General features: G+C 52.0%; 38 protein-coding genes and 1 non-coding gene across 39 annotated transcripts; 21 read left to right on the top strand and 18 right to left on the bottom strand.

The window, feature by feature from the left end:
- Positions 1-3: 3 nt before the first annotated feature.
- On the top strand, positions 4-2805 carry BP01DRAFT_416740 (F-box/WD repeat-containing protein). The gene is made up of 4 exons (XM_025579215.1): positions 4-660; positions 733-1376; positions 1446-2157; positions 2212-2805. The coding sequence occupies exons 1-4, from the start codon at positions 205-207 to the stop codon at positions 2398-2400; spliced, it is 2001 nt and encodes a 666-aa protein (XP_025430228.1). The 5' UTR covers positions 4-204; the 3' UTR covers positions 2401-2805.
- A 381-nt stretch (positions 2806-3186) lies between these two features.
- On the top strand, positions 3187-4909 carry BP01DRAFT_366681 (putative C6 transcription factor; the record flags this gene model as incomplete). Its single annotated transcript, XM_025576419.1, has 3 exons — positions 3187-3246; positions 3343-4014; positions 4100-4909. The coding sequence occupies 3 exons, from the start codon at positions 3187-3189 to the stop codon at positions 4907-4909; spliced, it is 1542 nt and encodes a 513-aa protein (XP_025430227.1).
- Positions 4910-5624: 715 nt separating this feature from the next.
- Positions 5625-6896, top strand: BP01DRAFT_366680 (putative mitochondrial phosphate transporter Pic2; the record flags this gene model as incomplete). The annotated part of the gene is made up of 5 exons (XM_025576418.1): positions 5625-5715; positions 5787-5792; positions 5905-6555; positions 6635-6758; positions 6845-6896. 5 exons carry the CDS (start codon positions 5625-5627, stop codon positions 6894-6896), a joined length of 924 nt encoding a protein of 307 aa, XP_025430226.1.
- A 559-nt stretch (positions 6897-7455) lies between these two features.
- On the top strand, positions 7456-8768 carry BP01DRAFT_85507 (uncharacterized protein). The gene is made up of 2 exons (XM_025580176.1): positions 7456-8009; positions 8158-8768. The coding sequence occupies exons 1-2, from the start codon at positions 7602-7604 to the stop codon at positions 8581-8583; spliced, it is 834 nt and encodes a 277-aa protein (XP_025430225.1). The 5' UTR covers positions 7456-7601; the 3' UTR covers positions 8584-8768.
- Positions 8769-9688: 920 nt separating this feature from the next.
- On the bottom strand, positions 9689-11747 carry BP01DRAFT_357860 (YagE family protein). Its single transcript, XM_025575294.1, has 2 exons — positions 10108-11747; positions 9689-10046 (listed from the first exon to the last, which is right to left on the bottom strand). Exons 1-2 carry the CDS (start codon positions 11633-11635, stop codon positions 9970-9972), a joined length of 1605 nt encoding a protein of 534 aa, XP_025430224.1. The 5' UTR covers positions 11636-11747; the 3' UTR covers positions 9689-9969.
- A 382-nt stretch (positions 11748-12129) lies between these two features.
- Positions 12130-13725, bottom strand: BP01DRAFT_321624 (uncharacterized protein). The gene is made up of 2 exons (XM_025572738.1): positions 12904-13725; positions 12130-12848 (listed from the first exon to the last, which is right to left on the bottom strand). Exons 1-2 carry the CDS (start codon positions 13593-13595, stop codon positions 12347-12349), a joined length of 1194 nt encoding a protein of 397 aa, XP_025430223.1. The 5' UTR covers positions 13596-13725; the 3' UTR covers positions 12130-12346.
- Positions 13726-13982: 257 nt separating this feature from the next.
- BP01DRAFT_321621 (CTD kinase subunit gamma) lies at positions 13983-15271 on the bottom strand. The gene is made up of 2 exons (XM_025572737.1): positions 14941-15271; positions 13983-14794 (listed from the first exon to the last, which is right to left on the bottom strand). Exons 1-2 carry the CDS (start codon positions 15097-15099, stop codon positions 14189-14191), a joined length of 765 nt encoding a protein of 254 aa, XP_025430222.1. The 5' UTR covers positions 15100-15271; the 3' UTR covers positions 13983-14188.
- Positions 15272-15575: 304 nt separating this feature from the next.
- BP01DRAFT_424295 (chloride channel protein) lies at positions 15576-18867 on the bottom strand. Its single transcript, XM_025579689.1, has 7 exons — positions 18615-18867; positions 18037-18557; positions 17873-17976; positions 17667-17819; positions 17500-17614; positions 17362-17453; positions 15576-17310 (listed from the first exon to the last, which is right to left on the bottom strand). The coding sequence occupies exons 1-7, from the start codon at positions 18764-18766 to the stop codon at positions 15838-15840; spliced, it is 2610 nt and encodes an 869-aa protein (XP_025430221.1). The 5' UTR covers positions 18767-18867; the 3' UTR covers positions 15576-15837.
- A 183-nt stretch (positions 18868-19050) lies between these two features.
- On the top strand, positions 19051-21519 carry BP01DRAFT_85456 (AAA family ATPase midasin). Its single transcript, XM_025580175.1, has 2 exons — positions 19051-21160; positions 21309-21519. The coding sequence occupies exons 1-2, from the start codon at positions 19086-19088 to the stop codon at positions 21361-21363; spliced, it is 2130 nt and encodes a 709-aa protein (XP_025430220.1). The 5' UTR covers positions 19051-19085; the 3' UTR covers positions 21364-21519.
- Positions 21520-33952: 12433 nt separating this feature from the next.
- On the bottom strand, positions 33953-35696 carry BP01DRAFT_424293 (PRCC domain-containing protein; the record flags this gene model as incomplete). The annotated part of the gene is made up of 3 exons (XM_025579688.1): positions 34267-35696; positions 34115-34206; positions 33953-33957 (listed from the first exon to the last, which is right to left on the bottom strand). Exons 1-3 carry the CDS (start codon positions 35619-35621, stop codon positions 33953-33955), a joined length of 1452 nt encoding a protein of 483 aa, XP_025430219.1. The 5' UTR covers positions 35622-35696.
- Positions 35697-36691: 995 nt separating this feature from the next.
- On the bottom strand, positions 36692-37146 carry BP01DRAFT_343035 (uncharacterized protein; the record flags this gene model as incomplete). The annotated part of the gene is given in 2 exon segments (XM_025573502.1): positions 36692-36903; positions 36915-37146. The coding sequence occupies 2 exon segments, from the start codon at positions 37144-37146 to the stop codon at positions 36692-36694; spliced, it is 444 nt and encodes a 147-aa protein (XP_025430218.1).
- A 1940-nt stretch (positions 37147-39086) lies between these two features.
- BP01DRAFT_t198 lies at positions 39087-39157 on the top strand. The gene has a single exon. It is a non-coding gene; the product is annotated as a tRNA-Gly (tRNA).
- A 972-nt stretch (positions 39158-40129) lies between these two features.
- Positions 40130-41491, top strand: BP01DRAFT_343032 (uncharacterized protein; the record flags this gene model as incomplete). The annotated part of the gene is made up of 2 exons (XM_025573501.1): positions 40130-41095; positions 41141-41491. Exons 1-2 carry the CDS (start codon positions 40358-40360, stop codon positions 41489-41491), a joined length of 1089 nt encoding a protein of 362 aa, XP_025430217.1. The 5' UTR covers positions 40130-40357.
- Positions 41492-41626: 135 nt separating this feature from the next.
- BP01DRAFT_357855 (legume-like lectin family protein) lies at positions 41627-43497 on the bottom strand. Its single transcript, XM_025575293.1, has 7 exons — positions 43359-43497; positions 43027-43281; positions 42911-42934; positions 42759-42829; positions 42600-42681; positions 42246-42506; positions 41627-42189 (listed from the first exon to the last, which is right to left on the bottom strand). The coding sequence occupies exons 2-7, from the start codon at positions 43123-43125 to the stop codon at positions 41749-41751; spliced, it is 978 nt and encodes a 325-aa protein (XP_025430216.1). The 5' UTR covers positions 43126-43281; positions 43359-43497; the 3' UTR covers positions 41627-41748.
- A 200-nt stretch (positions 43498-43697) lies between these two features.
- tim13 (protein translocase subunit TIM13) lies at positions 43698-44634 on the top strand. The gene is made up of 2 exons (XM_025572735.1): positions 43698-43939; positions 44088-44634. Exons 1-2 carry the CDS (start codon positions 43814-43816, stop codon positions 44283-44285), a joined length of 324 nt encoding a protein of 107 aa, XP_025430215.1. The 5' UTR covers positions 43698-43813; the 3' UTR covers positions 44286-44634.
- A 654-nt stretch (positions 44635-45288) lies between these two features.
- On the bottom strand, positions 45289-46950 carry pkaC (cAMP-dependent protein kinase catalytic subunit pkaC; the record flags this gene model as incomplete). Its single annotated transcript, XM_025576417.1, has 4 exons — positions 45289-45316; positions 45372-45746; positions 45799-46052; positions 46120-46950. The coding sequence occupies 4 exons, from the start codon at positions 46948-46950 to the stop codon at positions 45289-45291; spliced, it is 1488 nt and encodes a 495-aa protein (XP_025430214.1).
- Positions 46951-48727: 1777 nt separating this feature from the next.
- Positions 48728-51906, bottom strand: BP01DRAFT_357852 (Sin1 family protein). Its single transcript, XM_025575292.1, has 3 exons — positions 51586-51906; positions 51019-51495; positions 48728-50935 (listed from the first exon to the last, which is right to left on the bottom strand). The coding sequence occupies exons 1-3, from the start codon at positions 51606-51608 to the stop codon at positions 48913-48915; spliced, it is 2523 nt and encodes an 840-aa protein (XP_025430213.1). The 5' UTR covers positions 51609-51906; the 3' UTR covers positions 48728-48912.
- Positions 51907-52483: 577 nt separating this feature from the next.
- BP01DRAFT_424287 (replication factor C subunit 1) lies at positions 52484-56114 on the bottom strand. The gene is made up of 5 exons (XM_025579687.1): positions 55896-56114; positions 55788-55809; positions 55653-55737; positions 53211-55597; positions 52484-53157 (listed from the first exon to the last, which is right to left on the bottom strand). Exons 1-5 carry the CDS (start codon positions 55980-55982, stop codon positions 52550-52552), a joined length of 3189 nt encoding a protein of 1062 aa, XP_025430212.1. The 5' UTR covers positions 55983-56114; the 3' UTR covers positions 52484-52549.
- Positions 56115-56272: 158 nt separating this feature from the next.
- Positions 56273-57513, top strand: BP01DRAFT_85341 (mitochondrial 54S ribosomal protein uL16m). Its single transcript, XM_025580173.1, has 3 exons — positions 56273-56469; positions 56535-56999; positions 57072-57513. Exons 1-3 carry the CDS (start codon positions 56367-56369, stop codon positions 57242-57244), a joined length of 741 nt encoding a protein of 246 aa, XP_025430211.1. The 5' UTR covers positions 56273-56366; the 3' UTR covers positions 57245-57513.
- BP01DRAFT_357849 (uncharacterized protein) lies at positions 57071-57975 on the bottom strand. The gene is made up of 4 exons (XM_025575291.1): positions 57897-57975; positions 57779-57837; positions 57573-57716; positions 57071-57421 (listed from the first exon to the last, which is right to left on the bottom strand). The coding sequence occupies exons 1-4, from the start codon at positions 57944-57946 to the stop codon at positions 57327-57329; spliced, it is 348 nt and encodes a 115-aa protein (XP_025430210.1). The 5' UTR covers positions 57947-57975; the 3' UTR covers positions 57071-57326.
- Positions 57976-58343: 368 nt separating this feature from the next.
- On the bottom strand, positions 58344-61433 carry BP01DRAFT_416723 (uncharacterized protein). The gene is made up of 11 exons (XM_025579214.1): positions 61214-61433; positions 61092-61161; positions 60582-61023; positions 60335-60380; positions 60222-60254; positions 59716-59803; positions 59028-59650; positions 58774-58942; positions 58603-58701; positions 58486-58541; positions 58344-58423 (listed from the first exon to the last, which is right to left on the bottom strand). The coding sequence occupies exons 1-11, from the start codon at positions 61402-61404 to the stop codon at positions 58399-58401; spliced, it is 1842 nt and encodes a 613-aa protein (XP_025430209.1). The 5' UTR covers positions 61405-61433; the 3' UTR covers positions 58344-58398.
- An 820-nt stretch (positions 61434-62253) lies between these two features.
- BP01DRAFT_374810 (uncharacterized protein) lies at positions 62254-64074 on the bottom strand (the record flags this gene model as incomplete). Its single annotated transcript, XM_025576855.1, has 4 exons — positions 62254-62376; positions 62519-63700; positions 63837-63948; positions 64022-64074. The coding sequence occupies 4 exons, from the start codon at positions 64072-64074 to the stop codon at positions 62254-62256; spliced, it is 1470 nt and encodes a 489-aa protein (XP_025430208.1).
- Positions 64075-64959: 885 nt separating this feature from the next.
- On the top strand, positions 64960-67159 carry BP01DRAFT_357845 (basic helix-loop-helix domain-containing protein). Its single transcript, XM_025575290.1, has 2 exons — positions 64960-65454; positions 65515-67159. The coding sequence occupies exons 1-2, from the start codon at positions 65391-65393 to the stop codon at positions 66777-66779; spliced, it is 1329 nt and encodes a 442-aa protein (XP_025430207.1). The 5' UTR covers positions 64960-65390; the 3' UTR covers positions 66780-67159.
- A 441-nt stretch (positions 67160-67600) lies between these two features.
- On the top strand, positions 67601-68874 carry BP01DRAFT_85207 (uncharacterized protein). The gene is made up of 5 exons (XM_025580172.1): positions 67601-67972; positions 68041-68125; positions 68184-68348; positions 68406-68513; positions 68569-68874. The coding sequence occupies exons 1-5, from the start codon at positions 67710-67712 to the stop codon at positions 68719-68721; spliced, it is 774 nt and encodes a 257-aa protein (XP_025430206.1). The 5' UTR covers positions 67601-67709; the 3' UTR covers positions 68722-68874.
- Positions 68875-69523: 649 nt separating this feature from the next.
- acuM (gluconeogenesis transcription factor RDS2) lies at positions 69524-72033 on the top strand. The gene is made up of 7 exons (XM_025579686.1): positions 69524-69992; positions 70097-70119; positions 70255-70272; positions 70376-70649; positions 70715-71478; positions 71533-71729; positions 71789-72033. Exons 1-7 carry the CDS (start codon positions 69770-69772, stop codon positions 71838-71840), a joined length of 1551 nt encoding a protein of 516 aa, XP_025430205.1. The 5' UTR covers positions 69524-69769; the 3' UTR covers positions 71841-72033.
- Positions 72034-72184: 151 nt separating this feature from the next.
- Positions 72185-73615, top strand: BP01DRAFT_85104 (uncharacterized protein). The gene is made up of 8 exons (XM_025580170.1): positions 72185-72273; positions 72330-72572; positions 72624-72677; positions 72733-72783; positions 72840-72982; positions 73044-73293; positions 73341-73547; positions 73594-73615. Exons 1-7 carry the CDS (start codon positions 72234-72236, stop codon positions 73433-73435), a joined length of 876 nt encoding a protein of 291 aa, XP_025430204.1. The 5' UTR covers positions 72185-72233; the 3' UTR covers positions 73436-73547; positions 73594-73615.
- Positions 73616-74668: 1053 nt separating this feature from the next.
- BP01DRAFT_85144 (uncharacterized protein) lies at positions 74669-76303 on the top strand. The gene is made up of 5 exons (XM_025580171.1): positions 74669-74760; positions 74815-74963; positions 75015-75146; positions 75225-75623; positions 75822-76303. The coding sequence occupies exons 1-5, from the start codon at positions 74742-74744 to the stop codon at positions 76239-76241; spliced, it is 1119 nt and encodes a 372-aa protein (XP_025430203.1). The 5' UTR covers positions 74669-74741; the 3' UTR covers positions 76242-76303.
- Positions 76304-76763: 460 nt separating this feature from the next.
- BP01DRAFT_85098 (WD40 repeat domain-containing protein) lies at positions 76764-80427 on the bottom strand. Its single transcript, XM_025580169.1, has 4 exons — positions 79763-80427; positions 79439-79710; positions 78551-79384; positions 76764-78492 (listed from the first exon to the last, which is right to left on the bottom strand). The coding sequence occupies exons 1-4, from the start codon at positions 80303-80305 to the stop codon at positions 76959-76961; spliced, it is 3183 nt and encodes a 1060-aa protein (XP_025430202.1). The 5' UTR covers positions 80306-80427; the 3' UTR covers positions 76764-76958.
- Positions 80428-81913: 1486 nt separating this feature from the next.
- rrg9 (mitochondrial ribosome assembly protein RRG9) lies at positions 81914-83010 on the top strand. The gene has a single exon (XM_025579685.1). It carries the CDS (start codon positions 81995-81997, stop codon positions 82913-82915), a length of 921 nt encoding a protein of 306 aa, XP_025430201.1. The 5' UTR covers positions 81914-81994; the 3' UTR covers positions 82916-83010.
- Positions 83011-83348: 338 nt separating this feature from the next.
- BP01DRAFT_392748 (putative intracellular protein transport protein (Sat1)) lies at positions 83349-86397 on the top strand. The gene is made up of 3 exons (XM_025578170.1): positions 83349-84142; positions 84192-85268; positions 85322-86397. Exons 1-3 carry the CDS (start codon positions 83614-83616, stop codon positions 86197-86199), a joined length of 2484 nt encoding a protein of 827 aa, XP_025430200.1. The 5' UTR covers positions 83349-83613; the 3' UTR covers positions 86200-86397.
- A 252-nt stretch (positions 86398-86649) lies between these two features.
- On the top strand, positions 86650-88425 carry BP01DRAFT_321567 (Mob1/phocein family protein). The gene is made up of 6 exons (XM_025572734.1): positions 86650-86866; positions 86927-87095; positions 87315-87478; positions 87569-87662; positions 87724-87857; positions 87964-88425. The coding sequence occupies exons 2-6, from the start codon at positions 87073-87075 to the stop codon at positions 88203-88205; spliced, it is 657 nt and encodes a 218-aa protein (XP_025430199.1). The 5' UTR covers positions 86650-86866; positions 86927-87072; the 3' UTR covers positions 88206-88425.
- A 198-nt stretch (positions 88426-88623) lies between these two features.
- BP01DRAFT_357836 (F1F0 ATP synthase subunit 5) lies at positions 88624-90117 on the top strand. The gene is made up of 4 exons (XM_025575289.1): positions 88624-88873; positions 89257-89574; positions 89650-89739; positions 89792-90117. The coding sequence occupies exons 1-4, from the start codon at positions 88706-88708 to the stop codon at positions 89903-89905; spliced, it is 690 nt and encodes a 229-aa protein (XP_025430198.1). The 5' UTR covers positions 88624-88705; the 3' UTR covers positions 89906-90117.
- A 1032-nt stretch (positions 90118-91149) lies between these two features.
- Positions 91150-95154, bottom strand: BP01DRAFT_357835 (uncharacterized protein). Its single transcript, XM_025575288.1, has 9 exons — positions 94742-95154; positions 94645-94660; positions 94556-94578; positions 94376-94493; positions 94222-94321; positions 92716-94159; positions 92564-92660; positions 91728-92513; positions 91150-91668 (listed from the first exon to the last, which is right to left on the bottom strand). Exons 1-9 carry the CDS (start codon positions 94863-94865, stop codon positions 91305-91307), a joined length of 3072 nt encoding a protein of 1023 aa, XP_025430197.1. The 5' UTR covers positions 94866-95154; the 3' UTR covers positions 91150-91304.
- Positions 95155-96513: 1359 nt separating this feature from the next.
- BP01DRAFT_357832 (uncharacterized protein) lies at positions 96514-97554 on the bottom strand. The gene is made up of 4 exons (XM_025575287.1): positions 97257-97554; positions 97103-97192; positions 96835-96986; positions 96514-96767 (listed from the first exon to the last, which is right to left on the bottom strand). The coding sequence occupies exons 1-4, from the start codon at positions 97304-97306 to the stop codon at positions 96676-96678; spliced, it is 384 nt and encodes a 127-aa protein (XP_025430196.1). The 5' UTR covers positions 97307-97554; the 3' UTR covers positions 96514-96675.
- A 2784-nt stretch (positions 97555-100338) lies between these two features.
- On the top strand, positions 100339-103421 carry BP01DRAFT_84830 (uncharacterized protein). Its single transcript, XM_025580168.1, has one exon. The coding sequence runs from the start codon at positions 100499-100501 to the stop codon at positions 103226-103228; it is 2730 nt and encodes a 909-aa protein (XP_025430195.1). The 5' UTR covers positions 100339-100498; the 3' UTR covers positions 103229-103421.
- dph1 (2-(3-amino-3-carboxypropyl)histidine synthase) lies at positions 103308-104966 on the bottom strand. Its single transcript, XM_025573500.1, has 2 exons — positions 104729-104966; positions 103308-104664 (listed from the first exon to the last, which is right to left on the bottom strand). The coding sequence occupies exons 1-2, from the start codon at positions 104877-104879 to the stop codon at positions 103502-103504; spliced, it is 1314 nt and encodes a 437-aa protein (XP_025430194.1). The 5' UTR covers positions 104880-104966; the 3' UTR covers positions 103308-103501.
- A 230-nt stretch (positions 104967-105196) lies between these two features.
- Positions 105197-112534, top strand: BP01DRAFT_374796 (CLN3-domain-containing protein; the record flags this gene model as incomplete). Its single annotated transcript, XM_025576854.1, has 8 exons — positions 105197-105439; positions 105617-106406; positions 107911-108036; positions 108106-108814; positions 108885-109335; positions 110088-110179; positions 110233-111969; positions 112006-112534. The coding sequence occupies 8 exons, from the start codon at positions 105197-105199 to the stop codon at positions 112532-112534; spliced, it is 4677 nt and encodes a 1558-aa protein (XP_025430193.1).
- A 202-nt stretch (positions 112535-112736) lies between these two features.
- On the bottom strand, positions 112737-114548 carry cpdS (putative serine carboxypeptidase (CpdS); the record flags this gene model as incomplete). The annotated part of the gene is made up of 5 exons (XM_025571932.1): positions 112737-112834; positions 112926-113651; positions 113705-114125; positions 114179-114324; positions 114374-114548. The coding sequence occupies 5 exons, from the start codon at positions 114546-114548 to the stop codon at positions 112737-112739; spliced, it is 1566 nt and encodes a 521-aa protein (XP_025430192.1).
- A 2469-nt stretch (positions 114549-117017) lies between these two features.
- Positions 117018-118304, top strand: BP01DRAFT_299214 (uncharacterized protein; the record flags this gene model as incomplete). The annotated part of the gene is made up of 2 exons (XM_025571947.1): positions 117018-117241; positions 117296-118304. 2 exons carry the CDS (start codon positions 117018-117020, stop codon positions 118302-118304), a joined length of 1233 nt encoding a protein of 410 aa, XP_025430191.1.
- Positions 118305-119200: the final 896 nt, after the last annotated feature.

The raw sequence follows: 119200 nt of genomic DNA, 5'->3' as shown, positions 1-119200 counted from the left end.
CCCCTTCACCCTTTCTTGAATAGTCAACATCATCTCTCGTTTCCTTTATTGCTTTCTTTCATAATACCCCACGCTATCTATTGCGAATGCGTTGAGTTCTCGGGAGGTCTGTTTAGGCTTGCTCTTAAGGGCGTGCGACAATCAAGCTCAGTGGTTCATGCAAACCCTTCTGAGGCTATAACCTGATTTACAGCGCGGCGAACCATGAGCACTCACAATACAGCAGATGGCGCGATTGATGATTCGCAAAGTGCTTCTGGCGAACTGGCAACCGCGCATGACCGGTCTTGTATAGCCAAGAGTGCAGTTCCTTCGATCTCCAGCACGCATTCGAGGTCGCTTTCCTCGACTAAGGTTGTCTCCTCGGTTCCAACAAATCTCCTGCCTTCAGCGCCTGAATCACCCCCTACTCCAGCTCCGAGTCCGACCCCTCATCAAAGATCTCCGACTTGGCGGGCAGCCGTAGAGGAAGAGGAAGAGGACGTATTGCTGAACACTCAGGTGTACTTTAACTCTTTGAACAACGCCAAAAAGCAAAAATTTCTCGAAGGACTCCTGGATCTATGTGATCCTCAACAGCTCAGCTTCGTTTGGAGCTTTGTTGTTCCTCGTTTAAGGAAAGACCCATTCCAGGTCTTTCCGAATGAGCTATGTTTAAGGGTATTTCTACCATCTTTCTAAGCTCCCGACCTAGCTGCTGAAGCCTTGCTGACCCGTATGCTTCTCACTTAGGTTCTTTCGTTTATTGATGACCCGAAGACTTTAGCGAGAGCATCACAAGTTTCGAAGCGATGGCGCGAACTCTTGAACGATGACATCACCTGGATGAATTTGTGTGAGAAGCATTCCTATGCCTACCAGCGGCCTTCGGATGACGATCGAGATCTTTTGGGCCATTTGGATAGCCAGCCTCTGCATGCTGCATCCGACACTCAATCTTTTGGCGGATTCCGAAGCAGGTCTACGGTGTCCAGCCTTCAATCTCGGGACGGTTTTCCGGGACTTCCGCGATCTCTATCCGGGGACTGGCTCTCCTCATCGAGCTGCTCTTCACGGAAACGGCGAGTCAGGCCTGTGTCATACAGGTCGCATTTCAAGCAGAGATACATGGTTGAATCGGCGTGGAATAAAGGTGGACGCTGCACACAAAGGCATATGAGTCCTGACCAGGGAGTTGTCACAAGCCTCCATCTGACTTCGAAATACATCGTGGTTGCGCTCGACAACGCCAAGATTCATGTGTATGATACCAACGGAGACAATCAGAAGACCCTCCAAGGCCATGTTATGGGCGTTTGGGCTATGGTCCCATGGGATGATATTCTTGTGAGCGGTGGCTGCGATCGAGAAGTCCGAGTATGGAACATGGCCACAGGGTAAGCTGTTCCGAGCAAGTTTATGCAGCGTATATTTCTTATTTGGTACTGACAGCTGGTTCACCTTAGGGCGGCAATATACCTTCTCCGTGGTCACACGTCTACCGTGCGCTGCTTGAAGATGTCGGACAAAAACACGGCTATCTCCGGCTCACGAGATACGACACTACGAATCTGGGATCTCTCTACAGGTACTTGCAAGAATGTCTTGGTTGGACATCAAGCAAGTGTTCGTTGTCTGGCCATACATGGTGATCTGGTCGTTTCCGGCAGCTACGACACCACGGCGCGCATCTGGAGCATATCTGAAGGCCGCTGTCTGCGAACTCTATCAGGTCATTTTAGCCAGATCTATGCGGTTGCATTTGATGGTAAGCGTATCGCAACAGGCAGCTTGGATACCACTGTGCGAATGTGGGATCCTGAAACCGGACAATGCAATGGCATCCTGCAGGGTCATACATCCTTGGTAGGACAGTTACAGATGCGTGGTGATACGTTGGTCACTGGAGGTTCCGATGGCGCAATACGGATATGGTCGCTGATCACGAATACGCCTATCCATCGACTGGCAGCGCATGATAACAGTGTGACAAGCTTGCAATTTGATAGCTCGCGTATTGTTAGCGGTGGCAGTGATGGTCGTGTCAAGATCTGGAGTTTGGCGACTGGTCAGCTATTAAGAGAACTGTCTACTCCCGCTGAGGCTGTCTGGAGAGTCGCATTTGAGGCAGAAAAGGCCGTTATAATGGCAAATAGGTCAGGTCGAACAGTCATGGAGGTGAGCACTTAGTCATTTTGCACTGACAGAAATAAGTTCTAATTGCATTAATAGGTCTGGAATTTCTCGGCACCGTCCGAGGACAGCGGGGACGAAGCCGCGATTGAAAGTACTGCTAGCACGCCGGGTCCTTACTCAAGTCCAGTTGAGAGTCGGCACCGAGAGCGCTTCTCCGATCCGCCTCCCACGCTGTCGACAAGTAATGATAACGATCATTCAATGGTGGATGCCCCGTTGTCTTGATGACGATGTGACTGGCCTGATGATATCATGAGCACGCTTAGCCCCTACGTCTCACATCATCTCAAGCGCCTTCAAGTGTATCATTTGATGTTGGCGCCTGATACATACATTTCGACTCGTGGGTATAGGTAGCGCAACTAAAATCGACACAAGGCCAATTGCGGCCAGGTATCCTTCTATATATGCATTCTGGGTGTTGGGTAGGACATATTGCTTGGATCATGGTTTTTTTTTTTCTTTCGAGCCCGCTGGAAACGTGGTGTGGAGTTTTACATGTGGCAGTTGGGGTTCTTCTTGTGCTGCTGGAGTCTCAGAGAGGAATAGCCCCAGCGATGTTCCATGCTTTTTATGTTTGTCTTGTGTTTCAGTTTCTAAACGAGGGTTAGACGATACCTGTCTTGGGACGATTTATCCAAATCTACAGAAGATTTTGTGCTAAGCGCTGGGTGTCTCGGATCGACCCCCAAAATTAGGCCTGATTGTATTAAGGAGCCCATCCAAAGGTTGATGTGGTCACCTGACTTACTCCTCTAGAGGCAGGGATCAAATCCTCCCATTGAGAGGATGCCTGTACTTCCACTAGCAGCGTTCTCCGCATCATCGCAGGCGCTAATGGCACTCTTCGACCTGCGCAGCACAGATAGGCTATGAACCTAGCGAGAGTTCAAGGCTGCGTGGCCGGAATCATCATCACTCATTGATTTTACAGGCACACCTCTATACATGAAGACTTCTGGCTGTACCCTGCGATTCACATGGGCAGTACCCCTCCAAAAGTAGCCGACTATGGTATACGGGGGCAAGCCTAGTACAGGCTGCTACCTGTGTCGCAACCGGAAGATTAAGGTAGGACAACAAACTCACATTGGTGGTATAAGCTATTTAGTGGCTTATTCATGTTTACTGTCCGGTTGGTCGCATTTCAAGCTAAGCAGCTCCTAGTGTGACGAAGCCCATCCTGGATGCCGCAACTGCGCTGTCTACGGACGACCGTGTCCCGGTTACAGGCCAGACACGATCTTCAGAATTGAGACGGGTAAAGCAAAAGGGTCTCGGAAAGGCAGCAAGCCTCCCTCCGCTCGCAGTATCCGTGAGATAAATCTAGGCGACCAACAACGCACGTCATCTGTGTCCGTCTATCGATTGTCCGATTCTCCTTGGAAGGAACGGGCAGTGTGCTATTTCTTCGACCAGTACACGTCCTGTGACAAGCCCGATGGTGGTAGCCATTTGGGATTTATCCCGACCTTGTATGCGGGCTGTGGTCAAGACGCCACACAACCAGCTGCATGTCTGCGTTTCGCGGTTGATGCTGCAGCCTTGCTCACTCTGGGTAATCAGGTCAAGGCGTCATCGCTGGTCACGCAAGCGAGGCAAAGGGTTGCCCTGTCGGTGCAAAGATTGCGCCAGGCATTGGACTCGCCCGTCGAACGGGTGACAGACAATACCTTTGCAGCCATGGTTATTCTTGCTCTCTTCGAGGATATTTCAGGAGAACGGAATGGGCTTGCTAGCTCCCATACTGTGGGCTTTGAGGCCCTCATGAAGCTGAGAGGCGAGAGTTTACTCAATGAGCAGGGGCTGGATTTGTTCAAATTTGCCTATGTTCATACGGTAAGTTTACTACTAATCCTGCCGTGACACTTTTGCGCACTGGTTCCGAATCGCGGCGATATGTTGACCACGATACGACTTGCAGCGCATCGAGGCTCTGCTTCTACGGCAGAAACCACGGTTCAATACGCAAGACCTCATCATGCGACTCAATCCTACTGACCCCTTGCAACGCCTGATGATGATCGTGAACCAGCTTGATCCAGTGTCCCTCGAAATTCCCTTCACAGCAGACGCCATCGATCCTGCTATCATTACTACTCTTGCCTCGAGGATTGAGTTTTGTAGGACTTTGGATTCGGAATTGGCTGCTTGGAGCCAGAGCCTGCCGACAAGTTGGCTTCCTCACGCTTGCCATTCACATAGCGGCGAGGATGTCCTGACGTACCAAGGGAAATTCTTAGCGTCGACGTGGTCCCACTACCATGCTGTTCGCATATTGCTGCAACTGACATTACTTGATCTACTCCAAAATCTTGCCTCCATCGTGTCATCGAACGGGATTCAGCGAGAGGCAATCCGACAAGAAGCGGAGGGATCACGGTTGATCCAGAGCTTCATCAGCGATACGTGCCGCGCGCTTTCATTCTCCTTCGGGGAGATCGATCAGCTAGGCAACCCGTTAATATCGCAGGGGGCATCTCAGATCCGAGCGTTTAATGTCTACCATATGATTTGGCCTCTGTGGTACATCTTGACGTGCGGTCATGCGACTCCTCCCCAGGCCCAGAAAATCCGGCGGGCGCTCGCAGAAAAGGGTTCCGAGGCCGGGATCAAGTTGGCAGTTGTGCTTGCTGGCGTAGGGAGTTGGGAGACGGTGCCTTCTATGCTAGGATCTATTTCGCCGAGTGGTGAGGGGCACACTGTACTGACTGACGCGGGTGTACAGGATTGATGGTTGCTTCATCGATAAACCCTTCCAGCTGAACTCAGTTCAAGTATGAGAATGTGTGTCTCGTAAGGGTAATGGAGTGAGCTCAGCTGGGACGCAGGTATAGCTCAATTTGTGTATATGATTCTTGCATAGTCAACTAAGTATAAGTGCATCCGCAATGGACTCGATATAAGGCGGAAGTTCCCGTTCCGGTAAGCCACGGATGTCCTGACGTCATGGTCAGTGATCTCGAACAAACGGAGACAAGCAGCAAAGATACATACACAAAAGAAAGAGCAAATCAATTCGACACAAAGCCTAGATCTACCAGTGCAGGAGGCCGCTCGGCTGCTCGGATGGGTTCCAGCATGCAGGATGGATATGCCGTCGCCCATGCCGGTTTAGCCGATCTGGTTGCAGTACGGAGTAGTTACGGAGTAGTGCCTGATTCCACTGACTTCATGGCTTGCTGCTGCTGCTGCTGGCGCTGACGACATGTTACCCTCCAGGGTTCTATTTAGGGGCCGGCTTCTAGCCCACATGAGCTTGTTATAAGTTTACATCTACTCTTTTCGCTCTCGTTATAGAAATTGTTGACTTGATTGATACCCTTCTTGGTTCTCCCTCCCCTCTCTGGGCTTGATTTTGGTGCTTCTATAGATAGATACAACCGTTACAACACACTCTTCCCCATTCACTTTCCCTGCTCCCAACACACAATTCACAATCCACAGCAATGGCTATGCAAGAACGCAAGCTTCCCTTTGGGAAGATTGAGCCCAACTCGGCTAAGTATTTCGCCAGCTGCACGCTCGGAGGCATCGTCGGTACGTTCAATTCTGCTATCTCCAATTGATCCTCGCACTTGACCTGAAACTAACTTGGACTTCTTCTGCAGCCTGTGGTGAGTGACATTTCTCCCAACTCCATTCCGACCATATCCGAATCGCCTCTCTACAGGAAATTTGCAGGAACTTTTAGACGAGAATGACAATTTACTAACATAACAACTACAGGACCTACGCACACCGCAGTGACACCGCTTGACCTGGTCAAATGCCGCCGGCAAGTCGATCCCAAAATCTACACCTCCAACCTGTCGGCCTGGCGCTCGATCATGGCCAAGGAAGGCGTGCGCGGGGTCTTCTTCGGCTGGACGCCGACCTTCCTCGGCTACTCGCTGCAGGGCGCCGGCAAGTACGGCTTCTACGAGTACTTCAAGTACCTGTACGGCGACCAGCTCTTCCCCAACTCCAACCGCACCGTAGTCTACCTGGGCGCCAGCGCCTCGGCCGAGTTCTTCGCGGACATGATGCTGTGTCCGATGGAGGCGATCAAGGTGCGTATGCAGACCACTCTCCCGCCGTACGCGCACAGCCTGCGCGAGGGCTGGGGCAAGATCACGGCCAAGGAGGGCATGGCGGGCCTGTACAAGGGCCTGTACCCGCTGTGGGCGCGGCAGATCCCCTACACGATGACCAAGTTCGCGACCTTCGAGGAGACCGTCAGGATGATCTACAAGACGATTGGGAAGCCCAAGGAGCAGTGCTCGGGCGTGCAGCAGACCGGGGTCAGCTTCCTGGGCGGCTACATTGCCGGCATCTTCTGTGCGATTGTCAGTCATCCGGCCGATGTGATGGTCAGTAAGCTGAATGCGGATCGCAAAGGTGAGTTCGTCGTGTGATTCCACCCGCTTTTGTTGTTGTGGTGATGTTTGGAGACTGATTGTTCCTGGTAAATGTATAGCTGGCGAGGGCGCGATGACGGCGGTGTCGCGGATTTACGGCAACATTGGATTCTCGGGCTTGTGGAATGGCTTGCCGGTTAGAATTGTCATGCTTGGCACCTTGACTGGGTTCCAGTGGTTGATGTGAGTATCCAAGAATCTCTCTTCCTCCTTCCTCTTTTCGGCGCATTTTGTGTCAAGGTGAGCTGGAATGGCTGACGCTGGTTTAGCTATGATTCGTTCAAGGTGTTCCTTGGTTTGCCGACTACTGGTGGACATTAGTAGACTGGGATGTAATGAGTTCTTATGACTAGCGTTGATTTCTTTGTAATTCCGCGGCGTTATAGTCAGGAGTTTGAGAAGTATGTGATAACAATGCTGTTAATTAGACGAGATGATTGCTTTTGGGATAAGAATGAGTTGTAGGAACGAAAGTAGGCATAGCCAGCGCTGACCGCTCTGTATAGTCGGTCGGCAGAAACACCGCTGCGATCCTGACTTCGTCTTCTCGGTGCTTCGCCTTCGGCTCTTAATCTCTCCTTCTTTTCAGCTTGACATCGTCTCTCTTACCGTGATTGCTCTGCTCAGACCGGCTTCGTGCGGTGCTGGATTTTCATTCTCTGTCATATCATCGCCCCATCGTCGACAGCATCACTCATTGACTGTTTTATGCCGTTCAGGGCAGAAAGATTAAGGCCTCTCTAGATTCGCATTGCCGGGCTCACATACAGCGGCTTCCGGTGCCCCTTGACCGGAACTTTCCAATTTTGCTGACGACTACCTCCGCTTAAGGCGATAACTTCTCCTCAACTGATTAACTCAATCGACGATCTCCATCGAATCTCTTTCGATTCAATTTCCGCCTTCCTACCTTCCTCATTCAGCCTACAAACCCACCTCCACCCACATCAATCACCCGCAATCAGTGTCTCCTCATCCCCATCGCTCAGACCTTTCCCCAGCCTCCACCCCACAAAACGATTCACAATGGAAGACACCACAGCCCGCCCTTCAGCTGCCACCACCAACCCACCCAGCGTGGAAAACGCCTACAAGCGCAAATGCCTCGCTCTCAAGAAGCGCCTCAACGAGATCGAGGACGAGAATGAGCTGATGCGCGTCCGCAACCGTCGCGGCTGGCAGTATATCCAAAAGATGCGCCTGGAATCATGTATCTTGCTCGAGCGCCTGGCCAAGGTCACCGGCATGACCGAGGAGGCGTCCTCGCAGGCCGGGGCCGCCGCCAACCCAGAACTCCGGGCGCGCGCCGCCGCGCTGATGAGCAACACCTCGGCCCTGAATGGGCTGACGGCTTCGTTGGAGGGCAAGAACGGCGCTGGTGGAACATATCTGGATGACGAGACGGAGGGGAGCTCGGATGAGCAGCCTCCCACTGTGAGTTGATCCTTTTCCTTGTGTCTATCTGTGGTATGTGGGTGTGCTTTGTGGGGAGAAAAGCCTGAACACATAGTTGTTCCGGTGTCCGCTTCGGATTTGACTGCAATTGACTAACTCGTGATGAATCGATTGTTCAATTTTTCAGCCCCAAGAACGACCTCTGCGCGTGAAACGATCCCGGAAATCCAATCTCCCCGACGGCGCCGGCGGCGACGATGAGAACAGCACCGCCGCCGCCGGTGGTAGCAATCCCACCGACAACAATACCGACAACGGCGCCCTGCCGCGACTAGCTCCCGCCCCTTCTCAGGACGACCTGACCTCCTCCTTCCGTCTCCATGCCGAGAGCAACGGCCAGCACCCAGAGTCCGCTGAGCGCGGGACAAGTCAGAACCCGGAATCCGACTCGAGGAAACGTCGAGCCTCGAACGCCGCTGCCCCAGCTGCAGCTGCCGATAATGACGCCGCGGCCGAGGGAGACGAGAATGAGAACGAGGGCGGTGATGCATCAGTAGAACCTTCGTCTACGCCAATGGATCTGGACGCCAAGGAACCTAAGGATGAGAGTTAGGGCTCATTCGATTCTACTGCTTTTTTCTCTCTCTACATTCCACCCTCTCAGTCCTGAGTTTGGATCAATCTGCCCCTTCTCCCCCTCCTTTTTCCCTGTGGTGTATAGATAAGGATGTTGGGGGGAACATAGGTCCCGACCAACCCTGAAAGGAATCCAAACAAAAAGTTTCCAGAGACCATTCCCCGTGGCTATTATATTCTCTTTTCTACTGGAGCCTTTCTGCTTTCCTTTCTTCTTCTGTTGTCAATTGTGGGTGTTGCATGCGGTGAAACGTTGATTCTGGATTCGGAAACCTGGAGCTTGTTATTTCTTATTTTTATTCTTCTTCATCGTGCTGGGACAGTCTTTCTCCCTACTGACTTGCTCAATGACCTATTTATCTACTCACATACCTCCCTCCCTCCGCTACCCAGCGAAAACCTCTTCTTATCTGAATTTCCTCTCCCTTTCAATGAAATCCTCCTGGTTCGTTTTCTCGGCCAAAAAAAAACGGATCAGAGTACGTACCTACCTAGCCAGGTCTTCTCTCGTATATGCGTGTGCAAACATTTCCTCCCTGAGGGTAAGAGTTGGGTCGGGCAACCTTTTCCCCGTATCTGCGGAGAGGAAGTACTTATGATGGGGGATCATCACACTCTGGTACAAGTCGCAGGGGACTCCGGCGTCGGGTTCATTACAGTAGTTTTCTGGTGCGATTGTCAGGGACAAAAACGAAACGAACATCACTAATATAGGTATTGAGTTCTTCAAAAGAGAGATTTTTGGTCAGCGCCTATCATACTAAATTTTTCGTTCAGATATATTATAGATGATCATGCCGTAGGAAAATTGTCTATACCTATTGTAAGACAGGTGAAGGGGTGTAGAGGAAACATGCTACTACCTCATCATAATACCCAGGGAAGGGGGGATAGATGACACCATCACCACCACTAACAACACAACTACCACACATCCTCATAGTCGTCACAAAGCACGATCGAACCGAAAAGGTCATTTCATTTTCAGATGAATAAGAACAGAACCAGATGGAACGCTGATAAGGCTAGGGCTATGCATAAACCATATTCCGATATGATGCAAGATGGACAGACTCCCCCCCCCCGCTTCTCCTAACTAGAAAAAAGACAAAATGATTACAGCATTTATACCCGTTCCCCGATCTCATTCAACACCTCCTAAGCGCCTCGGAAAGCACAAAGAGCTAGAAGCAAGAAGCAAAGAACAGAAACTCCATCTGGTACGGACAAATGCAGATCATGAATTCCTGTGGGAACTCAATGAGTCGAGCAAAACTGTCTTAATTATGGAAGAAAGACAAGGCAGAAGACTCCCAGGAAAAATGAATGTGTTCCATGCACCGCGAGCAAAAGTAACACACGCTTATTCCACGCCGGCGTAGAGGTCGACCAGAATATTAATAGCCGCGACAAGAATTTCAGCGGCAATCAACACGATAACTATAACAAAAATAGGTGGGTTAGAAAGGTTAAATGCGAGGGGGAAACCGAAAACACATACCGATCCACTCAAGATACTCACCATGACGGTGAGTTAATTGATCCTTCAACACGGCAAGCAGATCCGCGATGACGTCTAATCGCTCCGTTAAAAGACCAACTCGCTGGTCCATCTCAAGATAACTCCGCACGGCCTGGTAAACAGGCTCCAGTTGGGGCTCTGCCCACATCAGTTCCGGACTGTCAAGGACGGAGCCTTGAAGATGAATGTTGATTCGCAGAATGAACAGTTCTCCGACCTGCATGTTGATCTGGCGACGTGTAAGATTAACGCTGCCTGTCTGAGCAATCTGAGCCGGAAGCGGTGCGGTGTTTGAGATTGTCTCGGAGACGAGGTCTTCAAAGAGGGACGTCTTAACGGACTGGGCGAGGGCGTGGGAAATGGCGAGCTTGATCATGTAGTTTCGTGGGTCACGGAGGGAGATAAAATCGTTGTATATGCGGGCTTGATATTCGCGAGCATAATAGAAATTGAAGTTCTCAACTTGCGTGTCTTCGGGGCTGAGGATGGAGGTCGCAAATTTGGAGATATCAGACAAGAATCGTGATTCGTGCGCGGGGGACATGCCCCATATGACGACTGTGCCGTAGTCGAAGAGGAACACCTCCGGGGTGTGGATATTGGTGTCAAAGTCAGGAGCAACTTCTGTCGGGGGTGCGGATGTGGTGGATTCAACCACAGCGCTTTCGTGGTCATTCTGTTGGTGGTGAGATTCCGAGTCTCTCAAATCAATGAGGTCTTCACGTCGAGTGTTTGTGTTGTCTTGTACTTCGACAACACTGTCAGAGAACCGGCGTTCTGCAGAAGGACGTATCGGCGGTTGTGGTTGCGTTGAATGCACGCCATTGTTCAGTGGGTTCCACGTGCCTCGTTGCTTTGCTTCATAGTCGTAATCATATGAAGAGTAGACGCACTCATCGTAGAGCTTCGGATTGGCTCCGCGGGTCTTTGCGCGAGACTTGAGAAACCGAACCACGCCTTCCAGACGATACGAATTGGCAGTACAATAGGCTGTGACGCGGGGCAATCGCTCTCGATCCGCCTTTCCTAGACTTGCAGCATGACTGCGGGCGGTCGGTTCCTTGATGCGGGCGATCTGCGAGTAGACGTCGGAGGGAAAGTCGCCGTCGCCCAGCTCTTCTTCAGTGACCGGATCAGGCAAGAGTTTCAACTTCTGCGCGTTTTTTGTCGTTCTCTGTGGTCCGACCTTGGAGGCTGTAGCAAATGGGGCACCGGCGGTGCTGAAGGGTGCTCCATGGCTGTTGCGGCGGCGGAGCTTGCTGTTTAGAGCCGACAAGCCAGTCGATCGGGGCTGGCCAGCGGTTTGGGAGTTGGGAGCAGGATAAGAACCAGAATGCAGCGGTCTGAAGGTCGGATCTGTGGCGGTCGTATCGTGATATGTGCTGACAGTGGTCAATGGATTGAATGTCACCGTCCTGGAGGCTCGGTTTCCTCGCGGTGACGTATTGGTGGAGGAAGGCGGTTGATGTTGGGGAAGGAGGGGTGAAGATTCTGTGACGGAAACCATGGTGGGTATTGAAAAGGATAGAGAAAACTGCGCAGAGCAGATCCTGTTGGATTGGGCTTGTATAGGGAGGAAGGCACGTCACCGAAAATGGTGGGGAGGCCGTTGGTGAAAGGGAAGAAGTTTAGGAGTAAAGAGAAAATGAAGTCTGGCGGACGGGATCCCCGAGAGCTCCAAGCTTTCCTTCCCTTCCTTTCCACGTGCGCCCGTCCGACGCTGCCATTTTCTGCCCATCAACAACATGACTTTTCACCAACAGGAGTGGGAAATCGGGTGTGAAAGGATGTTGTAATTCTCGGCAGCGGGGCTCGCGCATAATGTCTAGCAGAAGCAATTACAGGTCGGACGGATTGAGTCCAAAAAGAAAGCATACAGGTGCCAGGTGGGGTTCGCGCATCTTCAAGCTTGATACCTGCAGATTGGCCCGGCGCAATTTCTCGAAGATCGGATATCTCTCCTGTGGCATATAATTTCAATTCGGATGGTCGATTTACATAGCTAGGGAAAAAAATCCGTAGTCTCTGTCTTGCATGGATAATCCAGATCTTTGACCCAATATGGACGATACTGAAAGATATAAGGTGCCCCGGACTCATCGCCGAACTAAGAGCAGAAACCAAGCCAAAATATAGACAGGAAACAGAACTTAGGATGTGCTTTTGATATCATTAAAAATGCTTACTACGAGACGGAGTTAAGTGCGCCCAAGACCTGCTATTTGCGCACAAACCCCGAGGGAGCGCCGGCCGCTCTTCTCATCCCGTTCACCTTGCCCGTGCTGCGACCTGCACTCAGCCAGACTTGTCTCGCGTTCTGACTGCTCTTCGTCGCCTTGGGGGGAAGCGTGGTCTTCGACTTCTTGTTCCGGGATACATCTCCATCCAGCACCCGAATTGTGACATCGCCCATCTGCAGGTCCTTCGGGGCCTTTTCCTTCTTGTCCAGGAATCGCAGCTTCGTGGGCTTGGGTCGCACAATCCTCATTTCTTCTGCGGGAGGGGTCGGTGGCCGGACATCGGGGGCGGCGTTCAGGATATCATCCGGGAGAAGAGCGGGGAGAGCAGACCTCCGGGCACTTTCTGTCGTGGTACCCTGAAGGGTTTCGGTGCTTTCTGATAGCTGATCCTCAGCCTCTCGCTTCTTGCTGGTCGACTTGGCTTGAAGCTTGCGCAGGTCGTCCAGCTGTTTCCTCTTGTCGCGCTTCAACTGCTCTTCTCTGTACCATAGTTAGAACTGAACCGAAGTGATAGATTTCATACGGGAACACGAACATTTGCTTGGCCCTTTCCTGTCTCTTCGCCTCCATCCGAATCTTCGACAATTGCGCGGAATTATCAACAGCCTCAGGAGCCTCATCGTCGCTGCTATCCTCCTCCTCCTCTAAACTCTGTGGCGTCTCCGCAACCTCCGCCATCGCAGGCACTTCCGGCTCCTCGCTATCGAATCGGAAATGCTTCTTTTTGATCTGCTGGGGGGCAGCGACCGGTGTCTCCTCCTGCTCATCCTCCTGCCCTTCAGTATCGTTAGTACCCTTCACCGTCTTCGACTTCTTATTACTAGGACTCGTAGCCATTTCGTCCTCGGATTCCAGCACAGCCGCTAAGCTGCTCCGCTTCCTGCGTTTCGTGTTGCTCTGCGTCTTGCGTGCGTTGTTGTTCTCCGCATCGGTGGAAGGCTCGGACGTGCGCTTGCCGTTGCCGTTGATCTTCGCTTCGTTGACCGAGCCAATACCATTGGCTTCAGGCTCCGCAGACGACTCGGCGGTAAATCTCCGCTGTCTAGTGGCTGTAACCATCTTGGGCGTCGTCGTCGTAGTAGTAGGAGTAGTGACTTGCTGAATACTAGCAATGGCGCTAGCGCTCTTGTCCGCTGCGAGTCTGGGTTCGAGAAATGTAGGTTGCGGGTTTTTATTATCGGATCGAGTGAAAAGCCCCTTCGCCGCCGTTACAAACTGCGACAACATAAGGTAGTAGAAAAAGCTTCGATAGAGGGGGCGGGCGCGCAATGGGAAAAAAATCTCCCCGGATCTCCAGGCCCGTTTGCAGTGGAGAAATGTTATTGCGTTCGCGCTGTACGGACTTTTTTCTTTTTTCTTTTTTTTCTTTTCTTTTTGGTACTAATTTTTCGGACTAATTTTGGAATCCTGCAAATTGTATCGGTGGGGTTGTTTATCCGAGGCGGTGGGGGTTCGAGGTCGGAAGCAAATGTGGGTCCCTTGTATACCAGTGTGTAGTAGTGGGTTAATGCTCTGCAATACTATCCTTCTTGACTTTAATAATAAATTGCAAATCGAATGGAAATATTCTTCTCCCAAGGGGTTTCGTGGAATAGTATATATCTGAGATCATATACAAGAACCAGTAAGAACATCTCCACAGGTTAGTAAAGTGATAACGCCAAACCATGCAGTGAGTATCACCGTAAACATGCACCAGAAACCATAAAACTCCCATCAACCATATCCCCCCCAAAAAAACACCAAGTACAAAGACCCTGAAACAAATGAAGAGACACACTCGCAAACCATCACCACCACCATCACCAATAAGACAGACATCACCTCGCCTGCACCATCTGATTCCGCTCCATCAGCTCCTCCTGCGCAGCCAAAAAGTCATCCTCTCCAATCTCACTCGCCTCATCCCAGAACTTCCCATGCTCGTCACCATCATCCCCACTGACCGTCCACATACTCTCACGGAGTCGCTTGTTGCGCTCTCGGTCCTCCTCAATCCGCTGCTCGATCTGTCGCTTATCGACCCGGCCACGCGCACCACGCGGCGTCGCACCCTTAGCCCTCGCATCGCCGCCGCCCCCGCCGCCCGCCCCCGTCGCTCCGACCCCTCCGCCCTCGCCACCACCGCCTTCTTCCTCCCCTTCGAGATCCAGATGCGCTGTGTGCGTCTCCCGCTCCTTCAGCCCCGCATCGATCTCCGCCACCGTCGCGGCCGACAGAATCTCCTTTGATTGCAGCCCGTTCAGCACCCGCCGCACATGCTTGACATTAGCCGCGCCGGAGCCGTCCGGGGGCGCCACCGCGTCGACAATGCGGATGATGTCGCGCTGGATCATGCGGACGTAGGGCGCGTGGTCTTCCTTTGTGGCCATCTCGCAGAATTGCTCGACGAAGTACATGATATTCGCGCGGTTGTTCATATTGTTCTGGTTTGTCAGGCAGGGGTTAGAAGATGAGAGCATGCGAGGTTGTGGGATCATGGAGAGGGAGGGTACTGGGGTGTAGCACGCAGCAGCACAGGGCGGGGCGCAGCAAAGAAGATGCCCATTATGGGAACATAGTGTAGACGTACTCGCTCTAATTGTTCAAGGATGCACGAGTGGAGGTCCTCGTCCATGTCGCGGTATTTCAACGCATAGTGCGCAGCCTTCTGAGATGAGGTGATGGAGGCGTTGAGGTGTTGCAGCTGCGCCGTAAAGCGCATCCGCACCTCGAACGGATCGACCATCATGGTGTCGGGTGGGTGGGAGGCCGAGATCCCTCAGCGGGCGAGTTTGGTGATCTGGGAGTGTGGACTCAGGGATTGGTGCTGAGCTGTTAGTCGGGCCGGCTCTTGTACGGCGCTGCACATACACAGTAAGTATATTCGAACTCGGCCGTTCGTCAAATTAGATGGAAGTCACTCCGCGCGCGGTGAGCGGAGCGGAAGTGCGGAACTACGGTAAGTAGTATATGCCGTGCTCTGCGTCTGCCGCTGGTCACCGCTTTGCAGGCGGTCTGCTGCCTAGAGCTGGAATCGCTCTTGACCCAACTTAGACTCAGGTCATAGATCTAACTATAAGAATTGATGCTATTCCTGTCTGGACGTCGTCAGTGATGATGCATTTTGCCTCCGACTTTCATGCAGGCATCGAAGTCTCCTACAACATTGAAGGAGGATGGAAAAATCAATACAGTATGATGACCAATGACCCTAAAAAGAATTATCGATTTCAATTCTGCTATGGCAGAGCATTTGGGTATATATCACAGAGACTCTTCAATGAAGCATAGACAATTAAATCAGCCAACGCCACCAGCCACAGCCGAGCCAACCAGACCAAGCGCAGCATCGAATAGTACATAATTAGAGCAAAATGTGGAGTGAATTATCAGAAGGTAGAATAGATGGAGCTCGTCCCCATCATTAAGCAAAACATGCCACATATCATAGTATGTCAATTTTTAAAAGATGACTTCTTGCGTCTCTCTAAAGAGATTGTCGCCGCTCGATGGAGTCGGCAAGGCTGGTTCCGTCGTCGCCATCAAGCAAGCCAACTTGCTCCGCTGTACTGGGCTGAGTGAATGTGCGCTCAAGTATGGTTTCGTCCTTGGAGTGTCCTGGCCCGCTGACTATCGACCAAACATCCTTCTTGGTAAGGAGGCCCTGGAGAACACCTTTGTTGGCGAACAGAACGTACCGCAGACCGAGTCTCTGGAACATCCGTAGGACGATGAGAAAGGTGGTGTTACTGTTAAGCGTGATTGGTGTTTGATCCATCCAAGGCCGGAGGTCAAGGGTCTCGCCTGGGTCTGCGAATGGTTGGTGGGTGAAGAATACCTGCGCTGTGCCCGTCAGATCATTATCTGACGGTGACGCAGCGTATTTCAGTGCGTAGGATAGCTCGTTGCGTGAGATATAGCCCAACAAGACAGGGGTTGACATGTCTGTAACAACCGGATATCCACGGTAGGACGTGGTCGCGAGAAGATTGCGGAGGCTGTCAATCGTATGCCCGACAGCAGTAATGACGGTAAGGTCATCAATGGCAGTCATTACCTTCTGAGCAGAAACATCGGGTGGAGCCGAATCGTCGCGATGATCGAGGAACGGGTATTCCTTCAACTGAATCCATGATTCGTATATGCCACGCTTCCCAAAGATGTCGCCACACCATTTAGACAGCATAACTGCTATCATGATGGGGATGACGTAGGTTAGAGCTCCAGTGAGCTCAAACATAATAACCACAATCGACACGGTCATCCTGGTAGCTCCGCCAAGGGCTGAAGCTGCTCCAATGATCGCGTATATCCCTGGGGTCACGCATTGTATGTCCGGCTCACAACTGCCAAAGAGGAAGAACTTTGGAAAAGCTTGTTGCCACATCCGGAAAACTATCCCAAGCGCTCGTCCATAGAGAGCACCAATGGCAATCGAGGGGAGAATTATACCAGCAGGAATATCTAAGCCAAAAGTTATTGATGCGAGGAAGAATCCAAGGAGAGCAGCGGACAGCAGAAGAGCAACTGTACTCGCTGACACAGCGCCGACCTTACAAAAGCCGAACGGGTCATCGGTGCCTGTGCTACATTCTGCAAATAGAGAATGCACGAGTTCTGAGTTCTGGGCTTTCATGAAGAGGTTTGGAAAGTTGATTAGTGAGCTCAGAAGAGCCACGGCCGACACCTCCAAGAGCGGTCTGGGGATCCTCTGTGATCGTCGCCATTCAGCGACTCTCATGTTCAATCGGATGAAAAAGGCCCCGTAAAGCCCGCCAACAATCCCGAGTATGATAAATGGTATTATCTCGAAGCGATGCCACCCCCGTGTGTACTTGACTTGGTAGAGAACAATGTTACCCGTGCGAAACGGGTCGAGCGCATGTAATGTCACGGAGGCTACCATAGCGCATACGAAGCTCTGCCACATAGTTTTATCGGGGAAATAGTAGCTCAGTTGCTGTTTGATCGTCAGATCGGCCCGGCTCTTGTTGAAGACCTACGAACTTACCTCCAAGCTGAACAAAACACCTCCAATGGGCGCCCCGAAGGCCACGGAGATACCGGCCGCGGCGGCAGCAGAGAGAACCTCTCGTTTCCTCGCTGCATAATTAGCATAAGTGAGACGATTCTCAATGAGGCGAATTACCTTCGTTGTGGTTAAGACTATGAAAAGGCTTCATGATCAAACTTGCGCAGCAACATGCGACGTGGACAAGAGGTCCCTCTTTACCGAGCCACATGCCAGATGCTACAGACAAGCACTGCCCAAAATCAGGAATTATTCTAGTTTTTGCAGTTTTTGTATATACGTACCAAGCCCAAAGATTTGATAGCGAGGGTCCAAGGCCCCATGAAATGTCTAATGACGAAACCGCCAAGGACGGTTTTAATCTCAGGAATTCCACTATGCTTCGCATAGATGGCGTATGTCCTGACCAGAGCACATGCGCATACGGCGAAGAACACCTGCGTCTTGAGTTAGCCTCTAACCACAAAGTCAACGACAAGGTGCTCCGTACAGAGTACAGAACATAGAAGACGTATTCGACTGTGTAGCCTCCACCACGTGAAGTAACCCCAAGGGCTTTCCTCCACGGCGTCCAATCCAAGCAATTATTGATATCTAACCAGCATGTCAGATTAGAATCAGTGGTTCCCCATCCATCGGCTAAGGTTGACTCACCGTCATGCCCCCAACAGCAGAAGCTGCGATTCAGGTAGAACCTGCCCCCTCCTGCCCCATTCTTGCAGTATCCAGTTTTAAGGTCCGCTAACCAGTCACTTGTGACATCGATGCAGGCAGCAATGATCCCAACCAGGATCCCTGTAGCGATCAACACGATCCAAACATTGCTTGCATCGAGGATCTTGCGCGCATACCCAACAACTCCCTGCCTGTTGGCGTAAAGCAGACGTTTTCTCTGACGTTCCTTTGTGTATTCGAAAATCCAGTCGATCGCCGTGAGGTCATCGTATCCTACTCGCCTTCCCGGCCCCTCCACATACCAGTCCAGAAAGCCCGCATCCTTATGATTCAAATTGCCGTTGCTGCTTGAAAAGTCGCGCGACGAGCGCGACTGGCCGTTCGCGGGGTGCCTGCTGTGATTCGAAGAACTGAAGTTGGTGTCTCGGGTTGATTCACCAGGAAATAGGCGCGAGAGGCTGAACCTGGAAGGTTGTTTTTGCTTGCGTTTGAATGTTATTCTACGAGCCCAAGAGATTAGCTTACATGACCGGAAGCATGATACTATCGAAACTTACGGTTCGCGTAATCCTTCGCTCAGAGAAGCACGAGAGCTCTCTGGAAGAGTGTTGTTAGATGGCGGTTCATTCCGCGAGCTGGGATCGTCGCTGTATGACTGAGAGGGAGAGGCTTGAGTCTGTACACCTGGCTGCAGGTGCGGCAAAGACATCGCGGATCAAAGTGTATTAAACGTATTTTGCGATATCAGTTCGCATCGCTACGAGCCATGACGTTGGCGCTTTTCCCCTGCGATAATATCCGTGCTTTCGATTAGATCCCGATAAGTGCTTATTGTCGGACTTCGATTCTCACCTCCGTGGCTGGGGCGAGGGCGGTGAACCCCTCCCCGTGTGGGGCCAAGGCGGAAGTCCGCCGGCAGAAAACGATCGCAAAGAAAAAAAAAAGTGCTGCAATGAGACGGAAGTTTGTATCCTTCACTTCTCCATTTAAATTCCATAACCAGAGTTCCTTTGGCGGTAGGGCTCAGCATGGACGCTAGACCTGCCTACGAGGGGACTCTTGATGAGTCCCGTTTATTTGCGAAGCTTCCGAATGAGATTGCGGAACTCATTCACACAGCGTCTGGGACACAATATCTGAATGCGCTTGCGGTTGGCGCATTGAGGTCCGGATGCACAGAAGGCTTCTTTTGCCTATATGAACCGATCTTTGTGGATTTGGCAGCACGATGGCTCTTCTCTGATTCTCAACTGGATCAAGTCGACATCCTTTCCGCATTCTCTCGAGTTTTACCGTTTGCGCCAAATCTCCGACCATTTGCAAGCCAATATGCCATTGCTCGGGCTGGACCTCTATCGGCTTTGGCTGCGTGTGATGAGCTGACCCTTTCACAAATCAATGATGCCACTATTCGAAGCCTTTTGTTAGCGATCTTCAGGCTTCTTTCCTATGACGCGGAAGTCTTCTCACAAGCCGTATCACCGTCCCAGCTACAATCGTTATTTCAACACCGCGATCGATCTGTCAGATACCTTTCCATACGATGCTTTTCCCTATACATGCGTGCAGCGGATGCTGCCTTGGAGGAACTGATCAAACGCCATTTTGCGGATGACATCATTGAGGGTGAATGGGAGGGTACCACGATCGACTACCGTTGTCTTGGTTTGTGGGAAGAACGTCGGTGGAACATCCTGAACAAGCAGGTCCAGCTCGCCAGGTCCAACAGGTCTACTGCCGATACCTTCTCTCAGATTGAAAAGCTCCGAGAATATTTCAGCCCCCGAACCGCCGAAATCTGCGGGGTATTGATCCCACGACAGAATGATACCTCTGCGCAACCATCCTCGATCGTGAAAACGCCTACCGCTGTCGGGAACCTGCGGAAAATCGCAACGGCGCTGACCTCTACTAGTCCTATGCTGCTGGTTGGTTTACCAAACTCGGGAAAAACGACACTGATCAACGATGTCGCCAGAACCATGGGTCAGGCGGAAACAATGGTGACGCTACATCTGAACGAGCAGACAGACGCAAAGAGTCTCTTGGGAATGTATTCGACCTCACCAGCTACTGGCTCTTTCGCTTGGCAACCCGGTGTCCTAACTAAGGCGGCGAGGGAGGGCCGTTGGATATTGATTGAAGATCTTGACCGCGCGCCTTCCGAAGTCATTGGTCTTATTCTTCCTATCATTGAGCGGGGAGAGCTGACCATAGCTAGTAGGAAGGAGAAGATAAAATGTGCAGAAGGCTTCAAGATTATTGCCACCATGAAGTCTTCATATAACATTGCAGGTGATGAGGTCGCCCCAAGCACCAATATTCTTGGGAGCAGGTTATGGCAACGTGTACAGATTGACTCCTTCACGATCGACGAAGTTCGAGAGCTTATCACGCAAAAATACCCCCTCTTGGAATCCCGGGTCGCCACTATCATGGATGTCTACCAGAGGTTATGCGCCTCCTTCCATGGAAGTCTGGCTATTAAGAGTTCTCAGGGACGCACTCCCGGTCTTCGTGATTTGATCAAGCTCTGTAGTCGAATGCATAGGCGACTTGAGCGCCTGGGGGCGAAAACCGGCTACGAAGCGACACCAGAGGGTGCCGAGGATGAAATATTCCTTGACGTCGTGGATGTATTCCTGAAATACATTCCCGACAAGTCACTCGCGGACTCCCTCGCCTTGGTTGTAGCTGAAGCTCTTCAGATTTCGCCGCAGCGAGCACGCTTCTGCATTCACGAGAGGACGCCTACCTATTCAGACCAAGGCAACAATCTCATTCTGGGGAGAGAGACCTGCCGCAAGATCAAGGTCCCGGCTGGGTCCCTTACGAAGGCTGCTGCCTCCTCGTCTCGCTTTGCTTCGACGCGGGCTGCTTTGGGGCTGATGGAGCAAGTTGCTGCTGCTGTACAGATGGCCGAGCCTGTTCTTCTTGTCGGCGAAACGGGTATTGGTAAAACCACTGTCATTCAACAGCTTGCTACATTGATGCGACAAAAGCTTACGGTGGTCAACTTGTCTCAGCAGAGTGAAAGCACTGATTTGCTTGGAGGTTTCAAGCCAGTCAATATTCGCACGATGGCCGTGCCCATGCATGATGAGTTCGTCTCTCTCTTTGAGTTGACATTCTCGGCAAAGAAGAATCAAAAATTCCTTCATTCAGTTGCCAAGAGTGTTACTGCAGGGAACTGGGCTCGCCTAGTACACCTTTGGCACGAAGCAGTTCGTTTGGCTGATGGAGTTTTCAAGTCAGGCCAGGGCTCTCAGGGCGCTGAAGAACAGCCAGCCAAGAAGAGGAAGTTAGATTCCCCCAAATATCAGCTTTTAAGACAAAGGTGGGACAGATTCGCATCACAGCTCAACGATTTTGAGTCGCAGGTATCACAAGGAGATGCAAAATTTGCCTTCGCCTTTGTTCAAGGAAAAATCGTGCGGGCACTGCGTAATGGCGAGTGGGTTCTCCTTGACGAGGTCAATCTGGCTTCGCCAGATACTCTTGAGAATATTGCCAGTCTTTTGCACCATGGTAGCGAAGGTTCACCGTCTGTCTTGCTTTCCGAAGCGGGCGATGTGGAGCGAGTTTTTGGGCATCCTGATTTCCGTATCTTTGGCGCAATGAATCCAGCGACCGATGCAGGCAAGAAGGATTTACCTCCTGGTTTGCGATCCAGGTTCACGGAGTACTATGTGCAATCACCAGACAGTGACCTGGACGACCTGCTCTCTCTGATTCAGAAGTATCTCGGCGATCTGGCATTGACCGATGCCAGGGCGGTCCCCGATCTCGGTCAGCTTTACATGGAAGCTAAAAAGCTCTGTAATGAGAACAAACTCACAGATGGTGCTGGGCAGCGTCCCCATTTCAGCATCAGAACCCTCGTCAGAGCGCTCGTTTACGTCGTCGATCACGCACATATCTACGGCTTACGCCGAGCAATTTACGAGGGTTTCTCTATGAGTTTCCTAACCGTTCTCAGTCAAGACTCGGAGAGACTGTTAGCGCCTTTGCTTGAGAAGCACATCTTTAGTAATGTCAAGAATTCTAGAGCACTGCTGGGGCAGACTCCTAAACCACCCAACGACGGAAACGACTACGTGCAGTTCAAGCATTACTGGATGCGTCGGGGTCACTTAACACCCGAAGAACAACCTCACTACATCATCACACCATTTATCGAGAAGAACCTTAAGAATCTTGTTAGAGCAAGCTCTACGCGCCGTTTCCCAGTTTTGCTACAGGGCCCGACCTCTGCTGGTAAGACTAGCATGATTGAATTCCTCGCCAAGGTATCCGGAAATCATTTCGTGCGTATCAACAATCATGAGCATACCGACCTCCAAGAGTACCTGGGAACTTACGTTTCCAGCGATGATGGCACGCTTCGCTACCAGGAAGGTGTCTTGGTAGAGGCTCTCAGAAACGGTTACTGGATTGTTCTCGATGAGTTGAATTTGGCACCATCTGACGTCCTGGAAGCACTGAACCGGCTGTTGGATGATAACCGTGAGCTCTTTATTCCAGAGACCCAAGAAGTAGTACGCCCACATCCCAATTTCATGTTGTTCGCCACACAAAACCCTGCTGGTCTTTACGGTGGTCGAAAGGTATTGTCTCGAGCCTTCCGCAATCGCTTCTTGGAGCTCCACTTCGATGACATTCCCGAAAGTGAATTGGAATACATTTTGAAGGAGCGCTCTCAGATTGCTCCCTCATTTTGTACGCGTATAGTGTCTGTGTACCGCAAACTCTCTTTACTACGCCAGGCCAATCGGCTCTTTGAACAAAAAAACAGTTTTGCCACTTTGCGTGACCTTTTTCGATGGGCGCTTCGTCGTGCTGATGATCGCGAGCAGTTGGCGATCAACGGGTTCATGTTGCTGGCCGAGCGTGTGCGCAACCCCCAGGAAAGGGCCGCAGTGAAGAGCGTGATCGAGGAGGTCATGAAAGTCCGCATTGATGAAGACGTCATTTATAGCGCCTCGGCAATGGACAAACGCGCCCCCAATCTTGCTCAGCTTGCTCCAGGGATCGTTTGGACTAAGGCGATGCGAAGACTTTTCGTTCTTGTTTCAACTGCCCTGGAAAACAATGAACCTGTTCTGCTTGTGGGTGAGACTGGGTGTGGTAAGACTCAACTATGCCAGGCAGTCGCGGAAATTTGCAAGAAGCAGCTGTACATCATCAACGCTCACGTGAATTTGGAGACGGGAGATCTCATTGGTGCCCAGAGGCCAGTCCGAAACAGGGCTTCGATAGAAAGTCAGCTACATAGTGACCTACACTCTTTGCTTGCCCAGGGTGAGCAAACAGCGTCGATCGATGATCTGAAACTGGCTTTCGGAGCTCTCAGCGCAGATCAATTGCAATTACTGGATCCTGAGCTGAGATTGCGGATTGAGAAGAATCTTGCTCGGTTGAACGCGCTGTTCGAATGGTCTGATGGAAGTTTGATTACGGCTATGAAGACGGGCCAGTTCTTCCTTCTTGATGAAATCTCACTCGCAGACGATTCTGTCTTGGAGAGGCTCAACAGTGTTTTGGAGCCTCATCGCTCCATTCTTCTTGCAGAAAAGGGTCCAATTGACTCCATGGTAGTTGCCCATGAAGGCTTCCAATTCCTGTCTACCATGAACCCTGGAGGTGATTACGGAAAGCGTGAGCTTTCTGCCGCTCTGCGCAACCGCATGACAGAAATATGGGCTCCTCAGCTATCTGAAGACGAAGATATCCTGCCGATTCTTCGGATGAAGCTCAAGTTAGAATCGGAACAGGTGCCTAAAGCAATGCTGCAATTTGCTAAGTGGTTCAAAACAACATTTCAAAACTCCACGACTTCCTCACTCTCAATCCGTGACCTTCTTGGCTGGGTCGAATTCGTCAACAGGTGCCAGGGCTCAGACCCCATGTTCGCGGTGGTGCAGGGTGCCGCAATGGTGTTCATTGATACTTTGGGCGCTAACCCGGCAGCGATTCTTGCGACAGCCTTGAATGACCTCGAAGGCAATCGCCAGTTGTGTCTAGACAAGCTAAAAGAGCTCTTTGACGTCAATGCCTCCAGCATCTACTTGCAAAAGTCAACCATTGACACCGATGGGTCTTCTCTTCGTGTTGGACCTTTCCGTCTCCCCATGAACGACAACGGTAGACCTGACCCTGAATTTATCATGGATGCACCTACAACCATCGGCAACTCAGTCAGAATCGCTCGAGGATTACAACTCGCGAAACCCATCCTTATGGAGGGAAGCCCGGGTGTCGGAAAGACTACGCTAGTTACTGCGCTTGCTAAGGCTCTTGGAAAGCCGCTCACTCGGATCAATCTCTCCGAGCAAACAGATTTGACGGATCTTTTCGGTTCTGATGTTCCGGTAGAAGGAGGGGACGTTGGCCAGTTTGCTTGGCGCGACGCACCATTCCTGCAAGCGATGCAGCGCGGTGATTGGGTTCTTCTTGATGAGATGAACTTGGCCTCGCAATCCGTTCTCGAGGGTTTGAACGCTTGCTTGGATCATCGTCAGATGGTATATGTTGCTGAACTGGATCAAACTTTCAAGAGGCACCCCGATTTCGTTCTCTTTGCTGCCCAGAACCCGCATCATCAGGGTGGTGGTCGGAAGGGTCTTCCTGCGTCCTTTGTCAACAGATTTACTGTCGTATATGCTGATAGCTTCACCGATACTGACTTGAGACAAATTTGTGCCAAGCTCTTCTCTGGCAGCCCTGCTCTCCAGACTGATCGGCTCGTTGAGTTTGTCTCTCTACTAAACAAAGCTATTCAAGAGCGGAGACTAGGCGCTCTGGGTGGCCCTTGGGAGGTTAACTTGCGAGACATCCAGAGGTGGCTTCAGTTGGCTGATCGAGGAGATCTTCAAGTGCCCGCCGTTCATTTCCTAGACGTCATTATTTCGCAGCGATTCAGAAGCGAGGAAGACCGTAATGTGGTGTCTCAGGTGTTCAAGCAGGTGTTCCGCGAGCCTTTGACGGCCGCGAAGAGCTATTACCATAATCTGACACCAGGCTATATGCAGGTTGGACTGGGTTTCATGCGGCGAGACTCGCTTCTACAACAAACTTCGGATCCACAAATGCAAATCTTCCCCAGTGACTTGCCGATCCTGGAATCGCTCATGCTATGTGTTGAACAATCCTGGCCCAGTATCTTGGTGGGTTCATCTGGTTGTGGCAAGACAACTCTTATCAGGAAACTCGCAGCGCTCAACGGAGCTAGCTTAGTTGAACTAGCATTAAGCGCCGATACAGATACCATGGACCTTGTTGGCGGATTCGAACAGATTGACTACAAGAGAGAAGTCTCATCCTTTTTGCTCGAGATCTTGCAATATCTCCAACGCCAAATCATCTCTACTTATGCCTCAAACGACACTGCCAACATATCGCCCCTCCCCCTTCAACTCTATGAAAGCCTACGAAACCCGGATGTTTCGCTGAGTGCTGTGGTCGCCTCACTAACACAGCTGTATGAGAATTTCCCTCAAGCAGCTCTTGAAGAATATGTCAATCGAGCTCAGCGTCTGTTAGCTATTTCTGAGAAGGTGGACAAGATGAAAGTCGGTTTCGAATGGACGGAGGGTGTTTTGACACAAGCGGTTCAGAACGGACAATGGGTTGTTCTTGACAACGCCAATCTTTGCAATCCATCAGTGCTTGACAGATTGAACTCGTTGACGGAGCCGAACGGAACCCTCATCCTAAATGAACAACGTACAGAGGATGGGAACGCCCGCGTTATAAGGCCGCACCCTAATTTCAGGCTCTTTTTGACTATGGATCCTCGCCATGGGGAACTCTCTAGGGCGATGCGGAACCGTTGTGTCGAAATCTCGTTCTTACCCCAGGAAAACCCAACATTCACTACCTCATCTATGCCAGCTTTCACTTGCCAGTCCTCACTGTACCGTCTTCGGTCTCTGTGGAATATTGACTCGGCCACAGCTCCTGAGGACGATAACGCTGTTTCTCTGCTTCATGAAGCATGTCTTGACCATCTTTCAATTGCAGATCTTTCATATCTTCAGCGCGTACAGGGTCTTCTTCCAATTTACTCCTCGTCTAATGCGGACGATCCCCTTCTAGCAGCTCTGCAGCGATACCTCTCCGTTATCCATGACAATCCGTCATGCAAGCCTTTCGACTGCATCAAAGCAGAATTCACCATTGGCTTTGCCTCAGTTGCTACGCAGGGCTTCTATCAACCCCTTCATCCTTTAGTGAACGAACCTCTCGCATCAATAATGCATCAAAATGCCCCTCTTGGTTGGCTTGTGGTCCTGGCACATCTCCAGGAGTCTAAACTCAGCTTGCAGGGTCTCAAGCAAGGCTTACTGCGGGCCAATGAGTCAGGAAAGCATCTCAAAGCGAGCCAAATGACTCCCTTGGAACGCTCTCTCGCCTCCGGACGCATCCCTTCTCTGATGAAAGATGCAACTCAGCCAGTGGGATCCTTCTTGTCTGACTGCGGCCAAGCGGTCTATGATTTTATTCAATGTCTGGATCAGGATGTTTTCCAGGCGTCCGATGTGATTCCTGCACTCCGAGCCATTATTGAATTCTGCTCTGACATCTACAAATTGACTACAACGACCGAGGTAGATCAGGGTGAGTTTCAAATTTACCTCCAGCTGGGAAGAGAGTTGTCTGCCTCGCTGCTTGATGCGTGGGCACCATTGAGACCACTTGCACTGGCGTTCTCTCAGGCTCTTGACCGATTCCGTGAGAACTGGGCCTTGACCACGGGTCTAAGCATGCAGAGACTCTGGGAGTCTTGGAGGCCAGCTACATCTGCTACCCAGGATCAATTAAAAGCTCTCCTGGAGCTTGAGGCCGTGGCGTTTGACTTTACAGAAGTTGCTACAAAGACACACCTTGACTTGTCTCAGTTGAGCCAAGTCCGCAATTCTCTAATTGCCGGTCAGGAAGCCATTCTCTCGAGCGGACACGAGGGATTCCCAATTCAAGTAGGCACTCCGCTTGTGTTATATTGCCGGCTTGCTAACATGCCATAGGATCTGCGACAAACCGTCATTGACCTCAAAGCTTGCGTACCAGATGCCGATGCATTGCAAAAGCCCTACTTCTCTAATGAGTTCGAGGTGCTATGTCAATACCACGATCTTTCTTCACTACGTGATGGCAAAGCCATTGAAGACCAAGTCATGCAATCGATCCTGCCTTTACTTGCCGGACGTCCTGCGAGACCCCTTGACACTTCGAGCTTGAAGACTCAAATCCCTGTTATCCTGAACAAACTCTCTTTGTTCTCGGGTAGTGAACCTTCGTCAGCTTTTGGCGCAGCTGTAAGTGGAACTCTATCTCTATCGCTGCTGGAGAGATTGGCCTTCATTGGCACCACAAGCCTCGGTCACATGAATGCGCTGGAGATGGAGAAGAAAACACTCTCCAAGGCTTTGACCCTCACGAGTGGCGAGCTTGCCATAGATCAGGTTCTGTTCCTTCGACAGGCAATGGCGAGATTGACTACCGAGCTTGTCGTGCTTCACAAAGACCTGTTCGAGCCGCAATCTCTAGAGCAGATTGTATCAATCCTCCATGGAATCGAGACAGAAGGATCACACAAGAGCTTTTCGCTGCCGAATATCAGCCTATCCTCGACCTTACCAGACAACCACTACTTCAAGAGCTTCGCTCAAAGTCAGCTTCCACGCCTACTCTCGTCTTTGATGACTGAGCAGCTTGACGGCACAGGCGCGGGACTGGTTCAGTTGGCTGTCATCTTCCTGCGGCTCTTCGTTCCAGACAAGCCATTCGATCCCTCGCTGGGCCTGGTCGTCCGAAGAAAAAGGCACGCCCAGCGCTCAATGGAGCTTACGGTAAGAGCTAAGGCTATCTCATCGTTTGAAATCGGATTTTCAGGACAATCGTCGAATTTGCGACACGAGATCATTCAGGAAGAGCTACGCAATTTGGGCTCCGCACCGCCGCCTTCTTCCGTCACCAGGCCGCAGAGATCTGAGCTTGATATCCTTCAAGGGGAGTTCTCTAGTCTCGTGAGATCAGTCCTTGAGCGACACCCGGAAAACATCGAGTTCGCCGGAGATGCAAGTGAGACCGAGTCACAGCGGATGGTTGATCTTCTTCGTGAGAATATTCGCCAGCTCAGTAGACGTCTCACTACGAATTATCGTTCCTACGATGATATTACAACCCTGGTCGTTCGCTTCTTGCAACTTCTGGACTTGGGTCTGTTCCTTTCTTCGAGCAAATCCCGTCAGTCCAGTGATGTGCAAATCATCAAAGCCATCAGGGAAACCACCCCATTCCTCGGCGGTCTTGTTCACCCAATTTCTGGAAGTGGCCACCAGAGTTCTCACCTTGAATCTAGTCTGAATACTGATCTGTGGTTCCATGAGCTATCGGCACTTCAGGTGGGGGAGAACGCGGATAAGGGACTGATTTCTACCTTTAAGGGACGTAACACCCTCCGTCGTCTACTCGAACAATTCCACGCTCTCTGGAAAGTCAAACTGCGAGAGGACCAAGAGGAAGAAGCCCGTAAGAACGAACTGTATCATTACAAGGGGTCTTGGGAGGACGCGGAAGAAGTGGACGAGAACGAGTTGCGCCAGCTTTTCCCAACTTACGATGAAAATGCGGAAGAGGAGGGCAAGGTCTCCAGCCGTGTCGATCCCAAAGCAATCTCTGTTCGACTTGCCGCTTTGCATGCGAAGCTCTTCACCTCCTCGAACCAAGCGGATGTGTTATCGGCCTATGTCAAGCAATCATCCCTATTACTGGGCTCTTTGCGGTCGGAGAACAGCTCGGGCACCTTTGATGGTCAACCGAAGGAGCAGCTTTCCGGTATCCTTCTGCTGCTCGAAGATGCTCTGAAATCAGGCGAAGCCGCTTCAGGGAAGAATTACAATTTCTACGTGGACCCGAACATGACCGAAGCTAAGAAGCTTGTTGACCTGACCCTGTCGACTAAGGCTCGGTTTGCTCAAATTCAGAAGGCCTGGCCAGACCATGCAGTGCTCGCAGACGTGATCCAGTGCTGCCGGGAGATCCTTCAATTCAAGCACACTGAACCTGTCGCGAAATTCCTTACCAAGGTTGAAAAGCTTCACAGCCTTGTGTACGAGTGGCAGCTGGTTGCAAGCAAAGAATACTCCGCAGCTTCCCTGTATGACCAGATCACCAGCACTATCATTGGCTGGCGGCGACTTGAATTGACTACCTGGGCGAAGCTCCTGGATCTGGAGAACGACAAATGTACCCAAGATGTCAGCTCATGGTGGTTCATCACATACGAGGCCTTGATCCGCGCGCCTATCCAGATCGCTGAATCTGGTGAAATGGAACTGAAGGATCATATCCAAGAGGTTACTGCGACCCTGGAACAATTCTTCCGGTCCACCACTGTCGGACAGTACAGCGAACGTCTCCGACTCATCAAGAACTTCCAGTCCCTGCTGCTGCTCTACGTGGAAGACCTTCCGTCATTGAGTCAACTCACCTCTGCTCTCGAAAACTTCCTGCAGCGCTATAAACAGTTTGAACCTCCCGTGCTTAAATTGCTGGCAGAAAAGAGGCAAGCTCTGGAGAAGAATATCAAGGAGCAAATCCAGCTGGCCAGCTGGAAGGATACCAACATTGTCGCCCTCCGAGAAAGTGCTAAACGGTCACACGTCAAATTGTTCAAGCTGGTTCGCAAGTATAGGGAGGTCTTGGCCCAGCCGGCCCAACCGATCCTGGAACAAGACATGCCAGAGGACAACGAGGATACGACTGCTCCTCAAAAGGGCCTTGTTCTTCCCTCTTTTGTTTTCCCTGAAGCCTTGGCAATGTGCCAGACCGAGGAGAAGGCTTGGATCGACAGACCGCCTCGGTTCAAGAATCCCGATAACACAGCTAGCAGCATGGTGCAGGTGTATAGTTCCATTTCGAAGGAATTCGATGTGGCTGAGGACCTTGATAGCTTTGTCAAGTATGTCGTTGACAGCATTAAGGAGTTCAAGTCGCAGACTCCAAAGACCCTGACGGAAGAGAACAAGGATGACGTCCAGCATCTGAAGGTCCAGAAGCGTCGTTTCTATGCAGACACGTTGCATCGAATCTACGAAATGGGCGTCAAGCGTAACGTCAATACCAGTCTGCTAGAAGCACAGGCATCAGTCCCACAAGTCCTGGCCACGATTCCTGCGTTCGAAGCTGGCATCGCCGACGCTCAGTTGCTCAAGAAGGCAGACTCGTATTTCCACAGATTGCTGGATCTGCTTCCTCGTGTCCGCCTAGCGGCCCGCGACTACTCTGAAGATCTGAGCAATGTCGAGATTTCCAGAAGTTCGGGTTCTATCGAACACCTCCTGCACCTCGTTCGGAAGCAGAGAACCTCGATTTCTCCCGCACTCTCCAACCTGAAGTCGCTTGATTCAATGCTTTCCAAGGTTGCCAACCTCTGGACCGCTGATCCCTTGTCTATTTTCAAAGCCCACCCTGAGTTCTCGAATGGAAAAGATGACATCACAAGGGCTGTTGCATGGCTTGCTCCTATTATCGGCTTAGCTATCACTGTCGTGGGTCTTCACGCCAAATTCTCGGGCGTCAACTCTGCAAGCGTGATTGAGGGCCTGCAAGCTTGGAAGGACACGTTCGAACGCTTGAAGAACACATTGAGCCACCTTCCCGAACTGCCCGCCGGAGTGTCTTCTCGTGTACACAAGACCACCGTGGAAGAAGCTTGCACCGCCTTCACAAGGCTGAACTTTGACCTTGCGACGTGGACCAAAGAGCGCCCTGACCTGTCCTTCGTTCTGGGCCAGATCATCCCCTGGTCGAAGGTCAATGCTATCACCTACGTGTCCGATAACCATGATCTTACCTTCTCCATCGAGGAGTACGATGCAAGCCTCGTCGCCGCCGCCGATAAGATTCTCGTCAGCATCCAGAAATTGAATGAAATCCCGTCGCAAATCACCGCCCCTGGTGCGTTGTCCCGGAGCGATGACTTCTTCGTTCGAGCCCTCAGGGTCCTTCGTATTGCCGACATCTCGACCTCCTTTGAATCTGTCCTGGACAAGCTGCAGCACCTCCAAAGTCGCTCACCTTCTAGCCTCCCATTCGCTATCGCCTTGACGGCGACGCTGTTGCCGATCATGAACAAGTTCGCGCACATCTGCAGAGACGTGGTCGACCGTTACCTGACAGTGCATCAGGAGACATGTAAGATGTCCTACATTCTCGCCAAGTCGTTCACGCAGATCGCATCAGAGGGTTTCTGTAGCCCGTCCGAGCCGTCTACCGAGGAGAGCAAGTCTGGCCAGCTCGAGAGTGGCACTGGCCTCGGAGAGGGCGAGGGAGCCGAGGACATTAGCAAGGATGTAGGCGATGATGAAGATCTGACAGAACTCGCTCAGGAGGACAAGCAGAAGACCGATGAGGACATCGAGAACTCCGAAGATGCAGTCAACATGGATCAGGAAGAGATGCAAGGCGAAGAGGGCGAGCGAAAGGAAGGAGACGAGGAGGACGACAATGAAAGCGGGTCCGATGAAGAGGATGATATTGACGAAGAGGTTGGCGATGTTGATGATCTCGATGCATCGGCTGTCGACGAGAAGATGTGGGACGGCGAGCACGACGATCAACAGAAGGAGACTGAGACGCAGGAGGGCAAGGGAGCCGCCGAAAATGACGAGCAGACGGCCGCGCCTGATCAGCAACCCGGCCAGGAAGCCGAGAAGGGCGAGAGCAAAGAGGATGATGAGGAAGAGGAAGAGGAAGATGAGGAGGAGGGCGAAGAGGTCCCTGACGATGAAGGAGAAGCTGTTGGACGAGAGGACATGGATGTCACCGATCCGCATGCAAAGGAAGAAGAGGCGCTCGACCTTCCAGAGGAGATGCAGCTAGATGGAGAAGAGAAGGGCGATGACGAGCCGGAGGAAGATGACGGCCTTGATGATGATCTGATGGATAATGACCTCCCTCCTGCGGAGGAGGAGCAGCAAATGGAAGGTGATGGTGGTGTCGAAGACGAAACCATGGAACAAGATGGTGAGGAGCAGGAGATTGATCAGACCGAGGAGGCTGGTCCAGACGACGAGTTGGGCGATGCGGACGAAGCTGAGGGCAACGAGGAGGCGAACGAAGCCGGTGAGGAGGCGGAGGAAGAAGACAAGCAGGAAGATGATTTCCTCGCTCAACGCGATGAAAACGAGGCGGCCGGCGAGGAAGTCGCTCCTAGCGAAGCTGTCAATGGTGGACTGGGGTCCGAGCAAGATCAGAATCAGGAGAAAGGCTCGTCCGGTAACGCGCAACAGGAGAGTGGCTCGACCGATCCCTCTGACGAGAAGGAGCAGAAGACCGGCGCTGCGCAGGAAGGAGATGAGAATCAAAGGCACAAGGACGAAGGCGGCGCAAACGATAGCAATCCCGAGGATCCTCAGCTCCAAGCATTCAAGAAACTGGGCGATGTCCTCGAGCAGTGGCATCGCCGACAAAAAGAGATCCTGGATGCTTCTAAACAGGAAGAGGATGAGGCCGAGACTCGACTACCCGAGGACACTGATATGGCGGATGCCGACTTCGAGCATCTTGCCGATCAGGACGATGTGGCCGACACTCAGGCCCTTGGTCAAGCCAATGAAGAACAAGCCAAGGCCCTTGACCAGAACAAGGGTGTCGAGTCCGACGTTAAGCCCGATGAGAACAACGAACTCCTGCCAGATATCACCGACGATAACATCCAGGATCTCCCCGATAACCGACTAGAAGATGAGATGCAACTGGACCAGGGAGGCGTTCCCACCGAGTCACAGACAGCCGGTGCCTTCATCCCTGGGAACCTCCAGAACCAGGAGCGAGCCGATGGCCCCGCCGGCCAGGAGGCTGCCGACGAAGAACTGGATGAGGTTGACGCACACCTGGCTGCCATTCACCTATCCTCGACCCTTCCCCCGCTCACGCCACGGGACGAAGCCCAACGCCTCTGGTCGTACTACGAGTCGGCGACCACCGATCTCTCCCTGTCGCTTACGGAGCAGCTCCGTCTCATCCTTGCCCCGACGCTTGCCACCAAACTGCGCGGCGACTTCCGCACCGGCAAGCGCCTCAATATCAAGCGGATCATCCCGTACATCGCGTCGCAGTACAAGCGGGACAAGATCTGGATGCGGCGGTCGATCCCATCGAAGCGCAACTACCAGATCATGCTGGCGGTGGACGACAGCAAGTCCATGCTGGAGGGCGGCAGCGGGCAGCTGGCATTCGAGACGCTGGCGCTCGTGGCCAAGAGTCTCAGCATGCTCGAGGCGGGCGACCTGTGCGTCCTCGGCTTCGGCAGCGAGGATCACGTGCGGGTGGCGCACGAGTTCGGCAAGCCATTCTCGTCCGAGGCCGGCACCCAGGTCTTCCAGCACTTCAGCTACCAGCAGACGGGCACCAACGTGCGCAAGTTGATCGCCGACTCGATCGCCCTGTTCCGCGAGGCGCGCTGGAAGCAGTCCCCCGGCGGCGGCGGCGCCGACCTCTGGCAGCTCGAGCTGATCATCTCCGACGGCATCTGCGAGGACCACGACACCATTCGTCGCCTGGTGCGCCAGGCGCAGGAGGAGCGCATCATGATTGTCTTTATCATTGTCGACGCGGTCAAGGGCAGCTCCATCCTCGACCTCAGCCAGGCCAGCTTCGAGCCGGACCTGGAGAGCGGCTCCGGGGAGATGAAGCTGAAGATGAAGCGCTACCTCGAAGGATTTCCGTTCCCGTACTATTTGGTTGTGCGCGATGTGCGGGAGCTGCCCGCGGTCCTGGCGACGGCGTTGAAGCAGTGGTTCGCCGAGGTGGTGGATGTTTCTTCTTAGGGGTTGCTTGCATTTGAAAAAAGTTTGGAATTAGCATTTTGTTTTGTATATATTTGCTTCTAGTCTAAGAATAGATTTTCATACATCAAATAGTTCTGTCTATCTTACTTATAGAGACCTCTACATTCAGTCAAGATACAGCTTCCTGGCCTCCACTCACGAGCACGCAGGCTGTTGCAAAAGGGAGCGCACATCGTCGCCACCTTCACTACTAGACTTACAAGGGCTGACACGAAGATTCCGGGATCTGGGACGAAAACTCATATATCGAGAGTCAATCCACCTCCCATCAGTACGGCCGAAGGGAGTCCAACTACCACACAAAGAGGTATCTATCCACAGAAGAATCACCCAAAAGGGCTACCACCCATACTTCGACCCCGCCTCCTTCTTGTTCCGCCTGCCTGTGGCGAAACTCTCCTCGAGGGCGTCGCGCTGCGTGCTGGCGGCGCTGACCAACTGCTGCAGGGTGTGCTTGCCCGGGGCGATGGCGCGAACGGGGTTGTGCTGGGCGGCGGCGAGGTCGGTCTCGTGGGCCATCTGCTGGTTGGCGGCGTATTCCCGGTCCGTGTTGAAGTGCAGCACCCGGGCGGATGCGGCGGCCGCGGCGGAGGACGGGTCGGCAGCGGAGCGGCCGAAGAGTTGGCGGCGCTGGGCGCGGGTGAGGTTGAGGTCGTCGGCGATGGCGCTGAGGGAGTTGGTGCTGGTGGTGGTGGTGGTTGATGCAGTGGCGGGTATGGTTTCGGAGGCAGGGGCGGAGGCGGGGGCGGGTTCGGGACCGGCAGGTTCAGTGTCTTGGGACGTGGTGTAGACGAGGGGTTCGTAGGGGGTGGGTGCTGCTGGTGCTGGTGCTGGTGTCGGTGCTGGTGCTGTCGTCTCTGTGGACGAGGAGAGCGAAAACAGACTGATCTTGGGTTTGGCTGGTGCTGGTGCAGGTGCAGGTGCAGGCGCAGGTGCTGCAGCCGCACGACCGTCTCCTTCTACTACCTCTTGATTATTTTTCTTAGCAGGACCACCACCATCATAAACAGCAATCGGACCACCCTTCCTCTTCCCTTTCCCCTGCGTCCCCCTGCCAACAGACAGAGGCTTAAACATCATCGGATTCCCCTTCAACTTGACCTCCGGCGGCGCATTCCCCTTGTCCTTCCCTTCTCCTCCATCACCACCACCACCATCACCCCCAAGCCCATCATCCCCTATATCCCCCCTCAAGCTCCCTGCCTTCGGAATCGTCTCATCCCCCGCCTCCATCCCCCCCAACCGCCCGAACGCCATCTCACTCCGCATCTCCGCATCCGCCTGCCGATCAAAGCCCGGCGTCGCGCCCGTCTTCAGACTAAACACCTTCCGAGTCGACCCCGTGGCTGTCGGTTTCGGGGCTGTGGCCGGTTTCTTGGGGGCGGGGAGAAGCGCATTGAAGCCGGAGAATGCGCCGCCGCCGCCGCTCCCACTCCCGCCAATACGGGGCTTTTTGCGCGCGGGCCCGTCGTTGTTATTCTCATTGTCGGGTTTGTGATCGGGGAGAGCGACGCGGATTTTGCGGGGGTTTGAGCGGTCGATTTGAAAGGTTGTTGTTGTTGACGATGTTGTTGAATTCGAGGGCGGAGGTGCGGGTGCTGGTGTCGTGGTGGTGGCTGTGGCTGTGGATGCGGTGGGTTTTGTGGAAATGGGAGTTTCAGCTTCGGAGTCTGAGCCCTCTGAGTCGGAGTAGGCGACAAGCGCCATTGTTGAAGATCTTTGTTTCGCTGGACTGGTGATTGGGGTGGAGGGAGGGGAGGTGAAGAGTGGCGGAGGTTCGGTTGATGTCGAAGGGAAACAGATAACTAAGTCAACTTATGCGGAGTTACCTCAGCTGCTTCGCTCGATGCACCCGCAGATTCGATAAGCTGATCAACATCAATTATATTCGAATCAGTATACACCATAAACTAATCAGCGATACTACGATAGACCATATCTCATATACTCCGTATGCTTTGTGAACTACACATCCACAGAAGAATCTCAGGTGGTTGACCGTCAGCCTGACGCACTTTCCTTCTGATTCCCAGTCACGTGATCTAACACTGGACGCAGAGTGTGAATCAAGCTCTGATTAGTTTGGAGTACTCCCCATCCATCACAAGATCAGAGAAGACACATCATCACCGAGGTTGCAGGCTATGTCGGCCAGCTCCGGAGCTTGAAACCCCCGCATAAAGGAGTCGTGGGATCAACGAATCTCCAAGCATGTGTTGAATCCATCGTGTCGGGCCGTCGACTTTGGGTCCATTCAACGATCATCCAGACTTCCACTCCTTTCATCGGAGACGATATTGAGAACTGCACCCAAGTGTTTGGCCAAGAAGTCACTGCTTGTCACTCGCGTCATTACCGAAGCTGTTTCATCCTCGCTGACCTCTGTCCTCAAAATGTTGTTGCGAACAATGGGACGGATAGACAATCGCTGCAGTCATTGATTGGCAAATTCGGTGACTGATATCCAGAATCTTGGGAGAATCCCAAAGCATACTCGGTGAGATCGAGATGCCGGATTGGTACGGAGGCTTGGGATTGGCGAACTATGATGATGAGCTGAGAGCCGAACGAGCGCTCTGGAGACAATGCGATCAACCAGGACTTCCACTTTAGCAGCGATTATCGGTTACTATGATATCATGTTACAGCCTGCCTCAGAACCAAAGTTTGAGGTAAGTTCGCTGCAGTGAGGTAATAAAGTCGAAGGCAATGGTACACTACCTTGGTCGGCTCGTGGATTTGTTAATATTTGCCGCAGAGTCAGGACTCATCGTACGCTAATCAGCAAAAGCAAGTGAATCAGGCATGAACCGATCAATGTCAGATTGCTCCCCTAAGCCTTTCTGCTGCAACTTTGGGATCGCAGGGCCTTGTTTGTCCAGCGGACACAGTTTCTCCGGTAAAACCCCTTGTCTGGGAAGGGGAATTGATTCGAGATGCGTCTGTATCTTCGCGTGGGCAAGTTCGTTTGGAACCTTGCCAATCATACCTTGGCTATACTTCCAAGAAGATGGCTAGTCAGCATTGAATCGACGTTCGGCCTCACTCGGAAAAACCAGTTTCGTTCTGGATTGTGATCAACTCTGGTGACAGGGTCTGGATGGGCCCCATCGGTTACATCGTAAGAATAGCAACTTCGCGCTGCGGATGTCTTCGGTGAAGTGAAGATGCCCCAGTGGTAGGCAGCATAGCCAAGTCGTTGTCTACTAATTCTCTTCAAGGGAGAGTCCATCCCGATAATGCAAGGTGTTGAACACCTGAAGGCACATGTCAAGAAGCGAGTCAAACGGATCGCCATCCTTACCTACCAGAGAAGATATTCGTAGAGTATGTTCCCTCGTCTCGGTTGGATGAAATACTTGACCAAGCCTTCTGATGTGGTCAGTGAGAAGAAAAGAAGCTGTGCGGAGAAGGCATTCAGAGAAGAGTGTGGGATCCATTGGACGAGGGATCACAAGATACCTCTTAAGAGCTAGCATCTACGTAGTTACAAACAAAGCAAGAATTTATTCACTTGGTATGCGACTCTTATCATAGCGTAGGGGGACAAATAGTAGGTTTTTCTCCAGGGGATCAGCACGGAGGGGGTCAGAGCTGCTCAGACCATACTCTGACCCCCTCGAATTGCATTAGTTCTTGATTCATTCAAGCTTTTCTAAATCCTCTTAGAGCTTTTTAGTACATATTAGCAATATTAGGGGTTTTAAAGCTGAAGATTCTTTATATTAGGATTCTGTACTAACAGAGACTAGTATCTTTCGGGATTACTTTATTTTGAAGTCTTTGGGGTAATTTCAATTTTTCCCTCGAAGCTAAAAGTATAGATATCTAGATAAGTAAGGATATAATGCTTAGGAGGGTTGAATTACTGCCCGACCCTTCGAAGCTGATAGCCCGTGATGGAGGAAGAGAGAAGCTGTTGACACCTGGGGGTTCAGGCTGCAATATTTGGCAGTGTATCGAGGACGGTTGCTTGCTCGGGGTGGTGCTGCGGCGGGTTTGGGATTCGAAGGGTGATTCTTCCCGCCAAATGCTGTTCCTGATATCTTTTACTCTTTACTTGGGTCAGAAGCATTTGACAGCAGGCTCTTGATGAGCTATTTCAGTCAAAATCTAGTCTGGTGTGGTTGAGGTTGAGTAGTAGACTCAATGTCGACTTTTCGATGTGACATCATGTCCGATAAGATAACAGCCGCTGCTCTAAGTTAGCCCTAAGTTCTGGACGGAGTGCCGATATCGATCACTGCAATTTCGCATTCAAGAGTGAGTTCAGAGTTATTGACTTGACTACCTAGGCTAGCTGTGAATGCTGGGATTATTTTGACTTATAATGACAGCTAGTTTTGTGAATGCCGTACACGGACCGCCCGGCCAGCCAGCAGCTGACCGGAGCCTCTAATACAGACTCATATTTCCGCGAGCACAAGAAACAGTTCATAGTCATAGTACTATCGAATATGTATGTGCGTAACTGTAACCCGTACTCGGAGCTCCGCTGGGTCTGCCCGGGGACTGCTGCAAATTGCATTCTACCAAGTCCTGAGTAGCTGACTCACTGAACATGTTCGACGTGAAGTTAGAGAATACGAGGAATGCTGTCTTTCTTGAAGATCCCGTCCAATTATATGCAGACATGATCTGTGAACCACGGGCTTGCTCTTGACATATTTTGTGGCAGGTATGCCAGATACCCAAGGGACAATGTATTTCTGCCACGCATGTCGCTAAACAGACCCTGATCCCATGATATGCTTACACTTCCGAATCGAGTCAGTGGCTGCGAAGACTCTTCAGCTCTCACCGCTCTCACACACACAGATTAGTCTACTGGAACCAGTCATTGTCACTCAGCACCGTATCGTGTGTCTGATCCCCACGGCAGAGCTGCCCCGAGCGTGACACGCAGCGATGTGTCATAACGCGGAGGTTTGACAATGGGGAAAGCAGCAGACATACCCGAGATGACGGGACCCAAGCCGGAGTTACGAAGCAGTTTCTGTAGCCCATTAACAGTTTTTGTTAGTATACAATGTGACAGTTACGGGTTCCAGGGGCATAGAAGCGAAAGAGGCTGGAAGAATGAGCAGTTCAATCCCGATTTGCGACCTTGCAATGAACCAGAACAATCATACAGCATCATTATGCAAAACAAAGCCACAGAAGCCGTGCTCAGCATCATTGGTCTAGTGGTAGAATTCATCGTTGCCATCGATGAGGCCCGTGTTCGATTCACGGATGATGCACTGACTTTCTCTTTTTGCAGCCCTCGCAACCGCTTGCTCACCGAGAGCACTCCCTAGTAGCTGGTGGGGCCCTCCTGTATGGAGTACTTCATGCCCTATCTCAGACAAGCTTACGCCGTAACAGCCTCAAAATCCATAACCCCAGCACCTACTATCTGTCGCCTACACATACACAGCCAACATGCTTGCGACAAACTGTATACAGGAAACATTTACACAACCTCTCCAAAGCAGATGTTGCTTTTGTGACAAGCCCACACGTTGAAATCTCGCAAATGACCGTATTAATCCCGCAACTCGTAGCCAGAGCTTCAGTCTGTCCGAGCATCGAGATGTACCTCGCAGCTCAGCTCAGTGACACCACCCTTAACGGACAGATGACGGGGCCTGCTTGCTGAGACTGCCTCCAGCTCTTTCTTTCAGTTTCACTCCATCTCCACACCGCTTCACCGCAATCCAGCCTATGCTGGGGTTCACTTGCATCTAGCTAGAGCAAGTCAAACGCAACGGTGTGGCGGAGATGGCCCGCCTACCACTGTCTTTAGGGCCACAAGCTCTTTGCACTGAGGATAGAATCCCGTAACCGGATTTCATTCCCCAAAAGTGAGGAGTTTGACGTGGCGGGACACATCTCTTTCGCCTAGATGGTTGCGGCTCAAGGTGTAAACAAAGTGAGCATAGCTGACGTAGCCTGCCACACCAGAAAGATGGGTATCATTGAGTCTGAAGGCGCTTCAAAGACAGACAAGGGGGGGAATGGTGAGATTGATTGTGAAGATGATGGTGGTGATGATAGTGATGAATGATGGAGTTAGTATACTTGTGTTGTTGTAGTGGCATCCGAGGGGGTTTCCCGAGCCGTGCCTAAGATGCATTAATCAGTTGATTAGTCACCAGTACCTCCAATCTGGAGAAATATTACTACTTCTTCGTAAGCTCCATCGCTTCAATCAACATCTACTACGGAGTACCAACCCACTTCTACATTCTAGCTTCACATCGTCACAATCCGCATCCCTTTCAAGGCTACCACAAACTTACGACAAGAACCTTCTATACCCATCAACTTCACCAGCCCCGGCCTTTTTTTTTCCCTTCAGTAACTCCTCACCCCAAAGATGCCGCGAACATACTACACCTGAGCTCCATCATCCCACCCATCTTCACCATACTATCGCAGCAACTCAACCGCACCTCACAATGACCGAACGACCACACACCACAACCTCACCCCCTCCCCCGCCCTCTACCTCCCCCTCGAAACAACCTCGACCCCCCTCCTCACCCCCCTCCCCAAACCACGACGACTCCTCGGCCCCCCCGCGCCGCAAACGATTCCGCTTCAAATCCCCCCACCGTTCATCCAGTCACAAGCCCAGCCAGCGAGACAAACACAAACCCCAAGACAAAGAATCCCGCCACCGTGCTCACCGTGCTCACCGTGCTCACCGTGCTCACCGTGCTCACCGTGCTCACCGTGCTCACCGCGCCCACCGCACCACCCACCCACCACAACAACAAGAAGAACCGACCTCCCTCGACCCAGACACCGCCTTCCGGGAATCCCTCTTCGACGCCCTCGGCGACGACGAAGGCGCCAACTACTGGGAATCCGTCTACGGACAACCGATCCACACGTACGCCATCCCCTCGATCCCGAAGGGACCCGGGGGCGAGCTGGAGCAGATGGACGAGGAGGAGTACGCGGCGTACGTGCGGAGTCGGATGTGGGAGCGGACGCGCGAGGGGATGTTGTTTGCGCAGGAGAAGTTGCGGGCGGAGCGGGAGGCGCAGCGACAGGCGGACGCGAAGCGGGCGCGGCGGGCGTTTGCGGCAGATGAACGGCGGGCGTTTGAGGCGGCTATGGAGGAGAGTTTGCGGCGCGGGCGGGCGCGGAAGGTCGCGAAGCAGGAGTGGAGGGAGGTTTGGGGCAGGTATGTGGAGGGGTGGGGGGTTTTGGATCGGGAGGTTGCGACTGCGAAGGCGCAAGCCAACACAGAAGACAGGGAGAGGGAGAGGGAGAGGGCAGAATCTCCGGGAGAAAGACGGCAGAGCTTTCGCAATCTTGTCTTCTGGCCCGTCGAATCGGGGAAACGAAGGGATGTCAATAAGGAGAATGTGGAGGAGTTTATGCGCCGGTGTCCCGAGTACACGGCTAGCCCGTCCACGGCGACCTTGTTGGCAGTGCTCAAGGCGGAGCGCGTTCGGTGGCATCCGGATAAGATCCAGCATCGCTATGGGGTGCTCGGGATTGAGGAGGCGGTGCTGCGCTCGGTCACTGAGGTGTTTCAGATTATCGATCACATGTGGAATGAGCTGAGGGCACAGAGCTGAGATGAAGTCCTGCTGGCGGGATAACCGAAGTGGAGTTGGTGTCCTCAATCTTTCTCGATTGGAAATGCATTACTGGCGCTTGTTTAGCGAGTATGACGATTTAGAATATACCCTACGATAGACATGTGATAACGACCAACAACAGAAACGCCGTCAGTGCTGATGGCTAACTTGATTTTCACCTGCTCAGTCAAATTCATATACGCATTCACAGATACAAAAAGAACTCGAAACTTTCTTCTCGCTTCACCCGCTCTCTAATATCTCGAGTAACGCTGCTTGGACCGATAAGCAGTCCAACCAACATAGGCACCAACGACAGCCGCCAGGAACAACATCACTTTAAACAGGAACCAGCCCCAGCTGCCCTTCTTCTGCCGGCGCTTGACCTTGCCAGAGTCCTGGCGGGCGCGACCGGAGGGACCCTTGCCGCCCCCGGCACTGCTGCCGCCAACACTGTACAGGTTCTGGGACTTGACGGAAACGATATCGAAGTTGTCGCTCAGCTCGCCCGTCTCCGCGGAGAAACCGAGGTAGGCGACCGAGGGGATAGCAATGTTGTGGTCCTGGGCGTTGAGCTCGAAGCATTGGATCCAGGTGTCCTCCTTCTTGTACTGCAGTTCCAGCGTCAGGGACTTATCCTGGAAGTAAGTCAACCGGGCCTTGGTGGGGATAGAGGCGCCACGGAGACCACGAGCCTTTTGATTTCAGTTAGCAACAAACCGCCCGCAATGCGACAACCAGAAGAACGTACAGAGCAGCCAGCTAGTTCGTTGGCGCGGCCATCATGCGCCTGGTCGTAAGAGGTCTGGCCATCACCCATCATAGCCATGACGTAGGGGAACGTAGTACCGGGGCGGTTGTTCTTGTAGGTATCGAAGAAGATGCCCAGACCCTCGAAGTTATCCGTCGAGCCGAAGACGGGTCCCTGCGTCGCGCGCTGCTTGGTGAGCCACATGGCGAATCCATCGCCGTGCAGGTTGCCGTTTCCGTGGATCTTGAATTCAACCTCGATCTGTATATCATGTTTCGTGTCAACCGCCATGTCCCCTTCAATCATTTCCCGTTCAACCCTGCTGCAAGCCAGTAAAGAGCACTATTAACTAACCTCCCAGTTCGTCGCGGTCAGAGGAACCCGAGAGAAAATCCATCCCTGCTGCGATGGCCGATCGGAGGTAAGACGGATGTATCTGGCACGCAACAACGTGCGGAGGTCAGCTTTCTTTCTGGGGTAGTTGCGCAAAGAGCTGGGGGGTTTTTCTCGTACTGGTCCGCCCGAATTATCGTATCACCACCAAAATCGAACCAGCGGCTTTGGAAGTCGGAATCCAAGTATGGCTGTGAATGAGCAAAATAGAGTTGTCAACAAAAAGACTGCTTAGAATCATAACCCTCCGTGGGGTGGAGTGGGAAACGCACCGGTGCGAGACTATGAGTCCGGAGCTATTCGACCCCGCGCAAACCCCAGCAGTTAGTACACATGTTCGGCGACAGCACTCGAAACTGATTGCTAACTCAGGCTAGATGGTACACACCGGAATGCTCTTGACATCATCGCCATCGTAGGCATTGGCGACTGGGACCGAGGCAAGGCCGGCCAGGCATAGGAGAGACGAGAGCCGCGGAAGCAGCATGGTGATATCAGAAGCTTAGTTTGAGACTGGGGCGCACAAGACCGAAACGATAGACGATGTTTCGCAAGACCGGTAAAGGTTCAGAAGCAAGGAAGATAGAATTTGTCACCAGGACATACGACTCCTACTTTGACCAAAGTTCGGGCAAAGGCAGCCCTCCTCACACGTCAGATGAACAGCAAGCTTCAAGTGGAGGGAAACTCAAATAAACAAGCCCAGAACCTCAGACTCACCTCAATTTGCGGGGGAAAATAAAAGAATCCCAGCCCGGGAGTTCAAAAATAGTAGCGTGGGAGCAAGCGGAGAGAGGAAAAGAATGAACACCGAAGATAGACGGAGTGGGAGCCGGAGAGAATGACAGGTGGTTTGTGTGGTTCTGGATGGAGGAGAAGGGGAATCTATAGACTAAAGAGACCAAACAACATCCAAGTGTCCACATCGGCCGGGTACTTTTTAGCTCATAGATGTGTGGCGCAGCCAAGCCAGCCCTTGCTTTTCGGGACCAAACGCACCAGCCACACTTACCTGCCCCGTTCTCGCCGCCGCGCCGCAAGATCTTGTAAGTGCGGCCGCGGCAATCTAAGTCGTCACTTGCAACTGCCAATCAATCAAATAAGAAACAATTCATACACACTTTCACCCTTAATCTTCTTAAGTTCCCTCACCACACCCGAGCGAATCCTTCACAATGGCCCTCTTCGGTTCCTCCTCCCCGGCTGAATCCACCCCCTCCACTAGCCAGGAGATCAAGGCCTCGCTCATCCGTCAAGTCCAGGAAGAGGCCGCCATGAGCAATGCCCGGAACTTGATCGGCGTATGTCTTCCCCTTGCCCCTATCTTTCAACAATACCAATCCTCTATCTACTACTTACCTACCTACCTGATTATCTGCTGTTTCCTCACATATGCCCTATCAACACCGATACTGCCATCCACCAACATCAATCTAACGCCGCAAATAGAAAGTCAACGAGCACTGCTTCGAAGCCTGCGTCCCCACTCCCGGCAACTCCCTTACGACCAAGGAGTCCACCTGCTTGTCGCAATGCATGGAGAAGTACATTGGTTTCTGGAACGCCACCAGCCGCGCCTACATCGCCCGCGTCTCCAAGGAATCCAAGAACCTGGGCGGCGCCGACTTGTCGGGTCTGTCGATGTAATTGAAACGCACGGGAAGAAGTTATACAGAGGGGGAAAATAACAGCAAAAGGGGTGGAATCAATGACATATGTTTCTCTGAATTTTTCCATGTATACTATTGGGTGGCCTTCATCAAGGCCGTGACTCTTTGCGCATTCGACAAGATGGTCGGGGAGCCCGTTTGATCTAACAATCAGAATTTCTTCGGCTCTGTTTCACTAAGGCTCTTCTGGTTTCCTCTTCTATGCCGACTAACGAGCGGCACTTCGGGTATCCTCGTGTCCTCATATCTCCAAGGCCGACTTTTATAGCTATTAGAAGATCCCCAATGTATGTACAGTACAAAATAGCCTCCACACACACACACCCACACACACACACAGAGGACACAAAGAACAAGAACCAAGAACCCTCAAGTAGATCCTCCAGTATTTGCACAACGTAAATATAAAACAGCACGACATCAATTGAAAGAGGGGTCGTGATTGGCATCGGCAATAGACAGACGCCCCCGCACTATTTAGCACCGCTACCACGGTAGATAACTCCAGCCACGTCTTCTCGCGATAACAACCAGCAGCAGACAGGGGTCCATAAGTAAAGGCGCCGTAGACGTATTTGCGCGAACGACGAGCTAGAAATTGAGTCGCAATAAAAGTCACGAGACTGAATAGGATTCAACAACGAAAATGGAGGGCTTGCGCCAAGCGCGTTCCCAGGAAAGTGGAATAGGACACATGTGAAATAGGACAAGACCATATCGTTGTATGCTCTAAAGTCTGGGGCAGCCAAGGCTTGATTCGGCCAGCGATCATGGAAAAGACAAGCCGACGCAGAGAAAGAATCGTTGAGCAACAGCGTCACAAGATAACTCAAGAACAAGGCTACTCTCGGTAGCCTCTAGACAAACTCCGGGAATATCATACCCGCACTCGAACGCCCGGGAACCATCGATCGACTCGATTCCGCGGGATCCAATCCATGGAAAGCGGGATATTATCTGATCATGAATCATGGCGACCACTAGAAGTCAGGGAACAGATGGCCGTGACTAGTAACACGTTAGCGACTATCTGCACGAGAACGCCGGAATGGGTGATACGTACGGATCTTCTCCAGCCATGCCGTATTGTTCCGTCTCCTCCGGATACCGGTCGTACTGGCTGGCGTCACCTTGTCCTCCCCGAATGGGTGGCACATAAGGAGCATCGATATCCTTCCGAGCTAGGCGGTCCCAAGTGACCTCCGCAAACCAAGGGTGGTTCTTCACATCCTCAGAGCCTCCGTGAAGATTGCCCAGACGCTTGGTCAGATCCGCAGTGATGAGCTGCGACAACAGATCGACAGCATCCGGGTGCAGGTAAGGGGGATACTTGACCCTACCGCGCAGGATGTTCTCATAGATCTTCACAGGGGAGCCGCTGTCCCAGAAAGGTGTGAAACCACAGAGCATCTCAAAGATCAAAATCCCCAGTGACCACCTTTTGAAATTGTTAGCAAACGACGGCCTTCCTCTGGTGCATAGATCCTTACCAATCCACTGATTTGTTGTAGCCCTTGGAAGACACGACTTCTGGGGCCAGGTAATCAGGAGTACCACAGAGGGTCCAGGTGATGTCCGGGACCTCCTTCGCGAAACCAAAGTCAGTGATCTTCAGGTGTCCGTGTCGATCCAGAAGTAAGTTCTCGGGCTTGAGATCACGGTAGATGATCTGTTGAGAGTGCAGATACTCCAAGGCGAGAGTCACCTCGGCGGCATAGAACTTGGCGACAGGATTAGGGAATCGCTAGGAGGTCATTAGCACGGATTACCGTGGAGAGTCCGATACCACGCAAGGTTATGCGACCACCCACCTGGGACTTGCGCAGCAGACTGAAAAGTTCTCCACCTTCCACAAAGTCCATGACCATGTACAAATTGCGCGAATCTTGCCATGTGCCCCAAAGAGTAATCAGGAATGGGTGCCTGACGCGGTTCAACATCCGACGCTCGTCGTTAGTGTGCTCGATCTGCTTCATCTTCACCACCTGCGCCTTCTTCAATACTTTGATAGCATAGAAGCGATGGTTGTGCTTGGACTGCACGAGGTGAACACGACCAAAACTGCCGGTACCCAATGTGCGCTGCAGAATGAAGTCATCTAGAGAGTACTTTCCCTTAGTGGTGCGAGCGTCCCGGTGGGCGGCTTGGCTCTGCTGCGCCTGGCTGCCGGAGCCAGCGTGCGTCGAACCCTGCTGGGAAGAGTGAATTATATTCTGTATGCTGGCGGCATTGACACTGGACTGTGAGACACCGGCGGTGTGTTGGGAAGGCGAAGCCTGCGACACGGCGGATTGCATGGAGGCTGGTTGAGCGTCGGTTGGCTGATCAGCAGTGGAAGAGCGATTGGCTTGATTGGCGGCCAAATTTTGCGGCTGATTTGCGGGGTCGGCAGTCTGAGCGGAATTGGTGGCAGGTTGCTGCTGCTGCTGTTGTTGTTGTTGTTGTTGCTGCTGATCCTGGTTGTGGTGGTGGTGGTGATGCAGAAGGTGAAGAGGATTATGGTGGTGGTGGTGTTGGGTGTCGTTGTCTTCGGCAGCGTTTGGTGACGTCTGCGTCTGGGCCGAACCGGCTTCGAGCTCTTTGGAGAGGGTCTGCGAATCTTTAGTTCGCCGCTTCTTCAATAAACCTCCTAAACTAGGCATCGAGAACAGAAATCTGAAACAAGTTTGAGATATAAAACAAGCACACAGACCATACAATAAGGTCTATGTGGGAAAGAGGAAAAATTAGGAGGTTGTGTTTTTGGGGGGGGGAATACGTTTGAGGGGAAGGGGAGGAGGGGGTCGGGATTGTGTGCACGACACGAGAAAGTAAGTAAAGAGAGAGAGAGAGAGAGTCTCCGTAGTTCAGCCCCTCTTTTTTTTGCAGCAAGTTGCACTTTCTCGGGAGGCCAAAAAGGGATTTGGAGGGGGAGGGGAAAGAAAGCCCAGGCAAAAGGAGGGGGAATCAGAGGGCTTGAACGGCAGTAATTATTTTTTTGTCTCTTTTTCTTCTCTCTCTCTGCTTTTTCCTTTTCTGCTTTGAGGATTCTTTCCTCTCCGACTCTTTCACTCAAGCAACTCTTTTTCTCTTTCCTCTCGGACGGTTCGGGCGCGGATACAGCGGAGCCACCACCCAACAAGAAGGTCTCAACTCGGAACTTGAGACGGCGGTCAACGAAAACTCAATTGGCTCAGAGGATGATTGCCAGACGTGTAGTTCGCTTTTAAGACTGTTTTAGCAGCTCACTAACAGAAGAAGTTCCGAGGGGACGAAGAAACGAGAAGAGAGATGAGTAGCAACAGAGGAAGAAGGGGGGAATTGACAAAAAAGAAGCCAAAACAGCAGTGAAGAGGAAGAGGGAGAATAAGAAGCAGAAGCGGGGTCGGATTTGCGTCAAGCTCAAAGGGCTGGCTGCTGGTAGATGGGCTAAATGACTTAGTTTCTATCGACTACTCCAGTTAGATCAGGGATAATGTTAATGGGGCCTGGCGATATCTTAGTTGGGAATCGCTATAACTACACAACATGCACATGTCGAGATCTGTATAGAACTATCTGAACAAATAAGTACCTATATTGTTTCACGTCAACCAACCACTGCTGCCCGAGTACGGACCGACCACCTGGCCATTCTTATTGAGTAAGAAGTATTGTATATCATGGAGAAACCCCGGAGTCCACCTTGACCAAACTCCCTATAATATCATCATGACCTGATTTTCCCACCGAGGCTCACTCCGAAATAAAGTCGCCACGATCCATGGACCAGCCCTCTGGGAGTCGGGAGATGTATGTCAATCCTCGTCATTCAATCATCCCAGCTTTGATAACAAACTTACCTACCCCGATGCAATGAGGTCATCATCCCTCCTGTCCCAGATCGGCTCTTCCGATTTTCTGGCAGTATACAAAGTCCAATTGTCGTCGTTAACGGTCGATTCCGTCTTGACGTGATAGACCCTCGGTACTGTAGTCACTCTGTGGTTCCCTGTTCTTTTGGAGCCCATGTCTCAAAACTCTGGTTGACACTGTCAGGCTGGAGGCATATCTGTTTTCTTCCGGAGTCAACGTGGCCCACAACATCAGAGTAGCTGAAGCGGTGACTTCATCACTAACCGCCCCCGCCCCGATGGATATCTCGACATTTCTACTTCGGGTCTAGCTTCCAAGTCGGGGGTGTTGTGGATCGCCCCGCTTTCGGGGTGTTTTTGGGTCAAGAATGGTTGAGTGTCTGCGCCTATCCGTCGAGGATTCTCAGATCATGGACGCTTGCATCCCGTCCCTCACCCCTCCGCCATCTATGGCTTCCTGCCAGATGCTGAACATAACTACTCCATGCGTCTCTGTGTTACATTGGCTTAAACCTTGATTGACCCTCTTGCTACATTGACACTTCCCCACGCATCTTAACCTTAAGATGTGAAATAAGTAAGGTATATATGTTAACCCTAGTACTGTGCTTGGCATGCCATCCAGGCGGAATTGAGTAGCAAAAGCACCTCCCACCCACAGCGAAGAACACCAAATACTGTAAATCAACGCCCGCGGCACACTCCATTCCCAGAATGCTGTTTCATCCCCAGTACAAGAATGCATTGAATGCAAATAGGAAGGCTCCCTGCCTAAATACGATAGTGCGCCATGTTCTTCTTGATCTCATCCACAATTTCCACCGCCTCGAGCGCATTGCGTGCCTCGAAGTCATACCGTTTCTGTTCATTGGCATCATTGCCGCGCAAAACAACCACCCGGAAATTCTTAGGGTGTCGTCGACTCACTTTGCATCCCACCACGTCGTTGAAGCTGATCGACCGTGTCTTCGTGTCGGAGACCGTCTTGCCTGTATCCGCCGGCATGATATGCATGTAGTCATTGTCAAACGTCAAAACCCGATGGTTAGACTGCGTAAATGACATAGATTGTTTGCGCCAGACGTAGTATCGTCGGTAGTAGCCCCCCGCGAGGTCTTGCTTCTGCGTGAGCGGGTGGAGCATGCGTTGGCCGCTCTTCTTGCCCTTCTTTGCCGGAGCAGTATTGCTGTCGATGAGAAGGGGGGCATTTGGCGAGGAGCTGCCAGGAGACCCGGTCAATTGAGGGCCAAAGCGCCGACGCACGAGGTCTAGATCGGTGAAATTGCCTAGAGCTTCCACTGTCCGATCCAACGGCGCAATTGTACTAGATCCCATAACCTTTAACAGATAATTGCCCTTATCAAGGCCCCATCGTTTGCACACGGAATCAAGGATCTCGGCAATGTAGCTGTCAGTGGAAGTATTAAGCGTCATCACTTGTGTTGAGGCTTCCACATTCGTGTATCGAATCTTCAACGTTTTAGAGACCCCCATGCGAGGCGTAGCGTGAGACGTAGGCACGGCTGGCCGATCGGCAGGTGTCAATGTATTGTCGTTGAGGGCCGAGGAGAAGGGCTGGCCGAGAATAGGGTTTGGGCGAGGAGCCTTAGCCTGTGGCAGTGGCTGACTTTCTGGTGCAGGCGCACTGGCAGGGACATCAGCAGTACTGTCCTCCGAGGATGGTGCCAGACTGAACATGGGAAAGAGACGTTCGTTTTCTTCAAATTCAGCACTGGACGCTTCGACAAGAGCAAACTCATCGTATTGTTTTCCTCGGGTCCGGCGGCCAGCTCCCCGATTGTTATTCGAGGTAAAATCGGTGATTGCTGATGTACGGCCCAGTGGGGGAAAGTCGTACTCGACTTCGCCATCTTCCACCATGCGTAGCGTCCACATGTTTACAGTAAGCTTGCTTCGATCAATGGGCGGTTCGCGGCCCTCCTCTGTGTACCGCCAGAGAGCCAATCCAATGGTTTCGACGACTGTAACTGGGGCTGGCTGCTCCGCTAGCTTCGACTCCCGGGCGATTGGCAGTTCCAATGGCTCATCAGGATCAGTAGAGAATGGCAGGTACAATTTGACATTTAGCGCATCGGTCAGACCTTTGCCGGAAAGTACTGCAAACTTCTCGACTGGGTTGGTAGGCGCTTGCTTGCGCGCATTGAGGGCCTTCGAGAGCAGACTCACAGGCTGTACCGTGCTGATAGGACGAGGTGGCGGGAGGTCCTGCAACTCCGGAGCAGGAGCCCGGGACTTTCGTGGAGATGCAGTCTGTGATCCCGCCCCGTTTTGCAATTTGTGCATCAAAGCAATTGGAGAGGAGGAATTCAGGCTACCAGTAATACCAACATTTTCCAAAAGCGATGTCGACCCAGCAGTAGCGTCAAAATCCGACGAAAGAGCCGATCCCACCGACTCTGCACCGGAGTCCTCTGCCTGCTCATCCAATTCTTCAAGATCCCTGTTTCCAGTCCCGTGTCTGTACCTTCTGAGTTCTATGACTTGATCTTGGCCGGAAAACTGTATCTGTCTCCTCTTGAACAGCGATGAACCAAGATCGTTGTCAGATGAGAGGTCACTACTGGCTGTCGTAGTTGTATCCCGACGAGGTCGTTCATTGACACTACTAACAGCAGTTCCCAATGAACCTGTGCGATAATGGGTGCCCATCGTAGGATGCGATGGGGATGTGACCATGACCTGCGGGTCTTCCTGGCGATCAATGGAACGTATAGGAGATGATCCGGCCCTTGTACGGATTGGCAGCTTAGGAAACTTGATTTGGCTGGCACCACTGCAGAAAATAAGCATTTAGCGGTCAGGTTTCTTTCTTTCTTTCTTTTTTTATTTTCGTCTTAGTGATGTCGATTTACCCACCTCGGAGCGCTATCCCCATCATCGTCGCTCTCGTCACTCAAATCACTGCTATCGTCTTCCTCGGCTTCTCGTTGTTTTAGTTGGTCATTCTGCTGACGATCTCTCCGGTGCGTGCGTTTCCCCCTGATATTTCGTCTCCCAATAACCTCCATGTTGCTCTTGCCTGTTACCATTCCCCCCTCGTCGTCCTCGCCATCCTCCCCTAATCCAAGTCTGGACGACTCATTGGCATCTCTCGCGATGCCAAGTTGATAATATTCCGAGGCGACTGCTGTTGTGAGGGGTATTGGAGGAGAGTATGTCCGTTTGATATGAGCAGCGGCTGTCTGGGTGTTAGGGTTGGCGGCGGCGGAAGACCAACCAGCCGCACGGAAACCGGGAGTATTGAGCACAGTGTTGTTAACGTTGATGAGGCGGTCACCGATACCATCTTTTATGGTTGAAAGATAAGAAGTGCGCAGTTGCCATATCGTGAAACTGAACCCGCGTCAGTCCCTAGCACGAACACAAAAAACCAACAGACCCCACGCAAACCAGGCAATGAGGGGGTTGAAGTCTTGAACATACTCCTCATTGTGAAGGAGAGACATTTTCAATAGAGCGCAAACCCAAATGCAGTTTGTACAGAAGTTCGAAGGGTGTGTCGCAGCCGAAAGTGGTCACCATTTACGTCGGACGATGCGAAACCGCTATCGGTGATCGAGTGGACATGGTCCTGGGATGCCGTGACAAAGGGGAGGAGAGAGATGCACCAAGTCCAAGCAGCAATGGATGCAAAGAAAAGAGAATGTCGAGTATCAACCAGGACCAGCCTGGGTAGCTGCGGGAAAGGGTGGTAAAGAGAGATAACTTGTTAGTAGTCAAGTGAGACGGCAGAGTGGGTTGTGGAGGAAGCAAGCAATCAATCAATCTCACGGGAGGGGAGGATCCCGAGTATGCGGTGTCGCAGTCGCGTCGCTTCTCCGCACCGCCCTAGTCCAGGCAGCCAACCCACTTCTCCAAAGCTTACTCCTCCAGGAGTGTGAATTTACAGTACACGATCTGACCACGCGTATCAATATCACCAGTTCTCTTCAAGATTCTTTGGAGGCACGTCTGCATATTAGTTGACCTCCGAACGTTGTAAAACGCCCCCGCTTAGCGTATAAATGGGATACTTCATGATTGAAGCCTCAATTGACGAGGCGATCCGGTCCTCTTGTCCAGCTCCCTCCCCCCCTCTTTCTTATATCGCCGTTTTTGGTGGAGTATTGGATGGTTGTTCTACTTCATTTTTGGCTGGGTGGAAGGAACGCGAAGTGGTGGCCAGCCCACCTGTGACAAGTGGTCAACCATTGTCAGGCAGGCACTATCATTCCTTCAAGCTGGGCGTTACGATTAATAGAACAATTGAGTAGGTCTTGAAAAGGCCCTTAAGTTGTCCAATATTTGTCTTTGCTACTAAATATAAGTAGTTCTACAACATCCAGCCAGCACACATCTATAGCTCACTCAGAGTATCGTACACCGAAGCATTCATTTCGTCTCAACATCAGCCAGATTTCGCCTTAGGCTTCCGACCCCTCGCCTTCTTCGGCTTCTCGTCTTCATCGACATCTTCGTCGGCGCTCTTTTTGGTCTTCTTCCCTTTGCTGGCACCGCTCTTGGCAGCCGGCTTCTTGGGCACCCGGACATATTTGTCTTTCTTGAGGTCAAGTTCGTCAGCTTCCTCGTCATCCTTCGACTCTTCGACGACTTCCTCTTCATCTGATTCCTCCACAGCGTCCTCGATATCAGGTTTCTCCTTTGCCACCTTCTTGGGCGCTGACACAGTGCTCGCCTTGATAAACGGAAGTGGGTGTGAGCGTTGATTGTAAACCCGCGTAAATGAAGCCTTCGCCTGCGTTTCCAGCTTCACGTTGCCTTCATTCATTGGACCCAATCCTAGCTCCACGAGGGCATCCCAGTCTTCCCTGGTGAGGAAGTAACTATCCATGAAGTCGATGACTTCTTCAACAGCGTCTTTGCCATCATCCATCAACCTCCGAACCAGGCGATCCCAGAGCAAGGGCATGTACTGTTGACGAATCTCATCCCGATCGCCAGACGCACGTAGACGCATATGACCTTGAATTTCTTTGACGTAGCGCCACAATTTCCCTGCATAACGGTGTTAGAAATGTGTCGAGAAGATTTGGGTGGAAGAAACATACCTTGCTTGCTGTTTTGTCCCAACCATCCAGCAAATGCAGGGCGCTCCATCATGTTTCCATACACAAAGCTAGCCGGTCGAACAAAACTGAAGGCAGCATGCGTGGGCATCAAGCTCCACTGCTGCTGGGCCCCATGGATCATGCGATCCACAAGATCACCATCACTGATACTAGAAGCTGCATTGTCCATCAACTCAAGTTGCTTCAGCTTCTGTTCTCGGCCTGAATACCCTGCACTTAACGTCGGCCTTGTCTTGAGATAATTCTCTTGAACCATCAGGTAGCTGAATTCGTGATCGTTGAAGTAAAGCTCAATCTTATCGTTGAGAGTACTGTTTGAGGTATGCGCGAACATCTGAGGGCCCAGAATTTTGCCAACAATGTCCCATGGTTTGAGTATTATATGCTTTTCCCATGCTTTTGACATCTCCCGGCCTTTCTCATAATTCAGATGTTGCTGGTCAAGCTTCACAGTCGAGAGCATATTGATGACTTGGCGGATGTCAGAATGGGTTCCTTCAATCAGACCATCCAGCACCTGTGGGGGTATTTTGAGGCCTTCACGGAAACAGATGGTCGAGAGACGGGCTCTCATCTGATCTGCAGTCGGGCGTCGGAACCCAAGGTCGAAGACATTGCCTTCAAAGGGCTTCAACTTCGGGATCTTCCATTCATTGGAAATGAGGATGAGGGGAATGTGGGTTTTCTTCGCGACAGCAACCAGAGCACCAACACCACCTCTATCTCCTGCAGACATACCGTCCACTTCGTCCATGATTAGGACCAAGTTCTTTTTCTCGCTTATCACCTTCTTTCCCTCACCTGCAAAGTATCCTTGCAGAGAGGTTGTGTCTAGCACACCCAGGAGGCCGTTTTCAACGAGCTTCTTGCTTCTTGTGTCGCTTGCATTAGTCTCAACAACATCATAACCCTCCAGCTTCGCAACCAGATGAGCTGCAGTAGTCTTTCCAATTCCAGGGGGACCGTGGATAATTGCGGCTCGGTAAACACCCCCGCCATCTTTCCCAGGGCGCTTGAAGTTGTATTTCGCATTCTTGTGCCAGTCTCGTAGCCAGGTTTGAAGTTTCTCGACTTGAGACTTGTTGCCACAAATCATATTGATGGAGGTAGGCGCGTATTTGGTGGTCCAGAGTTCATCATCCACTTTGGGCGCTCGAGAGCTTGCGGGCGCTTGCGATCCGGAAGGCGCAGCATTGTTTAACGCGCGAGAGGCCCTGGCCTTGCGCTTCTCTTCCTCATCGATCTCCGCAGCCATTGCCTTGACTTTGGCCTCGTCCGCCTTCTTTTTTGCTTCGTACTTCTCTCCAGCCTTACTATCGCCTCCATTTGCTGGGAGCCGGCGAATAAGCTCGAATAGTCCCTCTTCGTTAATAGTCTTAATTTTGTGTTGTTGGATTGTCTGTAGCTTCTTGGGTCCAGCATCTGCCCCTAAGACAACATAGTTTGTTTTTGAACTGGGGGCTGTCGTCACCTTCCCACCGTACTTCTTTACCAAGGTCTGACCCTCTTCACGGCCCAAAGTGTCCAGAAGACCAGTGAAGACAAAGGACAGTCCAGCGAGGCAATTGTCCGCCCCGACTGGCAACTCGACACTTCCGCCCACAGGAGACCTTGAGCGCTGTGCTTGGGCGGCGAAATTGAACTTCTTTTTCTCACCAGACTGTGGCGGGGGTGAAGGGGGTTTGATGGTTGGGATGCTGTCAAAAATATCCTGTATCTCCTTGCTCTCAGGCCGATCAGTCTTTGTAGGAGAGGCTCGTGGTTTTTTAGAGGCATGCGAAGTCGCCTGAGTCTTTGCCGCAGCCTTCTTAGGACTACGCTCGAGTTCAGAGTCTTCGTTCATGTTCAATGCTTCCGACTTGCGTTTCCGAGCGGGACGGGTGGTTGATGATTGCGCAGCGCGCGAGGGGCGTTTCTGCAAATCTTCCATCACCACATCATCGTCTGATGCAGTGACAGGCGCTTGTGTGCTTCGTCCAGGTCGTTTAACTGGACTCGCAGGCTTCACGGCGAGCTCTTCAAAATCGTCGTCACTACCATCCTGGTCATCTTCCTCGACATATTCATCGTCGCCTTTGCCAAACTTTTTATAATCTGTTGCGAAGACATCATCGCCGCCCAGCCCATCTTCAGCATCTAAAACTATTGTCTTCTTTCGAGTAGAGGTCCGAGAGGGTCTTTTGGGAGTCGTCTGGGTCTCTGCGCGCGTCTTCGGCTTCGGAGACTCGTCCAGTGTCTCAGCTGGAGCTGACTGTGCCGGCTTCGTTGTAGTCGCATTGTCGCTTTTCGCTGGCCTTCCTCGCTTCTTGCTCGAGGCAAAATAGTCCGAAGTGGAGGTTGGTTCGCCCTGCGACACTTCGGGTTTTCTTTCCATTGTCAGTCACTCGATCTTTGGGGGGAAAAAGGCCAGGACTGACGTACGGCTTACTGGGCGCTTTCTTTGGGGTCGGAGGCTTCACCTCGGTGACCTCATCTTCGTCGCTATCATCGACTACCTTCCTAGTTCCTATAGCTCGGTTAGCGATGCACGAGTAAGGTAGGTGGCATGAGTCTCACGCTTCTTTCGAGTAGCAGGCTCCTTACAACGAATTGAAGTCAGTATTGAGTAATGGAAAGGTAGAATGAAGATTGTTCATTGGCGTGCGAGCTCGACTATCGACATACCTCTTTCTTCGTAGCCGGCTTCGCCGGAGAAGCGTTGGAGCCTTGGCTCCCTTTCGCGCCAAAGAAGCTGCGGATATCTGAAGGCATAGCGAAGGATAGCTGTCGGAGCGTACACCTGTGCGAGGTAGCGCTCTCTGCGCAAGACGAAACAATGAAAGAGGACCAGCGCTCCAGGCAACGAGGTCGAGTTAGAATACCTCCAACAATTATCTCCGTAGAGCTGCTACCTCCAGGCAAAGACACGGACGCGCCTGCCTGCAGCGCGGGCAGCTACGCCGACGTGACCTAATTAGCTTACATAAGACATAGAAAGCGCGTATGGCACGTGCGCAGCACTTTCGTCCCATTTGGGAAATGGGGGAATTCGGGGCCCGGGCCTGCAGATACGCCGATAACCTGGAAGTCTGCCGGGATCATTCAACATTCGCTGGATTGCGGTAGTTGAAAAGGGCCATTTGCTGAGATTCAACAATGGGTCCCCAGATCAAGATGTTCTCCGGGCCTCAGATGGCCCTCTTCCGCCCTACATGTGAGCTCTTACGCGCTGTGCCCAGAATTTTTCTCTTTTCTTCCTGTTATGCGACCTTCTCAAAAAATCCTCGTAACGGAAGGGAAACTAACACCGATGAAACACTTTAGGCTTCTCGACCCCTTGCACAGCGCTTCCCATTTCACGATGCTTCTCTACGACCTCACCCGCCCTCGATTGGCTTACCCCTAAGTATCAGGAAGTGTCGAAGTCTCCGAAGGGTCGCCCGCACGTCCCGACCGGCGGCTCCTCACGCGGTACGACTGTTGTCTGGGGTGACTATGGCTTGCGCATGAAGGATCACGATCGGCGACTGCCCGCCCACTCTCTCAAGATCGCCGAAGAGACTATCAAGAGACGTTTGAGGGGTATGAACTATACGCTCTACAAGCGAGTCAGCGCGAACATCGGTGTCTACACCAAGGGTAACGAGCAGCGTATGGGTAAGGGTAAGGGAAAGTTCGACTACTGGACGGCGAAGGTCGCGGTGAGCAGAATTGTCTTTGAGCTCAAGGGCGATCTGCACGAGAAGGTAGCCAGAGAAGCCTTCCGTCTGGCTGGCCACAAGCTGCCCGGTGAGTCAATTGTACCATTCAAAGATTGGCCATTGGCGGCTTAACAATACTAATACATTTCATTGTATACAGGACTATGGGAGTTCGTGAAGAAGGGCGAGCCGCCCGTGGTCGGACTGACAAAGCTCGGTAACGGCGTAACTCTGGAGAGTCTCAAGCGCGCCCGCAGAAGCCCAGCCCTCGGTGCCGAGAATCTACCTACACCTCCGAAATCGACATCATCCAGCCCGGTGGCCTCTCAATAAGCAAACGAACCAAGCAACGCCATTTCAAATTTCTGGAAAATATGTTCATTACCCTTGTCCTTCTACATTTACCTCATGGCACCTAAGCCCCGACACCCGAGCCAGGTCCATATCCCTGCTCTCTCCTGATCCTTGCCGCCAGCGTTGCAGCCTCTTCTGGGGTTTCGGGTTTCGAATCTTGTTGTACATTATCATCAGCCATTCCACGTTCTGCTTGTTGCGATTGATCTCGCGGGTGTCGAATGGCTTCTCATATGCGGAGTTTATATCATATTTAAAGGGTAAAGGAAACCGGGAAAAGGAAAAAAAAAAACAGATCCAACCCTACCTTTGTCCACAATCCCCGATAGTCCAGACGTAGCCTCCCCTTTCTCAAGCTGTCTTGCTAGGGGAGTATCTCCATTCTGGCCATTGAGTTCGACATCCTCATCTCCGAAAGGATTGTATTCACTCTTGGTGTGCTCGCAGTGGGCTAAATATTTCCATGAGCCCTGCTCATGGCTGGCTCCTAAAGAACAAACGAGAGGAACTTACCACCTAGTTGGCCTGTCTGCTTTTTCGGCGTCTCCGAGAAATAACGAATCGACTCGTACCTACAGCCAGTGTTAGACTCTGTACCGGGTTTTCGCTCCCACCCATGGCGACTACATACTGTGTGTTTTCACCACCGGGCTCAATATCCATAAGGTTAGGGTTCGACATGATGTGTTTGTGGTGGGTAGGATATGGTATAAGGTCAGGTTAATGTAAAATCTCAAGATAGTACGAATTCAACAGACTCGAATATGAGTTTCAGGGATGTTGGCAATTGAAGAGTTAGCGGATTGGGGTGGTGGTGGTGGTGGTCGATATGTATACGAGCTATGACGTAGTCGAGGTGAAGAGAGACCCAGTTGACCAAGATCAGCACTTGATGGGTGTCACTGTCACCTCTATTACCGCACAACCCCATAGAGCGTCACCTAGTCTTATTCCACTCACACATCCATGCTACTCCAGTTCAACAATAAACCAAGTGGCAAAAACTTAGCTCCCCAGTCGTTGATGTCTCTTTTTACAGTATCGCAGAACGGTCTAATCGTGAGAACAAGGGGTACTTATTGTACAATTATTTCATTAATCATTCGTTGTTTTGCTACTTCTATTTCCCACGTTCAGAAGTCCATGCCCATAAAGTAACTAGGTATCAAGTTAGCGATGACAAACAACACGCAGACTCAGATAGTTGAGACAGCACACACCTTTCATAAATGCGCATAAACTTGGCAACAAATGCTTCGAGATGAAAGATTAATTTCTGAGGTGATGTGTCAACTGTTTGAACGATCAGATATTGAGTAGGAAGAGCCAACACTTACGCTGCCCTGTGTGATTCTGTGCTCGTAGAAAGCCGACCACTTGATGACCTCAGGCTTGAGGGCATCGTCCACTTTGGTGATGAGCTGGAAGGTCAAGGTCTATCATTCATGCCCTGTTAGCCGTTCATCTCTGGTAAAGAAGTCACATCTGACTCGAAAGGGAGATTGTACCTTGATGATGGTAGTCGCTGGTATGCAGTGCGTCAGCAGATCATATAGACGCGAGCGAACCCGCAGCAATTGAGCCGGTGACCGTTCGGCCAGAATCTCATCTGCAGTTTGCGCAATCAGAGCTTCCCAGTCGGGAGGTGGGATTGGCGTATTGTCCGTGACTTTCTCACTACAAAACCACCCAACCCAACGCTGTCAGCCCCAAGTAATCTAGTGAAACCCAAGCAGATAAGAAATTCGGGGGAAGCTCTTACTTCTGAGCATAAATAGCCTCAAACATCAGCAGCGCACGTCGCAGGTTCCGATTGCTTTCCCTGGCGATTCTCTGATTCAGTCCGTCCGCCTCCGGCCATCCCTCCTTCTTGCCGGCCGTCCTCAACACCGCGCAGATATCCTTCTCGCTGGGCGCAGCGACCCTGACCAGCAGGGTGCGGGACCGGATCGGAGCAATGATATTTGAGGTACTGTTAGCCAGGAGGATCAGTCTCAGGTTGGGACTGTATTTCTCCATAGTACGTCTGAGCGCCGCTTGCGCATCGCGCGTCAAGTGATCCGCCTCGTTGATCACCACCACCTTGAATCGCTGTTTCGCCGAGAGATCGACCTGCTGCGTCTGCGCGATCTCCTTGAGCAACTCCTGGACGACGACCCGGTCGTAGTTGCCTACATCTGAGGGTGTGATCTCAAGGTGGTAGACCGAGGAGACAATGTTGAATTCCAGCTTCCGGTTGCTCGTCGTCTGGAAGACTCGGGCGTCGATCTTGATTTTCTCGACTCCGGGGCCGTAGAGCTCCTTCAGCGTTGCGATCGTGCGCGTTTTCTTGCCGGCACCTGACGGTCCATAGATCAAGAGATGTGGGAAGTCGCCGCTTTGTGCCTGAGTATAGCTAGAAGTTAGTGAAAGGACTGTGGTGAAGGTCAGGTTCTTTGGTGTGGTTTTACCAGCGACTTTAGCCGCGAGGAGAGCTCCGGGTGATATGTTAAAGAGTCCAGCGAGCGCGGCCGGTGTTTATCCACGAGCAAGGCCATGCTGATTGATGTTATTCGAGCAATCGGTATTAATGAGTGAAGACGCTGAGCTACTCTCTCTGCGCCCTACAATTTGGTCCCGGAAGCTAATCGATGGCCGACGCGTCGCCGCCGTGAAACGCGAGCTTAATTGATGCTCCGTGCACTCCGCTGACTATGCGTGACCGGACCAATAGGAATGGAATTATCTCTGGCCATTCCGCACTCTCCTTGTTGCCTCAGGCTAAAATGTGAATTTCCTCTAGTCCTCAATGCTTGTGCTGGTCAGACTGGGTCTGAGTATCCTTTCCATTGCTTTTTCTACCTTTCAGCAGTATGGCTTGAGATTGAGTCCCTTATCGAATACATTACCACTGACTCAGGCTCTGAGCCAATTTGAGAAACACACAAACACACAAGCAATCCCGTCCATATCGTACAAGTACTGGTATGTCTTAGTGGTTATATACATGCTCTATGTACAAAAGCTGGACGCCAGGGGCTATCCGCTGTGATGTTCTAACTGCAGTTGCTAGAGAAGAGATGCGGATACTGAGTGAGAAAAGGCAGCGTCATCCACCAAGTGTCCTTGCTGTGGCCTTCTCAATCACAGGTTGTCAGAAGAGTCTGATGGGAAGCGTTTACTCCTGGGCGTCTGGAGACGTTCCACAAACCAGACCCGATGTTATGTAGGTCATTAAGCCGAAGGCAACGGCTTGAGAACCCCGTTGTCATCGTATCGTGCCTCTGCTGTATATTAGCGATCTGCGTACAAGACTCGCACTCGATATAGCTCTTACTGAAGAAGGTATATGACAAAGTGATAGTGTCGATATTCTTCATGGTCGGGTCGTTAACGAAGTCAGGGTCGATGAAGAAGAAGACCGGCATATCGACCGATTCTCCGGCGTTCAATTTCTGCTCGTCGAAGCAGAAGCATTGAATCTTGCTGAAGTATGGGGCAACCTGACCCGGAGTCACACTGTACGTCGCCACACCAATAATGTCTGTCGGACCCTGATTTGTAGCTGTGAAGAAGGCAAGCGCGGTTTCTCCAGGAAGTACACGGACCTCGCGTTGCTGCGGGGTGAATTTCCATGGCAGAACATCCGACACTGATCCGTTGAAAGTGATTCTGAGGCGACGGGCGTCTGTCACGGGAACGACCCGAGATGCGGTATCACTGTCTCCTCCGCGGTGCGTAACCGATGGTTGACCGTTCCAGCCGGTCTGTTGGCAAATCTATACGTTCGGCGGCAAGAGTAAATATTTGATACAGTTGTGGTACTCAGTCACAAGGTTCAACGGACCATCTTATACAAAGGAACAGAGCCATAGGCCAGAGAAAGGGTGCCGAGAATCATACTCAACGTATAATACCTAGACAATCCTTAGCAAGCGCACCATATAGACGGTCGCCACGTCATCATACAGGGTGGATGCATGGCGCTTTTGCGATTGAGGCGTGTTGAAGGGAGCCTTAGCATTCTGTTGTAGGATGGAATTGCGCGTGAAGAACCGTCTGCCCGGATTCATGCATCTCGGATTGATATAGGCAGATAGACGAAAGTTCAATCCCGGCGATGGGAGGTGGCCCCATGAGGATATTGAACGGGATATCATAGTTAGGAAAATGTGTAGCGCTGGCGAATGCTAACCTCAACCACTGCAGCATCAGCTCGTCAGCCTCGACAATATCCTTGTCACACGTGACTGATCCTTCGATAAGTGGTGTGATCATGTGGTGATAAAAGTGTAGTTTTCTGCCACCGCCTGTTTGAACAGCTTCCCCGTCGGAGGTTCTGGACGCTGTCCCCGTCTAGGAGTAAAAATCCCTGGTCCGAGGTTGGAGAGATTCTGCCGTAGAATGCGGTGGCTGAAGCGGTCAGTGCGGGGTTTCTCCGTCCATCTGGAGCCAAATCGGAATCCATTGCTACATGCCTACAAGTATTAAATCCACCATGGGTCTTGATTTTAGTCATGCCTGCACGCTCATAATCGATCAACAAGTCGATACTGCACATTAATCTATATGGAACCAGAGTGTATGGTGTCTCCGCACTGCAATATGGTCCAGGGCAAATGCATAGCCTTCATCATCCATCGACACCGACAAGCACTGAATGAGCCCTTTACCATAGTGCCATATCTTCGAGCTTGAGAGTTGCCTTGGTCTTTTCACAACTTCTTCTGTCTTGTGATCTGAAGGCGCTCTATGCAGTCAATGGCCTTGTCCATATTGTTGTTTTGCATACTTCTAGTTCAAGAAGCATTGTTATCTACGTGGTGAATTTGATGAAACCACTATACAAAAGTTGGGCGCTATCACTCTCCAAGCATTTCACTATAATTACGACATCGCCCTCTTGTTGAGTAGCCAATACATGCAGAACAATGAGATCAAGTCTCTTGACTCATTGATACATGCTTGAAAAAGTCTCTGCCAGAAGGAGAGGAGTCATTGATGCGCGTTCAGCTCAAAACACCGGCTGCTATCCTCCCAAAAACACCTCGGACCATCTCGGGACATTCTTGTGCACACGCTAGCAGAGCAGCAGCGCTGATGGCAAATGCAAAGCGTTCCCGGTATTGATACTATTAGACAAATAGAAGTGGTCAATAGAAGCTCACTGGATCCAGGGTAGCCCAGAATCGGGATGACGGATGGAACAACGGGGTTGGTGCAACCATCCTCAAATAAGCAACCGAACGCTATGGCCAAATGAATTAAGCATACCTTCTTATCATAGAATCTCGGCATAACCGTTGCTGCGGCTCTAGGTGCCACAAATAATGCAATCTCTTGCCGTCTTTGCGCACTCTCGATGAGTATACTCCAACCACACATGAGACATCCCGCGCCAACACAAAGCCCAGAATCCCACATCAAGGGTGTGATTGTGTCACGGGCAAAAGTCTTAGGGCCTAGCCTTGTTCTGGCGAGGCATACTGAGTAGTAGAATATACTCACAAACGACGCAAGGAACGCAGATGAGCGCAGAGCGGTAATCAGGGCGTGCTTGAGTGACGACATTGACTTCAGCTTCCGCAGGCGCAGGAGAATCTGTAATGGAATGTAAGTTGCACAAGCATACTTGAACGTTCGAGTAAATCTAGATACTGCATGTTTCTCACAGCTCGGACCATATCCCATGTGGACCATCTCACAGGGTATAGGGACAGTTCTCGAGGGATCACCCCAGTCCAGCGGCCAGCCGTATTCTCTGCACATGGATTGAAGAAGGGGAGCCTGTCCAGTATCTTTACCATAGACCAGAATACCTCTTCTAGCACGGCGAAGTGCTTCGATCAATCTAGAGTCCACTTTTGCTACCTCTCCAATCCACTTCTCATAAGACCTTGGCAATCTCTCCGGCATATAAAACCATGCCCACATGACTATCGCCGCACTACCAGCAAAAAGACCAGAATTGGCAAGCTTTGGCGCTACACGCTCTGCCCAGGTCCAGTGATTTCTGGCTTTCCGCCAACGCTTCCACTGCAGCCATACCATGCATACCATCAAATCCGCAGCGCGAGTGAGACTGAAGAGCGTAAGATCCATGCTTCGGCCGACAAGCTGGACACTGGTACTTGGTGGACTGTCATTTTTTGGCGGCCCAATAGCGCTTTGCAATGAAGCGTCATCGGCAGATAATCGATGCACACTCTGTGGTCTAATGGGCCTCTTATTCAGGAGTTGAAAGGAAAACCAGGCAGACAAGAATGCCGAGACGAAACGGACGAATCGCATGAGCTGCGATGTGTACAAGGAAGTATTGCTAAGCTTGAACTTGCGACGAACATGATCAAGATAGCGTAAAAGTAGTGGGGGAGCCAAAGTTGAGCCACCAATCAGGAGAGCACAGAATGTAGGAAAGCTCTCAAATCGGAACGCACTGGTTAATGTTTGAAGCAACTGTGACATTGAAATAAGCTATTGGTCCTGATTGTAATACAGCCGGAAATCGCAGAGAGCACGAATAGCCAGCACACACCAATTTGTGTAGCATCAACAACCCCAGCCAAGGAGACAAGCAGGGGGAGCTTCTTACCTCTTTCAGCCGGTCTTTATTGCTGAGCTTACTATCCTGGATACGCCGTAGACAGGAAATAAGTCTCGGGGTGGTTGAAGACAAATATCCAAGAGCATACGCTCGCAGTATTCTTCCACGCGATTAGTATACAAGGATTGGACGCAAGAACAACAGATTTTCATCTCAGCATGAACGAGACTTACGGCTTCAGAGCCTGAACTCTGCTGCGATGGTAGCGGATGGCAACAGGATTCATGGTGTCCCAAGCTCACCATTCATGACTCTTGCTGGGACAATCTGGCCAATCCAGTCTGTCAATTATTGTCAGACAAGTGCTTCATCTCATTTGATCAACACTCTCTGTCAAACGATAGACTTCTTCGCGAACCTGTGAGGGGGATGAATCTGTCTCAAGATTGGACTGAGACATTACACAAAAGTTGGAAAACTAAGGCATTGAGAGCTGGCACAAACGCTTTGATCTGCGGCGATAATCACAAAGCTCTGTGCTCCACAGCAAGCTTTCATAGGATTCCCCGCGGGATCCGTGCGACGTACCGAGAAGGCCTCAGTTCTTGCAGACACGAGGAGAGGTTTACTGCTAGGGCTGGGTCAGGGGTATCGATTACTCGGTAATCAACGACGATCCCCGTTGCTGCTCGGACCGAACTTGGGGCCCTTTCACTATCACCCGTGGATGAGAGCAGAAGAACAACTATAAAGAAATATAGGTGAAATGACAGACCACCGGTACAGGAGCTAAAAGCTCAGATAATATTCTGCTGATCCCACGGCTAGAATGGCTGAACTTTTAGACGAACATGATTCAATTATCGAAAATGAAGGTGGAGGAAGGAGGAGGGGAAAAGATGCAGCAATTAATCAATGACCTTGACTGTAGTTAGTCAGTGTCCAGTAGTAGAGAAGGACGGACTGGGAAATTGGGCCGAGACTCAAGCAGGTCGGACCGAAGCATTACCGCATTTCAGCCCAAGTATTCAGTCTGAGTCCGGTATTAAACGTATTACTGTTACGTCACGCGACCTCCGGTCGAGCGCGAGATTTTTGCATGTGATCGACTCATAAAGACCGAATGGATTCCATGCTCTTTCTTCTCTCTCTCCCTCTCTCTCTGCGGTCTTACTCGTGAGTGCGCAACGAAGCAGAGATTTTCTCCACCCTCGAAGCTATCCCCCGGATTTTGCCTTTTCGTTATCATTCCTTTGATCTGTCTGGCGAATCAATGTGGGAGATGTCCCACGCTGCAACCGAGTCCATCCGCCAGAACACCGGTTTGCTCCATACATAATCAGCCCGCTACTACAACTTTGTCATTGTTGCCCCGGATTATCCCCAAATCGAATGCCGCTACTGGCAACAAGCCTCCGCAACGCGACCTTCAACCTGTGCCTGTGAGCTTCTCGTGGTCCGCAAGCCCCGATCGTGTCCGTGCATTATATTCAATCGGAATCTGCGCCGACAGAGGCATGTCCGCGCTGCCTTCCCGGCGCTGCTCTCAACTAGGGTAGCAAGTGGGCGCTCGACTTGCGACTTTCAACCATTCTCACCATCATGGATCTCAGAAACTCCGAGGCGCATAATGGCAGCGACAGCCCCCAACCTGGTCCGTTTGGCTGTATGTTCACCAGGCCCCATTTCTCTCTTATGCCCAGGCTAAAGATGCGTACACCTACAGATTCTTTCCTTTCGCCCATGGACACCCCGTACGAACCTGCCCCTGCACGACCCCCCGGGCCCGCTCTTCTCGATGATAATGAGTCCACTATGCTGGATAATTTCTTCACAACGATGAATTCCAATCATTTCTCCAACGACTTCTGGATGGGGGGTCCGACAAACCGATTGCTTGGTACTAACGGGCTCGACTGGCCAGGCGAATTACCTCCCACCTTCGAGGGTTCCACGACATCTCTTTCACAACCGGGCTTTCCGCATGGCAGCCTGGACAAGTCCAGTATGGAGATGATGTCGCAGAACTTGAATACAAGTTCGGATATTTTCGCGGCTGCCTCTATGCTTTATAACAATGGGCTTACCGGAACGGGTTTTAACTCCGGCTTTAATCACCATAATTTCTCTGCTCCAGACACAGACTTCAACAATCCCAGGATCAATGGCCACAGCAAGGTTCCGCACAGCAGTAGTCATTCAAAGCAGCCGTCACGTCGCCGCATGCCCGTCGGATTTCATACATCAGAGATGCTGTTCGATGTCGGAGAACCGATTTCACCAGAACAACAAGTGACGGCAAAAGTGCGCCCACTTCATTGGGGCTCAGATATTGGCTTCATGGGCCAGGGGTATATGGCTCCTCCTGAACAACCTAATGAAGAGGATCGGACCAAAGAGCTACTTGGCCATCTGGTATGCCTTGAGCGACAGAGCAGTGCAACAAACACGCGCGCTCCCAGTCCAGTAACAGCGAGACACCCTGGAGGCTACGATGCTCCCTGGGCGGATGCCGCTGCTGCTGGCCAACTTAGCAACCTCCGGCGAGGCTACCGAGAGAATGTGGAAGATCTTGCTCAGCCCAAGAAGAAGCAGAGGATCTTTGTGAAAGAGGAAGATGACGAGACTTCGGATGACGATGCTTCGATACGAAAGCCCAGAAAATCTAAGCCCTCAACTCGACGACTTTCGCAAGATACCATTTCAAAACGGAGGCTCTCTTCGGGACCAAAACCGGCGCGCGAAAATCTAACTGAGGAGCAAAAAAGAAGCAACCACATTCTTTCAGAACAGAAGCGACGAAATCTTATTCGGCAAGGTTTCGATGACTTATGTTTACTCGTCCCGGGGCTGAAAGGGGGTGGCTTCAGCAAGAGCGCAATGCTCACTCAAGCGGCCGATTGGTTAGAAGAGATCCTACGAGGGAATGAGATTCTCAGAGCACAACTCGCAGAGATGAAGACAATGAATGGCTTGGTCATGCCACGGTAGCACCCCATCCAAGTTACGCGATCACGACAAATCATATTAATTCCCACGACTTCATTCAGAAGCATGGGCCTTGTTTCAATTTAACTGTACATTGGAGCACTTAAGCGATCTTCCAGTCATCTTTTCGATGCAAGTGCAGGCGTTTGTTCTCTGACGGCCATGATTCAAATTATTTCTCTCCCCTGGCGAGGCTCTTTTGCCGAGAGTTTGCTTGCTGACTTGCCGCGTGTCATGCACCGTACCCATAATACCCCTTTGGCCTGATTTCATCGTCCCAGTTATACACGATTATACTTGATGCACGTGTAACTATATAGCCGAATCTTCAGCAATCTACGATACCATCCAAGGAAAAAAAAAAGGAAATTTATTGACCCAATCAATGCTGTCCCGTTTCAAGCGAGTAATTTTTAGAGCCTCAGAAAGTCTCCAATAGCAGCTCCCAGCAATGAATATGCGATGCAAGTCATACAGAAAAAACATCAGGCATGTCCTTCATTTAGAGATCGTGAAAAGATGGACGTAATAATGCCTAATGTAGCATCTCAGCACAGCGCAAGCATATGTAGAAGTGCGTGGCTTTCCCCCCAGCAGCTTCTTGATCATCATCCCAGCAATGCATGCTTCTGGAGGATGTAGGGTCATTCATGACTCGGTGAAAAATATTTATATGTAGCGCCGTGGGTTGTTCCGCAATATTACTAAAAAAGGCGCTTAGCTTTTTAGGCCATCTTCGTAGCTCCGCAAGGGGAGACTGTCATGTGATCCGGGCCACTGTTTGTTATCTGGGCCCGGGCTGTTGTTCGACCTACCGATAACAACCACGCTTAAATACAGCCAGATGTAAAAACATCAATCGCAACCATCGACCCCGTCCTGAGATTGAATCCGAAGACGACGCGAGACCCAAGAAGACGAGCTACCCCGACGATGCCTCCCCCGAAAAGAAAGCGTTCGAGTCAAGCGCCCGACCCGGACAACCATGCACGCAACAAGCGGTTCGCCTACCTCAAGCCTCAAGTCAGGCAGGTCTCGGAGAGGACGATCAAGGGCAAGTGGTCGACACTTCCTGAGCCCGCCCAAGATAAAGTCCGTGATATGTTCCGAGCCTTGGAGCGGCCAGTTATCATGCGACAACAGAATGAGAGCAAGCGCATCGAAGCGCAGGCAGCTGTGCAAACCCTTGTGAAGAAGTACTGTCCCTGGGCCCGAGAAATTGGGACATGGGATACGAATGAACTGACGCATATTGCCCATTTAGCTTGGCAAAACGACTGCCGCGGATGCCGTTCCCTCCCATCGCGCGAGATACAGTCTTTGAGTATGAAGCAGCGCTTAAAGAACATGTAAGGCGATTTCAAATCTAATGAATCTGTTCCGTCACTGAGCTAACGCACGGCTTAGTGCGCGTTAGAGGCCTCTTTAGCTACGATGAATGATAGTATTGATCTATTGAAGGTGGAAGTAGAGAAGGAGGAAGCGCTACTGGAGAAGGAGAGAAGACAACTTCAGGAAATGGAGAGGAATGCAAAGGGAATTGAGTTGGAGAGGAAGAGGCAGATGAAGAATGTAGGTACATGGCTTAACTGCAGAAAGACAAGGATATTGACTCTGATCTTCTTCAAGGAACATCCGGTGCTACGAGAATTGAGCAACGTCCCTGATGATCGTGACTCTAACCAGGCGGGGTTCACCATCGCAAATGACATTGATGCTAATGTCATGTTTGACGAGGTAGGATTGCAAATTCAAAGTCGCGGAAATCCTTTTACTGACGGGTTCTATTTAGCTTGAGGCCGATCCAGATGTTCTTGGTTTGTTGGAACAATTGAATGACCATCTCAAATCGATGCAAAATAACACGACGCCTCTAACTGGGCTGAGAGATGCAGTGGCAAGATCTCAAGCCGCACTGAGTTTGACTTTCGTGCCTGATGATTGAACCAATTCCTAAAAACAACGAGTACAAAACCTCCTCATATGCTATGCCGGCTGCTCATTCCGGGCGGGTATCCAACCACAGTGCAGCGGATTCTGCACAATCAGCTTGTCATGATCGAAGCCCGGTCATTTGTGATTCCAAGCAGTGAAGGATCAATCTGGATCCTCGCAAATAACCCAAATGCAGGGTCGAAAGCGTATCTGTGTGTGCTGACGCATGTAGCACGCACATGGCCTGTATAACGGGCGTGCCGACTCTTTTCTCCGATTACCCGCGCATAGGCGTCCAATTACACCTATATACGAATGACTGAGTCATCTCAAATCAAGCGGATGGAAGACAGATCAGGTAGTGAATCGGTGGTCATATCGTCGACTTACTGGGTCACTGGGTCGCGACGCACAATCCAGCTTCGAGAATGTGGGACAGTAGACCCTGCAAGTGCAGTCGACCTTTTTGCCTGGATTTTAGATTGTGATGCAAACCAGGCTACTTTGGGGCATTAGCCACGTGCTCTCGCTTTACACAGACATGAATCATTCCCTTAGCCCCTGGTTCGTAACCCAATTTGAAATGTGCTTTACCGAGGGATGCCTTCTTTGTATGAGGTATTTTAATTCAAAACATTGCTAAGTAATGCAGCTATTTATTGCTTCGTAGTTGAGGGATTATTCCCTCGTCTAGTTGTGGCACATGGGTGGGTGTGGCTCCAGCCAAGTCTTTCCCGAGGCTGACAGATTAGCCGCCTTCCATTGATTCCCCCTCCCAATGCGGAGGAGCTCGGGAGTTGAAAGATCCAAGTCCCGCTCCAGCGGGGAACTTCACTGAGCCGATCGCAATCGCGCGCGCATCCTCGCAATTTCTAAGTAGTTACAGATCCACGCCGCAACGAAGCACCAAAGACTCGTTCAACTGTCCATACTCTTTCCACAGGAGCTTTTGGATGCCTGCCACTCGCAACCCTCCTTGAAGCGCCCTAGGCCAGTCGATATACCTAAACATCAGCAACGATTCGGATTTTGCGCCACGGTTCTGCGCTCAGCGATCAATGACGGAGAAAACCGCAGCGCAAACTGGGATAGGCCCCGAACACCAGCATCAACCCAACAATGGGACAGCCGACAAACTGAGAATCAGTATAGCAACTAAAGAACACACTCGAGAGGAAGCCAACGTGAAGGAGGAATCGCAGAATGCACAAGGCTCCAAATCTGAAATAGCTGCGGTGGGGACTCACTCGAGCCCGAAGAAGCGCCGCAAGGTCAATCACGGTGAGTACATGGTCTCTGTTAGGGGTCCTCTTACGGTGTGCGTAGAATGGTCCATATATGCCATGAATTCCCGTCGCGAATTGCTAACTCGAATTGACTGATAGCTTGTGTATACTGTCGGCGATCGGTAAGCCTTTTCTACTACGACATTTATTCCACACCCATTAAGTCTCAACTGTAGCGCTCATGCGTTCTGAGGACGATTTGATCAATGTTTCGAAGTGGATCACTTGCTAACAGAAGGGCACTCCACGTGGCACAGCATATGACTTGCGACTCGGTACGACCTTCTTGAACGTTGTTCCTCAACACCCTTGTGGAACGTCTTGCATATCGTGCCTCCTCCAGAAGCACACAATACTGACACCAGTTGTTGGACATAGGAACGACCTTGCACACGATGTATAAAGCGGAACATCGGCCACTTGTGCCATGATGAACCTCGAGAGTCTTCCAAGCGGTCTCGGAGCGAGAATGAACATTCGGCGGCCGATGACGAAGCCTCTTCGAATAACGAGTACCCGAATATCCAAGGAATGCCCAGATCGGTCGATGTCCAGGATGCTGCCGGTCAGCAAATCCTTCCAGATGCGACAATTGGTCTATCGGCTGCCCCCGCGCCTTCCGTGCAGCAGCCAGGTAATATGTCTTCGTCCGGTAAGAGTCTTTCCTCCCCAAATCGACGATAAACTTGGAAGATGGTCACTTACGCTGTTCAACAGTACTTCCCTTCAATGAATGGATTGGCGGACAAAGCCAGTTCCAAGACATGCACTCATTCCATCCTTCCTACATGTTTAATGCGCCCGAGGTCACCAACGAGTACAACCTTCTTGGGGACTTCCTCAGTAACAGTCTCCTTGACGATGGATCCGTCTTCAAGAATGATGATCTGCATGGGATTTACTCGGACCCGACCTTGATCAACTCCATGGCTACATTAGGCGGACCAAATGCTTCTATGCTTCAGCACAGCCAGCCAACCCAATCTCAGCAAAATCAGCAGAACCAACAACCCCAGGGTGAACCTGCTCAGGGTCCTGCTACCACAGTGGTTAATGACAAAGCAAGAGAGACCTACTATATGACTGCAGCAGATCCTTCGGGTTCAGATCCGCCAGAGGAACGGATGAATAAACTCCTCAAAGCGAAGTATGACGCAGGACTTCTCAAACCATTCAACTACGTCAAGGGCTATGCAAGGTTGAATCAGTATATGGAACGTCACCTCCAGCAAGCATCACGGCAGAAGATTCTTCGGCAGCTGGACAAGTTTCGCCCCAAATTCCGGGAGAGAATGCAAAGTTTGACCGATATCGAGTTGATCCTAGTGGAGATGTGGTTTGAACGAAGTCTAATGGAGTATGATCGTGTCTTCGCTAGCATGGCTATTCCTGCTTGCTGTTGGAGACGAACGGGGGAGATCTTCCGAGGAAACAAAGAAATGGCAGAACTGATTGGTGTTCCGATCGAGTCCCTGCGCGATGTGAGTCGAGCTTGTCTTCTTGCTCCAATGAGAATGTATCCTAATATCATACAGGGCAAGCTAGCTATCCATGAAATCATTGTAGAGGACCAGCTTGTGAGCTATTGGGAGAAATTCGGAGCGATCGCCTTCGATAATTCCCAGAAGGCAATGCTCACAAGCTGTACATTGAAGAACCCCAACTCAAATTCTCCTGGCGAAGGTATACCCTGCTGTTTCTCTTTTACCATACGGAGAGATAACCATAATATGTGAGTGGCCCTCTGAATCAGTCATCAGGTGAAGGGATGCTAATAGGTGTTGGAAACAGACCGTCTCTTATCATTGGAAACTTCCTACCTTCGCAGCGGAAATCAAATTAAATGTTATGGCATTCATATCCCCTGCCAGTCCTTGCTTTAGTACGAAGTCACTTGCATTGATTGATTCTTTTGGTACATAGATATCCATTTCTTTGTCAATCTATTTTTGCAGGAGTCAGGTTTATAGCCTCCTGAATTTAATAGCGGCCCAGTACCACATAATATACCATAGTTTGGAATCAGAATGCGGGACTGTTTTTCAGAGTTTTATATCTTATATCGTAGAGATGAAGGCTTCCTTCAGTGCCGTCCAGATGAGGACTAGGCTAGTCAGGTCGTCGTTCACCCCAATGAACCAACCCATCGCACGTGCTATGAGTCTGCCATCCTCACCAGCAGGGTCGCGAGGCTTCATGACAAGACAATGAAATCTCTTAAAGGCAACCACCCCAAATGGCGTTGAGCTCTAACACGGCAGGAGAAGACATTCTGCGTAAGCAAACGACCTCGCATCAAAGCACATCGCTTATCCATACTCACTCTCTCAAGTATTCGCAAGCGAGATCCAGAAGCGACTCCAAACCGACACCTGCGATGCTCAAGTGCTATACCTGGATGAAACCACTTCGCTCAAGCTGAACAGCTATCTCGACCAGCTGCCAATCTCTACAGGGGCCTCTCCACCTTCCCATCGGCGGTGTCTTGACAACAAGGGGACAGAGTTGTGGAATACTTGTACCCGGCGTTTAGCGAACGACAGCGACCCAGCAACGTCTGGCCTCCTTTGCAAAGGTGCGGATAATTTCATCTTAGTGCGTTGAGCCCAGCTAAGCAAAGGTGCAGTCAAAGCCTTTGCATGGGCTATGCTTGATGCTGCTGCCTCCAGTAAGAGCTCAGGTAGGGTCTCCGTGGTCAACGCAGTTGTCGTATAGTACTTCTCACTTGGCTGCAGGCATTTTCAGAGTCTTGGAGACAGCTTACAAGCTATCTAAGACTTGCATAGGTATGCTCGCAGGGGGTCTTTTGGTCACGGGTCAGTCTTGCTGACCCTAGCTCCAGAGCACGAGTTGATCACTATTAGCTTGAAAGTTATCGAGGCAGTAGCCATGCGTCTGGATGCGCTTGAGCATTTAGAGACAGAAGTCGATGGTGCAAGATTGCGTCAATGTCATGTGCAGTACTATATGCTTCGGGTTCATCTGGTATGATACTCATGGTGAAGTCTAAACCAAAGTATCGAGCTGACGGAGCGACCAAATCCAGGCTTGGCTTCAAGGCAGACCGGATATTGCAGATCATCTGTATCTCAAGATTCCTGACACGAACACGGGAGACTACTGCGTACTTGATGTGTGTTACAAGGTTGGGAGCGCAGCACTTTCAGGTAGCTACTATGCGCTTGCAGCAAAGTGGTTGGGAAGGGGTCTGAAGCAATGTAACCTGCTCGCCTCTGCTGTCGAAGGAGTTGATATGGCTTTGAGGGACAAAAGGCTCCTGCTGCTACACGCTTTGGGTATGGATCCTCGTTTGCTTGTTTGCTGAAATGCTGATATCAAACAGTGCGGACGAATCTTCACCTCGATACGCATGAATCACAGGCCAACCTAGCAAGACTTCTTCATGATTTGAGAGTTGTGAGTCGCTCAATGCTTTGAGCCGCTTGTCTTCTTACTCTTTAGCTGCAACACGGCAACTTGTTCTCGGTTCGACTCCTTAAGCTTGAAGTCCTTGCGCAAGCGGAACTGAATGTGGAAATGCATTTCCAAGGTGAGCTATTCACTACAGCGATGCGCTGCCACTGATAGCTGTACAGTATTGCAGGATGCTTTAGATGCTTTAGAGGTGATAAAAGCCTCAGAAAGCAGCCTTGAAATGTGCGAATACCTCATTTGAATGACGAAAGTCTCGGTTAACCTGGTAAAGGATACTTTACTACATTAGCAAGCTTCAAAACTGGTCGGTCATCAGATGACCGATGGGTTTATGGACTCACGAAATCTGACGCGTAGTAGTCCGGACGTATACCTTCAAGCGCTCAGAAACCTTTGGACGAAGATTATCGCCAGCGTATCCCATGATCAGCATTGCCGGACACTGGAGCAAGTATTTGTTAGGCTTGTGAGTGTCCTGACCGATCCATACTTCTCTACCAAAGCGAGCCTGGAGCATTTCAGAGACATTGCAGAGAACCCGAAATTCGATCAACAAGTCTTGAGCATAGAAGCGCAAGAGGCTTCATTGATGGTAGTTATTGAATCTCGAGGTCAATGATTATCTGCTGAGCTGGTCACAGATCATTTGGAGGCGGATCAATCGAGCTCTATCAGACCATGATGCACGTAGTGCAGAAAAATGGTGCCTCTTCATGATCGAACAGCCACTAATTTCACTTTCCTCTGACAGTAAGGCGAAGCTGTTCAGGTAAGAGTGGTCACGCAGTTCAAATGACCTATTTTGACGATGGAATAGGAAGCTTCTTCTGTGTGCTTCTGGCACGCTTAGTGTAACCGCTGCGGACAACCTTTTCAAGCAGATGCCGGAAGAATGCAGATTTTGTCCTCTTACATTGTATCTAATGTACAAGTTGAGCCTGCGCGACAGTACATGTACCTCCGGTACTTGACTCTCTGGGTTTATCTTCCTAGACTACTAACAGAGCGCAGGTCCTGTCTATCTTCAATCGCTATTCAAGCTTAGCGACGAGCCAACAATTTATATCATATCCTGCATAGCCGAAGCACTTCGACAACGGAAGATGATACAGGCAATCCAAGTCTTACAGCAAGTATTTTCCAGCGAGCAAGCCTCGCAATCTGACAAGGGGCCTGGACGATTGTTCCAGTATGATAGTGTCTTCCCCATTAGCTTCACTTGCTAACTATTATTATGTCTATAATCGTATATCTTCTCACTGAGCTCGATAACTGTCAATACACGGATCAAGAACAAATCGATGCGATTATGTCTGTCATCAAAGCAGGTATGTGACACCTGACAACTAATTGACGCAACAACCGCTAACCCCGTCTGGCAGTCATAGATATATATCCCACTCAGCAAGCCACTGCCTTCAGCGTCCACGAACTCGAATGGCTTGCAAAGAAGAGCTATAATATTGCGTTGCGATTACGGGATTCGAAAGAGACCGAACATACCCTAGTTCTACTTGACCTATCCATCAAGGTATAACAAAACTGCCATTACCTCCTAGAAGCCGGATTTGACAGCCTCTAGCTCACAACCCTACTTCCCCAGCAAACTCACGCTACCAACTCATCACTCAATGAAACCTACCTCCTGTGCGAATTCTTCAGGACAACCAAGCACATATCGCTTGCGCGTCAAACCACAGACCCACCAGCAAAGGCAAGCCATCCCTCTCTGCTTCCTTTCATACGCGCGCCCTGCATGCAACCCTGACTAACCGCAACCCCCAACATCCAGCAAGCTCACTACACAGCAGCCCACAAATCCAGCAGCGCCTTCCAGTCCCAAATCACCGGCTTCTTACAGCTATGCCGTAACCCCGAAGCGACCTACGCCAAAACCACCAGCTCAGCGCCAACAAACGCTACTATCATCGTGGATACATCCGCAAACACAAATGCGACCCCACCCCCAGAAGAAGGTGATGCCCCCACACTCTGGCTCGAGAGATACCGCATCATCCTCGCCGTGGATCTAGAAGCCTCGATCTATCTCAACACAGACGACACCTGGTCCCACATAACCAGCCTCATCCAAACCTCCGCGGTCCTCAACTCAAAACTGATATCCGTCTATCTCGACACGCTCCTCCGCGCCAAAGGAGCCCCTCTGACAAAGGTCGTCCAAGCTATTAAGGTACGTCAATCGACAGCTTTTGACACAGTGAGCAAGAAGAAGAATACCCACATCCCCACTCTCTTTAACATACAACCTCAACTCAACCCCCAAGTAATCCACAACCTAAACCCCCCAATTTTCCCCCAAACCAACACCCCAAAAGGCACAAACCCACTCATACCTCGAATCTAACCCAACCTCTACCTTCTCCAAAAGCTCATAATCCGCACAATTCACGCCTCCCCATCCCCCGACATCAACAACCTCACTACCCTTCACACGGACTTCCCCCGATACCTGCACGTGCTATACCAGCTCGCCCTTGAAGCTCACGAGGACCGACTCGCGGAATCGGTGCTCGATCAAGTCCTGGTGCTCGTGCGGGACTGTAAGACCGAGGGGTTTCCCCCGACGGAGATGCAGTGGATGGCGGCGGTGGCGTTCAATCGGGCGGTGGATTTCTATCTCGCGGCGAAGGATGTGGAGTGTCGACGGTGGGCGGAGAAGGCGATTGCATTGGCAGAGGTCGGGGGCGTGGACGGGGATGGTGGTGCGTTGGCGAGGTTGCTCAGGGGGAGGTATGGGAAATTGATGTTGGGGGAAGAGGGAGGAGGGAATAGTGGGAGTTCAAGTTGAAATGCCGACAGGTTTCTTAATAGTCAATCCCGTTTTCCGCCGGTAATGCAGGGTATGTGTGATTTGTGGAGGACGAACAAGGTAAGTGAAACTGGCGGTGGATGTTGACTGGGTCAGTCATGGTTATGGTGAAAAAATGAATACTGAGGAAGAGACTACGCAAAAGCACGAAGTTTTCAGGCCGAGTGACGCAAGTAACATTACAATATAATTTACCACAGTCTTAATCAATATGGGTATCATTTTACTTGAGCCAACAGGACCAGCAAAAGAAAGTACTAAAGAGAGTCGGGCGACAAGGTATGAAAACTCGCTGAAAAGAGCCATAGAGATAAAGGATGAGCTCCAGAATATGTATGAGTGAAGTTCAGGAGCGTGGGAACAAGGGTTCGAAGAGTCCAGATAGATATATGTGCAAGTCCTGATCCGTCCTCGCGCTATACGGGGCAAGGGATAGAAGGCCCACTAAGTGGAAATAGACGTCTCTGCATCTTAAAATCGGACGCTGAGCAAAGCATCGAGGCACTTTTCGAGATTAGAGCCAGCCAAGGTGGTACCACCTAAGCGACGAACTCAGGATGACTCCTTGGTGCATTGGTTCCACTTGAATGGCTTGTAGCATTCGAGAATTTGGATGAAAGATTGAAAGACAAAAAAGTTTGAATGCGACGAAATGCGACGGGAGAGAGCAATGGCCTGCCAATAGGCTCTCGTCGTTCAGTCCTCGCCGTTCAGGACGAGGGAAGAGATCTCCGAAGGTGCGGAAGACTCCGTTCGTCGAATTTCTGGCATTGACTGCAAAGGCCCAGTGCCGTATGAATCTCCATGGAGCTCGCCAACGCTAGACGTCTTTTGGTTTTCCTTCCCGCTGCTATCAGTATCATTCTCAAGAGTCCCGGATGCTGGATTCCGAGACCTCAAGGCACGCAGCGTAAGCTCAAGCTCTCTCTCCAAGTCCTTATGAGCATGGAAATAATCCGTCGAATTGTTGAGCTTCTTCCGATAAGCCTTCAATGTGCGACACACCTGCTCAGTGGACGTGTCAAGAGTCCCAAGATCGCTTTTCCCCATGCTTCTTGCTCGAGCGCGAAAGTCCATAGATGAACGACGAGATTCTTTTCGGCTACACACGGCCTTCTTAGCACTAGGAGGCTTTTGCTTGCACAATGAGGGTGATGCATGGCCCTTGTCTCGGTGAGTGCTGGATGTAGGAGACTGGCGACTGGGCGTCGCTGATGGTGTTGTTGGAGAAAGGCTTCCAGATCTCATGGAAGGCGAAAGAGTTAATTTGGCGAATTTACGTAGGAATGTCGGAGAATGTCCACGCGCAGGCGTTGGCGTGATCGCTACATTCTCCTGTCGCTGAAACCCAGCAATGTCGCTCCTGGACAAGACTTTGCGTAAAGGAGGTCTGGCGACTGTGGAGGTTTTCGCTGGGGAATCATCCTCCTCACTGTTACCAAGGTGCACGGAATCTCGAGATCCTTGAGTGAGCAGCGACAAATCCCATAACATAACGAGACCATCATTCCCAGAGCTAACAAGAGAGAACTCTTTCATCTGACTGGTTGAGTTTGAGCTCCTCGATAGCAGACACACATCACTGACGCCCTCAGTGTGTCCAAACTCAGCTGCGAGAAGGACACCTCTGTCCAAATCATATACCCGGATAGACTTGTCGGATGCCGACACCCCAACGAGCATTCTAGGAGAATCATGACCCAACGTCTCAGCAGATACAGTTAGAGAATTCAGGACCACTGTATCGGCTGAATCAGCGTCAGTAGCGCGGAAACAATGGGTTTGTCGACCAGAACTCAGGTCAATGCGTTGAATGTAGCGATCCGTTGTAGAAACGATAAGAGTATTCTCGTTTCCCGGTAGTAGTGCCATGGATACAGGCGATGCCTTCAGTGTTATCACTTTAGAGACCAAATAAGCAAACATAGACGTGCCGTGAGCCTCCCGGCTCACGCTCTCTCTGATTTGAATGGTACGATCAGCGGAGCAAGACAACAGTCTCTTCCCATCATCGATAAAAATAATGTGGCTGACAGCTCCAACATGGTCGTCCATGGTCTGAATCAAGTCCAGGCTATCATTGGCCCATACAAACAATTGTACTGTGCGATCGCGGCTGGAGCTAGCGATTAGAAGACCTTGGGAGGTGAAATGCATAGCGATGTCAGTGATCTCCCCAGCGTGAGCTCGAACTTCTTGAATGCACTTCCACGGCTGATTCTGCCAGAGTCTAGCATTTGGAGGGTTAGCGAGAAGAGGACAATCGTCAAATAGGGTCTTCATAATACCTCAGGACACCACATCTGTCTCCAGATACAAAATAGTCCATATTCTCAATAGCGTGTAAGACTTTCAGCTCGTTGGGGGTATCCTCATTGACTCCGGAAGAGTGCTCAAGAACAATCGAACGCGAATCCCGGCACTTGCCTCTACCGTCCCAGAATTTCACTATTCCATTGCGGGACCAGGTATAGAACTCGGCTTCAAGAAGGTTGGGGGTCGAGAGCGGACTTATACCAAGAACGGCATCTTTGTGAGCGGAAAGAGTGTTTCCCAATTCAGTACTATTGACATCCACATCAACGCCCAACTCATCGATTGAGAAAATGTTGATGGTGTTGCTAGCGTCAACAGCCACCAAGTTGGGACCAAGGCATCCCATGCATGTGATGGTAGGTCCCTTTGAGCTCAGCTCCACCGAAGATCTACCAGAAGACGCAGGAGAGGATGGAACGATCAATGACCTCAACTTCTCCAGACTCATGCACTGAATTCGTCCGCCACGGCCACCAACCCAGAGACATGAGTTGTCCATATCTACTGCTAGTGACGAAATAGCATAATCAAAGTAATGAGCAACAGACAGTTTCTGTGCCCCCTCATTATGATCCAGGAAACAAAGAGCCCCGGTATCTGTGCCCACTACCGATTCGCAGTCGGAAATGCTGATCACGCTGGTGAACGTGCTTTCTGCCAGCGATCCCAACAGGCAATTTCTTCCGGAAAGAGCTTTCGGCGTATGATTAGATGAACTAGCACAAGAGTCGGCAATGAGCCGGGACTTCGGAGATCCCGGTCTCACGTCTGGCAGCCGCCAAACCTTCACGTGTCGGATCCCTACCCTGAATTAAATCTTAATATTTGACTCAATAGGGGCCAAGCATGAGGTGACTTACGTGACCAGAGTCTGCCCGACCCATGCCATGTCGCGAATGAAGGAAGTGCATTTGTTAGTGGAATGAAGCCTGGCTAATCCGGTTTTTGGATTGACAGCCCAAACAAACAAAAATCCATCATTGACATCACCAAGGGTGGCAAGATATTGCGAATCTGGGCTGAATGACAGTGCACGCACTCCGAACGTATGTTCGGTCAAAATCGATAACGGAACATCACAAGAGGCGCCTTTGGCGGTTGAGTAAATCAGGACTCTCGGACCATACCCCGTCTGAATTATATCAGCATTGGCACCTTTACCGCTGGAGAAACGTATGACATACCTCGCCTACTGCTAGCAACCCTCCGTGTGAGCTGATGGCGACGCTGGTAACTGCTTTTACTCGTTCACGAGATGACCATCCACGTGAGCTGTTGCTGTCCACCAGCTCACTGTTTGGGGTGCCGTTATGTACGATGCTCTGTGCTGCAGATTTTGGGCCTGACGGCGTCTTGGCTCTGCCGTCAGGAGTAGTAGGTGGGGTAGAAGTATTATAGTAGGATGTAACAGGGTTAACACTAGTTACAGAAGGTCGCGCCCTGAAGAAGCGTTGCTGAAGGGTATTTTGTTCATCGAGCTCTGCTAGGACCACGGTCGACCCGGCGCAGATAGCAAAGGAATTACTCCCCGCATGACTAGAGAAGCCGTTGGGCGAATTGGTGGTAGTGCCAATAACCGTCTGAAGACTTAAAACAGCTTGCTGTGTTGGTGCTTTGTGCATCGAAGAGCGCGTGGAGGGTCTGAGGATAGGTGAACTTGTTGGGGTTAAGCGGAAGGACGACCCCGGGTTGGTCTTGCTCTTCGCACTCAGAGAGTTATAGGCCATGGCGTTTGGCGACGGCTTTGGAAATAATTATGGTGAAATGCTCCGGAAACAAAGGAAGTATTCTGAGTACATCGACAGTTTCAGACCGAGTATGTTCAGAAGATGTGTGTGCGTGTGTAATCTCGCTTGAAGACGGCAAGTCGTACCATGCTACGAGGAAGGAGCCTCAAGTTGAGGGGAAGGAGGGATAATCTGGCTGAAGCCTCCTTCCGTGCCGGATACCGTGCAAACAATAGATTTTGTCAATGCGAGAACGTCTCGAGTTGAAGAAGCGAGGCACAAAGATTGGTCGGAGCAAGTGGTCGGGTGCGCAGAGGCTGGAGAGGAGGGGAAATCAAAGGCGGCGGCGGCGGAGCTTGGAGGGAACGAAGGGGCGAACAAGTCACGATCAAGCCACGGTCTAAACGGTCAATAAAAGAGCGACAAGAAGAAAGTAAGGTATTAAGAAGCTAAGAATAATAGAAGAAAGGGAAAAAATTTTTGAACAAACGACTGAAGAGAGGAGAGAAAGAGTGAGAATAGCTGAATTGAGGATCGAACAGGAAGAAGAATGTGAGGCAGGGTAAACACTGTAGCTCCTCTTTCCACGCCGAGCGGAGAGCCGAAAAATGACGGACGAACCCTTGGGTTGTTAGCGCGGGAAGCTAAAATGAGCGCCCGGCGATGGGCGATCTCTCCGTCGTCTGATCGTCCGGGACCTGCAGCAATGAGGAAAGGAGTAGGAGGCAGTATGTATGAAGACAGAAGGCCCGTTTGATGAGTGGTTCCTTGCCGTCCAAGGCACTGGACCTAAGGGATCTATTTCAGACGAGAGTCGACACCTAAGCGATAGGCAAGCGGGGAGATCACATCTATTCATGTCCACAGGGCAGACGTTTAGTGGCCCCGGCCTGTGGGGGGAGAACATCCACCCTTGGGAATGGCGCCCTTTCTGACTTCAGCACCCAATTCATCCTTTCATTCGGGGTTGTCGTGAGCTGTTAACCTTCAATGTTCGAGGGGAAGGAAGCCAATGGACAGGAAATACGGAGCTTCCTATCCTAGATATGCAGTACCATGGTCTTGCTCTATAAGTGAACATATTGAGTTGAGTGGTCGAATCATCCATTGCTGCGCTACCGTCGAAGAACATTGCTTGCTTCACGCTGGAGCTGGGTAGCATGACGCATACTGTTATCTTTTCGAGATTGAATTTCTGCTTCACTTTTTGTCACACTGCACTGGCTGAGATGCGCTGGCTAGGTTTCGGATCCTGCAGGCTGCGAGGCAGTCTTTGTTGTCCTCAGGACCACTGACAAGGAGTATGAACTCCGCTCTGAATCAAGGGGTCTGCTGATTCGCACATATCGCATATTCTTTGCTTGTCGCTGGTGAGTCAGTCATTATAGTCTGAGGGGTGGGCAAATTTCAGGTTCATGGGAGCTTAGAATTATGGGACTCTCCAGACTGCTTGTCTTCCGGACAGTGTACTCCGTAGATGGAGAGTGGAGAGTGGATGGTGGATGGTCAATACTGAGTCAGTGGTTGTATGCTGGCCCGTCACATGACCCGCGGGAGCGTAACTTGTTCTAGCCTCGTTTTCTATGAAGTCTCCCACGGGATTTTCATGTGCGCAACAATCATTTTCTCTGGTTGCTTTTTTTTTTGCCTTCGTCAATCTTCGCAAGCCATCCAAAGCCAGCCATCATCATGTGGTATCTAGGAGCATCTTCGACCCGAACGCCGCTCTCATCTCTGCTTCGTGAAGTCTTTCAGTCAGACCTTGCTACCTCTGCCCATCGTCTTTCCGAGCCTCGGAGATCAGTCTTGATAAGGCCTTTGGCCTATCGCAGACCCGGCGCTCAACGCGATTTCAGCACCACCCACCAAGTCCAAATACATCAGTCTTCAATTCTGCTTTCGTCTAGCGATATACCCGATAACATTCCGAATGAAAATGACAAAACTTCTGCGATTCCGTCGGCAAAGAATGAAAGTGGCGACCGAACCACAGATCATTCCGCGTCCGACGTAAACGCATCAGAGTCTTCCTTCAAGAACAAGCGACCCTATTCCAAACGACGGGTGCACACCGGCAAGACCGGTCGAGAGACAACGAAGGGTACCCGCAACAAAAGCGATGCACGCGGCGACCAACCAGAATCAAACGGCACGGAAGAGAAACCAAAGTCCTCGGAAGCGAAACCAAAGACGTGGAGGGATGCTATCAAAAGCACGGGTCCACCCAAGAAGAAGGAACATTGGCAAATACAGAAAGCCGCTCTGAAAGAAAAATTCAAAGAAGGATGGAATCCACCTAAGAAGCTTTCTCCCGACGCGATGGAAGGAATTCGACACTTGCACCAAATGGCACCAGACCAGTTCACAACTCCTGTCCTCGCGGAGCAGTTCAAGGTCTCGCCAGAGGCCATCAGACGGATCTTGAAGAGCAAATGGCGGGCATCAGAGACGGAAATGGAAGATCGGCGTAAACGATGGGAGAGACGACACGATCGTATCTGGGCTCACATGGCCGAGCTTGGCCTACGACCGAGAACGAAGGCCACAGAGAAATACCAAGACTCACAAAATCTCCTCTACGAACCCAAGGCCGAGGATGACAAGCCATAGGGAAACTTGCTGTGAATTGTTGAGGTCCAATACTGTATCATAGCATTGCATCATGTATAATCAGGGTTGAGACAAAGGCGGCGCATGAATGAGCGTTAATTTATCTTTCTAAACATGAACTGAAGGATATATCATCTTTCATAGCGCATATGCTCTTAGTGATTCAAGCTCGCTCTAAACAATAGGTGGAAATGTATTGAATTGGCAACCCCACGAGTGCAGTGATGATAGTCGACATTCAATTGATGCCGAGGTTGAGATTTTCTGCTTGCACGTTGCGCATGTTTAATTGTCACAGGTCTAAGAACTAAGGTCGGGCAGAGCGACCACATGGATGCGTATGTACACTTTCCAGGGACTTGCTTAGGCTAGACCTCCGTCTCCTCCTCCTCCTCCGCCGCCGCCGCCAGGAACCTTATGGACCGGACCGGATCGCTGGGCTAAGCTCACCCACTTCCTTTCTTTTCTTCCATCCACCCTTCAACCACTATGTCCTCTGCAATCTGACACATTGCCCTAGTTGGTGAACATCAGATCATCACTCACGGGTACCATATCTTTCCCGGCACGTTAATCCCGGAGTTTCTTCCCTTTAGGTGGCGGCTGGTACCCACCAACCCACTACCCCGAGCTTCCTCCTTCTGATTCTAATTGCGCGCACCCACCCACAGCCACATGGGAATCTGGCGGTCGCCGCCATGCCATCAGACATCCAAGTCTTCGTGAAGTGGAAAGACCAGACTATATTTGCGGGGGAAGATGTGGAATGCACAATCACCTTCAAGAACGTCGCGGAGACGAACGTGGAACCCCGTCATGGGGGTCCGAACTCACATCACAGACAAACATCTCGAGCTACAAGCACCCATTCCGAATCATTCTTCTCGCTGAAATCGCCTCAGAAATTCTTCTTCAGTCCGCACCGCCGATCCTACTCAACGGCAACTAAGAAAAGTCCGTCGCACCGCCTTTCTTCCTCGGTGAGCTCGCCGTTGATCGGTTCACACAGCTTCCCGCCTCCGTCCACGCCTCGTAATAGCTCAGCCGCCAACGGCAAGCATAAAAGATCAGTCTCTATACTCTCCATTGATAGCGAAGGCACCGGCGAGCCAACACCCCGAACATCATCACAATTCAGCCGGCCACGACCGAGGGGCCATGGACGCGCGGCGAGTTTACAAGTCTTGCCAAGGAGATATGAAGCATATGAGGATCAATCACCAAAAGGTACTTGATACTGTTAGAAAGTCATAAGTGCAATGCTGAGAGCTTCTAGTTGCAGGTGGACGCAGTCCCGTTCGCAGCTTCCTACCTACAGAGTCTCCGATTCATACATCTACCGGGAACCCCCGAATCGACATCGACGGTCCGGATGACACCAGTCGTCGAGGTTCGAACATTTATAATCCTAATCGAGCAATTGAGCCCCCTCGTACGCCCGCGCGTCGCCCTCCACTATCACCGATAGAGTTCAAATTCCCGCCGTCACCGGCAGCCGATACGAATAGCTATACAGGCGTATCAACGTTAACATCCCCAATCGAAGAGGACCCCGCTGCACCTAAGCTCCATGGGAAAGAGCCGCCAGTATTCACGGCGCCAGCTCATCTGCCGCAACTCACAAAGATCATGTCAACTTCCAGCCTGGCTGGGAGCCACAGAAGTAGCGGAGATTTCAACTCAATCAGCGACAATTCCTCGGAGACTCTGCAATCTGAGTACACAAACTACTCCGCAACAGTGCCGCGCCCGCCTATCGTCTCGCGTCATGCACGACATGTGTCTAGCATGGAATCGCCGGGGCTTTCACCTCACAGCCAGACACTGCTCATGGGCTATGCGCAGATCAGCGCTTCGTTTACAGTGGACGGTTCTCTGATTCACCAGTCGTACTTCGAGGAAGTCAAGCGGAAAGGTGTGGTCGGGGGATTGGGAAGCGGAGCTGCTATGGCCAGTGGGAAGTCGGCCGCAAACGAAGAGAAGAGTCGTAAAAGTGGTGGCTTCTGGGGTGCTTTCAAGTGGAACGCAATTGAGGAGTCTCTCAGTGGCCTCCTCTCAAACAACGAACTGGATGGCTTGCGGGATATGCGGGGCGTCTCGTCATCCCGCTCGATACCCCTACTTTCCACCACGCAGTCGCTTCTTTTTGTGGATTTGCGACTGGCGCCTGGAGAGGAGCAATCTTACTCATTCTCATTCACTCTGCCGAGCGGCCTGCCAGCCAGTCATAAGGGCAAAGCGATCAAGATATCCTACAACCTGGTCATCGGCACGCAAAGGCCGAGTAGTCGTAACGAGCCGCAGCGGGTAAATCGCATCAGCATACCTTTCCGTGTATTTAGCGGGGTGAACGGTAAGTGCGATGCACCAAGAAATCAGGAACCGGGGAGTTGACTTTTGTTGCAGGGAAAGGAGATATCATGGGCCATGATTTGATGAGCCCGTATGTACTGCTCCGGGACGAAGCCCGGGTACAGAGAGTTGGCACGAATCCAGCCCCAATTGTGAAGTCCAAAAGCATTAGCGGGCCCACTTGGACGTCGGCCCCGGAATTCCTGTCATACGTGGACGATATCCTTGAAAAAGCCTCCCGTAACAACTCGCTGCACCCACCCGGAGCTTCTTCAGAGCAACGAGCAAGTTACGATCCGGCAGCCGGCCGACTGTCCTGCAAGGATGCGATCGATCTCGCCATCCTTCGGAGCAATCAAGCGCTCAACACTTCTCGTAGCCCCAATCGGTTCGAGATCGCCCGCAATGGGCGTCGAATTGCGGTGGTTGTACTGAATCGCCCAGCCCATCGACTAGGCGAGACAATCATAGCGACCGTCAACTTTACGGATGCTGCAGTTCCTTGCTTCGCTCTACGAGCCACCCTGGAGAGTTCTGAGCGGGTTGCCCCGGGTCTGGCCCTTCGATCGAATGCGAGCATCCGTCGTGCGACTCGCAAGGTCCATGCCTCGTATTTTGAAAACACGCTCTATGCGACGCGCGTGGTCTTCAGTCCGGCGATTCCGGTCTCCGCGACACCCACGATCCTGACCACAGGAGTAAATCATGAATGGGAACTTCGTTTTGAGTTCGTCACCAGCAACGCGCCCGATGGGTTAGCGCCGTCGGGATCGCGGTTGTTAGAGGTGGTATCTGAAGACGAGCGCGGACAGATCATGTCCGCCTTGGAAAATCTTGGGTGCGAGTCCTTTGAGATTGCCATTCCGATCACGATCTACGGAGAGACGGTCCGAGAACGGCTGCCAGAAGAAAATGAAGGATACGCTATCTGAAATAAGCTCTAGTGACCACCAGATGAGAAAATTCCATGATTGTATGACGTCGCCCTTTAGGATTGCGAGATTCTCCTTAGACCCAAACGACGTAATGGGAGGAATCTTCCCTGCAAGCTCATTATAATGAGCATTTCCTTGCGGCCCGATGGGATCACCGGGGCAACGGACGGGGCGTTTGACTACTTGGGAGTTGGGAGACTGCAGCATCCATGGTTCAGCTGGTGGGAAGCGTGGAGCAAGTCAGTCGTTGGTAGTAGTACATAACTAGTAGTCTACTTTTGCAATCTATAGATAGTGTTGTATAGATTTAGTCGAAAGAAGGTAGTGTAGTCAATATCTATGCCGTAGTCTAAGTTAGTCAATCCATGCGCACGCTCCCCTGCAGCCAATTTATACCTACCTACTTATTAGTAGTGGGTTGCGCCTCATCCGATCTGGTCGGGTCCGGATCGAATCGCTGATCCTCCTTCTTCTTCTTCTCCTCTTCCTCCTTCTTTTCTTACTTACTCTTTACTGTTTCTCTTACTGTTCCTCTTCCCCATTCCTCCTACCCTCTCATTCTCGCCCACTTGTCACGCATTCAAGCTCACACGCCCACAATCTCGCCTTGACCGCGCCTGCGAGGGACTCTTGCGCTCCAGACCCGGAACCCTTGCCCGAGCCAGTGAGAAACACCCCCTCCATCCCCATGCGCAATCACTAACTGTCTGGCATGGGAATGTAGGCGCATTCTGCTCCCACCAACACCATAGATCCCGTCCGCCACCGAAGCAACAATTCCAGGCAGTCCTCCGGCTTCCGACGGTCAAAACAGTCGGCGCAGTCTTTATCTGGCCCGAGAGAGAACCTCTTCAGTTTCGAACGAGGGCGATGGCATCCTTCATCACCACAATGTCTGTCCCCATCCACCCCCGGCCCTCTGCTGGTTCATCTGCTGCCCAGCCGACGCCGACGGCTTCTCGGCGCCCTCTACCCCCTCTTCCTCTTGTCCCTTCTGTCTACCCCCACAATACCGTTCATACCTCCCGCGCTCCGCTCTCTGAACCACCCTCGTACCTGTCTCCGGCGGTGTTGGCGCTGAAAAATGATCCCTGTGGACTAACACCTCTCAGCAATGCCCGCACTCGCGCGCCCTTCAAGCCGCGGTCGGCCGCCAAGGGCACCACCAGTTACCAATTGCGACAATTTGCGGAAGCGACGCTCGGCAGCGGCAGTCTGAGAAAAGCTGTGAAACTGCCCGAGGGTGAAGACCTGAATGAATGGTTGGCTGTGAACGGTAGGTACTACATACACCAACTAGGCGGCATATTTGTAACTGCGGGAGGAGGACCTTTGTACTGATGCAAACCTGCTGTTGTCCTCGCAGTTGTCGACTTCTACAACCAGATTAATCTACTGTATGGCGCGATTACAGAATTCTGCTCGCCGCAATCATGCCCGGAAATGAAAGCGACCGATGAGTATGAAGACCCCAGACTATTTGTGGGGTGAATCCAGAGCTGACGCGGAGATGCGCGATAGGTTCGAGTACCTCTGGCAGGATTCGGAGAACTTCAAGCGACCGACCAAGATGTCAGCGCCCGAGTATATCGAGCATTTGATGAGCTGGGTGCAGAGCAGTGTCGACAACGAACAGATCTTTCCAAGCAGACTGGGTACGTGCTGCCTAGCCACGGAGGGACAATTTTGTCGGCTCTCTTTTTTTCGCTACGTTGCGAATGACGATATAAGCGTGGCGCTAACATGTGGAAACCACGACAGGTGTCCCATTCCCCAAAGCGTTCCCCAGTCTGGTGCGACAGATCTACAAGCGCATGTACCGGGTGTATGCTCACATTTACTGTCACCACTACCCGGTGGTTGTGCATCTCGGCCTCGAACCGCACCTGAACACCAGCTTCAAACATTACGTACTTTTCATCGACGAGCATCGCTTGGCGAGTGGGAAGGATTTCTGGGGGCCTTTGGGCGATCTGGTGGACAGTATGCTGCGCAGTGACTGATGCGCGGATGTTCGGAAACACGAGAGGATGACGGCGGGACTTAGGCGTTCTGGTGTCAAGGCACATTCGTAAAAGGGTACATTTCGGAGCCCGTAGAGGCCGTCCGGCGTTGTTCTGGTTTGCTGGAGAATATCGATCTTATGGCATTGCCGCCTTTTCTTCTATTTCGTTCTCGTGTGTAATTTGTGTATGAGATCAGGCAGGATTTCAATTATGTCCCCCCGCCTACCAGCCACGGCTGATGTGCTGCACAGAATAAGAGAATATGGTTAAAGAGTACTCCGCAGTAGTTACTTGGTTATAGTGACGAAGAATAGCCGAAAACCCGGCGTGTGCGGGAGCTCACGTGACCACCCTAGCCGGCAGGAACTGAACTTGGCCCGAACCTCGAGACGCCATCCCAGAGCAAGTCCATCGACGAACCTCTACTTTCTCTCTCGCATCCTCTCCACCCCGGCTTCTCCCCGCCCCCCCCTCGAGGTCATCTTCAATCGCTCACCATGTTCTCCGTTCGTCTCGCCCGTGTCGGCCTCCGTGCCTCCGCCCAGCAGTTCACCGTTCCTCGCACTGCCGCCCTCAACGGTCTTCGCACCTATGCCACCCCGGCCCAGGAGGTCAAGCCCCCGGTGTCCCTCTTCGGCGTTGACGGCACCTATGCCACTGCTCTGGTATGCATATGCAATATAAGTACGGTTTCTGTGGGTGGGATGGAGAATGGGTTGGGGTTTGAACCACTTCGTTGCTGTGATGTTTCCTCCGCACTCGGAACAACGGGCTGTGCGCGCGCCCTTTCCAACTCGACTACAGTTGAGGGCGAAAGAGTCAACACCGAACACCAACAACATGGATAGATTGGTCACTCGAACTTCTGCGCAAACATACGACTCGGACGGCACTCACCGAACCAAGGGAGGAAACCACATCAGCGACAATTGCTTCAAAAAACCCTGCCCTTCTCCTACCACTCATAAAAACTACTCCTCAGCTTGGTTACAGAACAAATCTGGTTCTTCAGGATCGATCCGCTGACCCAATTTACCCCTTGCAACAGTACACTGCCTCGGCCAAGTCCGCCGCTCTGGAGCAGACCGCCAAGGCCCTGGGCAACCTGAGCCAGACCCTCAAGGCCGACCGCAAGTTGACCGAGATCCTCAACGCCCCTACCCTCTCCGTCGCCGACAAGCAGCAGATTGTCCAGGAGCTGCAGAAGGTGGCCGGCGGCGCCGACAAGGCCGAGATCCTCAAGAACTTCCTGGCCACTCTGGCCGAGAACAACCGTCTGGGTCTGCTGGAGGGTGTCTGCGAGAAGTTCGCTACCCTCATGGGCGCTCACCGTGGTGAGATTGAGCTGAGCATCACCAGCGCTCAGGTGCGTTGCCTTTCCTTGAGTCATCTTGGATTATGAATCAGACACAGAAAGACGGAACACTAACCCAATGGATAGGAGCTCGATACCAAGACCCTCAACCGTCTTGAGAAGGCCGTCTCCAAGTCCGAGTTCAGCCAGGGCAAGAAGCTCAAGGTTGTCTCCAAGGTACTGCCTCTTTTATCCCTCAACCAGCGGTACATACTGACATAAGGAATAGGTCAACCCCGACCTGATCGGCGGACTCGTCGTCGAAATCGGTGACCGCACCATTGACCTCAGCGTTTCCTCCAAGATCGCTAAGCTCAACAAGGCCCTCACCGATGCTTTGTAAATTTCTTTCTCGGAACATGAAGAAAATTCGAATTGTTGTTGACTAGGATGACTTGGTGTCTTGTCCCCGAGGAAAATCCTTCCATCAGCACATAACTATATCCCCTTTTCCCATCCCTACAAACCCGTTCCCTCCCGTCTAAACCACCCCCTTCTCTTTCTCCTATAAATTCGTCAGATAAATGTATCCTAACTTAAACACGTTCCACGCTATCTCTTTCTTTCTTCTGGGTTGCTTAGAACTTTTGTCTGGATCGGTGCGCTATTAGCGATTTGGTCCAGGTGAGGGGAGAAGAGGGGTTTTATCTGAGATGTAGAGATGTAGGCCGTAGGTCTGTGTTTGTGTTGTGATCGGCGGATATTTGGGTTATCTCACGCTTCAGCTACAGATAAACAAGGAAGTTCCTGGAGCGGGAGTCCTTCGACGGCACACTGCCCGAAAAACCTGATTGCTTTCAAACAGGTTAGACCTACTAGCAGCATCTGGCATGATACACAGTAAGCCGAGTCTCAAGCTTCAAATCCCCCCATGCCATGTACTGAAGACTTTCATATCTGCTCGTGAAATTTCACTGCACTTTCTCTCGTCTTATCGTTATTGACTAATTTGAAGTTTAATGGATCGATGCACAGATATATATTACAGACTGATATGTACATATAGTACTACTACATATAGTTACATTTCCTTATTCCATCATCTGATGAGTTTACACGCCAGATTGGTATGATGATTAGTTGTTAAGTTGGCATACAAGACTCAACTAAAATTGGACTTAGTAGCGATTATTGAAGGTCAACCCGTCTGATTGATTAGTATTGACAATATTCAAAATCCCTACTTACAATACCAAAATCAGATCTACATACATACATACATACATACATACATACATAGGTCCTGTACTGTAGGTATATATATTGTACTGTAAAACTAGGTTGAAGCTAGTCAAGGATGCATTTGGTGCTGCAGTGTATCCTGCGTGATATGCATGATGATGTTCCTTGTTCAGGTGCGGAGTGGAAGGCGTGTATGTGTTCGTATTCCAGTTGATAATTCGAGCATGGGGAGGATTCCGATGATTAAGGCAAGTAACTTACTTATCAGTGCCACTGCAGATTGACGGTGATCTATTTCACCAGCATGTCCTTCGGAATATGTATACCACAACAGCCGGCAGTCAGTCAGATACCATCAGTACCATCAGTGCAGTGCATAACAATTTAGCACCCAGCAGACGTTCATCGCTCATCTCAACCAAATGCATTCAAAAATTACCATGATCGCTCTAAATATTCCACAGCTACATATCCGCTTCTAACATTCTCCAATGAAACACTGGTGTGACAAATATCTACTCTAACCATTCCTCCGATTTCACACCTCCTCATACACAATATCAATGTCCATTAGGGGCATGGTCCGCCTGCGTCTCAAACTCATCCTCGTACGCCCCAATCGAGGCTTGGCTTCGTACGCGCTGTAGCTGGCTTTCGACGTATTTGTGGACGTGCTCGTTCTGGAGGTCGGTCTCAACTTTGCTGTCGTCTTCGTCAAGGACAGTCTCAGGCGCCGGGGTCTCGCGCCCCGACAGAGTGGACTCGAAGTCGCTCCGGTTGCCGATCGACCGGGTGGTGGACGAACGGCGCACGCTGGGACGACGGCTGCCCCGTGGACGGGAGAATCGCGTGAAGACATCGTCAAAGTAGTGCGATGCTGCTGCATGCGGGGTGCGGGGCGTCTGGGGAAGACGGCAGTTGATACTAGTAGTTTGGTCAGCTGGTGGAACATTACGAAGCGATAAAGCATGGATGGGACGTACCCTGTGTCATGAATGATTTTGGCGATCAATCCAGTCCATCCACACTGGTGAGATGCTCCGAGACCGCGCCCAGTGTCTCCATCAAAGAACTCATGGAACCACATGTAATCCTTCCAGTGCTCGTCAAAGTCGAGAAGATCGGATCCGTCGTGCACCGCGCGGCGGCCTTCGTCGTTCCGCGCAAACAGATGCTGCAGCCGGTGCTGGATTTCTTCAGCGACGTGGCCGAGATGCATGTACTCGCCGGAGCCGGTCGGACATTCGACCTTGAAGGAATCGCCATAGAACATGTAGAAACGCAACAACGACTCGACGAGCAGGAAGTTGACGCACAGCCATACCGGTCCACGCCAGTTGCTGTTACCTCCGAATAGCCCGCTGTCTGAGTCTCCTGGGACATAGCTGACTCGGAACGTCTGGCCGTTAACATCCATCGAGTAGGGGTGCTCCCCATGATACTTGGACATGGACCGGATGCCGTGCTCCGACAAGAATTCGGTCTCGTCCAACATGCGCTTGAGAATCTTCTCCAAGCGGTCTCTGCTCACCAGTGCCAGGAGGAGCCGCTCATCTTTACCGCGGTGCTTCATGCTTGCAATGTTGCGTTCCGCCACATCCTGGCGGTTCTCAACGAACCATTCCAAGCGCTTCTTGAAGGAGGGGAACTTGTTGATCAACTCGGGCTCCAGTGTAAGAACGGCATAGAGAGGAATCAACCCGACCAGAGACCGCACAGGAAGCTGCTGAGTCCAGGGGTCACCGTAGGAGATCGCATCATAATAGAACCTGTGAAGTCTAAGTAAATCATTCCGACTACCGGGTGTCATACCACTTACCCGTCTTCTTCGTTCCAGAGAGATGATTCTTGACCACCTGACCGGAAAGTCATCGCATCACTAATCAGAATAAAGTGCTCAAAGAACTTGGAGGCAACTGTCATCATCACTTGTTAGCCAGCAAATGGGCGAGGTGGAGCCGAGCCACTCACTATCCTCATAAATCCTCCGATGCTTGGCCAGCTCCAGAGCGATGTTCAACATGCACAAGCAGTAAAAGGCCATCCATCCTGTGCTATCCGCCTGCTCCAGCACACCACCGGTAGGCAGAGGCTCGGAACGGTTGAAGAGTCCGATGTTATCCAGACCCAGGAAGCCACCCTCAAAGACATTCTTCCCATCGGAGTCCTTTCGGTTGACCCACCATGTGAAATTGAGCAACAACTTTTGGAACACGCGCTCCAAGAAATCGAGGTCTTGCCGTCCGTACATCTTACGCTCAATCTTGAAGACCCGGAAAGTCGCCCATGCATGAACAGGGGGGTTCACGTCTCCAAAGTTCCACTCATAGGCTGCAAGCTGACCATTGGGATGCATGTACCACTCGCGAGTGAGAATGTCCAGCTGTTTCTTCGCGAACTCCGGGTCGATCATTGCAAGCGGAATACAGTGGAACGCAGTATCCCAAGCTGCGAAGAACGGATATTCCCACGAATCAGGCATGGACAGAATGTCCTCCATGTACAGGTGTTTCCATTGCTGATTTCGGACGTGCTTCCTGCCGGGTGGGGGTGGAATCATAGCAGGATCACCATTTGACCACTGGTCCCACACGAAATGGTAAAACTGTTTGTTCCACATCATCCCAGAAAACGCCTGTCTCTGGATGTTTCGCAAATCATCACTCATGGGCAGAGGACTGATGTGGTAGTAGAAGTCATCGGCCTCATTTCTGCGCTGATCGATCACATCATCCAGCACCTCTTCATCGATGAACGGTTCCAAGCGGCGAGAGAATCGAAAACGAACCACCACGCACTCGCCGGGAGGAACACCCTCGCCCTCATCAAAGGCGTACCAGGCAGCAAATTTGGTTCCCTTGTTTTCCGGATTGACTGCACCCTTCTCGCCATTGACAATGTGACGATGGAAGGCATCTTTAACATAAGGCTGGTCGTTCGCGGTCTTGTAGAGGAATTCGTTATTTGTCTCGTTTTCGGTGAACAGCAACTTAGGGATCACATCTTCCTCCCCAGTCACGGACGGAGACGGAGAAAACCGCACGTAGCGCTCGCCGAGTTTGTGATGCTTGGTCTTCGCAATCAAAGGATAAGTCTTCTCCACAGACGGCTTCTCCGTCTTTTCCTCGTAGCCCCATTTCCAGGTATTGCGGAACCACACATGCGGAATAATGTGCAAGTGTGCTGGCTCAGGTCCACGGTTGTAAGCGATGATGCGGAAGAGGAGTTCTTCCTCATCCTCATCCTCTTTCGCAGTTTCAATGAAAATATCCCAGTAACGGTTCTCGTCAAAGGCATCAGTATCGAGGATCTGGTACTCGCGATCCTCCTTTCCCCGCCGCGCGTTCTCCTCGACGAGTTCCTCGTAAGGGAACTTCTTCTGAGGGTACTTGTAAAGGAATTTCATGTAAGAGTGCTAAGCGCGCAGTCGTGTTAGAAACCACTAGGTCCGACCACTCGGCAGTGGAAAGTTCTTACCGTCGGGGTGTTATCGAGGTGAAAATGGGCTTCCTTGACACTCTCGCCATGGTTTCCCTGGGGGTTCGATAGACCGAACAGGCGCTCTTTGAGAAAGTCGCTAGAAGTGAAAGTGAGCAATGATCGTCGCCATCACAAATTGAGCACGACGTACTCTTTCCCGTTCCAGAAGGCAAAAGCGATATTTTGCAGATTGTGGGTGTCGGATACACCGGCAATACCATCCTCACCCCAGCGATAGGTCCGAGACCGCGCATGGTCGTGGGAAAAGTCTAGAAACGGGTTCAGCTTGGTGTCCTCAGTGGTGGTTATGGATGCAGTGAGCACAACTTACAGCTCCAGGCATCTCCATTTTCACTAAAGGCACGAAATCAGTCAATCATGGACCCATTGATGATACTGGTTGCAGTTTGTAAAACTTACGAGTAATCTTCGCGAACTGCGGGGCGGCAACGATAATGAGGTCATTGCGTTAGCTCATGTGAAATCTCCCAGCCTCCACATCGATAGAGGCACATACCAGTAGCCCATTGTCTCTCCGCCACGTAGGGACCCCAACGTTTCCAGTAGCGAGTGCGCTCACGATCTTCCTTGAGCCGTCTTTCCTCGCGGGACTCGTAGGAATGCTTGTCGATGAGAACCATGGTGGCGTCGATTGAACACCCAACGAGTAGTAGATTAGGGGAATCTACCACGGAAGGGGAAATGGCAGTGAGAAACGAATACGGAGAGGGGGGAAGAGAGTAGAAGAGAAAGAGGAAGAAGAGAGAAAGAAAAAAAAGGAAGAGATAAATTAGGAATGGGTCGAGAGAGAAGATGACGGAGTTGGAGTAAGTGAAAAGATAGAGAGGGAGGGAGAGAGGGACAAGAGGAGGAAAGCCGATGATGATGAGGGGAGGGGCAGCAACAGCAGCAACAGCAGCAACAACAAGGAATCTTTTCGGGAGCTCAGGGCGAGCAACTAAGGTACTGACTGGACCTGATATTAAATTGAGGAGACTACTAGTAAGTTACTAGGAACTAATTAGGTCAACAAACGACTATCTAATCATTTGTTGCTGCAGGACAACACACAGAGTGATGAATTCGTGATAACTAGTACTGTGTAATAGAGGCTAACAGCAGAGTCTGGGCCCCTCGCTCGGGCGCCTCTTTGCGCTTTTTCTGGGGTTTCGCCCGCGTTTTCCAAGGTTGGGGCAGAGAAAAAAAAAAAGCACTGACATCATTTGTCTTTAGCAGAATTCCACAGAAGCGAAGAATACACAGTCGAAGCGAATATTTGACTCGGCAATGCTCTATTCAGAGTCAAACATTGATGGATCCATGATACGAACTGGATTCCCCCCATTTCTGGTCAGCAGAAGATCATTGAGTCGAAATTGTAATCTAAAGGACAATAGCAAACAAGCCAGATCCCCTTTCTCATCTAGACTCTGTACGCACAGGCACCTCCTCATATTCTCAGGATCGGGATTCTCCATGACAAAACCGGGCCGTACGGTTCAAAAGTCCGCCGTGACGATCAACGGTGCCGTGTGGGAAGGAGAAATTCGATGATTGGCGAGCATGGCAACATGTGGCGATATCGAAGCGATAAGGCAGTGAGGCACAGCAAAAACAAGGACTAGAGGACAAGGGAGGAGTTGGGGGAGAAATACTCGTTCAAGCGCTCCTGTCGCGGTGGATCGGCGCTGTCGGTCGGGTCGGGCGCGGCACTCGATCGACATCCATCGACACGGGCATCGCATCGCATCAGGCATGGACCACTCACTCAGTCTCCATTCTCCAAGAGATGTACAACTACATGGTCCAAGTACGCACAAGGACAGCAAATCTCCATTCTAGCCAGGTGCACATTCTTCCGATTGATCGATCGAATGTCGTGCAACCAGTTGGGGCTAAAAATAGACCATCCTGCTGTAACCCTCAAAGACGAACTGCATCCCACAGCATCCGGTTCTACTGTCTCAACCGTCCTCTCTCAAACCATTCAGATCATGAAGAAATCCCACTTCTTGACTATCAAAGTATGCTAAAAGCAAATAGCTGACGCCGCCACAGAAGAATATAAAACATCCATCTCACTCACTAGCCTTGTGAGATCGTGGCATGCACGCTCAGCTCGGTCATCGACGCTACCCAGCGCGAAAATAGACTCAAAGCAACAAGAGATACTGCACCCGACATCGGCTGGACCCCGCCATGCGACGAAGTATGCACAGAACAGCAGCTTGGTAGCCGGTGCAAATGAACTTCAAAGTTCAGAAAAGAAAAGAAATAAAAAAAAAAAAAAGCAACATGAAAAACCCAATTTCTCCCAAACATGCTCGCCCGATAAGGATATATAAAATATTGTAGCAGTGAAGTCAAACCCCACCAAGTTCTCCTGTCCTTGAAACCATAATCCAAATTATATGATGCTAATGTACCAATGCTGGCTCATCCAGTCGCCCGTCATGAACTGCGGCCCTGGCTGTGTCGCGGCTGTTCATCACCACTCGAGTACTGTGCTGATTCTGTGGGTGACGACGATGCTGATGTGTTTCCTGATCGGCGAAGATGAATGTTAGCGACGTTGGACTTGCCGAGAATAAATCGAGAGGCTCGATTTACCTGAGCCTCCGTAAAACCGACCGTCTCTTTGCGCTGCAGGGTTTCTGGTTTCCATAATCATGGACTGTCGAGCTTTGAGGCGTTCTTCGGCTTCGCGGATCTTGGCTTGCAGTTGTTCGAGCTCGCGGGTCTGGATCATCATTTGCAGCTTCCTAGTGGCGTCGCTCAGTCAGCCTACGTTTTTGGGAAGTCATGTTTTCAAATCGAGCCCCTGCAAATCAAGGAGATCCCGAGATGAACATCGATCGAGAGCTGGAGTGGCACCTACTTTTGGTCGATTGTCTGGGAGAGATGGTTGACATCGGTGTCCAGGGAGAAGGCGCTATCCAGCGCGGTCGAAAAGGCTTGTGCCATGGTCCTGCGATAGCTGGGTTAACGCCCATATTCTACGACCAAAAAGGGGAGCGCAAAGCAGTACGCACGACTGAGGGCGACCGCTGGGCTTCCATTCTTGTTCGGAGTCCGATGACATTGTTGGTGGTTTGGATACGAGTGTTTCGACTGATCGGCTGGAGGTGTTGCTGCGAAGAGCGAGATACGAGAGGGCTGTGGCAACTGGAGGGTAGGGTGGGAGAAGTAAGGAAAAAGGAGTATGCGAAACGCAGCTGAGCCTTGGAGGGGAGAGTTATTTGGAAAGCGCGCGCGTCGAGAGCGGGACAGGGGGTGTTTGAAGTGGATATGATAGCACGGACGGGGTGGGCCTTGCGCCTTAAATTATGGGGGGGAGGGGAGAAGAAAAGAGGAGTCGAAGAAGCGGCGAAGAACAAAAGAATTTCTCCAATGGGGGAGAGAGCTATGAACGAGACGGGCAGTTGACCAGGAAGGTAAGAGTCGGTCAGATAAGTTGTAAGCGCTGAATCCTCTCTTGCTACCCACTGTCAGCAGGATGAAGGAGGGGGAAGGACCAGTTTTGAGTGATCCAGTGACCATAGAAGTACTTGACAGGGGCACACAGCACGATCGGCAGCATGACGATGGCTGGCACTGGAGAGGGAGGTCCGAGAGGCGATCTGATGCAAGACCCTCTCTGCACGTCGGAATACTCCCAAAAGCAGTAGTTATTGGTGGTGGTGGTGGTGGTGCATGCAAGAATCACCCAGGATGGGCTGGATATTCATCTGTTCATCCCCAGTCTATAGTTACCCAGAGGAGGAGTCGCTTGGATGAGACTGGGAAGTGCTCTGTTGGATCGGATAAGGTTAGCATGGTCGGCACCGGTAACTACTAAGGTGAGTAAATAGTCCTGTTGGTCTTCGCCACTAGTCGGTCTTGAGCGTCTGGTTGGTGAGATTTGATAATTTTAGTTTCATTATTGCTCCGTACGGGTTGGATTGCGATGGAGTTTCCCCTGAAACTGCGGGAGACTGTACCCGCTCGTACCTTTCACGTGACCTCTACTCCTCCCCCCTCCCTCCCCCCTAACCTGCGTGTACTGCCACCCACCATTTGAGTTTAATGCCACCGCCACAACTTCCTCTCAAATCACTACACACACTATCAACTACTATCAGTACAAAGCGGTCTTCCTGACAGCGGTCAAACTCGGAGTTGGCGGCATGTGTGTGATGATCTTCCTGGATGCTACAACCGGTGTCACTCCTGGCCGTAAAAATAACTTCCCCATACTGGCTTCCATATGAGAAAGTTTTCCGGCAGCTTCAACCCCGCCAACCCCTTTACCAGCCATGCTCGCACAGTTGCTTCTGCATCTCGCAAGGGGAGAAGCAGCGGTATTGACATATAGTGATTAGACTTGAAGTGACAGCCCCTTTTACTCTGGGATATGGAGACCGCTAGAGTGTCCGGTTGGCAATGCTCAAAATAGATCATGGAAATCTAGAGCTCTTCGGCGTTGTTCGACTGAGATCATGGAAGACAACCGGTGTCATTTTCCCGACCAGTGTCCTGAAAGAAACCTAGCATGGATCAAGAAGAACCGCTATTGCCATAGTATCTATTACTCATATGCAGATTGAGTTTGCTTGGCTTCATATTGGTTGCTGCATGTCAACTATCAGGGTATACTCACATTTCAGTCAGTCAGTACAAATCACTCAGAAGTGATTGCGGACAGTGTCCTTGATCAGATGGTAAGGAATCCTTCTCAGTCAGATGGTTCGTGACACTGTGCTTGAAAAGTCGTGAAATTTTTTGTTCCTCAAGAGATGAGAGATGAGAGCTGAACGATAACAGACCGCGAACCTGTATCCTGTGCATGGTTGATGATGGATCGATCAAGTGGCATCATGGTTCCAATATTCTGCTAAGCACGATTGGCATGTATCCGAGTGCATAGACCCAACGAATTCGTCTCACTTTCTAGTGTTCTCTTCAGCGAATATGGCGTCCTTCTCGATCAAACTTGCATGGCTTTGTTTGCTGGGGAGACCTGATTCGTGCCAATATAAGCTCATGGCAGTAGATCAACTAATTCATAGAGGCCATCTTTGAGAAAGACTCGTAGCTGTGCAAGGGTATGTGAATGACTTCAAGCAGTTCACCAGAAGAAGCAGTGCAGGGCAGAGTCCCGGGCTGGGCCGACGCTAGTATCGCAGGGCGGGCGCTACGAAGCCCAGGCCAGGTACCGTGCACTGCTTGGTACATCTGGATATTGATACTGATAGGTAAGTAGTAAGTATACTCAAGATCTTACTGTGAACTCATGCGCGATAGAGTTGATAAGCCAGCAAATGCCTGGTCCAATCGAAATGTCTTATCGATAGTATAACTGGGGAGGAACTACCTAAGTATCCAAGGTATATGAGTATCCGTTGTGCTGTTGACGCCTCACTACTGGTATGCTCTGTCTACTACACTTCTGTTTCAAAGATGCAGGGAAGGCATATCTCTGAGATGAAGATCAGAACAACGATAACGCAGTTGCCATTGAACAATTGTTGGAGGTTGAACAGTGGCAGGTAGGTTGCCCCGACAATACGTAACAGGTCTTCCATTCCCGAGAACCACGTGACCCACACACCATCTCCGGGAGTCCTGGTTGGAGAGCAGCAGTGCATGCCTCAGTCCGAGGGCAGAAAGACAGACAAGACGGACAGACAGACAACCAGAGAGTGCAGTGAGTGATGCGACATCCTTCCATTGCATCCATCCATCCATCCATCCCATCCTACCATCCCACCCACCCACCCACCCACTCACCAACCCTTCCATCCCCGTTCCTTTTTATCCACCATCGTTGTCATCCTTTTTCCTTCCCAGCTGCCTTTTTGGTACCTCATCCGTCGAGGATATATCGAAAATTCTCCCCCAAATCCTACGTGTTCCACGCTTTTCCTATCCCGACTGGACACGGTCGCGTCTCCATCTCGGATTTTCTGCCTAATTTTTTCGACTCTTTCCTCCCTTCCCTCTCCCCCCCTTTCCCTTCCTTGCGCGGATGGTCTCAATCCGCACCCCTAATTCTTTCCTTCCCCCCCAATCCTGCTCACACGATTTCTGGCCTGGTTTATAAGGCACCAATCAATCTGGGTTCGGTACCACCCACCCAGAGCCCTTTATTACAGGGCTAAGCTACCAACGCGGTCGACTGTGAACGTTCGGATTAACCTGCCGAGCCAACCTGTCACGCAACGAGCTCTCTATCACCGTGGCCCCCATTCCCAAATCCCTCTCCCCCGGCGGCCGATCTGACGGGCAATGGGGGATGCCTCCTCTATCAGCTTACACTCCCTTTGAATCGCTTCTCTTCTTCCAGTCGCTCGCTACCTTAGATGCTCGGCCTGCGAGTTTCGCGTCCATATCCGATGTTCTCCGCAACAACCCGTTCATTCGCCAGAATGCCGACTTCGATGCCGGGAGACTCGCCCCGGAAGCCCTCGAGGACCTCTATGCGACGCTGATGCGAGATGGTGTCGACTCAACCGGCGCGGGCGCGGCTCAGGAGCCTAATGGTCGCCATGTCGAAAGTCCCACCAATCCGAAAAAGCGTAAAATAATGAGTCCACAGCCAGATGGGGTGTCCGAGAAGGGTTCGAGCCATACCAGTGTGATGCCCACTCTGGTGTCGCATTTGTACGCTAGGTACAAGGAGCTGGTGACGAGGGAAATCAGGAACGAGGAGAAGAGATACACGGAGATCCGAAATGAGATTGAGCGGTTACAGAAGGAGGAACGTGAAGCACAGTTGGAGCCTGTGATGCGCCCACCACAGCAGCCAACTGCACCCCCGAAGAAGCAGGAACCTGCGCCAGAACCAATGGACCTGGATGGGAAGGAAGAAAGACCGATTCAGCAACCTCCTTTCATCTCAACCCAGGCAAAGGCTCCGTTGCCGGGCATGGACAGGATTCAACTCCAGTCCGCGCCGCAACCCAAAGACCTGCAGTCGGCTACGCAACCGCCAAAAGCTATGTCGCACCCACCTCAGACATCGTCATTGCCCGCTCAACCAACTGGGCAGACACCTAAAGACCCGGCCAGAACAATCCAGCCGCTTCCACCACAACTGCAGCAGAAAGTGCATCAGCCTCCTCCCATCCCGCAGATGGCGACGGGCCGGCCATCCCAACCGCAAACACCGAATGGCAAGGCATTCCCGGCGGCGCATGTCAACACCGGGCCCCGGAACACTCCTGCGAAGGCCGGGCCAGTTGGTGTATCATTTGTACCGCCACAAATGCCACCCTCAACTCCAACCACTACCCCTTCAAATCTCGGTCCTGGACAACCGTCTAGTCCTATGCCGCCACACCTCGCACCAAACGTTGTCTCTACTCCAAAGCAACTCACACCGACTGGCAAGCCTGCTGCCAGAGTGGGCTCGTCAGCAACAGCGTCTACTCCAGCTCCTCAGCGTCTTCCACCTCAGCCGAGCTTCCAACAATGGTCTATACATCAACCGCCCCAGACACCTCAGCCTCAGCCGACACCTTCATTTATCAAGCCCAAGCCTGAGCCGTCAAATAAGCCTCTCGAGAAGCCTATTCCATCATTCCAGCAACCTATACCAAGCGTTGAGAGCAAGACGCAACAAGGCCAATCACCGGCTCCCTTCCTATCAACTCCGGGCCCAGTACCTGTAGCAGCGTCCTCACCCGCTCTGGGTGCCCCAGCTCTTGGCTTCCAAACGCCAGTAGGGGCTGGGCGAGCTGCATTGGCCCCAGGTCCACCTGGCTCACGTCCTTTGCGGCCATCCATCGACACCACTGGCTCACTCACGCCCTGGAAGAGGACTCCGCGTTTGAGTCTGAGCATACCCGATTCTCCTCGGTCACCAGATCGACCACGGCCGGAGGAGATCAGTCCCATCAGCGAAAAGGCTCCTTCTCCGCCTGGATCCCGCGAAGCCACCCCTGAAGAACCGGAACCACGTCGTTTAAAACGTCGGACGGATCGCAAGGGTCATTCAACAAGCTCAGAGCCAAGCCAACCTGCCGTCGATACCGACACCAAGGTTGGATGGAAGAGAAAGGGGGACAAGTTGACACCACCCACCCCGAAGGATCGAGACCGCAGTACGGCATCATCAAGGAGTCGCGGGCGGTCCGTGTTGTCGCGGGATGACGAGTCAACCACGGAAAGCGGATCTCAGGCCAAAGTCAAGCATGAGATGCCCAGTACACCTGCTGGCCTCCCTGAGAGCGCAGAGCCAGAACGCCCGTCCATCAGCCGACCCGGACGAGGACGCCCGAAACGCAAGCGTGCCCCCAGCGAAGAGGCTGATACTCCACAGGCTGAAGTCAATCAACTAAGCCGCGTCGACTCTAATCAGTCGACTCCTTATGTGCTGTGTGCGCGCAGTTTTCCACGAACTGGTGCACCCATCATGAACGATGTTACCATGCACAAACATGCTTCTATCTTTGCCAAGCCATTAGCGGAACGCGATGCTCCCGGGTATCGAGACCTAATCTATCGACCGCAGGATCTTAAGTCCATCAAGTCCGTAATGTACCAGGGTAGCAAGGCCGTCGCTGCGGCTACTGAAGCTGCTAGCACACCGGCGGGCGATGGGGAGTCCCCAGCCCCTGGCACCGGGACTCCTTCCAAAAACACCGTCTTGATGCTACAGAAGACAGAGGATGTCATCCCTCCCAAGGGCATCGTCAACTCGGCTCAGCTGGAGAAGGAGCTGATCCGCATGTTTGCGAACGCGGTCATGTTCAACCCTGTTCCGCAGCGGGGATTCGGACCGGGGTTCCCCATGATCAGCGACAATGGCTCCCGCGCAAGCACACAGGTGCCCGAGCCGGACGAAGGCGGCATCATCAAGGACACATTGGAGATGTTTGAAGATGTCGAGCAAGCGGTTACACGATGGCGGGCAGCGGAGCGAACCGCCGACGAGCTGGCTAGCAAGAGCATCCTCTCGCTTCGACGCGGCAGTGCCAGCGATCCCTTGACGGACAGCGCCGATGAGATCAAAGGCTCATGATGTGCCGAATGACGACCTAAAGAATTCTATGTAATGTTAGACACCCAACGGAGCGATATGTAGACTTTTTACCCAAAGTGATATATCAAGTTGGCTTTCTAAAATCCTATCTATAATCATAAGCTTTTGGTTGTTCCTGTGAGGAACAATATGCACAAAAATCAACAACAAAGATTAGTTCATATACATCATGAGTTTTGGTTTGTAGCCAGGAGCAGATCTCCGTGAGTGCTCATCGGCAACCATGCAAAACAACGCCGAAAGGAGAAAAAATCACGCCGATCCTGCCATAATCGCCTGACTGGGTTTCGTTCTCCCCAAGCCCTCCTTCGCATAAAAGTCCATCGGATACACGCCACCATTCGCGGTATCCCAACTCTCTTTGATGCCGAGCGCAATCAACGCCTCATACGGCGTCAGCAGCGGCCGCGGGAACGCATACCCCCAATCAATACTCAGCCTGGGACACGCGATCTGCACCCAGCACTCCACATCGGCCATGGCGCCCAACTTGCCCGGGAAGATTTCACTCAGCAGGAGATTCACGAAGGGAATATCCTTGCTCTTCAAATGATTCTCAATCATCGCCATCGTATTTGGATTTCCCTGCCGACCCAGCGACCCCAAGATAATTCCCCATTTCTTCGCCGACCTGGCCGAGGCGATCGCGTCACGGCGCAAAGTATGCATCTCCTCATGCTCATAACTCTCGCGCGACAGCACCCGAGAGTACGGATCATAGCGATACGCCGGAATGTCCGGATTATGAATCATCGCCGACTCGAGATGAAACCGCCCATCCCCCAAGTACAACAGATAATCGACCTCGCCCGCCACCAGGGTCGGGGACGTGCACCCCAGGATCTCGCCTTTCGAGAGCGGGGTGATCTGCGGGATGAGGACGCGGAAGCCGGCCTTCTCGAGCACGGGTTTCAAACCGTGCAGCGTCGCGTTGAACTGGATGGTGCCGACAGTGGCGATGGTCTTGCCGGGCTGAAAGTTGCGCTCCAGGGTCGCCAGCAGATGCGTGGTGTCGATGCTGATGTCCACGAAGATGTACAGGGTTTTGATCTTCGTGACGTCGACGGGGATCAGGCAGCTGTGCGCGTAGTGCACGAGCAGATCGCACCCCAGCGCCCGCGCGGTGTAGTCGTCGATGCAGCAGGCGCCGTAGGTCACGTCGCCCATAATCAGGGTTTCGATCCCCGGACAGAATTGCGTGAGGATGTCGGAGATGGTGGTGGCGAAGATGAGGAGACCCTCGGGGAATTGCAGCGCGATGCGCTTGGCGTTGCTGCTGCGGATCCGGTGGATTGTCTTGGGAATTTCGAAGGAGTAGTTGCGCGGGAGCAGGGCGATGGCTGCTTGGATGTCGGGGTCTTCGAGGATCTCGGGGGGCACTTGGTTGAGAGTTCGGGGGGTACGGCGGGGGGTGGCTTTGCGCGCGGATTACATTGTTAGATAAGGGAGGGGACGGTAGTTGCAGGGATATATATGTACCTTTCTGTATGCTTGTCGATTCGACATCTTGGGGACTTGGGTTGGACCCCTCTTTCTGTGCTTGGGCGTCTGCGGTGCGTCGTCCGACGAATCTTTTCTTGGGTTGGCGCAGAGGCGCGGTAGAAGGGGGTGGTTGAGACGTGTCCTCCATGCTGGGCAGACACCGATGAATGTGGGAGTGGTTGTAAGTATCGCACGTTGTAGTTCCAACCGTTAGTTCGCATTCAAATGGGATGCGATGCATGGTGAGGATAATTTAATTCTGACTAAGTGGGGGGGCAGTCACGGGCTTTTCAGCGGGCGGCGTCTTCTCCGCATTTGATCGGCGATCACCCCATCTTCTCTGGAATAGTTATTAACGTAACTTACCACACCCACTTCCTCCCACTTGCCTCTACTGAATGCATCTTATCAAGTTTACAACTTGCTGACATCCTGAGCATCACTATCATGGTCCTCACGCCGAGAATGCGTCTCTTTTCCGTCCTGCGCTCTGCTCCAGCAGCGGCCTGCCGCCGCCGCTTCGCGACCGAGGCGCGGTTAACCTCGGACCATGTCCGCATCGTCGAAGTCGGCCCTCGCGACGGCCTCCAGAACGAGAAGAAGTCCATCCCGTTGGAGACGAAACTGCAGTTGATTGGGAAACTGGCCAAGACGGGCGTGACGACCATCGAGGCGGGATCGTTTGTCCCTGCTAAATGGGTGCCTCAGGTATGTAGCTGTATTTTCTTAGTCCTTATACATGGTAGTATGCCGAGTAGTGCAATGCAGAGGGGAAGAAAGACTCAGTCGCTCTGCTCACCAGGGAGAGACATCCAACTCCAGCATCCCCCCCCCCCAGACCTGAAAGATAATCATGGTTCAAATCTGATGACAGTGATGACCCAGATGGCCAGCACAGCCGAAATCTGCGAACACCTCCTACAGACCCCCCCCGCATCCCCGCACGTCATCGCCTACAACTACCTGGTCCCCAACGTCCGGGGTCTGGAGAACCTAATCAAAGTGCTCGACACGACCGGCGTCCCCGCCGACACGCCCACCAAGACCTCCACTACGACCGAAATCTCCTTGTTTGCGGCCGCAACCGAGGCCTTCTCCAAGGCCAACACCAACTGCACGATCGACGAGTCGCTGGAGCGCATCCGGCCGGTCGTGGCGCTGGCCAAGACGCGCAACATTCGGGTGCGCGGGTACGTCTCGGTGGCGCTGGGATGCCCGTACGAAGGGCCCGATGTCTCCCCTGTCAAGGTGGCGGACATCACGCGCTCGCTGCTGGAGATGGGGGCCGACGAGGTCTCTGTCGCGGACACGACGGGCATGGGGACGGCCCCCCGCACGATGGAGCTGCTGCAGGCGCTGCGCGCGGCGGGCATCGCCAGCTCGGATTTGGCGCTGCATTTCCATGACACCTACGGGCAGGCGCTGGTGAATACGATTGTGGGGCTGGAGCATGGGATCCGGATCTTTGATAGTAGTGTGGGTGGACTCGGGGGTTGCCCGTACTCGAAGGGGGCGACGGGGAATGTCTCGACGGAGGATCTGGTGCATACGGTGCATAGTCTGGGGATGCATACCGGGGTGGATCTGGAAGAGATGGCGAGGATTGGGGCGTGGATTAGTGGGGAGTTGGGGCGGTTCAATGAGAGTCGGGCTGGGAAGGCGATTTTGGCGAGGAGTGAGGAGAAGGAGAAGGAGGAGGGGAAATAGCGGTTTTTTGCTTGGAATCTAGCCTCAGCCTCGAGAGAAAACAGTCTGAAGAGAGGGGGGGGGGGGATTTTATTGTAAGTCAGACCGCTAGGAATTCATATATTATCAACAAGAGTTAGTAAAAGGAAACAGACCCAACGCCAAGGCCAAACGTCTTTTCAATTCAATTCCAATATCATACAACCCACTCAATATATGAGGATAATCACTACTGTACAAGCATTCCTCCCATCATATCCGTTTCCCCCCCACATTCACAGAACAGATTTCCCCAACTAGAAATCCGTAACCCTCCCTCCGTAACTCCAATCGCCCCCCGCCCCCCACCGCAGCGGCTCATTCTTCGGCCCCCCGATCTCCCCCGTCTTGGGATTCTTCTCCCCCTCGAACTCCGGCTTCAGCCCGGCCTTGATATCCGGGTGGAGTTCCTCGCCTTTGCCCGTCGCTTTGATTTCTGCGGTGGTAGTGCTGTCCGGCGACTGGTTCACGCGCGGGGTGCTGAATGCGCCGGTGGATTTGCGCTGGAGGTCTTCGAAAATCTCTTGTTGTTCTTTGGGGAGGCGGGGGGGCGAGGGGCCGCGGCTGAAAGGAAAGGAGGGGGAATCGTTGATGTTGTTGAGGAGGGCGGAGGTGCTGGTGAGGTTACGTCTCGAGGCGAGTTTTGGGGTTGTGGTCGTGAGTTTGGAGAGGAGGCGGCGAGTGGTCATGGTGGACATTGTGGTTTTGATTGTCTGCTGGATTTGAGGGCGATTGTTGTGCTTTGGAGGATAGTAGAAGAAGTACTCGGAGGCTTGAGACAATGGAATTGAGTAAATAGTGGCTGTCCTCACAGTTGTGTACGTACTGTGTAGAGGTGAAGATTGCGGAGTGGCGGAAGGCGGAGGCGGAGAGAAATTCAAGGAGATGGAACTCCCGATAAGGCCAGGCCTGATTGTCCCGATAGCCGGGGCTCGGAGACTCGGCTTATGCCCCGTGATGCGGTGGCGGTAGCGCCGGGCTGTGGCTGGTTGGTTGGTTGGCTGGGTTGTAGGACCAGGTAAGTGGGTGTATATGGTGTACTGCAGTGCTTGTGCTAGTATAGCTGGGTCGTGTGCCTGCCTGAGTATACTATTCTAGTTGATAAGTTTGTCACTCGGTACTGTCTATACTGGATGGTCAGCGATGGCTTCAACTTATATCCTCAGGACTACCTTACTATAAAGACACTCTATCTGGTCACGTGGACACTAGACCCCGTGCGGAGGAGCAGCACAGCAAGGATCACCGACTGCCCTGAATCGTCAACGTCATGTCCAGTCGATGACATGCCCGTTGCGCCAGAATAGGATTATTTTACTATAACTCATCAATGTCCCTTTCGTATCTCTGAGGCACAGACTGCTGCTTTTGCTGCTGTCTGCTTCACCTCGACTCAACTCTCTCTGTAGCCCCCCCCCCCTTCTCGATCATGGTTATGTCTTCCCCCTCTAGAGAAGGCGGACCATCAATGTTGCCTCTTCCCGGCGCGCCATCTTCGTCATGGGCCCAATTTCGAGCACGTCTGGCGGCTCTCTTCCACGGGGCTGATCCACGAGTCTGTGTGGCATTTTGGCTCTTTGGTAACTAGCTTCTTTGACCCCCCGCCCCCTGCCCCGGGAGAACCGGCCGTACTGATCGCCTCGCGCCAGGGCTGATCAACAATGTCCTCTATGTGATTATTCTATCGGCTGCCCTGGATCTCGTGGGGCCGGACCTACCCAAAGGCGTGGTGCTGCTCGCCGATGTGATCCCCTCGTTCACTACCAAGCTGGTGGCTCCGTACTTCATCCAGGTCGTGCCGTATCCCGTGCGTGTGCTCGTCTTCGTCACCTTATCAACCACCGGCATGCTGCTCGTTGCTCTGAGTCCGGCCTATACTGCGGGCGGTTCCATATCCACTAAGATCGCCGGCATCATCCTGTCCAGTATTTCAAGCGGAGGGGGCGAGCTCTCCTTCATCGCTCTCACTCATCACTATGGGCCGTTTAGTCTGGCTTCCTGGGGCAGCGGCACGGGGGCCGCCGGTCTGGTGGGGGCTGGCGCATACGCTCTGGCCACCACCTCGTTTGGCTTCAGCGTCAAGGCGACCCTCCTTGCATCGGCCTGCTTGCCGGCGGTGATGGTCCTCAGCTTCTTCACGGTTCTCCCGCAGTCATCGGTGCGCTCCTTCTCGGCCGGGCGAACTGGCCGGTCTCGAGAAGCGGATGGAGATGAAGACCTTGATGAACGGGAGCAGTTGCTGGAGACATCGAGCGATGAGGCCTTGGTTCAGACCACCAAGGAACCGAAAGGTCGCGGGCTGGGATGGCAGGCGTTCAAAGAGAATCTCCAGCGCACCCAGGGCCTTTTCCTCCCATTGTGAGTCCCCCCTCTCCCTTCGGTTGATTCCACACGCGAGTGCATGCATAACTCAGACCGCATCCTATAGTATGCTGCCCCTCTTGCTGGTCTACGTGGCCGAATATACGATCAATCAAGGAATCGCGCCGACTTTGCTGTTCCCGGTGCAGGAGTCCCCGTTCGACCACTATCGCGCCTTCTACCCGGCCTACAACGCGATCTACCAAGTGGGGGTCTTCATCTCGCGCTCGTCGACCCCCTTCATCCGCGTGCACAGCCTCTACATCCCGTCGTGCCTGCAGTTTGTCAATCTGATCCTCTTGACGCTCCAGTCGCTCTTCAACTTCATCCCCAGTGTGTGGCTGGTGTTTGCGATTGTCTTCTGGGAGGGGCTTCTGGGCGGGCTCGTCTATGTCAGCACATTTGCAGAGATCGCCGACCGGGTGCCGGTGGAGGATCGGGAGTTCTCGCTGGGGGCGACGACGGCGAGTGATTCGGGGGGTGTCTGCATTGCGGGGTTCCTCAGCATGGTATTTGAGGTCTGGCTCTGTGATTGGCAGGTGGCGCGGGGACGAGACTATTGTCGGAGGTTATAGACTATAGGTACCACTTAATCATGATACGGAGTATACGAGAGTAATCGAGTAGATTCAATCTTACTGAGAGATGAGGGCGGCGCAGCTGATCTCTTGCTGCTGCGAGGGTCACGGGACTGAGGGGTTTGACATGTGACAGACACCAGGGGCTGCTGACACCAACTCATTATTCATCTTTTGACTGCATCTTTTCTCTACTTTACCACACTTTCGGCAGCACTTTTCTGCACTACTACTACTTAGTACTTTCTTTCTTCCCCGGCATAAAGTGCAGATCCAGTGCGATAATGAATCAGCTCGACGTCACTGGACCAGCCAGCAGGCAAGGGTCCCTTGGTGGGGATTTCACATGCTCGGCTGCTGGGACACCCCCCCCCCCCCCCTACCAAAGAATCCAAGGCATTCCCCCATACTTATTGTTCACCCGCCTTTCAGTCTTTCACTTGCGTCGACTTCAATGATTCCCCTTCAGTTGTCCTTCTCTCCTTTCATTCATTTGGTCGTATGCTATGTTCAGGGTCTGGTCTGAACCTGCTCGCATCCCCTGCTCGCATTCCCTGCTTTCGACTGCATGAATCTATGCATCACTACTAGAACCGTGTCTCGCTTATTAGCCTCATCCTCCGGGGTAAAGTAAATATGATAGGTGAGTAGTAGTCTTGGGTCAACAACTTCCTGGGAGTACTGCCTCACAGCCACTAGATCACCTCTTGGGAAGACCCTCCACCAAGTTCCGAAAGATCCAAGTCCTGGCCGTCTTCGCCTTCTGGTCGCTATATCTTTCCAGGTATGACGCATCCCATACACCGGATTGCTTCCGGGTTCTCTAAACCGAGGTAGAGGAAACAAGCATGGCCCTCCCGGGGTTCGCAAAGTCTCCGCCCGCCTCACGGAAAAGCTCAGCGTCTGGCAGACCACCGTCATTGTCTTCCTGTGGCTCTATGTCAGCCGCAACTTTGCGAAGATTGTCGGCCTGGAATGTCCGGAGCCCCTGGCCAACCTCTACTCCCGCTCCTTCTTCCGCGCCACATGGATCGCCACCGCTTTGGATGCTGGGTTCTGGACCGCGATGAAGGTCAAACCGAAATGGCTGCGGGATATAGCCTCGCTGGTCTTCACCGTCTACTATCTCATCGCCGCGGAGCGCGCCGACGAGAAGGTCCGTCGCGTCCGGGCGACCCTCACGCTGGACCACATGCGTGTCTCGTGGAACAAGGCCACCACGCCGTATCTCTGGGCCTTAGCGCGCCTGACGCGTCCCCGACTCACCCAATACGCTCCGCGGGCCATTCGCATTCCGCGACCGTCGTCGTCAATCTATGACCAACCCACGAATGCGTGGCTGTACTTTGATGGGCCTTTGAGTGCCTTGCGGGACCAGACCGGCATTGTGCTCGACATCCCCGGCGGCGGGTTTGTCTCGATGAGCCCTAGGCATGCCGAGGATAGACTCTTGAGTTGGGCTGCTCGCGCCAAAGTCCCCATCCTGAGTCTGGATTATAAGAAGGCGCCGGAGTTTCCCTACCCTTATGCCTTAAATGAATGCTACGACGTGTACCAGACGATTGTGTCTACGCGGGGTCGCTGTATTGGACTCAATGGACGAACACCTCCGCGCATCGTCGTGACCGGTGATAGCGCAGGCGCCAACCTGGCTGTCGGCATGACGCTGATGATTCTGCAGTCGGGCAGGGCGGATGCATCACACTGGCAAGGACAGCACGTGCTTCCACCCCCGGACGGGGTAGTTCTGGCCTATCCCGCGTTGAACATGAAGATAGAAAGCTGGATGACGGAGGAGCAGATGGCGCTGATCCAGGAGAAAAGCACGCGACGCACCAACCAGCACATTTTGCAGCGCAAGAGCCTGGATTACCAGCGTCTCACCCCTTTCACCTCCCCCGGCGCATCCTTTGCCGATCTGCAGCAAGACTCGTGCTCCGAGCTGGACCTCGAAGCGAACGATATCGGCGAAAAGACGGCGCGCAAGCTCGACCAGCACCGACGTCCGACCACGCGCCCGACCCATGAATCTGAGGCTGCTGCCATCGCGGAGCACCAGCCGAAGCAAATTCGCACGCGCCTGGCGACCTCGTCGATCATTTCGTACGTGCAGGATCGCATCCTCACCCCGGAGATGATGCGAGCCATGATTATCTTGTACATTGGCCCGCATAACCGCCCCGATTTCAACACCGACTACCTCCTCTCGCCGACCCTCGCGCCGGAGGCCTTGCTGGCGCGCTTCCCCAAGACCTATATCATCACCGGCGAGCGCGATCCCCTGGTGGATGACACGGTGATTTTCGCGGGCCGTCTCCGTCAGGCGAAACTGCACCAGTTCCGCGAACGACAGGAGCTGGGGCTGGAGAACTCCCGTCGTGGGTTCAACGACAAGGACCACGTCGAGGTGTCATTGATCCCGGGTATCTCGCACGGCTTCATGTTGATGGCCGGCTTCTTCCCCGAGAGCTGGAAGCACATCAACCGGTGCGCCAGCTGGATCAGTGAGCTGTTGGCCTTGGCCGAAACCAAGACTTCTTCCTCGGGTGTGCAGTTGCGGAAGAACCCCAACCAGTCCACCAGCCAGAGAAAACCGCCGCCTCTCCACAGCCTGCAGCACCTCCTCCTCCTCCACCCCCCGCACAACCACCGTCACCGGACGCGCAACCACCAACGGCGTCTCACGGGTGATTCTTCCGCCGACGAAGACAAACCCCTGGAGATGAGCATCAGCAAGCTCACGCCGCTTACCCCAGTAGGCAGCGAATTCATATCGGGTGGTAAGGTAGTGAAGGAGCCGCACACCCCGTCAGAACTACACCCCGAGAACGGAAGCACTACTCCGAGTCGCGTCCGCAGCGTCTCCCGCGGCCGCTCAGTGAGATCCTCCTTCGCCGCAAGCCGGAAGCAAAAGCAGCACCGCGTGCCTGCCAAACTGACTCTTCCCCCCGAGGATTGGGGGGACGATGAAGAGGGGTATGTCTCGGACTACTTTGAGCACGCTGTGGCGATTCTCCCTCTGCCGGAGAGAAACCGCAGTATGAATAGCCTGGCGAGTGAGGAGGATCTGCTGGATCGGCGAATGAGTGGGTTGGCGGGGGGGTTGATGGGAATTGGCGAGGGGGCGCAAACGCCGTGATGCTGCTGGTCGGTTCGTACGTAAAGTCTCTCGATGTAAATTGGTAGGAAGGTATTTGCATATACTTGACACATCGAATAGATTGTCCTACTAGCATACAGCATGCATAATCCATCTCATTTACACTGTACACTTATACACAGTCCCATAAGTCTTCCCCCAACACCCACCCTATACCTAGTACCTACTGTACCGGACCAAACTAAGCAGTATACCCACCTCGCTGCTGCAAACTCCCAATCCGACCTAACAGGAACTCCAACTGCCGATACGCCGCGCCAGGCACATACTGCGGGATTTCTAGAAACCAGACACCCGGTTGTTAGCTTCTGCCTCGCTTTAACCAACCCAAGAAAAAAAAAAGCTAATGAAAAGAGTTGAAAGAACATACCATGGCCCGCCCCAAAGACGGAACTAAACGTCAACCCCCTCTCCGTATGGGCTGTGCCCAAGAATCCCGCCCCGGCATCCAAGTTAAACGGGTCCGGCTCATCCCCATCATACAGCTCACTCAAGCCATAATGATAGGGGACAAACAGGGGCTGCGCGAGCGGATCGGTCTGGAACCCCTGCGCACCATTCCAGGTCATATTCTGGATCGTGGCCAGGGTGCCATTCAAGATGAGCAGGAAATCGAGCCAACCCTGCCCGATCAGCGTGTTGTTCGTGCGCTCGATGACGGAGGGGAGGACGGTCCAGGAGCTGGGTTCGGAGCCGTCGCCCTGGGCGAAGATAGTGGTCTCGCTGCAGACACTGTAGTCGGTTGGGGGCACGTGCAGGGCGCGTTGGACGTCGGAGCGGTTGAAGTAGTTGTTGGGGCCGAAGCCGAGCGAGGGGAAGCCCATCACGTCCCACAGGTAGGGGCAGAAGTCGGTGAGGTGGTAGAAGTTGAAGCACGGGTTGGTGTTGTAGGCGGCTTCGACGATCTCGTCCCAGACGAGGCAGTCAGTCGTGATGTTGGGGAGCGGGGGGAAGGGGGATCGGGGTGGGTATTGGATGGCGGCGTCGAGGAAGGCGTTGTAGCCGCAGGTGTCGGCGAGGTGGTTGATGTGGGTCAGGAAGGTGGTGTTGAGGGCGAAGATGTTGGTGTAGTGGTTCAGGTGGCGCGCTGCCGGGGCTGTTCACAGGCGGATTAGTTTGGGGATTGGGGGCGGGGTCTGGGAAGGGTACCGTAGATCATGACGGAGTCGTCGTTGATGGAGGGGTCGTTGATCTGCACCCCCTTCACGTTGAAATACGTCGTGTCCTTCTCGTCGAGCATCGCCGACGCGATGTACGGAACGTACATCCCCGCGTAGCTCTCCCCCGTCAGATACACCTTCCGTCCGTGCAGGCCGAACACATCCACAAAGTGCTTGAACCAGCTCTTGAACTGCGCCGCCACGTCCTCTTCGTTGTTGACCGTCGACGGGCCGGGCGAGAAGCCCGTGCCCGCGGGCTGGTCGACGTACACCACGTTCGTCAAGTTGGTCCACGAGTACGGGTTGGGGACCGGCTTGTAGGTGCCGGATTGCCACAGGAATGGGCCGTTCTCCTGCAGCAGGCCGTCGAGAGAGCTGCAGCCGGGGCCGCCGTTGAGCCAAACCAGAATCTACAGGGTTTTTACGTTAGTCCCTTGTCGCACGAGCGGACCGAGCCACATACCTCGTCGGTAGCGTTGGTATTTTGCGAAGGGAAGAACCAGAAGAAGAGACTGCTGTTGCCCGCCGGGGAATTCGGCAGCAGACCCGCGTAGGATTCGCCTACGTCGAAGTCGACCTCCGGGATACCGGTGCCGTTGACCAAAAACCCTAGCTTGGTGAGTGAAAGATCCTGAACGCAAACGAACGTCACACTCACTGGCGGTCTTATTGGTCAGGTACGTGTAGTCGGCAGTACTACTGACGAGGCCCGCTGCAGCTCGTGGAGCCAATGCTTTGCGCGGGCGGGCATTCGCAGCGAGACGGTGAGGGTTCTGCAGGCTGAGGGCAGAGCCCACCAGCAGCAGCGACGCAATGGCTGTTGTCAAGCGCATCTCTGCTCCTGAGTGATTGACCTGACTTGACACCATCTCAATCGTACGGTCCTTGACGACCTACTTATAGGTCTGTGTGGAGTCTGTGAGGGGTCACAATTGAGCGACATTGTCCCCGCTAGTCCCACGTCATGGGCCGAGCATCATCACTTGCCGAGATGAAGACTGGGTTCGGTGTTGGCGTGGGAGACAAGCTCATAAGCACCGGGAAGGGGGGGCCCCCGTCGGAGCCCCGACTGAGGTGACCAGATTGTGGATCATCGGTCTGCACAGCGGCTCTTAGTGTGCTGTACAGAGGTACCAGCAAATCACAGTCGGGAAGTACTCGGACCCGCGAGTAAGCGTAAGGCGATAACAAATTCAGTTATTTACTGTGTAGATGAAGGATGATCAATGGGAGTATTTGTCTCAGGAGGAGAGACTCAAGCTAAACGAGATTCGGCGGGCGGGACGGATTTGCCATTGCTGCATTAATGAAGCCGCATCGAAACACATCTACTCCATCTCGTTTGCATGCATCTGCACAGGGTACTCGAACGATCCTATTTGCTGCAGGGGTTACCGAAACACCTGTACCAGCTGGATATCCTTGTCCTCCCGGCTGTCGTAAATGAGAATAAGGTCCTGTATCGTCTTCAATGCAGCTGATTCAACGAACATTGACGCGGTCAATTCTAGCCGTTTCACGGAGGACGGGTCGGGTGTAGCTTGTCGCTCGTTTGTCCTCTCGGAAACCTGTAGATGAGTGGCTGAGGGACATGAAGACTGTACGCCCTAAAGGTATGGCGGTCACAAAAGTAGGAAATGCTCAAGAATCACTCAGTACAACTAACGCTAGTCAAATGGGATACAAAGGTTGAATCAGCAAATCCGTATATTCTTGTCGACGACGGAACCGAGACCTTTACATGGTAGCACTCGTCAATCATCTTCCATTGCCCTTTCTCGCACCTCGAAACAGGTTGAGTATCTGACGTGGTTGGCCTTGTGAAAAGCAGACTCCCATAGGTGTCTGTCGCAGGGAGAATTCGGCTAGCTCAAATTAAATTGAACAAGAAGCGATGAGCTTTGTCGACGATCGTGCCCTCAGACGATTCTAGTATCCCTGTTGTGAGGTCACGAACACGAGTTTGGCCATATGTACTAGTAAAGGAGTGTCAGTGCTGGTAGCAAAAGTAGTCCCCGTGAGTGTTTCCTGATCGGACTGGATATCTATTGGGTCGGATTGCCGTACGTATGATCCCTTGACCATGTTTCTTTTCACTTACAAGCAGAGCACAACCGAAGCAGAGGACCCATCAGATCACTCTGTATGGTAGTATGCTTAGTTAGACAACACACGAGTCAGTTGTGGTTGTTTTGGCCGCCTGAATTGAAGATCTCTGCTCATGCAAATCTTCACATCCTATCGCATTTATCGCATTTATAGTAGCGGGACCCTTCAGCACAGACGACTGCCATGCGAGTAGCGAGGCTTGTGCCGCTGGAATTTATTTATCACGTGGAGGCGTAGATGTATACTGCACAATCTGAGTTGGCGCCACGATGCTACCCAATGCTCTTCGATGCTTCGTACAGTGTAAAAGCTCCATTTAAGCCATGGTAAAATGGGAATTCGGTGAGGAGAGCGGCGCTATTGACACGAAGGCGCACGGCAGCGCATGGGCTGACGGGCGCTGATTTGACGGTCACATGAGGACTTTTAGTATTGATTGGGTGGGATCATTCCGCGGATGGTCCGCACACCATTCCGATCGTCTTATTGATAATTTGATGGAGATATGAGGAAAGTGACGGAGTGGGTGTGCAATACTGTGTCGGTCAAGTGGAGTGTGGAGTGTGGAGTGAATGGTGAGTGAGTAGAATTGGAGAGGATGATGGAATTGGGATCCCGCACCAATGAACATTTTGCCTTCCCTTCCCTCCATCTCATCTCCTCCTCACTTCCCATTGTGGTTCCAATGCATACATCTCTTACCCTCGCAATTCCTCCGCCTTGTCCATCGAAAAATATTGGACTGTAAGTGCCAAGCCGCTGGGCAATTGATAAATTACTTCGCTGACCGACCAATGGATGCTGATCGCCTTGAAGATGTGAAATCATCGCAACCAATAATTGCGTGCTTTGGAGCCATTCTCTCTCCGCCAGTGTTTTCCCCTCGTCCTCCACCCCCTTTCAAGGAACCCTCCCAGTTTATTTAACCTCTCTGCATCAGCATAGGTCTTTCCCTTGTTCCTGCGTCGGGTCGCACAGGATCATGGCTCTCTCTTGGTCCGACGCTCAGCCCGTGTCACCCATTGTCCCTTCAATTTGAGCTATAACTTCGATTTTCGATATTGTGCCCCACCGCAACCTTCAAGTTGGTTTTTACATGAAAGCTCGGAGATTCAAACTACTTCACGCAAGTGAACTCACTGCTAGCATAATATTGATGTGCAATTGCCTGCTTAGCACGCCGTCTGGGAATCATGACTGTCTCTATCCATGCTCATGATGGCACGCAACCCCTCTTGGAGGTCGTTGAAGAATATGACTCTGACTCCTCGTTGCTGCTGGACGACCATCCACTCCGGTCTCATCCCACCGAATGCCGCCCAGGACTCTGGACAATGCTCCAGCAGTGTTATGTCTCTGTTCGGGACCAATGGGGCGATCGCATTTTCTCCTTCACCTGCCTTTTACTGATGTTCGGGTATGTTTTCGTCGATGCAATAATCCAGAAGAATCATACTGACCCCAAATCTAGAGTAATGGTCCAATTCCTCTCGCTACTACCCAATGGGATCTCCTATATCTTTTTTCGTGAGCACTATTCGGCTCAGGCGGGGTTCGTTCATTGGCCTGCAGAGTTCGATGGCCAATCCGCTGCTTGTATTGCCTACAATCCGCGCTCGCATCCGGACGCCATTCGATACGCAATTGCAGCCCGCTGTAAGGGAATTAAAGCAGACATCTGGCTCCAGGGCGAGGAGTTGTATGTCGGTACCTCCAATGCTACCTTGAGACCGCACCTCACCCTGCGCAAGACGTACCTCGATCCGCTCTTGCAGCATCTGGAGGCAAAAGAGTCTCTGGGAGGCTCTTCCCAGGCTGCCGCAACGGACCAGTTTGTTCTTTTCCTGGAGTTTAGATCTCCAGTTCGAGCTGGCTGGCCTTATCTTCTCACCGAACTTCAAAGCCTGAACGACAGAGGGTATCTGGCCCAGCGCAATGGCAGTCAAATCACCTCAAAAGCTGTCAGAATTGCTGTCGTGGGGGATGACCATGTCGAACATGTTTACGAAGAGTATCAGCAACATCCCCTCAGCCCCAGTATCTTTATGGATGGAGCGAACGTGTCGAAGGGACCAGACTCAGCGAGCAAACATCCAGACACCATGGCCCAACCGTACGAAGGCAGAGGAAGCCAGCCCCGGCCGTCCTGGAAAGAGTGGAAGAATACCACCACTGCGAAAGCGGTACAACACACGAGACTGCCTTTGTTGAGCACGACAATGCACTTTGGACACGAGGTTGGCACTCCGCACCGAGGACGATTCTCTCGACAGCAGCTCGATTTGGTCCGAGCTCATATAGATGCAGCTCATGCGCGCGGGCTCCAGGCGCGATTTGAAGGGATCCCATGCGGTTCGCAGGGGATGTCCCGCTTGATCTGGAGGATTTTGGTCAAGGCGGGCGCGGATTTCATCGATGTGGATTGGACGGGCTGTCCTCGCCAAAGATGGCGACACTTCTTGACGATCGGGTCGTCGTGAGGAGATATAAAGCCGATTTTCATCCGGACTGGTTGAAAGTATTGAATGTGTGCGTACATAATGGTCTGCTCGGGGCCGATTTCTACCTCGGCCGATGAATTGAATACTACTCGTACTTCAATGACTTACTGGTGCACGGACCGTTGACCATTAATTCCAACCAGACCGTGACACTGCCGGTACACGGAGGAAAAAAAGAAGGAAGGAAGGACGAGCCAATCTCCTGTCGCAAGCAGAATAATCTCATCCTGTAATTAGGCGTGACGCAAGGGGAGAGCTCGTCTCTCTTCTGACCCCTCCTCCTTCTTCTGTCTGCTGTGTAGCGAGAAATGTGGCAACCGGGGCCAGCATGTCGCTTGAAACATCCTCTCAGGAATGATAGCTGAAGGCCCCAGCTGCTACTTAAGCAATGAGGGTCGCAGGGCGATCCTCCAGAGGGTCCATCCGTGGAAGGGGAGGGGGGGTTTGAGATCGGCAGATTGTCACGCACTGCAGGGTGGAGACCTTCCTTACAGCCTGCGGGCGGGAGGCAGAATCGTTTAGATGGAGTAGATACATACATAAACATAACATACATATATTGTAGATATCAGATCAAATTCAAAACCTTGTCATTTACTACTGACTTTAAACTGTATCATCATATACCTTACATCTATCTATATCTTTCCTACTTGCTATTAGTCCACGGGTTACTCTTCCATGACATGAATGCTTTCTTAATTGAATGTGATTTCATTGGCAGGACGCATGACACGTCGCTGACTGCATGGCCGATTAAGACCCAAAGGGAATATTGGGCATTGGAAGAAAAGAAGGAGAGGGGTAAAAGTACATCACAAACTGTTTCTTGTCTACTACACTCTAGACAGTACACACACAGTATGTATACTTTT

This window comes from Aspergillus saccharolyticus (assembly GCF_003184585.1).
Source record: "Aspergillus saccharolyticus JOP 1030-1 unplaced genomic scaffold BP01scaffold_21, whole genome shotgun sequence".
NCBI lineage: Eukaryota > Fungi > Ascomycota > Eurotiomycetes > Eurotiales > Aspergillaceae > Aspergillus > Aspergillus saccharolyticus.
This window is presented reverse-complemented; position numbering and strand designations above follow the sequence as displayed.

Coding starts and splice junctions, on each gene's coding strand:
- BP01DRAFT_416740 (XM_025579215.1), top strand. CDS start 205: ATGAGCACTCACAATACAGCAGATGGCGCGATTGATGATTCGCAAAGT. Junction 661..732: donor CGAATGAGCTATGTTTAAGG/GTATTTCTACCA, acceptor CTTCTCACTTAG/GTTCTTTCGTTTATTGATGA. Junction 2,158..2,211: donor CAGGTCGAACAGTCATGGAG/GTGAGCACTTAG, acceptor TTGCATTAATAG/GTCTGGAATTTCTCGGCACC.
- BP01DRAFT_357849 (XM_025575291.1), bottom strand. CDS start 57,946: ATGTCGAACCCTAACCTTATGGATATTGAGCCCGGTGGTGAAAACACA. Junction 57,838..57,896: donor CCCGGTGGTGAAAACACACA/GTATGTAGTCGC, acceptor CACTGGCTGTAG/GTACGAGTCGATTCGTTATT. Junction 57,422..57,572: donor ATCGGGGATTGTGGACAAAG/GTAGGGTTGGAT, acceptor ATGTACAACAAG/ATTCGAAACCCGAAACCCCA.
- dph1 (XM_025573500.1), bottom strand. CDS start 104,879: ATGGAGGACACGTCTCAACCACCCCCTTCTACCGCGCCTCTGCGCCAA. Junction 104,665..104,728: donor ATCGACAAGCATACAGAAAG/GTACATATATAT, acceptor CCGCGCGCAAAG/CCACCCCCCGCCGTACCCCC.
- BP01DRAFT_85104 (XM_025580170.1), top strand. CDS start 72,234: ATGGCGTTGAGCTCTAACACGGCAGGAGAAGACATTCTGC. Junction 72,784..72,839: donor GCTATCTAAGACTTGCATAG/GTATGCTCGCAG, acceptor CCCTAGCTCCAG/AGCACGAGTTGATCACTATT. Junction 73,294..73,340: donor CCTGCTGCTACACGCTTTGG/GTATGGATCCTC, acceptor GATATCAAACAG/TGCGGACGAATCTTCACCTC.
- BP01DRAFT_424295 (XM_025579689.1), bottom strand. CDS start 18,766: ATGTCTTTGCCGCACCTGCAGCCAGGTGTACAGACTCAAGCCTCTCCC. Junction 17,615..17,666: donor CTATCAAATCTTTGGGCTTG/GTACGTATATAC, acceptor GATTTTGGGCAG/TGCTTGTCTGTAGCATCTGG. Junction 17,454..17,499: donor TAGTCTTAACCACAACGAAG/GTAATTCGCCTC, acceptor CTAATTATGCAG/CGAGGAAACGAGAGGTTCTC.
- BP01DRAFT_85098 (XM_025580169.1), bottom strand. CDS start 80,305: ATGGCCTATAACTCTCTGAGTGCGAAGAGCAAGACCAACCCGGGGTCG. Junction 79,711..79,762: donor GGTTGCTAGCAGTAGGCGAG/GTATGTCATACG, acceptor GATATAATTCAG/ACGGGGTATGGTCCGAGAGT. Junction 79,385..79,438: donor GTCGGGCAGACTCTGGTCAC/GTAAGTCACCTC, acceptor GATTTAATTCAG/GGTAGGGATCCGACACGTGA.
- BP01DRAFT_321567 (XM_025572734.1), top strand. CDS start 87,073: ATGGCATCCTTCATCACCACAAT. Junction 87,663..87,723: donor GAAATGAAAGCGACCGATGA/GTATGAAGACCC, acceptor GATGCGCGATAG/GTTCGAGTACCTCTGGCAGG. Junction 87,858..87,963: donor GATCTTTCCAAGCAGACTGG/GTACGTGCTGCC, acceptor AAACCACGACAG/GTGTCCCATTCCCCAAAGCG.
- rrg9 (XM_025579685.1), top strand. CDS start 81,995: ATGTGGTATCTAGGAGCATCTTCGACCCGAACGCCGCTCTCATCTCTG.
- BP01DRAFT_357852 (XM_025575292.1), bottom strand. CDS start 51,608: ATGTCTCTCCTTCACAATGAGGA. Junction 51,496..51,585: donor TCTCTCCTTCACAATGAGGA/GTATGTTCAAGA, acceptor ACGCGGGTTCAG/TTTCACGATATGGCAACTGC. Junction 50,936..51,018: donor GATGGGGATAGCGCTCCGAG/GTGGGTAAATCG, acceptor TATTTTCTGCAG/TGGTGCCAGCCAAATCAAGT.
- BP01DRAFT_321621 (XM_025572737.1), bottom strand. CDS start 15,099: ATGATGGTCGATCCGTTCGAGGTGCGGATGCGCTTTACGGCGCAGCTG. Junction 14,795..14,940: donor TCCTTGAACAATTAGAGCGA/GTACGTCTACAC, acceptor CTGACAAACCAG/AACAATATGAACAACCGCGC.
- BP01DRAFT_357832 (XM_025575287.1), bottom strand. CDS start 97,306: ATGTCATCGGACTCCGAACAAGAATGGAAGCCCAGCGGTCGCCCTCAG. Junction 97,193..97,256: donor CCCAGCGGTCGCCCTCAGTC/GTGCGTACTGCT, acceptor CAGCTATCGCAG/GACCATGGCACAAGCCTTTT. Junction 96,768..96,834: donor TCGGTTTTACGGAGGCTCAG/GTAAATCGAGCC, acceptor TTCGCCGATCAG/GAAACACATCAGCATCGTCG.
- BP01DRAFT_85144 (XM_025580171.1), top strand. Junction 74,964..75,014: donor TACTTGACCTATCCATCAAG/GTATAACAAAAC, acceptor GACAGCCTCTAG/CTCACAACCCTACTTCCCCA. Junction 75,624..75,821: donor AGGTCGTCCAAGCTATTAAG/GTACGTCAATCG, acceptor CTTCTCCAAAAG/CTCATAATCCGCACAATTCA.
- BP01DRAFT_357860 (XM_025575294.1), bottom strand. CDS start 11,635: ATGGTTTCCGTCACAGAATCTTCACCCCTCCTTCCCCAACATCAACCG. Junction 10,047..10,107: donor TGAGTATCTTGAGTGGATCG/GTATGTGTTTTC, acceptor TTTTTGTTATAG/TTATCGTGTTGATTGCCGCT.
- BP01DRAFT_85207 (XM_025580172.1), top strand. CDS start 67,710: ATGCCTCCCCCGAAAAGAAAGCGTTCGAGTCAAGCGCCCGACCCGGAC. Junction 68,349..68,405: donor GGAAGAGGCAGATGAAGAAT/GTAGGTACATGG, acceptor ATCTTCTTCAAG/GAACATCCGGTGCTACGAGA. Junction 68,514..68,568: donor CTAATGTCATGTTTGACGAG/GTAGGATTGCAA, acceptor GGTTCTATTTAG/CTTGAGGCCGATCCAGATGT.
- BP01DRAFT_321624 (XM_025572738.1), bottom strand. CDS start 13,595: ATGTTGTCGCAGTTTGTAACGGCGGCGAAGGGGCTTTTCACTCGATCC. Junction 12,849..12,903: donor CAGGAAAGGGCCAAGCAAAT/GTTCGTGTTCCC, acceptor ACTATGGTACAG/AGAAGAGCAGTTGAAGCGCG.
- BP01DRAFT_357845 (XM_025575290.1), top strand. CDS start 65,391: ATGGATCTCAGAAACTCCGAGGCGCATAATGGCAGCGACAGCCCCCAA. Junction 65,455..65,514: donor CCAACCTGGTCCGTTTGGCT/GTATGTTCACCA, acceptor GTACACCTACAG/ATTCTTTCCTTTCGCCCATG.
- BP01DRAFT_416723 (XM_025579214.1), bottom strand. CDS start 61,404: ATGATATCCCGTTCAATATCCTCATGGGGCCACCTCCCATCGCCGGGA. Junction 61,162..61,213: donor AAGCGCCATGCATCCACCCT/GTATGATGACGT, acceptor AGGATTGTCTAG/GTATTATACGTTGAGTATGA. Junction 58,542..58,602: donor ACAGAATCACACAGGGCAGC/GTAAGTGTTGGC, acceptor ACATCACCTCAG/AAATTAATCTTTCATCTCGA.
- BP01DRAFT_424287 (XM_025579687.1), bottom strand. CDS start 55,982: ATGCCTTCAGATATCCGCAGCTTCTTTGGCGCGAAAGGGAGCCAAGGC. Junction 55,738..55,787: donor GCCTGCTACTCGAAAGAAGC/GTGAGACTCATG, acceptor ACCGAGCTATAG/GAACTAGGAAGGTAGTCGAT. Junction 55,598..55,652: donor AAGAAAGCGCCCAGTAAGCC/GTACGTCAGTCC, acceptor GACAATGGAAAG/AAAACCCGAAGTGTCGCAGG.
- BP01DRAFT_85507 (XM_025580176.1), top strand. CDS start 7,602: ATGGAAGACACCACAGCCCGCCCTTCAGCTGCCACCACCAACCCACCC. Junction 8,010..8,157: donor CGGATGAGCAGCCTCCCACT/GTGAGTTGATCC, acceptor TCAATTTTTCAG/CCCCAAGAACGACCTCTGCG.
- BP01DRAFT_357836 (XM_025575289.1), top strand. CDS start 88,706: ATGTTCTCCGTTCGTCTCGCCCGTGTCGGCCTCCGTGCCTCCGCCCAG. Junction 88,874..89,256: donor GCACCTATGCCACTGCTCTG/GTATGCATATGC, acceptor CCCTTGCAACAG/TACACTGCCTCGGCCAAGTC. Junction 89,575..89,649: donor TGAGCATCACCAGCGCTCAG/GTGCGTTGCCTT, acceptor CCCAATGGATAG/GAGCTCGATACCAAGACCCT.
- BP01DRAFT_392748 (XM_025578170.1), top strand. CDS start 83,614: ATGCCATCAGACATCCAAGTCTTCGTGAAGTGGAAAGACCAGACTATA. Junction 84,143..84,191: donor TGAGGATCAATCACCAAAAG/GTACTTGATACT, acceptor GAGAGCTTCTAG/TTGCAGGTGGACGCAGTCCC. Junction 85,269..85,321: donor TGTATTTAGCGGGGTGAACG/GTAAGTGCGATG, acceptor CTTTTGTTGCAG/GGAAAGGAGATATCATGGGC.
- BP01DRAFT_357855 (XM_025575293.1), bottom strand. CDS start 43,125: ATGCTGCTTCCGCGGCTCTCGTCTCTCCTATGCCTGGCCGGCCTTGCC. Junction 42,682..42,758: donor ACGATAATTCGGGCGGACCA/GTACGAGAAAAA, acceptor GTTGCGTGCCAG/ATACATCCGTCTTACCTCCG. Junction 42,507..42,599: donor TGACCGCGACGAACTGGGAG/GTTAGTTAATAG, acceptor CATGATATACAG/ATCGAGGTTGAATTCAAGAT.
- BP01DRAFT_84830 (XM_025580168.1), top strand. CDS start 100,499: ATGCCTCCTCTATCAGCTTACACTCCCTTTGAATCGCTTCTCTTCTTC.
- BP01DRAFT_85341 (XM_025580173.1), top strand. CDS start 56,367: ATGGGTCCCCAGATCAAGATGTTCTCCGGGCCTCAGATGGCCCTCTTC. Junction 56,470..56,534: donor AATTTTTCTCTTTTCTTCCT/GTTATGCGACCT, acceptor GAAACACTTTAG/GCTTCTCGACCCCTTGCACA. Junction 57,000..57,071: donor GGCTGGCCACAAGCTGCCCG/GTGAGTCAATTG, acceptor CATTGTATACAG/GACTATGGGAGTTCGTGAAG.
- acuM (XM_025579686.1), top strand. CDS start 69,770: ATGACGGAGAAAACCGCAGCGCAAACTGGGATAGGCCCCGAACACCAG. Junction 70,650..70,714: donor AGGTAATATGTCTTCGTCCG/GTAAGAGTCTTT, acceptor GCTGTTCAACAG/TACTTCCCTTCAATGAATGG. Junction 71,730..71,788: donor CGGAGAGATAACCATAATAT/GTGAGTGGCCCT, acceptor TGTTGGAAACAG/ACCGTCTCTTATCATTGGAA.
- BP01DRAFT_85456 (XM_025580175.1), top strand. CDS start 19,086: ATGGACGCTAGACCTGCCTACGAGGGGACTCTTGATGAGTCCCGTTTA. Junction 21,161..21,308: donor GCCGTGCCCATGCATGATGA/GTTCGTCTCTCT, acceptor GGAGTTTTCAAG/TCAGGCCAGGGCTCTCAGGG.
- tim13 (XM_025572735.1), top strand. CDS start 43,814: ATGGCCCTCTTCGGTTCCTCCTCCCCGGCTGAATCCACCCCCTCCACT. Junction 43,940..44,087: donor ATGCCCGGAACTTGATCGGC/GTATGTCTTCCC, acceptor CGCCGCAAATAG/AAAGTCAACGAGCACTGCTT.
- BP01DRAFT_357835 (XM_025575288.1), bottom strand. CDS start 94,865: ATGGTTCTCATCGACAAGCATTCCTACGAGTCCCGCGAGGAAAGACGG. Junction 94,322..94,375: donor GCCTTCTGGAACGGGAAAGA/GTACGTCGTGCT, acceptor TTTCACTTCTAG/CGACTTTCTCAAAGAGCGCC. Junction 91,669..91,727: donor AAAATCATTCATGACACAGG/GTACGTCCCATC, acceptor CCAAACTACTAG/TATCAACTGCCGTCTTCCCC.